The sequence below is a fragment of the Haliotis cracherodii genome, unplaced genomic scaffold, assembly GCF_022045235.1.
Source record: "Haliotis cracherodii isolate W230 unplaced genomic scaffold, xgHalCrac1.p SCAF_24, whole genome shotgun sequence".
Taxonomy (NCBI): Eukaryota; Metazoa; Mollusca; class Gastropoda; order Lepetellida; family Haliotidae; genus Haliotis; species Haliotis cracherodii.
Window position 1 is genome coordinate 7,001,933 of NW_027266280.1, and position 144,179 is coordinate 7,146,111.

The 144,179-nt window shown below is 42.9% G+C and overlaps 7 protein-coding genes across 9 annotated transcripts; 3 read left to right on the plus strand and 4 right to left on the minus strand.

The window, feature by feature from the left end:
- Positions 1-4,882: 4,882 nt before the first annotated feature.
- LOC139472235 (nmrA-like family domain-containing protein 1) lies at positions 4,883-11,048 on the minus strand. Its single transcript, XM_071254615.1, has 5 exons — positions 10,898-11,048; positions 8,807-8,934; positions 7,145-7,385; positions 6,392-6,582; positions 4,883-5,074 (listed from the first exon to the last, which is right to left on the minus strand). The coding sequence occupies exons 1-5, from the start codon at positions 11,046-11,048 to the stop codon at positions 4,883-4,885; spliced, it is 903 nt and encodes a 300-aa protein (XP_071110716.1).
- Positions 11,049-24,526: 13,478 nt separating this feature from the next.
- On the plus strand, positions 24,527-26,744 carry LOC139472297 (cuticular glutathione peroxidase-like). The gene is made up of 2 exons (XM_071254734.1): positions 24,527-24,676; positions 25,468-26,744. The coding sequence occupies exons 1-2, from the start codon at positions 24,623-24,625 to the stop codon at positions 25,777-25,779; spliced, it is 366 nt and encodes a 121-aa protein (XP_071110835.1). The 5' UTR covers positions 24,527-24,622; the 3' UTR covers positions 25,780-26,744.
- Positions 26,745-28,798: 2,054 nt separating this feature from the next.
- Positions 28,799-36,967, minus strand: LOC139472346 (uncharacterized). 2 transcript variants are annotated; one of them, XM_071254809.1, is made up of 5 exons: positions 36,168-36,967; positions 34,525-34,708; positions 32,285-32,415; positions 31,545-31,604; positions 28,799-30,987 (listed from the first exon to the last, which is right to left on the minus strand). In XM_071254809.1, exons 1-5 carry the CDS (start codon positions 36,226-36,228, stop codon positions 30,254-30,256), a joined length of 1,170 nt encoding a protein of 389 aa, XP_071110910.1. In that variant the 5' UTR covers positions 36,229-36,967; the 3' UTR covers positions 28,799-30,253. The 2 variants fall into 2 exon arrangements, with proteins under 2 accessions (XP_071110910.1, XP_071110911.1); XM_071254810.1 differs by lacking the exon at positions 36,168-36,967 and having other exon boundaries at positions 34,458-34,541.
- A 17,721-nt stretch (positions 36,968-54,688) lies between these two features.
- Positions 54,689-66,686, plus strand: LOC139472301 (uncharacterized). Its single transcript, XM_071254740.1, has 10 exons — positions 54,689-54,727; positions 55,425-55,540; positions 55,875-56,001; positions 57,251-57,397; positions 57,914-59,885; positions 61,163-61,318; positions 61,976-62,467; positions 63,497-63,708; positions 64,812-64,872; positions 66,289-66,686. Exons 1-10 carry the CDS (start codon positions 54,689-54,691, stop codon positions 66,684-66,686), a joined length of 3,720 nt encoding a protein of 1,239 aa, XP_071110841.1.
- Positions 66,687-73,750: 7,064 nt separating this feature from the next.
- Positions 73,751-88,365, plus strand: LOC139472266 (vacuolar protein sorting-associated protein 37B-like). 2 transcript variants are annotated; one of them, XM_071254674.1, is made up of 5 exons: positions 73,751-73,805; positions 75,300-75,479; positions 78,477-78,642; positions 80,283-80,365; positions 82,268-88,365. In XM_071254674.1, exons 2-5 carry the CDS (start codon positions 75,327-75,329, stop codon positions 82,556-82,558), a joined length of 693 nt encoding a protein of 230 aa, XP_071110775.1. In that variant the 5' UTR covers positions 73,751-73,805; positions 75,300-75,326; the 3' UTR covers positions 82,559-88,365. The 2 variants fall into 2 exon arrangements, with proteins under 2 accessions (XP_071110775.1, XP_071110777.1); XM_071254676.1 differs by lacking the exon at positions 73,751-73,805 and adding an exon at positions 73,820-74,078.
- Positions 88,366-92,440: 4,075 nt separating this feature from the next.
- LOC139472365 (cysteine sulfinic acid decarboxylase-like) lies at positions 92,441-96,628 on the minus strand. The gene is made up of 4 exons (XM_071254834.1): positions 96,531-96,628; positions 93,968-94,851; positions 93,389-93,799; positions 92,441-93,035 (listed from the first exon to the last, which is right to left on the minus strand). The coding sequence occupies exons 1-4, from the start codon at positions 96,568-96,570 to the stop codon at positions 92,661-92,663; spliced, it is 1,710 nt and encodes a 569-aa protein (XP_071110935.1). The 5' UTR covers positions 96,571-96,628; the 3' UTR covers positions 92,441-92,660.
- Positions 96,629-110,101: 13,473 nt separating this feature from the next.
- On the minus strand, positions 110,102-135,470 carry LOC139472456 (cysteine sulfinic acid decarboxylase-like). The gene is made up of 5 exons (XM_071254933.1): positions 135,454-135,470; positions 126,509-126,732; positions 116,968-117,788; positions 112,231-112,641; positions 110,102-110,536 (listed from the first exon to the last, which is right to left on the minus strand). The coding sequence occupies exons 2-5, from the start codon at positions 126,546-126,548 to the stop codon at positions 110,162-110,164; spliced, it is 1,647 nt and encodes a 548-aa protein (XP_071111034.1). The 5' UTR covers positions 126,549-126,732; positions 135,454-135,470; the 3' UTR covers positions 110,102-110,161.
- Between the last annotated feature and the right edge of the window lie 8,709 nt (positions 135,471-144,179).

Consider the following 144,179-nt stretch of genomic DNA (forward strand, 5'->3'; position numbering starts at 1 on the left):
ATAACTGTGAACAGTTTGATGAACACTTTAAGCTTGTAACTGAGTCTAAACTTGATGATATCATACTTAGTCTTGACTGATCACTGAAGCAACGATGTTTCATGTATTGATATTTCTTTTTTTTAGACGTAAACTTCGGAATATCGAAATAAATAATCTGACCCGGACTGTGGGGCCTATTCACGAAGAGCATATTTTGGGGGATGGTCATGTGACATTTGAATGGTGTTGACACAGCACATTCGCTGGAGAGGAAAAATGTGATTCCAAGATATCAAAAAGTGGTTAAAGAACATATTGTGTACAAGTAAGAGCCGAAATTCCTGCTCTTTGTCATCTATTTTGTTTGTTTGTTGTTTAACGTCGCACTCAGCAATATTCCAGTTATATGACGACTGTCTGTAAATAATCGAGTCTGAACCAGACAACCCAGTGATTGACATAATGAGCATTGATCCCGCCTTTTACGGAAAGCATGGGATGCTGAAGACCTATTCTACCCCGGATCTTCACGGTTGCATCAATAAACATGGGGGTGGATATTGTCGTTTGGAGGAGCAGAATAGTGTGTTTTTGCCCGGGAAGAAAAGACCCATTGGAAGTCAGCCCGGTATACAGCTACTAAGTGATGTAAGGATGGTTCTGAGATTTCCTCTGTTAACATTGTCACCCTTAACAATAGCCGGAGATCTAAATCCAACCCATAGTACCCCTTTCATCAGAAAGAGTAGACTAGATTATCTGAACAAAATATCTGGCTAGTGTTTGACCCCTGACACTTTATATATCCAATCAACACTAGATGATCGCGCTATAACACTCAAAGCAATGCAAACACAGATTACCTCCCTTAATGACAAGGTGGCCAGATTTACAAAGTGGTGATGTGAAATGGGGTTTAACGTCGCGTCCAAGATTATTGCACTTACATAGCGACGTGCATGCACGTGTGTGTGTGTGTGTGTGTGTGTGTGACTACTAGTACACTGAGATACCATGCCGCAGTTTAACATGAATACCCCACTCAGACACAGTATTCTGATTCCGAGCCGACCAGTCCTTGTTTTACCCCTTAATGCCGAGCGCCAGACAGGGTAACAACAAGTATTACTTTTAACGTCTTTTGGTATTGTCAACGCGCATGTTGACGGTGAATTAGCTCTTGGGAGAATAAAAGACAAAATCCACATCACTGTCCCGGAACACTTTATGCACAACATGTAAACAATAAACAACAATTGCACAACAAGTGGAATACCTGCTCTGACAACACAAACAGCGATGAACGGACCTTCCAGCTCAGGTATACAAGAGGTGAGTGGAGCTCCAGCTCAACCTCAGGACGTTTCCTACGAACGGCACATCCTGCTCGAAGTCGTCCTTACACCAACGCCCGGAATACCAAGCGTTACTAACACCCTAGTAACAGTGTAATGGTAGCACATATATAGTAAAGAACAACAGTGGACAGACAATGACGTTGCTCTGGACATGGGATTTCTGGGGGTGATGAACCGACACAGCTCAGGGGATGAACAATTAAGGCAATAAATGTCATACTATAAATAACAGTAATTAACGGGAAGTGATATAGTAGCCCAGGTTGGCTGTCAGTCAATATACAATGAAATGTTGGTGAGGATTAACAACGGGGATTAGCGCCTAAAACGTAATGACAATTAAGTTATGGAGACATGGCTACAGGGTGATTAGCCTTTGGAGTCAAATGTACTTCAGACAATGGGAGTCGTAAATCAGTTGTTTATGACAGTATGACGCGGCCGGGGATCGAACCCTGGACCTTCCGCTCTCCGGGCGGACGCCCTACCGCAAGGCCACGGGGGCAGTCGATTTACAAAGGACTATGATGACCAATTTCGCATGCATCAAGAGGGCAATACATGTTTAAAACTTGATGCCCATGAATCCAGAAATGACAGAATTGAATCACAATCTCGACGATCACACCTCATCTTTCATGGTTTGCATGGAAAGTGGGAAAAGCGTGACGCATGTCAAAGATTTTATGGACGTCAAGGCTAATGTCGAAATTGAATCCATTAGCATAGAAAGAGCATATCAGCTGCAATCACAATCTGGAAATAAACCGATATTCCTTCTGTAAGGACATTACAACACTGATGGAAGCTGTCTGAAAGTTTCCGAAAAGGAACACAGATTATAGGGTATCAGGAGACGACACTCAGAGCGTGAGGGGGTTCGGTCACAGTTGTTTCCGACCGCCTCCGTGGTCTAGTGGTAGAGCGTCCGCCCGGAGAGCGGAAGGTCCGAGGTTCGATCCCCGGCCGCGTCATCCCAAAAGACGTTAAAAGAGGGTACTTGTTGTTACCCTGTCTGACGCTCAGCATGAAAGGGCTAAAACAAGGACTGGTCGGCTCGGAGTCAGTATACTGAATGGGGTATTCATGTTAAACTGTTGCATGGTATCTCAGTGGGCTAGCACTATAAATCGGCATCAGTCCGGACTAGTACAAACAGCCACACACACACATACACGTGCATGCACGTCGCTATATAAGTGCAATTATCTTGGACGCGACGTTAAACCCAATTTCACCTCACCTCACCTCACCTCACCTCACAGTTGTTTCCCTTTATGATGAGTGTCAGGCAAGAGCACACAGCTGCCTATCTGAGTTACGATAAACTGGTAGTTGATGGGTCTTGGAGATAACCAATCTCATTAAAATCATGAAGTCATCCCATCCGACCAATCAGTGCGTCGCTTACCAGATCATGAAATTGACAGTCGGAATGTGATTTTCTGATCATGCAGCCGCGAAAGCGTTAACACGGGGTATTCCGAACGAGAGTAACGGGCTTTATAACTGAATCCATATAATCCATCTTTTAGCAATTCCAGAATGTTCGTTTGTTCCGTTTTCAAATGTTAATCGGGAACTTGTCAAAATATGTTTCAAAGCGTAGCAATCTCATTAAATTCAGATCTTAGTTCTCGCTACCGCAAAACAAAGATCTGAGGACATCCCACCAGGGGTCAAGTCAGAACTACCTTTCGGGAACTTTGACCGAACAATGGAATGGCTGACAAGAAGTCGACATTAGGCAATCTTGGCCTCAATAACTTTATTCCATTCTGTCAAGAACTTGATACATTCTGTGTTGTTGAGACAACGTGTACAAATGCTGGTAATGTACTAACGAACGCATTCCGTGACTGTGATAAATACGTTCGTGATGCAAAACGCTTCTCTGACCATGGAAGGTTATCTGGGGGAATAGCACTTTGCATTAAACACTCTGTGGCAGAATCTTTTGAGAGAATACTTAACGTGGAAGAATCCTGTCTTTTTCAGGATTGTGAATGCTGTAAGTTCCTCACTTATTTTATGGGGTTTGTCGGTATTCACCACGAACATCCCCGTTCTACAACAACTGTGCGGAATGGTATGCAGTAAACTACGGCTATAACGAACTCAAAGGGACTACTAATTTTAGTTCGTTATAAGTACATTTACAGCATGATTACAGCAAGTAGTCGGGACCAAAAAGTAAGTTCGTTATATCCGACAGTTCGTTATAAGCGTGTTCGTTATAACCGTTACGGTCGTTTACTGTTTATAGATTGATCGGAGAATCAGATACAGTAAACCTCGGTTATAACGAACTCAAAGGGACTTCTAATTTTAGTTCGTTATAACCGTAGTTCGTTATAAGCATATATACAGCATAACTTCAGCAAATAGTCGGGACCAAAAAGTAAGTTCGTTATATCCGTCAGTTCGTTATAAGCGAGTTCGTTATAACCGTAGTTGACTGTACTACATATCTAACACGATTATGACCAGTCCAGTACATTCATATTATGTGGTGGTTTAAATGTAAGAACTGGATGTGACCGGTATTTTATCCTTGGTGATCATGTAAAGTATTTACTAATTGATCAGCATTAGGTTAGAGATTTTTAAGTTGTTAGAAGTGTTCGTGACTTCGAAACAAATAACTATGGTAGAGCTTTACATGACTTGTGTAAACGACACGGTGTATGTATTGTAAATGGCTACGCGGCCGCGCGGCACTGAAAGACGTTAAAAGATCATATTTGTTGTTACTCTGTCTGGCGCTCGGCATCAAGGGGCTAAAACAAGCACTGGTCGGCTCGGAGTCAGTATACTGTGTCTGAGTGGGGTATTCATGTTAAACTGCAGCATGGCATAAACCCGGCATGAGTGTGAGTGAACTAGTGCAAGCGCACGCACGCACACACACACACACACACACACACACACACACACACATTGTAAAATATAATTGTGTCCATCCATCCATTCATTCCTATATTCATATGAGAGGTGGAAATACGTTGCAACAAAGAAATGTTAGTTGATAAAGGCGTTTATTATTATCAGTGCTTAAAAATTAAAAACGAACTAGTTTTAGGGTAGGCGACTTAAAATTAATGTATTTTACAAGCCTTAGCCAATTGATTAGAACTCTTAACGAGCAAACGTTTTAACCACTGTGCAACTCAACCACCCCATTAAAGGAGTGACTCGCACCATCAGGTTCTTGTCAACTTGGGGAATACAGAACGTATGTGAGTGAGTGAGTGAGTTGGGTTTAACGCCGTTGTTAACAGTATTCCAGTTATATCACGGCGTGTCAGCTTAATGTGGGAGGAAAGCCCGAAGTGATGCAAGTGTTAGACGTTTACCACTTCGGTGAAAGCCACGAGCATGGGTATGGTGCTGACAAACCTAGAAACATAATCGGGGCGAACCGGGATTCGAACCCACAATCATAGGTTTCTGGCGTGCCCAAGGGACGCAACTCTGCACAGCGAATCGCGGCGCCTTCGACGATTGGGCCACTCGTGCACCCATAGAACGTATGTGCGACATTATTTGTTCATTATAGCGAGCAGCGCCTCTTTATTGCGCGCCAACCATTCTCTGAAGGGAGACAATTCTGGATTCAACTTCCGGCTGAGTTCTATGTCTCTCTTAAATTCGTCAGATTGGAAGAACTTGAACATGGTGCAGAACACTACGACTCCAGGGAATTTCAGTTCGCAGAAGGCGGCCAAGGTTATCTGGGAATCAAAAAGATATATTTTCAATATTTGGATCCGCATCGGCAATACGTCCCTGGTTTGAATACATACGTAGGAATGGAAATACGTGGGGGGTTATTGCTGAACTTATACCGCATGGCTAGTATACATTCTTGGTTAATTTCCACCCCGACATACGGCTAATTTGTTGGTAATGGTTGGTATTTTTGACCAACGGATCGAGACTTGTTCAAGCGATAGGGATCCAAGCGAGTACACAGAGTGAGTGAGTTGGGCTTTACGCCACTTTTGATATTATTCAAGTGATATCACGGCGTGTCAGCTTAATGTGGGAGGAAAGCCTGAAGTGATGCAGGTCTCAGACGTTTACCACTTCGATGAAGCCCACGAACACAGGTATGGTGCTGACAAACCTAGAGACATAATTGGGGCGAACCGGGATTCGAACCCACAATCATAGGTTTCTTGCATGCTCAAGGGACGCAATTCTGCACAGCGAATCGTGGCGCCTTAGACGACTGGGCCACCCGTGCCCCAGAGTACACAGACCAGTGAACGCCCAGATTGCATCGCGAAAACGGTCATTTTTCTTGTGGTCTCTTAACATTGCTTTGTTTGTTGTTTAACGCCGCACTATATTCCAGCTATATGACGGCGGTCTGTAAATAATCGAGTCTGGACCAGACAATCCAGTGATTGACATCATGGGCATCAATCCACGCAATTGGGATGACATGCATCAACCAATTCAGCGAGCCTGACCACCCGTTCCCGTTAGTCGCCTTTTACGGCATGGCTTGCTAAGACCTATTCTACCCCGGATCATCACGGGACTCAAATCAAACACGACACCATCGCACACTAGTCGTATGTTTCTATGATTTTTTTTATTCTCAATTGTTGCTTGACCTTAAAAGGGAACAAAATACATTTAAGGCATTTTTGTCTGCGGCACGATGAAGCTGAAAGTGGGACACTGCCCTGTGAAGCTGATCACGTTTAAGTCCTTTAAATTTTATATGATAAATTATGTGATAAAAATGTAGATTTCAATTTAAGTTTTCTCAAATGTTCAAGTTTAGATTATCTTACGTGATCATCAAGTTGTTTACAGTGATACAGACCGAGGGAGATTTCCGACATGATTTGTGGTTACCGCCATACTGTACTCAGACTAGTGTAGAAAATAGGTCACAGCCTCGCTTTCGATTGAGGACTTCCCTTTTCGCGAGTCACGTATACATGCTATGCACGGGTAATTTTATACAAAACAAAGAATGGAGGATGCTTGTACTTTACGAATATAAATGATGACACACTCGGATGTCTCCTCACCTTGTGATCCTTGACCTTGACCCCCAAACATTCCGTCATTTCACGGGCCATCTCGTCTAGAGTGAGGTGTTCGCTGCTCAGCCCAAGTGTTCTCCCTGTGTATTCCCGGGGATCCTCAAAGATGCAGACTATCATTGGGCCTATTTCAGCCACACTCACAACATGTAGGGGATGTCCCTCCATTGGTATTTCTGAAACATTTGAAATGGCGAATTGACTTCAGTAGAAAACCCGAATCCAAAGAGATTCCTCCGTTAACCTCCAACTCGTTTTACCTTGTGGAAAGTGCCTCCACCGTTAAGAACCGAACATCCTTATCTGTATCCAAATCTGATCCGAAACCGGAAAACATCCATCAAGTGGGTAAATTTCAACCTACTTCAAGTTGCGTCCCTTGGGCACGCCAGAAACCTATGATTGTGGGTTCGAATCCCGGTTCGCCCCGATTATGTTTCTAGGTTTGTCAGCACCATACCCGTGCTCGTGGCTTTCACCGAAGTGGTAAACGTCTGAGACCTGCATCACTTCAGGCTTTCCTCCCACATTAAGCTGACACGCCGTGATATAACTGGAATACTGTTAAAAGCGGCGTTACATCCACGAGGACCACTGAGTTCCACACCCACCCACTCATCATATTCATACACTTTTTATCTCTACGGGGCGATGGGGTAATTGCTAACTTGCGGCATAAACATAATTTCACCGCAGTTTTCTTGAACACCATTTTAGCAAAGAAATCGCCATTCATACCCAGATGGTACGAGCCGTCTTCTTGCCTTTTAGGAGGAAACATCGTCAGTAGGTCCTCCATGTAGAACGACAGCCTGACAATGGTGTATTGCAGGCCACATGACCGAAGATATTCCTCCACCCGGCCCTTGCCGTCAAAGCAAGCCACGGAATAGCCGCACGATTCCTTCACGTTCTCCAGGCCACTGTACACCAGGTGCTGAACACCACACTCTTTGGCAGCGTCTACAGCGTCCTTACCCTGTAATGAGTTTGAAAAGCAATGCTATTACTTGATACTGCGTGGACACGGGTGGTACAGTCGTCTAAGACGCCCCACGCTGTGCAAAGTTGAAGCCTATAAATGGGCGTTCGAATCCCGGTTTTTCTAGGTTTGTCAGCTCCATTACCGTGCTCGTGGGTTTCTCCAAAGTGGTAAACGTCTGAGACCTGCATCATTTCGGGCTTTCCTCCAACAGAAAGCCGACACGCCGTGATATTAATGGAATACTGTTAAAAGCGGCGTTAACCCCAAATCACTCACTCACGGTCTGTAGCCCCTATTCTGTCAAGGTCAAGGAATGAGTGTCATGAAAAAAATGAAATAGCATATTTTTTCAATATTATTTTATGAGGTCCACGGCAAGATGCTTGCAAAATGGATAAGGTTGTCGGACTCAGTGACTCGGTTGCTTACCTGTCATCGTATGCCAATTGCGTAGATATATGCTCACGTCAATCACTGGATTGTCTGGTAAAGTCTTGATGATATACAGACCGCCGTCATATTGCTGGAATACTGCTTTAGTGCGGCGTTAAACAACAAACAAACAATGCATGGGGGCATTCCAAGATACATCGTCTGTCGAATGAACTACTCGAGATAAAGTTTGTAAATTCAGGTAAATACAGTATGCACCCAAGACACAATGGATAGCAATACACATGGTGGCGAGGTAGGATGAAAGCACTCTCCTCTGGTACAGCAACAGCAAAAATAGACCCGTGAAGATCCGGGGTAGAATAGGTCTTCAGCAACCCATGCTTGCCGTAAAAGGCGACTATGCTTGTCGTAAGAGGCGACTTGCTTGCCGTAAAAGGCGACTATGCCTGCCGTAAAAGGCGACTATGCTTGTCGTGAGAGGCGACTAACGGGAACGGATGGTCAGGCTCGATGACTTGGTTGATGCATGTCATCGTATCCCAATTTCGTGGATCGATGCTCATGATATCAATCACTGGATTGTCTGGTCCAGACTCAAATATTTACAGACCGCCGCCAGATGGCTGGAATATTGCTGAGTTCGGCGTTAAACAACAAAGAAACAAAGAAACAAACAGCATAAATTTGCTGGACAGTTGCAAGGTGTCATAGAAACAATTCCATCAATACTTCCATTCTTCCCGGTAAATATTCGGGTCAGAATCGGTCTGAATAGGACAGGGGCGGTCGGGTAGCCTATTGGTTAAAGCGTTCGCTCGTCCCGGGTTCGATTCCCGACATGGGTACTGAAGCCCAATTCTGGTGTCATACGCCGTGATATTGCTGGAATATTGCTAAAAGCGGCGTTAAACTATACTCGCTTACCCACTCACTCACTCACTCAATGAAAAGAACAGACATATAATGTACTGGATTATCGAGGATGGTTGTCCAGAATGCGTGTATGTGGAACTACTGACCTCCGTAAACTCCCGCTCCTCGTCCATGTCTTCCCAGTAGTTAGTAACCAGGAACACCCCATAAGCTCCTCGCATCGCTTCCACCACACTGGCCTTGTCATCAAGATTCGCTTCGACCACATCACAACCTGCAGTGGAATAAATACATACATACACTAAACTACGGTTATAACAAACTCACAGGGACCACTAATTATTGATCGTTATAAATGTAAAGTAAACTACGTTTATAACGAACACGCTTATAACGAACCTACCGATATAACGAACTTATTTTTTAGTCCCAGCCATTTGTTATATACATTCTGTATATATGGTTATACTGTACCGAACTACGGTTATTACGAACTAAAATTAGTTGCCCCCTTGAGTTCGTTATAACCGTAGTTTACTTTAGTTCGTTAAAAGCATTTCAACTAACCTTTACAATAAATGTCCGGGACCTAAAACACAGTTCGTTATATCCGTTAGTTCATTGTAAACGTGTTCGTTATAAACGTAGTTTACTATACATGCATACGAGTATCTAAACATATTCCACGGTGTAATGGCATTTAGACGGTGACAGTACTTTATATTTCACAATTAACATTTTTTTTGCCACTGGGGACTACGCTTGTCAGTGATGAAAATATTAAAATCGGTTCGCACGCAGCCATCATCTTGTTTGCCAGAACCACTACTGGTTCACTTCGATAAAGTAAAGACTTCCCTCGATTATGTTTCTAGGTTTGTCAGTGTTATACCCGGCTCGTGCGTTTCACCACAATGGTAAACGTCTGAGACCTACTTCTCTTCTGGCTTTTACATGAAGCTGGCAAGCCGTGATATATTTGTTTGTTTGATTGTTGTTTAACGCCGCACTCAGTCATATTCAAGCTATATGGCTTCGGTCTTCACGGGTAGATAGATTTGTAATTACATGAAATTACTTAATTACTTTTGCGTTTAGGAGTCAATTCTTAAATATCTACCATCATTACCCAGCGTACTCTTCGAATGCAGAGGGTCCACAGGCTGGGGCAATGTCATTAAAATCAGACTTTTTACTCCGACACTCTCTGCGTGAAGATCTGAGGACACCTCAAAAGGAGGCTGCCAGGTAAACTTCCTATTGAGCCAATCAGCGTCGAGGATTCTAAAGTCTCTGTACGAGTGAGCAAGGCTTTCAGATAAACGTGTGTCTGCTTGTACTAGTCCGGACTAATGCCGATTTTATAGTGCTTACCCACTGAGATACCATGCCGCGGTTTAACATGAATAACCCACTCTGACACAGTATACTGACCTGGAGCCGACCAGTCCTTGTTTTGGCCCCTTAATAATGAGCGACAGGCAGGGTAACAACAAATATCATCTCTAAACATCTTTTGGTATTCCACCGGGGACCGAACCCACGACCTTCCGCTCCCCGGGCAGACGCTTTATCCACGAGACTACGGAGATCGACAGATAGTAAACGAGACACGAATGAACAATATGAAAACATCAACTAACCGACATTCTTTTCCGTTAAAAGATGGTACTTTTTGTTACCATGCCTGGCGCTCGGCATTAAAGACATAAATCAAGGTCTGGTCGGCTCTCTGTACTGTGTCGGACCCGGGGTATCCATATTACAGCTGCGGCATGGTATCTCAGTGGGCTAGCACTATAACACCGGTATCAACCAGAACAAGACAACTCAAACGCACAGTATATACGTGGACGTGAAGTTAAACCCCATTTCACCTCACCTCACCATACCTTCTCGTCGCAAAATGGTTGGTTGGTTGGTTTGTGGTTTAACGCCGCACTCAGCAATTTTCCAGCTATATGACGGCGGTCTGTAAATAATCGAGTCTGGACCAGACAATCCAGTGATTGATATCATGAGCATCGATCCACGTAATTGGGATCGATGACATGCGTCAACCAAGTCAGCTAGCCTGACCACCCGATCCCGTTAGTCGCCCTTTACGACAAGCATAGTCGTCTTTTACGGCAAGCATGGGTTGCTGAAGACCTATTCTACCCTGGAATCTTCACGGGTCTCGCAAAATGGAGGAGATGAAATGTTCAATTTTAACTCGTTCACTGAAACTCAGTTACCTTCTTTCTTGAGCTCTTTGGCTTTATCACTGTCGACATGACGGGTGACAGCGCGTACTTTGAAGTGACCGTCCTTGACCAGAGCCCTTGCAACACTCCCTCCTTGTTTTCCGGTTGCGCCAAATACCACCACCACTTTACGGGACGCCATGTTGACTGGGACTCGCAATGCTGTGTCAGGAGACCCAGAGCTCATCGGGTTTAAGCCACGACTGATAATCATAACGTTTTCATGTCACGTATTGCACGACTTAAAACTCCACATATCACATGTGTATACTGCACATATATATAGCTTATAATTGTTTATTCGATAGCTTTGTACAGCACAGCAGAGACCATATAATAGATCTATTATATGGTCTCTGAGCACAGGTAGCATATATTCCAGCAAAGCCACTGTAACTTATCAGGTCTGGATTCCGTTCCACAGAGCTTTGGTTTGTTTGTTTGTTGTTTAACGCCGCACTCAGCAATATTCCAGCTATATGACGGCGGTCTGTAAATATTCGAGTCTGGACCAGATATGAGCACCAATCCACGTAATTTGGATGCGATGACATGCATCAACCAAGTCAGCGAGCCTAACCAGCCGATCCCATTAGTCGCCGCTTACGACAAGCATGGGTTGCTGAAGACCTATTCTACCCCGTATCTTCACGGGTTGTTCCACAAAGCAATCTTAGCGTTAAGGTGGTCGTAACTCTACAACAAAGGCTTACGATAGTCGTAGCGCTAAGATCGCTTTGTGGAACAGACTCATGGGCCCCGTTCCACAAAGCGATCTTAGCGCTAAGATGATCTTAACTCCCATACTTTAAAATAGGCTTACGACAGTCGTAGCACTAAGATCGCTTTGTGGAACGGGGCCCAGGGCCAGACATATCAGTGAATGCTCTTATTAATAACGTCCTATACGTTGTCGGCTACGATGACCGAGTATCAGACCTTATTAGCGGCTGAGTGAATAGTTTTTTACGCCGCAATTTTCCAGCAATTTCACGGCGGGTGATATAAAAAGTGCTCTTCATACACCTATGGAGAATCGAGCCCGAACCCAAGCCTCCGGAACGACGAGCAAACCCTTTAACCACTAGGCTACTTGACCGCCCTTATAAGCAATGGAGTGCTGAGTTTGAACCCAGTCAAACCGGGTCTTTATATGTGTACACGTAGAGCGAAATAATTTTGTTCCAATCACAATTCGTTCCGATTGTGCTCTTAGGGCTGCTAACACAAATTCGATCCATTCGTCACCACTCGCCCCTTTCCGTAACCTCCAAGAAGTCTTGTCCCGGAATAACACGCGCACAAACACACGCGTGCAATAATCCTGAACGCGGCGTTAAACCCCATTTCACGTCTTATGGACCTCATTAACATGCAACATGCGTTTACGACATCACTATGCAGTTTTGTATTGTGTCAGCGGATGTACAGTGCATTTAGATGAGACGCCATGATCTGCGTTCTGATAACGGTACTCCATCAGCAGGCGTTGTCTCCACACAGGGGAGACCACGGTATTGTACAGACGTAAGAGGATATTACGGAAGCCTTTTAGGGCCATTTGGTTTTTCAATTGCAAGATACTAAGTTGAAAATTCAAGAAACTAAGTTGAAATTTCAAGATACTATCTTGAAATTTCAAGATACAGAAGTTGAAATTTTAAGATAATAAGTTGAAATTTCAAGATAATAAGTTAAAATTGGCCCTATAAGGCTTCCGTAGGATATACCTAGACCGTTGCAGACCACCCCGCCTGTATGGACTCCGTGCCTATCGACCTTTCAAGGGCATGACGTTAACGTTTCTACACCGACGTCACAGACTGAGATGGGCCAGGACTGTACAGCAGTGGCAGCAGAGAAATTGGCGAGGAGTGTTCTTCAGCGACGAGAGTAGGTGCCAGCTCTTCGAGTCTGATATTCAGGTTCGAATCTACCGACGACGTGGTGAACGGACGGCAGCTTGTTGCGTCAAAGAGGTGGAGGTGGAGTGTCATGGTTTGCCACCTAAAACTAAGGTAACTGAAATATACAAGTACAACAAAACATTTGGGCTGACATACCTTCATTATGAGTGAGTGAGTGAGTTGGGTTTAACGCCTCTTTTAACAGTATTCCAGTTATATTGCGGCGTGTCAGCTTAATGTGGGAGGAAAGCCCGAAGTGATGCAGGTCTGAGACGTTTACCACTTCGGTAAAACCCACGAGCACGGGTATGGTGCTGACAAACCTAGAAACATAATCTGGGCGAACCGGGATTCGAACCCACAATCATAGGTTTCTGGCGTGCCCAAGGGACGCAACTCTGCACAGCGAATCGCGGCGCCTTAGACGACTGGGCCACCCGTGCCCTCTTTTTCATTATGACCATGATAGTGGATAATCAAATGGATTTCGAAATTAAGGTGTGTGTGTGTGTGTTTTACAGGTTAGGGTTTGATATATATTTTAAATACTAAATTACAACAAACAACCAACCAACCAAACAAGTACGAACTAAAATTATAGTAACCAAAATAATGTAATGACTCGTTGTCATGGTTATTTGATTAACTATTGATTGATGTTTGACGCTATAGGTTTTTTTATGTTTATAAGAGAAGTTTCACATATATTCTTTTATGTGTGCATATTCAGAGGACATTTATTTATTTAGAATTAATATTTTTGGGATCAATATATTTACAGCAAAGGCTAAGAAATCTATTTGGCATGCATCAATTACTGTCATTTATCCAAAGTAGTGTAAATCATTCATTTTCTTTCAACTTTTCATTATTTCAACAGACTTTTTTTTATCTTTGAGTCTTTCTTGTTTATTTTGGTCATCTGACCTTTTATACAGTCATCCTATACATGTGGATGAGAGAAACAGTTTAGTGTAAGCGTACCAAAGTGCAGAAATAATACATCTGCATTATTATATTTATTCACATTTAATACACAAACTAATTTGGTTAATTACTCAACAATTTATGCACATGCTTTCTACATTGCACAAAACCCTAGATATTGTCTCCTTCATTTAGAATTATTTTAGAGATAAAGAAAAGAACAAATACTTTCACGAACGGTCCCATGGTTGTCCGTTGTCAGTCAGGAACCGATGAACTCTGCAGGAATGTCAAATAACCGATCATATTATTCCGAAAATAAGACAACAATTACGACTGTCAACAGCGGTGACAACCAAGCGTGGTAGTATACTTGGTCCCGTCTAGCAAAGTCAGCTTTGGCGGTCGCGCATTTTGAAGGCAGAACTGGTTCAAGAGTATAGGGGTGTCACCGGAAATGCTGGTACCTGAGCAGTCATCAACAACTTGGTCCGAAAGACTGCCACGTAACCGGAAGTGGCGGGAGACGTGTTGGCAAACATTGGCAAAGGCGCTGAAACTCCATCAGGCGATAAATACACCACATTCAGTAACACTGAAACTTTAGGAGGTGTGTTATGCATTCGTAATGCACAATGGTATTGAAATACGTCTCATAGTTGATTGTTTGATGATAAAACCTGATGTTGTATTTATTGCGACTGTTATAAATCAAGACCGCCTCCGTGGTCTAGTGGTAGAGCGTACGTCCGGAAAGCGGAAGGTCCGGGGTTCGATCCCCGACCGCGTCATACCAAAAGACGTTAAACGATGGTACTTGTTGTTACCCTGTCTGGCGCTCGGCATTACGGGGCTAAAACAAGGACTGGTCGGCTCGAAGTCAGTATACTGTGTCTGATTGGGGTATTCATGTTAAACTGCTGCATGGTATCTCAGTGTGCTAGCACTATAAAGCGGCATCAGTCCGGACTAGTACAAGCACACAAACACACACACGTACATGCATGTCGCTATATAAGTGCAATAATCTTGGACGCGACGTTAAACCCAATTTCACCTCACCTCACTTCACCTCAGACCACGGACCTATATAACACACAAGTCCGTGATGAGAACTTTACTACCCGGGTACCCACCCCCCTATTACCCGACCCTACCCGGGTACATCTGTAGGTCTCAAGAGATAGGTACAAAATGTCCGATTGGGCATGTTCTTACCATAGCACTGGCAAAACGTATTTAAATACATGTTAAACAATCTGGTCATGAATACACTGAAGTTATATCTTTATTCACAGACAAGAAAAGTCAGAAGGAATGGGTGCATAGTCTGAAAGAAATGCGAACATGTGTGACTCGTAGTGTAACCATAGAGTTCCAGATTTTGTCATTAACCAATATATCACGTGACTAACCACGGGTCCCCGTAGTCCTGTGGGTACCGGGGTCCTACTCAGTACCCACCCGACCCGGGTACCCGAGTTACCCGTCCCAGCTCTAATAGTAAAAGTTAATATGAGTTCCGTCATGTACACATGTGCTACTTTAATGAAGACTAAACCGTCTCCTTGGTCCAGTGGATAGAGCATCCGGGTGGATGAAGGTCGGTGGTTCGACCAAAAGACCTTAAAAGAAGTTTACCCTGCCTGGCGCTCGGCATTAAGGACTGGTCGAGTCGGAATCGGTGTACTGTGTCGGAGGGGTATCCATGTTAAACTGCGGCATGGTATCTCAGTGAGCTGGCACTATAGAAACAGCATCAGTCCGGACTAGTACAACCAAACACAGATAATACACATTCATGCACGTTGCAATATCAAACGCGACGTTAAACTCCATTTCACCTCATCTGATAAAATAAAACACATTTTGTGAATTTTGTGAACCATGACATTGGTAGTCACGTGCTCATTTAAAATTTTAAACAAAACTTGTTACAACAATAAAACCAATCTATAAACAATAAACAAATTGGACTATTCCAGCATTCACAATTCCCCGTAATTCTAGTCGTATTTATCCTAAAATAAATGAAAATTAAATTAATTTTAACAAATAAGGTTTTTAAGTTTACTACAACAATAATGGCCATATTGGCAACAGCCGTCATAAACAAATCAATGACTACAAAGCGCGGGTCACATGACAGCCATCAGTACAAGTTGATCTTGTCCAATATAGGAAATACTCCGTGTTGACGTTGACTTTCGAGCTGCTGAAGGCAGAGATCTGTATCGATAATCTATCATAGAAGCAACAGCTGTTAGCAGCATCTCCCTACAGTCTGGCATGGACTAGCCCAAGCTTATTTAACGCAACCGTCACGTTGTTGAGCACAGTTCTCTAGCAGCATGTGCGAGCGGTCCCGTGGGTACCTCACTCCGGGGTGGATGGCCCGGGGGTGCTACCTCCTTCTGTTTGGGGTGGTGCAGGCAGCGCAACACAAGTACTACAGCATCTGCGACAGCACGGACAACAAATCTGCGTATGACTACAAGGCGCTCAATCTGGAGGGGACGCGGAATGTCAGTATGGGTGACGGGAATCAAGGGAAAGTGATGCTCCTACTAAATGTGGCAACTTTCTGAGGTACGTTTCTTTGTTTGTTAACGCCGAACTCAAAATAGTCCCGCTGCATGTGAATAATCGAGTTTTAAACAGGCAATCCTGTAATTGATATTGTGAACAACGATCCATGCCGTTGGGGTAGGATGACACTCAATCTGTCAAGTCACCAAGTTTGAACACCCGAAGCATATGGTCGCCTTTTAAGACCACCATGGGTTGCCGGACCAGTTCTAACCCGAAATACCAACGGGGCGTCTGAGGTGGGAGCTCAGTTGGACTGTTGGATTAAACTTGAAGTATGTTTACACCTTATGCAAAAGTGATTTCGGAACATATACAAACACTATATTTTCCGTTTGGGATATAAGTGAAATAACAACAGCAATAATCATAATCACATTAAAATAATAATAATAATCATAATAATAATAATAATAATAATTAACAATAATCATTCTTTTTAAAAAAAAATAATAAAAAAAAATAAGTTGCGATAAAGTAAAATTAAGGGTGATATATTTGAGGGGAAATAGGTATTGTCTTCTGTCTCCATCCTCAAACGCCCAGTGTGAAGTCTGTTATCAATGTCGCCTGTGTTTCAGTATAACGTCCCATACTTCCACTCCTGTTATTGTAACGTGTTACAGCTGCACAGATAGTCTGCACTCACGCCACTGACAGTTATAGTTAAGCAGACTACAATATGCCGTCGTTTTCAATGAATATATGTGTATCGTTATTACAATAAATATACTTGTACTCCTGGTATATATGTGATTTTAGCAGTATATGATTTTAACCATAATTAACAGTGTTTCCATACTATGCTAACTCAGCACGAAATGGAAAACAGTTTTTAAAGGGCCATAGACTTTAAATCAAACTTAATTTATAACAAAGTCTGTAAAAGTTTGAAAAAATGCCTCTTTTTACTTATTTTGATGAATGAGCATTGTTGCGGTTTTCTTCACTCTTGGGAACTTGTGATATTATTTACACATGGGATATATTCTGGATATTCATACAAGCAAGCGTTTATTCCTCTCTGAGCACGCGTGATATCATTTATACAGGGAATGCATTTACACATTGATAACATTTCATCATATTGTGTTTCTCCACAAGTCCAATGTCGCTTATTCCCTCTGAATGGTGGTCTGACCTTTACTGAAATTTCTATCCTGATTACTTCCTCAAATTACACATAATGGCCGGCAACCATTTATAGAAACACGGAGCAATTTATGTATGGATTTATTCGTCATTTTCACTTTCCAGGTTTAGTAATCTGTCATTTTTATTCAACATTTCCTGATCTCAGCAATTAACAGCCCCTCGTGATCAATAGAACGTTATCAGTTATATAAACAGTACTCGTTGCTCCCCTGGCTCAAAATGGACTCTTCCTGGCCTTGGAGACCGGAGGGTTCCTAATTCAGTGCAGTTACATTAACATTAATTGTTATTTATACCGAAGAAAATGCAAACGTAGCCAAAAGCGCATATGGTTCTACTACTATAAGATATTTCTTTGAACATAAATATATTTATGCGATATTGTTTTAGTTCAATCGATCCGTGAAGATCTAGGGTAGAATAGGTCTTCAGCAACCCATTCTTGCCGTAAAAGGCAACTGTGCTTGTCGTAGGAGGCGACTAACGGGATCGGGTGGTCAGGCTCGCTGACTTGGTTGATGCATGTCATCGTATCCCAATTGCGTGGATCGATGCTCATGATGTCAATCACTGGATTGTCTGGTCCAGACTCGATTATTTACGGACCGCCGTCAGAGAGTTCCACAGAGAATTCCACAAGAAAAGAGTAAAATGTGAAAAAACATCTTTGTCCAAAGGACATGAGGCTGACATTTGGAACAGAGAGAAGCATCTTACCGTCTCCTGACGGGGTTGCACATCGGTATAATTTATGTCAATCGATCATATATATAACTTATTGTACATAATATTAAATCAGCATACTATATGCCGGCTTATTTTCTTGCAGCATATTGTATATCGGCTTATAAAACAGCTTGATGAACAGAAATAATCTTACTTAGATAGAATATCGACAGAATAGTGTCATATGATATTGTTATAGATACACTGCACTGTCATGTGGCAGGATCAATTACCGTTATTAGTTCAAGCCCGTGGGCTGATACATAGGGTATCAGGGATTGAATCTCCAAGGTAACATATTTGAATACCTTTAACATCAAATGTCAAGGTAATTGTTCTCCAGTTTCACCCGTTGTCTCCAAGGTATTCATGTCAATGCGTTTGTTCAAACTATTTCAGTGAACACAATATAACCCGCAGAGCGGTGAACCCGATTAAATCGAACTCGTTCAACTCAATATATGGTTTTGAAAGCATCCGCTTGTCCCCCGTGAAGATCCGGGTTAGAATGGGTCTTCAGCAACCCATGCTTGTCCCCCGTGAAGATCTGGGTTAGAATGGGTCTTCAGCAACCCATGCTTGGCCCCCGAGAAGATCTGGGTTAGAATTGGTCTTCAGCAACCCATGCTTGTCCCCCGAGAAGGTCCGGGTTAAAATTGGTATTCAGCAAACCAGGCTTGTCTCCGAGAAGATCCTGGTTTAAATAGGTCTTCAGCAACCCATGCTTGCGGGTTACGGGTTAGAATTGGTCTTCATTAACCTATGCTTGTCCCGCGTGAAGATCCGGGTTAGAATTGGCGCAACATTCCTGCGTATTTGAGGCTGTGTAAACACGTAAATACGTCGAATAATCATTAACTGTGGTCAGTCGTGAGGCACCCTGTAGGTGTTAGTACTATCAAACTTTCGGTTAAAATAAATGCTATTTCGTATATAATGATCATTAAAAACCCACATTACATCGCTTTTGGTGAACAAACAGAGGACAACGAACTCCGCCGATGAAAATGTCAATTTTGCGATAAAACATTACTGGACATGATTTACAATTTCTATTGTATTTCCTAATACGTTAGGCAATGTAGAGATTAAGATAATTTGCTTGTAACTGTCTCATGAAATAAGCCGGAAATATCTATCAGCTGTACGCACACTTTCTCTCGTGATCCACTGGTGTCTCAATTAAGAAAATAATTGAATAACTTTGCATAACTTTAATGCAAGGATCGGAAAAATTGTTTAAAAAATGCCTCATTGTGAATAACCCCTTTGTTCTCACAGTCTGGTTGTTGATGACCCCATTGTTCTCATTGTCTGGTTGTTGATGACCCCATTGTTCTCACTGTTTGGTTGTTGATGACCCCTTTCTCCTTGTCTGGTTGTTGATGAGCCCATTGTTCTCCCTGTCTATTTGTTGATGTCCCTATTGTTCTCACTGTTTAATTGATGATGACCCCATGGTTCTCACTGTCTGGTTGTTGACGATACTAAGTTTCTCACTCACTGGTTGTTCGTAACCCTATTGTTCTCACTGTCAGGGTGTTGATGACCCCATTGTTCTCACTGTCTGGTTGTTCATAACCCTATTGTTCTCACTGTCTGGGTGTTGATGACCCCATTGTTCTCACTGACTGGTTGTTCATAACCCTATTGTTCTCACTGTCTGGGTGTTGATGACCCCATTGTTCTCACTGACTGGTTGTTCATAACCCTTTTGTTCTCACTGTCTGGTTGGTGATGACCCTTTTGTTCTCACTGTCTTGTTGTTGATGACCCCATGGTTCTCACCATCTTGTTGTTGATGACCTCATTGTTCTCACTGTCTGGGTGTTGATGACCCCATTGTTCTCACTGTCTGGTTGGTGATGACCCTTTTGTTCTCACTGTCTTGTTGTTGATGACCCCATGGTTCTCACCATCTGGTTGTTGGTGACCTCATTGTTCTCACTGTCTGGTTGTTGATGACCCCATAGTTCTCACTATCTGGTCGTTGATGCCCCCATAGTTCTCATTGTCAGGTTGTTGATGACCCTATTGTTCTCACTGTCTGGTTGTTGATGAACCTAAGGTTCTCACTGTCTGGTTGTTGATGACCCCATAGTTCTCACTGTCTAGTTGTTGATGATCCCATTGTTCTCACTGTCTTGTTGATGACCCCACGGTTTTCACCATCTGGTCGTTGATGACCACATTGTTCTCACTGTCTGGTCGTTGATGATCCCATAGTTCTCACTATCTGGTTGTTGATGACCCCATTGTTTTCACTCTCTGGTTGGTGATGACCCCATAGTTCTCACTATCTGGTTGTTGATGACCCCATTGTTTTCACTGTCTGGTTGGTGATGACCCAATTGTTCTCACTGTTTGGTTGTTGATGACCATATTGTTCTCACTGTTTGTGATTGATGACCCTATTGTTCTCACTGTCTGGTTGTTGATGACCCCATTGTTCTCACTGTCTGGTTGTTGATGACCCCATAGTTTTCACTGTCTGGTTGGTGATGACCCCATTGTTCTCACTGTTTGGTTGTTAATGACCCCATTGTTCTCACTGTTTGGTTTATTGATGACCCTATTGTTCTCACTGTTTGGTTTATTGATGACCCTATTGTTCTCACTGTTTGGTTTATTGATGACCCTATTGTTTTCCTTGTCTGGTTGATGATGGTCATATTGTTGTACAACGATACCGGTCAGACTTCAACTGCGGAAACTTAAGGAAATACAATCGCTTTTCGTGTGATATCACATCTAAAACGCACTTTCAAACCGGAAGGTAAACGCCCCATTCCGGACTAGAGAGTGTTCCGAGAATAGATTGAAGAAGAACCATTGTATATGGAAACCCGGAAGGGATATTGTTTGAGCATTACAAAAAGAAGCCAAAAGTGTCCAAATTAATCAAAGCGCTACTAATTTTGATACCTTATGCTTGTTTTTATAAGGGCACCAACGCGACAATGTCCCTTCTCGGGTTCCATAACTATATCTGGATGATTATACTTTGATTAACTATATGCTGGGATGACGGTAACTGTGGACTGAGAATCTCTCGTGTTCATGTGCATACTGCTCAACGTTTGATAGGGATAGTCGGGACGGATTCCTAGGCGATGTTTTCTCACGAGTATATAAAATTGCCTTCGTACTAGGCGACTAGGCTTGTCGTAAGAGGCGACTAACGGGATCGGGTGGTCAGGCTCGCTGACATGATTGATGCATGTCATCGATCCCAATTGCGTGGATCGATGCTCATGATATCAATCACTGGATTGTCTGGTCCAGACTCGATTATTTACCGACTGCCGTCATATAGCTGGAATATTGCTGAGTGCGGCGTTAACCAACCAACCAACCAACCAATGGTACTTGCTCATTTACACCAACATAATGGGTTTTTTTAAAACGAGCAAAAGTATTCATTTTCATAGGTGTTGTACACTAATCTATTCTGTTGTATCCCAATCAAGATTTGAGTGGTATATGTATATGTATTTAGCTCTTGGCGTATCTACGATGCGTAACAAATGTCCTCATCTAATAAATGTATTCTGAGGGCGAAATATGAGGTCAGGGGTCAGGGTCAAGGGTTATTACGATTAACCCTAGAAAAAGGACAGCTTCGCGAGAGTGGACTTTCGTCGAAAACACTTCAACATCCAGATTTGTTATCCGTCTTAGGAAACTGTTTCTATGTAAGTTGCCGCTACCATAGCAACGATATGTTATCAGACTGTAAATGATAGATTGCCATCACGTGACACTAGTCTTCTGGGAAGCACTTGACAACGAGGACGTTTTATTCATCAATGTCTAAATGCGGCTGACGCTGTTTCCGGCGCCACGGAACGAGCAGTGTAAATGGGGTTTTTATTCGTGTAATATCTCCAGTTTAGCATTCCACGAATTTACGGATTAAAATAAATAATTGCAGAAAAGAGGGTTTGGGTGAATTATTATTATTACTATTATTAGTATCATCATCATCATCGTCGTCGTCGTCATCATCATCATTATCATCATCATCACCATCATCATCACCTTCATCGTCATTATCATTATTATCATTATTATTACACATTAGACGTTGCTGTGTGATATTTCATATGGTGATATCCCCAGCTGGACTTATGAGTTACGTAGCTACTACTGACGCCAACACTCCACTCGGAGTAAATTATGGAGGTTGCCCGCAACTTCCGATTGAAGGAAGGGCGTGGCGGAGGTGTCTGCTACAATTAGCCGTGAGTTGTGTGTTGTGGAGAACACGGAGACTGAGGCCGCCGCCAGACAGGAGCACGATAACTTGGCACGACAACGGTCATTATTCGACCATGCAATGTTTGATCAAGTCAGTGCTCACCATGAGAGATCACATTTCCGCAACTGTATCTCCTAATTGATCCTTGCGTGCATACAGCGCTTGCAACTTGCAGAACACACAGTCGTACAGTGATCGTGAAGAAATAAGGACCAGTCCTGTTTGACTGCCTCTTTGGCCTATTGGACGCACGCACGCACGCACGCACGCACGCACGAAAACGCAGCAACCCATGCGCTAGGCGATTATACTGGTCGTCAGAGGCGACTGGCGGGTTCGGGTAGCCAGGCAGGCTTTAAACAACAAACGAGCAAAGAAACAAACTGAAACAAAAATATGCGTAAATGCCCCATACACATCAACACTACTGTAGCAAGTCTAGATTTTGAAAAAAAGATGAAACTTCAAATAGCTTGTTAGTTTCATTTCAGAGACTGAATAATCCGAAACTTCAAATAGCTTGTTAGTTTCATTTCAGAGACTGAATAATTGTCTATCTATTTGTACTCAATCAGAAGTAATGCTGCACCCAATTACTGGCAGATGAACGCACTAATCGACCGGGTCATGGTGACCCAGAGCCCCCTACCCCTACGCCAGTATTGGCTGTTGAATGTACTAGCCGGCCGGTTCACACTATCCCTTCTCACAAACCACCCTCCTGTTTTTACGGAGTTCACTCCCCAGTATTGGCTGTTGAATGTACTAGCCGGCCGGTTCACACTATCCCTTCTCACAAACCACCCTCCTGTTTTTACGGAGTTCACTCCCCAGTATTGGCTGTTGAATGTACTAGCCGGCCGGTTCACACTGTCCCTTCTAACAAACCACCCTCCTGTTTTTACAGAGTTCACTCCCAAGTATTAGCAGTTGAATGTACTAGCCGGCCGGTTCGCGGAGTCTCCCTTCTAACAAACCACCCTCCTGTTTTTACAGAGTTCACTCCCAAGTATTAGCAGTTGAATGTACTAGCCGGCCGGTTCGCGGAGTCTCCCTTCTAACAAACCACCCTCCTGTTTTTACAGAGTTCACTCCCCAGTATTAGCAGTTGAATGTACTAGCCGGCCGGTTCGCGGAGTCTCCCTTCTAACAAACCACCCTCCTGTTTCTACAGAGTTCACTCCCCAGTATTGGCTGTTGAATGTACTAGCCGGCCGGTTCACACTATCCCTTCTCACAAACCACCCTCCTGTTTTTACAGAGTTCACTCCCCAGTATTAGCAGTTGAATGTACTAGCCGGCCGGTTCGCGGAGTCTCCCTTCTAACAAACCACCCTCCTGTTTCTACAGAGTTCACTCCCCAGTATTGGCTGTTGAATGTACTAGCCGGCCGGTTCACACTATCCCTTCTCACAAACCACCCTCCTGTTTTTACAGAGTTCACTCCCCAGTATTAGCAGTTGAATGTACTAGCCGGCCGGTTCACAGTCTCCCTTCTAACAAACCACCCTCCTGTTTTTACAGAGTTCACTCCCAAGTATTAGCAGTTGAATGTACTAGCCGGCCGGTTCGCGGAGTCTCCCTTCTAACAAACCACCCTCCTGTTTTTACAGAGTTCACTCCCAAGTATTAGCAGTTGAATGTACTAGCCGGCCGGTTCGCGGAGTCTCCCTTCTAACAAACCACCCTCCTGTTTCTACAGAGTTCACTCCCCAGTATTGGCTGTTGAATGTACTAGCCGGCCGGTTCACACTATCCCTTCTCACAAACCACCCTCCTGTTTTTACAGAGTTCACTCCCCAGTATTAGCAGTTGAATGTACTAGCCGGCCGGTTCACACTATCCCTTCTAACAAACCACCCTCCTGTTTTTACAGAGTTCACTCCCCAGTACTGGCAGTTGAATGTACTAGCCGGCCGGTTCACACTATCCCTTCTAACAAACCACCCTCCTGTTTTTACAGAGTTCACTCCCCAGTACTGGCAGTTGAATGTACTAGCCGACCGGTTCACGGAGTCTCCCTTCTCTATCGTGGGATTCCCATGTGACCAGTTCGCCCATCAGGAGCCCGGCGCTAACAAGACTGAGTTGCTGGCGGGACTCAGATATGTCCGCCCTGGCAAAAATTACACCCCTCACTTCACACTACACATGAAGATTCACGTCAACGGCGAGGAAGAACTGCCCCTCTATAGGTACCTGAAGGTAAGCAGACATTGATATACTCAGCAGACAATCTACAGGTACCGCAAGGTGAGTCATCTTCCCGAGGGGCGGTCGGGTAGCCTAGTGGTTAAAGCGTTCGCTCGTCACGCCGAAGACCCGGGTTCGATTTCCGACGTGGGTACAATGTGTGGAGCCCATTTCTGGTGTCCCCCGCCGTGATATTGCTGGAATATTGCTAAAGGCGGCGTAAAACTATACTCACTCACTCACTCATCTTCCCGAGGAGTTATGTGAGTAGACATTGATACACTCAAGTACGGTTCTACATGTACAGCCAGGGCATTACACTACTTGACAATTCACGGCCGATGCCAATATGGGGAACACCCCAATAAGTACCCCGAAAGTGTGTCGAAAGTTAATGGTACCCTATACTGACTGTCTGGTTTAAAAGATATACCGTATTCGACGTAATAAGCGCCCAGGGCGCTCTCAAAATTAGAAATAGGGGGCTCTTATTAGAATATTATTTTGGTGAAAAAAAACAGAGTTGAGAGATAAATTTCGTAGTGTATGCTGACAGCCTGAAATGTTTATGTACGACAGAATTAAATTGCCCATAATTAAGGGTGCATATAACACACGAGTGCGTATTATTCGCGAAAAAATAAGTCTTGTGTACATTGATCAATCGGAAGGGGTGCCAATTGGGATTGTTCACTAGCCAATATATTAGCAAATATCCCGTGGGCGCTTATTAGGTCGAATACGGTATGTTATCCGACTCAACCGTTGCTTCACATGCATGAAGTTCCTATCTCCTGTTTCAGGATTCTTGTCCCGTTCCTCTAGACGCTTCTTACGACAGAACCGAGTCATTCTGGGACCCTATTAAGGTCAACGACATTTCATGGAACTTCGAGAAGTTTCTCATTGACCAAAATGGCCGCCCACTCTTCCGGTTTCGACCGGATGTTGAACCTATGGACCTGGAAAAGCTGGTTGAGCTGATGTTGGAGACATCCATGGATCGCGACCAGTGGAAGGCGAAAGCGGAGGATGAACTTCAAATTATACACAACAAGATGGAGGTCAGAGAGGAGGCGAAGAAAAGAGAGGAAGAGAAAAAGAAACAAAACTAACTTTCATCTATCGAAAATTGAGTATATTATTCAAAAATGATGTCTTTGTCCTGATCAACTTTTTTTTTAATTCTTTATTTATTGACATTGTGTTTATAGTAAATCGTGCTCTTCTGGTTCCTATGATGAGTGATTCATACACAGTATTCACCCCGGAGTAACCGGAAGTCTGGTACCGGATGTGCTGAACTTCTGTCCTCATGGTGTATTTTTACTAATGGAAACGTGTAAATTTGAAGAAATGAGTTCTTTGATTGTAACTTGCAGATTTTATAAGTCTATATATACCCACCTGACCTCATAGGAACAACTTACTTTTTTGTTGTTTTTGTTTGTTTGTTTTTTAGATAATATTTTTATTTCAATTTAGTAGACATAAATGTAACATTGGTAATGAGGTATATAAGAGTAGCAGTTCAGAATATGATCACATATGGTTATATACATATATTGATTGACTGAGAAATTATAATAAGTAGGCCAGTTCATATAACGATATGTATCGGTCTATGGTCTCTGAGTAGGCTGATAATTCCTTCCATTTTCTGTCGAATCTATTATTACTACAAATTTCATTGCGATTTCAACTTACTGTTAGTTAATCAGGTGTTTAATATCATCATTCCTACCCGGACCTAGAGGTGATGTGTGTCTGTCGAGTGTGGGGTTGTTAGGGTGGGTGTAGGGTGAAGGGTGTAGTGGGTGGGGGTGTACTAGCCATTGGTCCATTCGTAAGGTTTCCAGGGTGATCTGGTATACTAAACTTAAACATTGTAACGCCATTATGACTACGTCAGTGAATATATTTTCTTAACAAATTACACGATCACTGAACGCAAATTGCAAATCACAAACTCCATCTTCTTGTTCCAAATGCTGTATCCGCACTTGATAAATACAGCTGATGTTTTAACGCCGGGTACAGGGCATCTCTGGTTATGTTTGATGAAACCTGCATTATATTACATTCGAGATCTGATTTTCCAATCTGCAGTGTCATAAAATTTCATTGTATCAATTTAATTTCCTGCCGTGTTATCAAACTTGGTTATTTGTGTTGACTAATAATCTCTGTCTGCACGTGCTTTGGGCCCCCGGGTCACTGACCTCTTCCTCTGATACACTAAATGACGGTCTCGCTGTAAACTGCGCATGCGCAGAAGGCATGGCCTGATAACCAAAAGGGGATGTGGTTTTGTACATTCAACCACAGTCTTGTTGTTGGTAGCGTTCACGGAGGCTGTTAGTGACCCAGTATCCGCCATTTCAATAATAAACGCTATATTTTTTCACGTGTGTCATGTGTTTCTTTTTAAAGAGAGAGTAAGGGGTAGATAGAGAGAGAGAGAGAGAGAGAGAGACAGTGCTAGCACACTCAAATACCATGCCTTATTTAAGTCACGTGTTACTTGAGGTCTTCTGGCCTATGGGTATCGCTCAATGGGTTTCTTTAATACCATTGTTCCTATTTACAAACGAATGTTACTTTTTGGTGCAGAAGGGAACACAATTGTGACTTGTTTTAGATCAAAGTATAGTCATAAACCAAATGTTCAAAGGAGGTAGTCAATGACGAGGTACTTGTCATGCGTCAGTTCTTACTGGGGCGACTGTCAGTACCAGTCAGTACCAGTCAGTACACCACGAGATGACGCAGATGCGAAGAAACCAGGGAGAGAGATGCCGGATTCCGGCGGCGATGGAGTGGCCTAGTGGTTAAGACTAAGTTATATCATGGCGTGTCAGCTTGGTGTGGGGAGAGGTGTGTGTGTGTGTGTGGGGGGGGGGGGGGGGGGGGGGGGGGGGTGAGGGGAAGTCCGAAGTGATGCATGTCATGGGCGGATACAGCTTTTTTGAAAAGGTGGGGTGCACAATTAAGATCTATTTATTGTCTTTGGTGGTAATTTATACAGAAATAAAAAAAAATTTCGAAATAAAAAGGGGGCACCCCTGCACCCCCCTTCTGTATCCGCCCATGCATGTCTCAGACTTTTACCACTTTGGTGAAGCTGAAGCCCACGAGGACGGGTATGACGCTCACAACAGGGCGAACCGGGGTCCGAGCTCCTGGTTTACACCCAAGGAACGCAACTCGTCAGTAAGGCACTTTCTGTTTCTAGGCGTCTTACCTCGATCGCTGGATGTTCTCAAAAATAATGTGTCATGGGTCTCAACAGATTGTTTGGTTCCGCCTTTTAAAACAACAACAAGGCGTGACTTGTACCACGGAGTTGGGGCGGTGGGGTAGCCTATCTGAAGATCTATTCTACCCCGCATCTTCATGGGTCCTGAGAAACTCAACCAAGACTGATCCTATGACCCATGCAGTCATGTACCACAAACATAGGTCATCAAGACGCTTGCACCGATGAGGGATTATTTATAAACATGTTCATGGTCCAAATATAGTGAGTAAGTTGGGTTTATCATCATCATCATCATCATCATCATCATCATCATCATCAAGAAGCGGCGGTCGGGTAGCCTAGTGGTTAAAGCGTTCGCTCGTCACGCCGAAGACCCGGGTTCGATTCCCCATATTGGTACAATGTGTGAAGCCCATTTCTGGTTTCCCCCGTCGTGATATTGCTGGAATATTACAAAACGCGGCGTAAAATCATACTCACTCCACTCCTCGCTATTGAAATACGACCGATGTAGTTCATGTCTCCTGGACGTGAAGGAGTCATCTAGAGGCAGATTTGCTGCCATTATTTAAGCTAAGGGAGATATATTTGACGGAATAATTTAATATTTGTTTGGTGGAATTGAGGATTGGGTGGTCACCGTGTGTAATATGGCCGTGTATGATTGTATACCGATGGCGTGGATCGTTGTTCCGTGTATACTATAAACTTGTGAGTTCATCGCGCCATTGCGTAGCTTCAATATTGCTGACTGCGGCGTTAAACAACATTCTTTCATTCACGGTTGACATTGTATCAATACACATCATACGATATCTTTTACATTCCGTCACATCTCCCAGGACGTTTGTGTTCCCAACAGAAACGAAATATTGGAAAAAATCAAAATTTATTTACATATCAATGAGTAATAATGAAGAATTAGACATACAAATAAAAATAAAAAATAAAAAAACAAACATATTTTTTTTAAATGTACATGAGACAATTTCAGAATTTGACACTGTCATCTTTTCCATTTCTGTATGCAATATAAGGGCGAGACATAAACCCTGAACATACAACCGATCCACTTCGGTTAATCGGAGTCTAACATTAGATGACCGATATCAGTAAACGAATGTCTCACATCTGTCCTTTGTCCACACAGGCAATTGGTCCATAAGTAATTCCAGGGGTGATAGGGGGCGGTCGGGTAGCCTTGTGGTTAAAGCGTTCGCTCGTCACGCCGAAGACCCGGGTTCGATTCCCGACATGGGTACAATGTGTGAAGCCCATTTCTGGTGTCCCCCGCCGTGATATTGCTGGAATATTGCTGAAAGCGGCGTAAAACCATATTCACTCACTCATGGGTGATAGCATACTGCTACCATGATTTGATGCTGTGATTCAGTGTATAACATCCTCTTCTGATCTCGCACATCCCTAATTAGCGTAAAAATTCCAATATGTACCGTACACTTCAATATAACGGTACTTTTGAAACCGATAATCAGTTAACATCATGGTCAGCCATTTAAAGACTCCCACGCACCTAACTGGTCGAACTCCATGTTCACTTGGCAGCCCATGAGATCCTTTCGCGTCTAATTAGGGATCATACGGTATCTGCCCAAACCCGCAGGCCTCTCATATTGAACAGCAGCATAGGCATGACAGGGGTGGCCACGTATTCCCATAATGGACGTCTTCACACTAGCGACCAAGAGCCACAGCCAACATATTTTTTTTTGTCCATCAATGTGAGCCTTGGAGGTTCACGTGATGAGTCAACACCGTCAGTTTGGTGGGATTTCCAAGATGGCGACATTGCTGATTCCGGTGTAGTCATGTATGCGACGGAACCGGAATTGCCGCCATATTGGAAAGAGTTCCAGGACGGTACTTCCGGTTCTAATGTTCTTCGTTCACCGGAAGCGGAGGTGCCACCATCTTAGAAATCCCGAGAGACGAGGAGTGATTAATTACATATTTACATCCAAACTGTTTCTCTCTATCATGTAAGCTTTGGTTCGTTCTATTGTACACATGTTCCTGTCCAGGCAGGTTCCTTGGCTCGACGTCAACGAGAACATTTGAAGGACATTTTCACGGCCAGTGTCACGACCGGAACACGAGTTTCCTCAGGCGACACACACACTACGGTCTATGTAACAAGACCCATTCAAGTCCTGTTACTTTCGTAACTACTCGTGCAGTTACGGGGTAGGCCCCGTAAAGAGTCGAGATGACACGGAACGCCATGAAGTGGAACCATTATCAATAATCACGATCAATATCGGTGGGCACCGATAGACGGCTCTTGTTGTCCACGTAAAGATAAAAGCTTACGCCAGGTCGACTCGGCCGATGACGGTGAAGTTGTGGTAGCCGCTGTCGCAGCTTGCAGAAGACGAAACTGAACCAAATCTGGTAGTGTTTAGATCAGGGCTGAGAGTGACGGGGCAATGGAGATATGAAGAGGATAATTTTGGTGCGGCAGACGGACCAAGGTAACCATCATCCTCGTCTGGTTCGATTCCTGATGTGGGTATTTTCATCAACAATGTGTTCTCCGGCACTCTCTCCAGTGTTCCTACTCTGTCGCGAGGCAGGGTCTGATTATCCACCACTCGACCTCGAACGTCGATATGACCCCTGATTTGACCTTGACCTTCACGCATTTGTTTAGCTTTCAGCATTTCCATTTTTTCAATTGGAGTGTACAGATTATGCACGGTGCGGGGATGACCGTCACTGTCACAAGGTGTCGTTGTAGTCGTTGAAGTCAACTCCGCTCGGACCGCCCACGAGCGGTTGCTATTTGACCTTGCAACCTGGTTTGTTTTCTTGGCACAAGGCGGGTCCTCGGATTGAGAATTTGTGGAGGCCTTTCGTGTGTACTTGACGCCAGAATCTCGGCGAATACCTTGTACGTTGACGCTGAGCGAGACTTCCTGCTGCTGACGTATTTGACGCTGTCGCCGATGACGTCGACACGCTACCCAGATGAAGACGGCAAAGAACAGAGACAGAGTTGCCATTGCTATTCCCAGCAGCAGCGACATGTACGAGGCCGTATCTGAAGAGAAAGGTAGTGAGTGAGTGAATAACGTTTCACGTCATTTTTTAAATTATTCCGGCAACATCATAATGTACAAACATAAGAATATAATGACGAAGCCAAGGAGATAGGATTAATGTACAAAGGTAACACTATATAAATGACGATTAAAGGATTAAAAGAAAGGATTCAATTAAGTACATTTGAGGTGTAGTGATGACAGAGTGCTTCCTCTTTGTGATACGGGGGCACGGGGGCCCAGTCGTCTGAGTCGCCCCGATTCGCTGTGCAGAGTTGCGTCCCTTGGGCACGCCAAAAACCTATGATTGTGGATTCGAATCCCGGTTCGCCCCGATTATGTTTCTAGGTTTGTCAGCACCATACCCGTGCTCGTGGGTTTCACCGAAGTGGTAAAGACCTGCATCACTTGGGGCTTTCGTCCCACATCAAGCTGACACGCCGAAATATAATTGGAATCCTGCTAAAAGCACTCCCTCACTCACTTAATTTCAATAAGAAGCAAACGTATGAAGGTATATGGAAAAGAACCGACATCGAGAAATACAATAACCCACCTGGTGACCCTGAAGAAGGTGGCGGAGAAGCGGGGCTCCGGAACTGGCGGTCAAGGTCATCTGAGGATACAGAGAAAATCATTGACTAATAATATACATATGATATGTTCCAGATTTAAACCATTAAACAAAAATAGGCAACACTACGTCACGATTCCTTTCTAAATCATTAGCTTGAAAAACGAAGCTGCTAACCGGAAGCGATGTAACTAACCACGTGACCTTGGACACTGGTGGCGATAGAAGCCAATTGGCTGCAAGTATTTCAACACTCAATTTGTTTGTCTGCTAACTCAAGTTATTTTTTTAATATTAAGTTAATACTTGACGATTCATACAGGCAGTGGGCGTTTATAAAATTAAAAGAATAAAGAATGAGTTGTGCCACCTTGCTCAGCTGTGGAATGACATTGATCTTGGAAGTTTTGTTTGTTTATTTGTTGTTTTACGCCGCACTCAGCAATATTCCAGCTATATGACGGCGGTCTGTAAATAATCAAGTCTGGACCAGACAATCCAATGATTGACATCCTGAGCAATGATCCACGTAATTGGGATGCGATGACATTCATCAACCAAGTCAGCATTACCGTCTTAACGTGTACTCATACGCTGCTAAGTGTACAGGGGCATAATTTAAACAATGTCACTTTCCCAAAGAGACACCACATGCAAGGTATGCTTCTGTGTGGGCAGGACCGAAGAACGAGATATGATATATTTGAACAAATCTAGCTTACGTTTATCCTTGCCGTGAAGGACGTTTATGCGGAAGCCCCGCCCTCTAGTGGCAGAGTTACCGGAAATGAAGGTTATCTTCAGACTGGGACCCGGGCTGTAGATACTGGGATGTGGTTTTTTCACTATAAGTCTGAAAATATAAATAAACCAGACAATGCTAGAAACTGACAGATGGATGTGTTTATATTCTCGAGGGTGGTGGGGTAGCCTTATGGTTAAAGCGTTCGCTCGTCACGCCGAAGACCCGGGCTCGATTCCTGACATGGGTACAATGTGTAAAGCCCATTTCTGGTGTCATCCGCCGTGATATTGCTGGAACATTGCTAAAAGTGGCGTAAAACGTCACTCACTCACTATATTCTTTACCAGTGGTGATCGGAGCGGCAGTATACCGGTTAACGCGTTCGCTCGTCGATGTGTAAATTCAATGATATATGTGAATTTTGTATTTATCATTTTCCTCTACGCCCTCTACAATAATTTCATGGATGCAGCTCTGTGTCAGAACCACAATGGCGCAGATTCAAAAGCGTATTATTCCTAACCCTAACCTGATAAACACTATAAAACCTTATATGATAAGAATTCGACACAACCAGTTATCCTCATTGATCCAGGGAATTATATTTGTAGTACTTCATAATAAGTTGTTTTTGTTTTTTTCGTCTGTTGTTTAACGCCCCACTCAGCAACATTCTAGCTGTATGACGGCGATCTGTAAATAATAGAGTCTGGATCAGACAATCAAGTGATCGACATCATGAGCATCGATCCACGAAATTAGGATACGATGACATGCATCAACCAAGTCAGCGAGCCTGACCACCCGATCCCGAGAATGATAAGTACCCATTCACCACAAGAGCGTCGTTTTGAGCCCGCGAGTCAAAGACCCACGCCATCCAATCAAATCACACTCATGAGCGAGGGAAAGTAGCAAAGAAGATGGAGGTGGTGACGTCACTTGGTGAAACGACGTCCGGGGTATGTATCATAATGGAAAAGCGATAAAATGCGTTGGATCACAGTCCTCTGTAACCTTTACACCAAGATTGCGTCATGATCTTGACCGCTTTTTGTGAATAACAACTGTCATTCATAAGGATATTGTGTGGCACATGTAGCGGTGAGACGTGATCCCGGATGTGTTTACTCCGCAGTCAAAGCCTCGCTCTCAGCCAACCGTGGCTGCCAAAGTTGGAAACGGGAAAGCAGGATCTACTTCAAGATATTTATGACGGACCTAACATTCTGCGAATTTTGATCTTCAATGTTTGTCAATGACATTCTCATAAGATAAGAAATGTCATGTCGTGTTATTGAACGTATTTCAAAATACCGTTATATAAATGTATAAGCAGTAAACTCGGGTTATAACGAACACGCTTATAACGAACTGACGGATATAAGGAACTTACTTTTTTAGTCCCGACTATTTGCTGTAGTTATGCTGTATATATGCTTATAACGAACTACGGTTATAACGAACTAAAATTAGTAGTCCCATTGAGTTCGGTTATAACGAATTAAGATTTGTAGTCCCGTTGAGTTCGTTATAACCGTACTTCACTGTATACAATAAAACCGTCAACGCCAACTACTTTCAATTATCCACCGACTCCACTGGCCGTACAAGTATAAATTAGGTGAAAATAATATAAATAGATCGCTGGAAATTAGTGATGACACCAGGTGTTCGTGATAAAGGCAAGCCTGCACTGACCTACTGACAGCGTCTGAAATGTGAGACCAAACCAGGGACTGGCTGTTGTTTGACAACAGATTATTCTAATGACAGGGTGAGAGACTCAACTTTTTCCTAAGTGAGCCTAATGATTTTTTTGAGAGTTTGTGACTCAAGGGGATTTAATTCGTCCCACCCCCGTCCCCCGTTAAAAAAAAGAACATGAATTGCCATTATAATTGTAACTATTATGCATAAATAAAAGGAAATGTATCAATTTACTTTTTTCATGCATTATATTATTTTTGGAAGTTTGATTTAGCACATAATTTGACTACTTTAGGTAAAACCCGGGAAAAGTGCTGAGTTATGACTTAACTGCCCCTGCTCATGATGTATTTTGTGAGAAATACATATTTGAATAGCCTAGGCATAATGCTATTGTTACGCTTATTCAAAACGGACCTTTCGGGGGTAAATAAACATACCCTATCTCTTTGACCATCTAATCTGCCTATAAGGTGTAAGCATCACGCTCATGGGACGTTTACGTACTTGTTCCCAGTATCAATCGTTAGATAGTCATTTTCATTGAGGTCGACATCGGTGAAGTTGACTCCCCACATCCCGGAGTCGGCCTGCCACACCCAGGTACATTGGACCCCTTGGGGGTAAGGCTTGGGGTAGTCATGGGAGCTGATGGTCTGACTGGTGGTGTAGTTGACCGTCCCTGGACAAGCTGGGGAGAGAAACGGGAGAATGAGCAACCACTGACAAATACAACCCGGGGTGAATGAGTTTGGTCGAACAGTTTTTGTTTGAACACTAATACAGTCATATCACGGCGCGTCAGCTTGGTGTATTGTTAAAGCCGGAAGTGTGTCTTATCCCCTTACTAATATGGGGCTGGCGAAATTAGAAACATATTCAGTGAGAACCGGGAATCGAACCCACGATCATAGGTTCCTGGCACGTCTAAGGGGCACAACTCTGCACAACGGAGCATGGCGCTTTAGACAACGTGCTCCCTGAACACAAATGGATTCACCGAAGCATAATTTTAGGTACCGATTCTAATATTCCCGAAGAGCGTCTTCGAGACAACTGTTTGACACCAAAGGAGGGAGCCAAATGACTTCGATGCTCCGACACATTAACACAACGAGTAAAAGACTCGCTGTATTTGTGTCCGCCGGACAAACGATGTTTGTGAGATATGATGTTTGTGAAATACGATGTTTTTTTAATACAATGTTTGTGAAACACGATGTTTGTGAAATACGATGTTTGTGAAACACGATGTTTGTGAAATACGATGTTTGTGAAATACGATGTTTGTGAAATACTAGTGAGTAGGTATAGTTCGGCTCCACGTTTAGCATTATTCAAACCATGTCCTGGTGCTAGCATGTGATATATTAGTAGTCACATATCATGCTATTCTGTCATTACAAATGTTTTCGGGGCTTGGTGTAACCTGGAAGTTGAAGAGTGCACGACAATGCCCTGGTTAAAATCATCCGCTTGCAGCAATATCAAAGCCATTTCAGCACGCGTGAGAACTACGCTCCACGCAGTGTACTCTGTGAGTGAGTGAGTCGGTGAGTTGGGTACGCCGCTTTTAACAGTATTCCAGTTATATCGCGGCGTGTCAGCTTAATGTGGGAGGAAAGCCCGAAGTGATGCAGGTCTCAGACGTTTACAACTTCGCTGAAACCCACGAGCACGGGTATGGTGCTGACAAACCTAGAAACATATTCGGGGCGAACCCTGGATTCGAACCCACAATCATAGGTTTCTGGCTCTGCCCAAGTGACGCAACTCTGCACAGCGAATCGCGGCGCCTTAGACGACTGGGCCACCCGTGCCCCGGTACTCTGTGAGGAATCGAACCAGGTGTTCTGCGTTATGAGGTGAGGTAAGGTGAGGTGAGGTGAGGTGAGGTGAGGTGAGGTGAAATGCACTTATATAGCCACACACACATGTGTGTGTGTGTGTGTGTGTGTGTGTGTGTGTGTGTGTGTGTGTGTGTGTGTGTGTGTGTATGCTTGTACTACTCCGGGCTACTGCCGATTTTATAGTGCTAGCCCACAGAGATACCACGCTGCAGTTTGACATGAATACCCCACTTCGAGCCGAGCAGTCCTTGTTTTTAGCCCTGCGTTATTAGACAGCGTAGAAAACATTAAAAAACCTACCTGAAGCAATACTGTACGCGAGGCTGAGTGCGAATGCTGTAAGCCACATATATCCAGCCATGGCGAACAGTAGAGTGGCACCGACTAAGAATCTGAGTTGTTAGGCGTGGCTCGTGCAATCTCTCTTGAGTCAAAAGCCACACGCCAATCGTCAATTCTCCCGAATTGTTAGTCCTGATTTTGAAATGTTTCAAGACAACACAAGTTTCATATATCCATCCACTGTAAAAGTACAGTTAGAGCAGATTATGCGTATTCCAGAGGTTCTTGGCATTTAAGATAAACGTGTTTGTTTACATTCGGGACTGCAGTACAGAGATGTTGGATCTAGGCGACTGTTCTTGTACCAAAACCAGGATGTGATCTCGGGTACGGTGTCAGGCGCATATGGTCGACTCCCGCAGTACAAGCCTTTAACAAATAGTACTCGTCACTGATGCCACTTCCGTTTGTGACGCGCATAATATTCTTCCTTGTCCCGCTATGCTGTTATTGGCCATTGAATAAGGGGTGTGCAGTTGCGTATATTTCACTGTTGTCCTGCTTGTGTAGACTTGTGGATGTTGTTTTGAAATTACCAATGTTACATTGGATCCAGCGCACAGTTCACGTGTATTTAAAAAAACGAATCTTACCCAAGCCAATTCTACAATTCTCAGTTCAGCGACTACGCAACCTACAGCGACCGTGACTTTACCGGCCACTCGACAACCCGCCAAACCTTACCGCCCCATCTCTACATCACCCGTCTCCACAACCAACCCAACCTTACCGCCCCATCCCAACATCACCCGACTCCACAACCTACCCAACCTTACCGCCCCATCCCAACATCACCCAACCCCACACCCCGCCAAGCCTTACCCTCATCCCAACATCACCCGACTTCACAACCCTCCTAGCATTATCGCCCCATCGCAACATCACCCGACTCCACAACCCACCCAACCTTACTGCCCCATCCCAACATCACCCGACTCCACAACCCACCCAACCTTACCGCCCCAACCCCACATCACCCGACTCCACAACCTACCCGATCTTACCCTTATCCCTTTATCACCCGACTCCCCAAGCCACCCAAACCATACCACCCTATTTTCATTGAACGTTGTAGAATATCCTGTCAGTGTCATTAAGTAGACAGATGTGTGTGAATCATCTCTCTTGGGCAACACACGGTTTGGGGAGATATTCAATCATCTCCGAGGTCGTGCATACTGGCCGAATTAAGGAAGTGCAGGAAGGCGACATAAGACGACTCGCATCACCGGAAGGTTGAAGTCAGCTTGTCTTGAATCACGCCTCCTTCAAGCTTCCCCCAGAATGGTCTCTTGAGCTAAAGGGGATGCACATATCCTGTAGCTAGTTTCTTCATTCAACCGCGGTCGGTGTAAGTAATGAAGTTAACGTAGTTGTGTTGAACTGTGCAGCTGCGTGTCGCCCTGTATATCGCTATGTGGATGTGTGTAGCTGTGTGTAGCGCTATGTAGCTGTGTGTAGCTGTGTGTAGCACTATGTAGCTGTGTAGCGCAATGTTGTTCTGGTAGCTGTCTGTAGCGCTATGCGAATGTGTGTCGCGCTATGTAGCTGTGTAGCGCAATGCGGTTGTTTGTAGCTATGTGTCGCGCTATGAGGTTATGTGTAGCGTGTGTAACGCTATGTGGCTGTGTGTATTTGTATCTAGCTCTACGTGTTTATGTGTAGCTGTGTGTAGCGCTGTATGGTTGCGTGTGTAGCTTGGTGTAGCGCCATGTGTCTGTGTAGCGCTATATGGTTGTGTGTAGTTGTATCTAGCGCTACGTAGTAATGTGTAGCTGTGTGTAGCGCTGTGTGGTTGTATGTAGCTGGGTGTAGCGCCATGTGGCTGTGTAGCGGTATGTGGCTGTGAAGCGCAATGTGGCTGTGTAGCGCCATGTGTCTGTGTAGCGCTATGTGGCTGTGTAGCGCCATGTGTCTGTGTAGCGCCATGTGGCTGTGTAGCGCTATGTGTCTGTGTAGCGCCATGTGTCTGTGTAGCGCTATGTGGCTGTGAAGCGCCATGTGGCTGTGTAGCGCCATGTGGCTGTGTAGCGCCATGTGGCTGTGTAGCGCTATGTGGCTGTGTAGCGCCATGTGGCTGTGTAGCGCTATGTGGCTGTGAAGCGCCATGTGGTTGTGTAGCGCTATGTGGCTGTGTAGCGCCATGTGGCTGTGTAGCGCCATGTGGCTGTGTAGCGCTATGTGGCTGTGAAGCGCCATGTGGCTGTGTAGCGCCATGTGGCTGTGTAGCGCTATGTGGCTGTGTAGCGCTATGTGTGTAGTTGTATCTAGCGCTACGTAGTTATGTGTAGCTGTGTGTAGCGCTGTGTGGTTGTGTGTGTAGCTGTGTGTAGCGCCGTGTGGCTGTGTAGCGCCATGTAGCTGTGTAGCGCTATGTGTCTGTGTAGCGCTATGTGAGTGAGTGAGTGAGTTTGGTTTAACGCCGCTTTTAGCAATATTCCAGCAATATCACGGCGGGGGACACCAGAAATGGGCTTCACACATTGTACCCATGTCGGGATTCGAACCCGGGTCTTCGGCGTGACGAGCGAACGCTTTACCCGCTAGGCTACCCGACCGCCCCTGTAGCGTTATGTGGCTGTGTGTAGTTGTATCTAGCTCTACGTGTTTATGTGTAGCTGTGTGTAGCGCTGTATGGTTGCGTGTGTAGCTTGGTGTAGCGCCATGTGGCTGTGTAGCGCTATGTGGTTGTGTGTAGTTGTATCCAGCGCTACGTAGTAATGTGTAGCTGTGTGTAGCGCTGTGTGGTTGTATGTAGCTGGGTGTAGCGCCATGTGGCTGTGTAGCGGTATGTGGCTGTGAAGCGCCATGTGGCTGTGTAGCGCCATGTGGCTGTGAAGCGCTATGTGGCTGTGTAGCGCCATGTGTCTGTGAAGCGCCATGTGGCTGTGTAGCGCTATGTGTCTGTGTAGCGCTATGTGTCTGTGTAGCGCTATGTGGCTGTGAAGCGCCATGTGGCTGTGTAGCGCCATGTGGCTGTGTAGCGCCATGTGGCTGTGAAGCGCCATGTGGCTGTGCAGCGCCATGTGGCTGTGTAGCGCTATGTGGCTGTGTAGCGCTATGTGTGTAGTTGTATCTAGCGCTATGTAGTTATGTGTAGCTGTGTGTAGCGCTGTGTGGTTGTGTGTGTAGCTGTGTGTAGCGCCGTGTGGCTGTGTAGCGCCATGTAGCTGTGTAGCGCTATGTGTCTGTGTAGCGCTATGTGAGTGAGTGAGTGAGTTTGGTTTAACGCCGCTTTTAGCAATATTCCAGCAATATCACGGCGGGGGACACCAGAAATGGGCTTCACACATTATACCCATGTCGGGATTCGAACCCGGGTCTTCGGCGCGACGAGCGAACGCTTTAACCGCTAGGCTACCCGACCGCCCCTGTAGCGTTATGTGGCTGTGTGTAGTTGTGTAGCTGTGTATGGTTGTGAGTAGCTGTGTGTGGTCCAGCTAATAACTATGTACTGGGCTAACATGTGAGCTACATTGCAAGACATAAACTATGCAATAGCGACACGTGCACAATACCACGCTGTTTGTCGCAGTAATAACCTTTAACCTCTTGCAGCATGCCGATTGTGCACGTGCACTGGTTGACCTGTTTGATGCTCCGCACAGCGATTGCACGGAAGCAGAGTTTGCAATGTCAGTAGGGAGCGGTAGACTAAGCCACAATAACAGGACGAAACTGACAATCGTCGGAAGTGAACTCTCACGAGATCTCAAAGTCTCATTTTAGTGACGCGATCTTTGTAACAAGGTCAGGACATCTGACTGGCGCATGCGCTATCTTGACACGAGTTGTATCGGAGTGGACGATCATCGTTGGTTTAGTGTTTGTAATTAACTGTCTTAGTTGGTTGTAGTAGACAGTTATTGTTTGGCCTTTAGGGCCAACCTTATTTCTTAAAATTTTAATATGTTAGGTTGTAATTTCAAGATAATAATCATGAAATTCATAGATATGTGGAAATTTTAAGATTTTAACTTTTAAGAAAAAAACAAGTGGCCCTAAAAGGCTTCCAAACATTACATATAATTGCTGCTTTTCGGGCAGGCAGGTTTGCTAAAGACCAATACTAGCCCGGATCTTCACGGGTCTGCGCACTGTGCAGAGGACCAGGTGCCACTACAATATATCTACGTGTCATGTGTCATTGCAGTCTCTCGGTAACTTTAGTCGATCTAAGGAGGTGATCCGCCTCTACATACTGTTATATAAATATCTACTGCGTTACATCTTCCTAGTAACAGAAGTAGTCGTAGTAACAAATAGCTCGACATACCGTGATATCTCCACCCATTCGTGCTTCCTCGAGGGGTTAGCTTCCTTGAACTTTAGGTGTTTCATGGGGAACGATTCCTTGTTAGAATTTCAGCACAAAGACAAAAAGATGGCATGCATATGCAGCCTAGTTGATCAGAATCCAATTCAACTGATACTTTTGTTGTCGGCCTTCAGAACGGATGGGCAGTAAGTAAATCTTTGAGTCTGGCAATCGGTGGATGCTACAGATATGTTCAGCTTCTGAGACCAGTGGGCCACCCTGGTCCTCTTTCAACAAGTATATGATATAGCTAGCCTCCACTGCATGAAGAAAACGGGCGTGGTTTTAAAAGGAACTGGGATAGCGAATGATGAGCATTATCAAGTTGGTGTGAGTGTGTCTATGCCTGTACCTGTGTGTGTGTCAGTGCTGGTATGTATCTGTGCTTGTGTGTGTGTGTGTGTGTGTGTGTGTCTGTGCCTGTGTGTGTCAGTGCTTGTATGTATTTGTGCTTGTGTGTGTGTGTGCTTGTGTGTGTGTGCCTGTGTGTGTGCCTGTGTGTGTGTCAGTGCTGGTATGTATCTGTGCTTGTGTGTGTGTGTGTGTGTCTGTGCCTGTGTGTGTCAGTGCGTATATGTGTCTGTGCCCGTGTGTGTGTGTGTGTGTGCCTGTGTCTGTGAGTGTGTATATGTATCTGTGCCTGTGCCTGTATATGTGTCTGTGCCTCTGTGTGTGTTTCTGTGCCTGTGTGTATTTCAGTGCTGGTATGTATCTGTATCTGTATCTGTGTGTGTGTGTGTGTGTGTGTGTGTGTGTGTGTGTGTGTGTGTGTGTGTGTGTCTGTGCCTGTGCCTGTGTGTGTCAGTGCGTGTATGTATCTGTGCCCGTGTGTGTGTGTGTGTGTGTGTGCCTGTGTCTGTGAGTGTTTATATATATCTGTGCCTGTGTGTGTCTGTGCCTCTGTGTGTGTGTGTGTGTGTCTGTGCCTGTATGTGTATCTGTGTCTGTACTTGTATGTGTCTGTACCTGTGTGTGTGTCTGTGTCTCTGTGTGTGTCTTTGTCTGTTTATGTGTCTGTACCTGTGTGTCAGTGCCTGTGTGTGTCTGTACTTGTATGTGTCTGTACGTGTGTGTGTCTGTACCTGTGTGTGTGTGTCTGTGCTTGTTTGTGTCTGTACCTGATTGTGTGTGTGTCTGTGTCAATGGGTGTGTCTGTGTGTCAGTGTGTGTTTGTGTGTGTGTCTGTGCTTGGTTGTGTCTGTACATGATTGTGTGTGTGTCTGTGTCAATGGTCGTGTCTGTGTGTCAGTGTGTGTTTGTGTGTGTGTTTGTGCCTCTATGTGTGTGTCTGTGCATGTGCCTCTATGTGTGTGTGCGTCTGTGTATGTGTGTCTGTGTGCGCTTGTGTACAATGACACAAAAAACTTGATGCATAAACATTGACACTTGATACTTAATAATGAAACTTGAGCCATATAATGTGAAACATGAAATGTGAAATTTGAAACTTGAAACATGGTCAATCAAGTAAACCTGTGTGAGTGTGTGTGCGTGCGTGCGTGCGTGCGTGTGATTGCGTGTGTGTGTGTGTGAGAGTTTTGTCTGATCGTACATGATACATCTGCATGCGCATTGGAATCATCGTATGGATAATACATGAGACATAAATGTGAGGTGTACCGTACCCAACCCAAACGGTGCATGTGACAAATGCAGCGGATAGAGGAACTCGACTTAGTCATATTTACAAACGATCACAGCCGATGATGTCTCGGTCATTTTGTAATTAAGCCACAGAGACGTTTGTGTCTCCATATGATCATGTTAAATCAGCATTGCATCTACTGCCTATACGCAACCAAAGCACCTTACACCAGGATTGTCCTGTATTCAAGGTATGTTGGTATGCATGAGCCCCTCATTTTGTGATCACTGCCAGTCTTCTTCTGCATACATGTTTAATAAGACAGTATAAGACTAAAACAAAAAAAACTTGCAGTATATAAGCGACTTTGGTGCTTAGCTGGTATCTACCGTGATAATGGCCATTGTTGGAGTCAAAGCATGTCGCCTTGTTGCGACTCAGACCCTTCCCAAGACGTGTATGGAATTTTAACCTTCTATTGTCCGCGTACTCTGCCCTTTGAAGTTAGGTCATGAGATGTTCGTAAAAAATACAACGAATTTGTTTGTTTATTTGTGTCGCCGATACACCCCAGCAGATCAGAACCAGATTTTCCCCCTCTTTCGTCACGTAGCGATGTTTACCAACCCATGTCAATCTGAACTACTCGCATTTGTAGTCAAGTAGCCGGCCTCATAATCAGGAGTTGTAAAATTTGAGCAAAAAATCAAACACACACATGTAAACTTGAATATTTGATACGATAGATTAGATTTTTGATTGTATATCTGTCCGGAGATTTGAAGCACGTCTCGAGCGTGGGCCGAGCGGCGCCAAGGTTATCTCCCTTTGCTAATCGCTCTTGAATTCGGAAGGTCAGCTAGTGATTACTTATAACATGTTACAATCTGCCGCTAAATTTTGACAGTGACTCAGCAAATTAGCACCAAAATACCAAAATAGAAAAGCTGACATATTTGGGATTAGTGGCTGGATCTATGCTGTAACCTGTGTCGCATCGTGTACTCTAGACAGATCAGGCCAGATTCCATGGCGCAGTTAACGTATTAACGTATCTCGTGTCACACATATTAAGTTTGTCTTGTTTATACGTAAGTTTTTAAAAAAATTATTTAAAGTATTTTTTCGGATTGAATTTTGGTGACACAAATACTTAACACGTGTGTTTTAATTCTGTCATCTTCACTTGAAGTGTCCTTGAAAGTGTCATTTACGATGACAGTTTCTAAATGCTAGGAATGTATTTTATATACAGTGAAAGGTAGTCCTCTGGTCGGGTTCCCAGTAATCCAGCAACCCTGCTTACCGGGCGATAACGTGTATTAATTTACACATGAACGCGATAAAACCCTTTCCGTTGTCCAAAGAAATCTCCCCTAAAAGCAATGTCCATTGTACGATTCCGACTATTGTATGAGCACGTGTTTAAGAATCACTATCAATATGCTGATACATGTACCAGGTGTTGGAGGAAAGGTGAGCTTATCCTACACCACCGGTGGCATCGTCACAAACACATGCAAAGGCACATCAAGTGTTCACCTGAACAAACACGGGAACATATGGTACAAGTCGAAATAAGGACTTGCATCAGACATAATTTTGGTCTCTGAATCCTCAAATTTGGAAATGTCATCCAGGTGTTTACCATAAATATGTTTGAAAGCCTTACTATAAAGCCTTGAGTATTGATCAAATAAAATTTTGAGCAAGAGTCGTTTGACGCTGAGTGTGTTGTCCCAGTAAATGCTCAAAAATCATAATTATACTTCTGACTGTTTTAAAAAAAAAAAAATACCAATCTCCATACAAAAAAAACAGCATCCCCCCCCCCTCCCCCCCCCACACACACACCGAGAATAAAAATAAATATCAGTCTCTCTGTCTATTTAAGGCAACAGAGATGCTCTGTCATGAATTGGATTTAGGGCTGAACCGACACAACTGGCACTAATACACCGATACAAGTAGCTCAATGAAAGGAAATTCAATATATTCCCTGCATCCTTGCAGCCTCGTGGCCTGTTATGATAGTAAGTCACGTATGATACAGTTGAATCGTCCTGAATTACATGACAAGATAAACCTTATGCCCTTACCACGCCAATCCAACTGTAAAAACGTGATTTTTTTTTTAATTTACGAAAAAAAAAGTGAGGAAGGAAAGAAAGAAGAATTGTTTGTGCGCCGCATGATACCTGATACCACGAGGAGTAGGGATGGGGGCGGTGGTGGTGTGTGTGTGTGTGTGTCGGGGGTGGGGGTGGTGTTATATTTACAATACCGCCATAGCAGCCACGGGGACGTCATCTGTATTGCTTATGTTACAGGTCATCCCTCTAAAGAAAGGAGCAATGTATTTCCAGGATCCATTCACGTGGCTTTAGGCCCAATGGAATCTGTTTTCGCATGTAAAACTTGACGTTCTCAATTTTCCTCCATCTAAATAAAACATATCTACTTTTTACAAGCATAAGGTGTCATAATTTTTGGAACGTATAAATTACGGTTATTTTAATTGTAGTTCCTTTTGCATATCAATGTCAAGGTCACTTTCAGAGTTGTATTTCAATGTACACATTAATACAAAAGTTTACTTTATGCATGATATAGGAGAAAAAAATATAATGTTGTCTGTGTGGTTTGGGCCTTACAGATAGCATGCACGTAGTGCTATGTTTATGAGTATTAATATTAATAAGTATCAGGCATCTCGGAGGAATGGAACCGCCTCCGTGGTCTAGTGGTAGAGCGTCCGCCCGGAGAACGGACGGTCCGGGGCTCGATGCCCGGTCGCGTCATACCAAAAGATGGTTCTTGTTGTAACCCTGTCTGGCGCTCGGCATTAAGGGTCTCGGATCAAGGACTGGTTGACTCGGAGACTCGGAGTGTATTGTCTCAGTGGGGTATCCATGTTAAACCACGGCATGGTATCTCAGCGGGCTAGTATTGTAAACTCGGCATTAGTCCGAACAAGAACAAGCAGACACGCAAGCACGCCCGCACGCACGCATACTCACACACATGCATGCACGTCGGTATATAAGAGAAATATTCTTGGACGCGACGTTAAACCCCATGTCACCTCACCTCACCTCAGAGGGATGAACTTAAAAAGATAAAAAGGGACTTTTTTTTTAGAAAGAATATTGTTTCAGGCCGTGGTAGTGACTTAGTATGGTTCCAGCAATATGCCAGCAATATGCCAGCAATATCACGGCCTCATATCCGTCGTCGTGGGCTTCACCAAAGTGGTAAGGTCTGAAACATGCATCACTTCGGACTTCTCCCACATCAAGGTGACACGGTGAGTGAGTGAGTGAGTTTGGTTTTGGGCCGCTTTTAGCAATATTCCAGCAATATCACGGCGGGGGACACCAGAAATGGGCTTCACACATTGTACCCATGTCGGGAATCGAACCCGGGTCTTCGGCGTGACGAGCGAACGCTTTAACCACTAGGCTACCCGACCGCCCCAAGGTGACACGGCGTGATATAACTTGCGTAAAAAACGAATAAACCTAATGCGTAAATCTACCATTGTTCTTTAGATTTGTTTGTTTGTTGTTTCACGCCACACTCAGCAATATTCCAGCCATATGACGGCGGTCTGTAATATAATCGAGTCTGGGCCACACAATCCAGTGATTGACATCATAAGCATCGATCCACACAATTGGGATCGATGACATGTATCAACCAAGTCAGTGAGCCTGACCACCCGACCCCGTTAGTCGCCTTTTACGACAAGCATTACGGTAATTAGGGTTGCTGAAGACCTATTCTACCCCGGAATCTTCACGGGTCTTGTTCATTAGAAAGCAAGTATATATAATTGTTCATTAGAAATATACTTGACACTACCAGCGAAATATATTATTTCATTGATAATCGTCAAAAACTAAAATAGTTAAACGTAATATTGACTCTGTGTGTGTGGGTGCGTGCGTGCGTGCGTGCGTGCGTGCGTGTCTGTCTTTCTGGCTGGCTGATTGTACTAATCCTTACTGATGCTGGTTTTACAGCGCTATCCCACTGAGATACCATGCCGCATTTTACCATGAATACCCACTCAGACACAGTATACTGACTCCGTGCCGACCAGTCCTTGCTTAACCCCTTAATGCCGGGCGCCAGGCAAGGTATCAACAAGTACCATTTTTAACGTCTTTTGTTTAGAGGTGTAACCATAAGGCGGGTCATCTATACGATACGTATCGCGATACTATGGGTCCAATCCCGATACAATACTGGTATTTTATAAGTTCATATCATTTCATTATATGGGTGAATCAAAACCCTGACTCATTTGAATATAAATTTCAGAGATCAAAGAGGGGATATTGTAGGTCGGAAACATATAGGCTCGAGGGCACATTGAATACTCTGCTATTTATAGCCAACCGGGAATCTGAGAGGATCTGCGTAGGCTGGTTGTTGTACGGCATCTGTTTTTATTCACATGTTTTATACCAATATAACTTGTAATGCAATGTATTTTATCAGTTTTGTGATACGGAGATTTAAATTGATGTATTGTATCGTGAGCCTCCTACAGCGCTACAATATTGTATTGCTGTATCCTTATACCACCACTTCTGGAGGACGTGACCGGGGATCGAACCACCACACACATCCCCACACCACCCCACCCCTACCCACCCACCCACACCACCCACACCCAACACCCGCACCACACCCCCCACACCCCCGTAATACTTAAAGTGAGTGAGTATGTTTTTACGCCACTTTTAGCAATATTCCAGCAATATCACGGTGGGGGACACCGGAAATGGGCTTTGCACATTGTACCCATGTCGGAAATCGAACCCGGGTCTTCGGCGTGACGAGCGAACGCTTTAACGACTGGGCTACCCTACCGCCCCCGTAATGGTTAAAGAAAAACAAGAAGTATTAGGGGTGAAATTGGGGTTTTCGTCGCGTCCAAGATTATTGCACTCAAATGTATATAGCCAGTGCATGCACGTATGTGTGGCTGCTTGAACTAGGGACTAATGACGATTTTATAGCGCTAGCCCACTGAGATACCATGCCGCAGTTTAACATGAATACCCCACTCAGACAGAGTATACTGACCCCTAGCCGTCCAGTCCTTGTTTAAGCCCCTTAATGCCGAGCGTCAGACAGGGTAACAACAAGTACCATCGTTTTACGTTTTTTGGTATGAAACGACCGGGAATCGAACCCGGGACCTTCCGCTCTCCGGGCAGAAGCTCTACCACTAGGCCACGGAGACAGCCCAAAGAATTATTAGAAACATGCCCATTTCAAAACGCCCTAAAATGATGAACACATGTCTAAGCGTGAACACTTTGGTTATATTACATGGTTCTTTCGCTAACATAAGGTCGTTGTGTGATCAAGTCATTCCATCAACAGCTGAAGTCAACACAATATTTGTAGAAGTAATAAGCCTATTTAACGTTTACATGGCAAATATATACACATGAAAACCGCAGATATGTACAGGTAGACCATATTTACTTACAGATCACGTGGCCCGTTTCTCTCTCAGGGTGTGCCTGGATATATAAAGTCGGAAGATTTGGCACATTCTACCCTGCAAAAACACAAGCTTATTTTTAAACCTCTTATGGTTATTATTGCATATTAGGTCTGCGGAATTGTTGACATAATTAAAAGCCACATCATACTAACCATGACATCACAACTACCAGTAGTATTATAATGTAGGTCTGAAACACAAACAGTTTATACAGCTCAGATGACTCGTTTACGTTGTTTACTGGTTTTAGTTGAATTACATCACGTAGAAGCTCAAGAGTGATGCTGTGCAATTAGTCATTATCTTTGGGCACATTGAATCTTTGCCATTGCGAGAATTAAAAATTAGCATCCGATAAACCGACAAAAGAAAGAATAATGGCATCTTCATGATATACTTCTATGGATTGTTGTGAGATTCCTGTACGATATTAAGCCAAAAATGTGTGAAGTATCGGGTGTAAGCTCTCGGCAGACGATTTAATGGATAGTTATATGCAAGTATAACGTCCTTATCTTTTCGGTGTACAAAATTATTCCCAGTCGGCACGTATTTCAGTAGCTCTCAAATTGAAGTTAATACTGGAAGACATATGTTTAATCAAATACCGTAATGGACTGGTGTTCGGTGTCTCTTGTCTCTTCAGACAGACAGAAGCTCAACAAACCATCAACCAAGCATGACAGAGACACCATGACACACCAGGCATGACAGAAACACATCAGACCATGACAAACCAGGCATGACAGAAACACTGCAGACCATGACACACCAGGCATGACAGAAACACTGCAGACCATGACACACCAGGCATGAGAGAAACACTGCAGACCATGACAGACCAGGCATGACAGAAACACTGCAGACCATGACACACCAGGCATGACAGAAACACTGCAGACCATGACACACCAGCCATGAGAGAAACACTGTAGACCATGACACACCAGCCATGACAGAAACACTGCAGACCATGACACATCGTGACACATGATCCAACTACAACAGTCTGTGAACCATCAACAATCAGACATGTCAGAACTATAACAGCCAATCAACAATTAGACTTGTCAGAACTATAACAGTCCAACAACATCAGAACTATAACAGTCAATCAACAATAAGACATGCCAGAACTATAACAGTCCATCAGCAATCAGACTTGTCAAACCTAAAACAGACCATCAAAAATAAGACATGTCAGAACTATAACAGACCATCAACAATCAGACATGTCAGAACTATAACAGCCAATCAACAATTAGACTTGTCAAACCTAAAACAGCCCATCAACAATCAAACATGTCAGAACTATTACAGCCAATCAACAATTAAACATGTCAGAACTATAACAGTCTGTAAACCATCAACAATCAGACATGTCAGAACTATTACAGCCAATCAACAATTAGACATGTCAGAACTATAAGAGCCCTTGAACAATCAGACATGTCAGAACTATAACAGCCCTTGAACAATCAGACATGTCGGAACTATAACAGCCAATCAACAATAAGACATGTCAGAACTATAACGGATCATCAACAATCAGACATGTCAGAACTATAACGGATCATCAACAATCAGACATGTCAGAACTATAACGGATCATCAACAATCAGACATGTCAGAACTATAACGGACCATCAACAATCAGACATGTCAGAACTATAACGGACCATCAACAATCAGACATATAAGAACTGTAACGGACCTTCAACAATCAGACATGTCAGAACTATAACGGACCATCAACAATCAGACATATCAGAACTATAACAGCCAATCAACAATTAAACTTGTCAGAACTATAACAGTCCAACAGCATCAGAACTATAACAGCCCATGAACAATCAGACATGTCAGAACTATAACAGCCTATCAACAATCAGACTTGTCAGAACTATAACAGTCCATCAACAATCAGGCTTGTCAGAACTATAACATCCAATCAACAATCAGACATGTCAGACCTAAAACAGACCATCAACAATCAGACATGTCAGAAAGATAACGGACCATCAACAATAAGACATGTCAGAACTATAACGGACCATCAACAATCAGACATGTCAGAACTATAACAGACCATCAACAATAAGACATGTCAGAACTATAACGGACCATCAACAATCAGACTTGTCAGAACTATAAAGGACCATCAACAATCAGACTTATCAGAACTGTAACAGACCATGAAAAATCGGACATGTCAGAATTATAACAGACCATCAACGAAAACATACGATACCAAAAGGTTCGTGTTTCTCAAGACAGGAAAATAGTGAGATATATGTAAGATTCGCGGAAGTCCTCTTATTATAAAATTAGTTTTACCGGCTCTGATTTAAATATCTTTTCATGAGTTCCTGATAGGCCACATATAGATCAGTAAATTCTGTTTTGCAAGCAAAATGTGATGATTGTGTTTCAATACAACTTATTTGCCGCCGAGGCAAACCCACAACTTCTTATATAGGCTTGAGCACTGACACACAATGCGTATGTGTACCATTGTCTATTCGTAGGCCATTAAGAGAAAATAAAAGATTGTTTTAACAACGCAAACACCTACGACTAAGATAGGCATAAACTATACAATGGCCATATTATAGAATCTGTTGACACTTCGACGAGATCCTCTGAAACCGTATGTTTATCTTTGTCTCGTTAAAGAAGAGCGTGGTATTTGCATCTCAAAAGGGAACAATGAAAAAAGAAAGAAATTATTTTCTTATTGCCCAATATGTACAGACAGGCGTACGACTATTTCCATGCAAAACAACCAGGGATGTTGAACATAGCCAAGTCTTGTCCCATTGTTTCTATGCATTAACCCTACAACGAACACGATGGGGCCACGTGTTCACAAATAGCGTCGTAGTAAAGCGTATGCGTGTAGTGGGGAAAAAACCTGACATATTTACCCATCAGTTTAAGTATGTGTGGATTATTTCTTAAGTCAATAAGCACCAATCCTGCATAGGAAGCCATCTGAACGCTCGTCGGTTAACCACTAGACAAAGGTTGAGATGGTAAGCAAACAAACTAGGGGCACGCTAACACGTTGTCTGTGACTTGACTGGGATTTAGTCCCATGGCGCGAGACACATACAAGCGTATGAGGCTTTTGACGGCTCCACAGCAAATATGAAAACCATCCTGAGTCTTGTAGCGCGTTAACGTGGGGTCGGCAGCTTATCCTCGTCCAGGCTGTTAGCTTCCCTTTGTTCATAAAATGTTATACAGCTTTTTTCTTAGAGATTCAACACGTCTGTCAACACTTGGCTACACTCTTAACGAGCTTGATTCTGTCCGATTTGTCCGTTTGAAGTAATGAGCGACCTCTTTAGGCTGAAAGTGCAATATTTGGGGATGACGAGCTATTCTTGGTGGTATATAAGGTGTCGGCTTAACACAGGGTATAACTTAGTCTTGTTTGAATTTCCCCGGAACATTACCGTTTTTAAGGTTGGTCATGTATTCATCATAGATACTTATATATTTATCAACTTTAATATTTATTAATATTATTAATGTTATAGCTTATTCAAACACTTGATTTATTAATGATATGATTATTTAAAATATTGCTAATGCTAATGTATGCCTATGTATTCGATCCAACATTTATATATATATACAGTTAGATGTACACATACGTGTTTCTATTAATACGCCTAAAGGGTTTGACGAATGCAAGTTTCGGTAACGTCCACCTTTTTAGACACGTTCTGCTAAACCTGCATGCTCGTCTTTCATTCTCTTGACAAACACAAACAGATACTGGCATTTCATATTTTATAATTGTCATTTTTAAAAAAATGTCTGGACCTGATTAATTTTGACTTGCGTCTGCCCAGTGGGCCATAGTATTTGTAACTTCCTGATTGACAACCTATGTTCACCTAACCTATTCGCAAGAGAGACCCTGTATCTGATGCAAGCCTTTGTGTCAAGTAGACTTCAGTCATGTCGGACGGGGGATATCCTGGTAGTTACAACGTTCACTCGGTCAGCGTTTGATTCCCCATATGGGTAAAATGGGTATAGCCGATTTCTGATTTCCCCATGATGTGGCTGTAATACTGCTACAAGCGGCGTACAACCGTATTCACTCATAAATTCCTTCTTCGTAACCGAATGTCGTTAAAGTGGGACTATATGCCACGATCAAGGTCAATTTCAATTCTGGTTTCTGCCCCATGAGGGGCGGTCGGGTAGTCTGGTGGTTAAAGCGTTCGCTCGTCACGCCGATGACCCGGGTTCGATTCCCGACATGGGTACAATGTGTGAAGCCCATTTCTGGTGTCCCCTGCAGTGATATAGCCGGAATATTGCTAAAAGCGGCGTAAAAGCATACTCACTCAATCACTCACCCCCCGCCAAGATGTTTCTTGAATATTGCTACAAACGGCGTGCAGCCGTATTCACTCACTTTAATAAAACGATTTTCATAGCCGAATGTCGTTAAAGTAGGACTATGCGCCACGGTCAAGGTCAAGGTCAAGACGTCGCAATTAGGGACTCATGTCAAACATGCACACATTATCTGTGTAAATGCTCTTTTTAAATGTTATATGTTATAAATTTTATCTGTATCGAAATTACCGCATTCTTGACGGCAGATTGGGATGGTTATGCTATTATTGATATTGTATTTTTAACGCCGCGTTCAGCAATATTCCAGGTATATGGCGAAGGCCTGTAAATAATCGAGTCTGGACCAGATATTTCAGTAAAGGATGTTAAGGGCAACGATCGTCGCCATTGGGGTACGACGACACACAATCAACCAAGTAACGGAGTCTGACCACCCAATCCACTAAGTCGCCTTTTACGACCAGCATGCATAGAACTCCCCATGGGTTAATGATAATAATAATAATAATAATAATAATAATAATTATAGTAGTATTAATATTTTTTGAAATAATAATGTATTATTATTGTTGTTGTTGTTATTATTATTATTATTATTATTATCTCTTTTCAAATCACTAAACAAAACAACATATCGCAGCGTACTAGTTCACCGAAAGGTATTACAATTTGAATCACTGCTTCAAGAATTTAGTTGTATGACTTGGGGCATCCTATGCATTGATGTATAGGAAATAGGATGCATTTAAACGGCAGTATTCAGTTGTACGTGCACCTTGTACAAGTCGTTTGTTTTACTTGATTGTTCAATAGGCATGAGGTCTCCTTTATGTAATGTATAAATAAGGCCGAAGATAGCGCTTTACGTTTTACTATTAACAGCTGAAGACTGTGACACGTAATGACGATTAGGAGGTATTTATAGAGACAAGACCACTGATGCGGTCCAGGTATTAACAGAGGATGACACTTTCAACTGATTGCACTTCTACTTAAAAGACATGGTCCGATCCTTTTAACGTTAAGGGATATGTGAGATAAGAAATACAAACACAAAACTACGAGGAGGGGTGGGGGGGTGGGGGGGGGGGTGGGGGGGTGGTGGTGTAGTGGGACAGCGGTCCGTGTGGTCAATAACCACACTGAAGTCCGAGGTTCGAACCTCACATGGGTGCAGTTTGTGACGTCATTTCTTTACATCAAGGTGTGTGACGAGCTCAGATCTCGTATCGCCTTTTTCTTGGGGAATGGTTCTTGAATTCAAGAATGTTGGAGGGTACATCGTAAATGTGGTGCAGCATTGCAAATTCCTCTTAGGTTCGGGACATACCATGCTCCCCAGAATCGTACCTCCGGGAGGCAGGGGGTGGACGAAGTGACAATTCACGCACCGCCGCCATGTTGTCATGACACTCGAGCTGTGAACAAGCAGATCTGACAATGGGTTGCCACTGTTAGTCACGAGCGGGCACTTAGTCATCTGTCAGACAGGGACAAGTGTTGGCTTCCCATACCCACCATCTGGTCACGATGAAAGAAATATAGACAACGATAGCGTCGGTTTGGTTTATCGGGATTAAATACTTGGATGGATATAACAAGTTTTAGATGGTTTTAACACGTATAACATAGAAACATATGCTTCTCAAAAGAAGACCCAATTCGTTTCATATTACTATTGTTGATCCGTCATGGCATCTTTAAGTGGATATCTGTCTTCGTGTAGGTATTTGAATTTGATAAGTTGTGTGGAATTGTAAATATTATGTTTTTCTACTGTCTTACTGTCTATGAAAAGAAATTGGAACGCATAAAGCTATTTCTCTCTAAAAACTAAACATCACATTTTTACTTCTCATCATATTTTAAAGCTACAGTATCTTAGGAACACAAAAATAGAATTCACAAGTATCAAACCTTTGGACTCATTTTCAGATTTATAACTGTTTATGCAGTGAGTGAGTATGGTTTTACGCCGCTTTTAGCAATGTTCAAATATCACGGCGGGGGACACCAGAAATGGGCTTCACACATTGTACCCATGTCGGGAATCGAACCCGGGTCTTCGGCGTGACAAGCGAATGCTTAAACCACTAGGCTACCCGACCGCCCGTTTATGTAATAATTGCAATGTTATATATAAATTCTGATTAATTGAAAGTATATACATGCTGAAATGTTTTAAAATAATGTATTTATTACATAACAAACAAATGAGAGAAAAATATTATATGTTTGTACAGTCCGTACGCGTAGCGATTTTTGCTGAAGTAACTTGACGTCAAACGTCTTTATGACGTCGCAGCACAATTTTATCCCCGCACCAATAAGGTCCGCCTTTCTCTTGTTTGGTTTCTGTTGGTGTGAGTGAGTGAGTTTGATTTAACGACGTTTTGAACAGTATTCAGCTGTATCCTATCAGCTTGATGTGGGAGTGTGTTTGTGCGTGTGTGTGTGTGTGTGTGTGTGTGGGGGGGGGGGGTGTTCGAATCCTGACTTGCCCCGATTATGTTTCTCGGTTTGTCAGCACCATACCCGTACTCGTGGTTTCACAAAAGTTGTAGATGTTAATCTACACCTCCGGAGGTCAATCCTTATTTATTCTGATATCTGTCTCTTTTGTTGCAGAACTGTTCATTTGGTTAACTTACTATCTACGTGTTGCTATGGCAACAAGTTCTGTGAGCCATAACATAAAATGGCTGGTAAGTACGATATATCGATAGACGTCTTTATATCTATACCATCAGACGTATTTTCTCTTGTCCGGGAGTGAACTAAAATGTGGAGGTATATGACGCAATTTCGGCACATGGTTCCATACCCGTGAAGACACTGGGTAGAATAGGTCTTCAGCAACCCATGCTTGCCGTAAGAGGCGTCTATGCTTGTCGTAAGAGGCGACTAACGGGATCGGGTGGTCAGACTCGCAATCACTGGATTGTCTGGTCCAGACTCGATTATTTACAGACCTCCGTCATATAGCTGGAATATTGCTGAGTGCGGCGTTAAACAACAAACCAACGGGTTCGGTAGGTCAGGCTCGCTGTCTTTGGTGATGCTTGTCATTGTATCCTAATTGAGTGGATCGATGCTGATGAAGTCAATCACTGGATTGTCTGGTCCAGACTCGATTATTTACAGACCGCCGTCATATAGCTGGAATATTGCTGAGTGCGGCGTTAAAGAAAGAATGAAAGAAACAACTATGACTACAATACAATGCTCGCATTCACTGTGCCTGTCTAACGTGGTTCTGTAGATGCACAACAACACCTATTATTATCATCATTATTATTATTATTATTATTATTATTATTACAACGGAAGTGAACAGTTTTAGTGGCGACGCTGATTTTATCTACGTTTTCCGTCAATATCAACAATCGGTGTTTTATGTAGTCGGCTGTGTCCGTCTGGCTCTTCCTTCTGATGGCGGCGGTGCTCACTTCCGGCAAGGTGTCCATGCTCTGGCTTCTGCGCCTGTACAAGTATGAACAGATTCACCCAGCCACGTGGTGAGTCACGGGATCAAATTGAAAAAAAGGGGGACACGAATGAAACTTAAATGTCTTAATTTTGCATTGAGGCAATAAAATTAATAACCCCCGCAGCTTCTATGCACACAAATTCACTGTACAGATGAATATCTCAGACAAAGGTAGTCCAAAAAAGATGAAAGGATTACATTCGAGAAAAGGGGAAAATAGTACTAAATTCCTGTGTCATTATTTTTGCATTGTTGCAATAAATTCACATTCTATATTCACCCATATTGGGAATAAAATGGTTGTACATGTTTGTTTGCCGCCGTTAACGTACAGTTTATGGACACATGCTATCTTGTTCCAGGTACATTCTCATCTGTGTGATGCTGGTCGTACCCCACGTGACCAACTTCATTTACATAATATGGAACACCCCCTTCATAAGCTCCGCCCACAAGAAGAAGATGCCCCGCCCTGGTCACATCTACATGGTAAGGTCCAATGCGGCAATGGGATGCGTACAGTCACTATTCTGTACCTGACAATAAGGAGGCTGACAAACCCCTTTTGGACCGCGGGATTTGGGGTCTAGTTAGGGGATAATCCGGACTCAGCAGTGTGGTACGCGGGCCGCAATTAAAATCGTATTTTGTATTCAACTTTTGAAAAAAATAATGGTGAACGTAAACTGATTTCTTTGTATATTTATGTTTTCTTCATTTTTTTCAGTTATTTAACTTCAGATCGCACTCTTTTATGCTACATATATTTAAAAAAATTGATTCAAAATATTTGAACTTTAAGTCTGACACTATTATGAATATATCAATATTTAAATATGTAAGTAATCTTCAACCAAGTGAGTTTGGCTTAACGCCGCTTTGAACACTATTTCCCAATTTTTATTTAATTTGATATATCGGTTAAAAAAAAAACAAGTTGAAATTTTGGAAACAAGTATTTGTTTTCACTTTTACAAAATCGGGGTGGTTGGGCAGTCTAGTAGTTAAAGCGTTTGCTCGTCACACCGAAAGCCCGCGTTCGATTCCAAACATGGGTATAATGTGTGAAGCTCGAACCCATTTCTGGTGTCCCCCGCCGTGATATTGCTGAAATATTCCTAAAAGCGGCGTTAAACCATACTCACTCATTTTTGCAAAATCATGTGACCCGTCAGTTGCCCACAACACACATGTGTATGCACATCGTTATGTAACTGAAATCCTATTTTTATGGCGATAAACAAAGCTTTGAATTACACATGCATGTTTAAGTGCAAGTGTCAACATAACAAATAATATTATCATATTTTCAGACGCTTTACCTTTTCAGTGTTTGTCTATTTTTTCTTTTTTATCTTTGATTCTCACTCAACCATTTCTTTATGTTCATTAATGTTTAATCCCTCTGTTTATAACATTGACAACGTGATGAACATCCATTGTTCTCGGAAACTGCTTATTACTCGGCCTCCGTACAGGGAAGAAGTGTAGCCATAATCACACACCACATCACAGAATGCATAAAATGACCCTGAAGCAATGGCATAAAGAAATGTTTTGATAAACAATGGAATTCTAAACAAAAACAATTCTCGAGAAACAGCTCGGCTGCAACTCCCCCCCCCCCCCCCCCCCCCCCCCACCCCCGACTCCCTTCCGCACAGCTCCACCCAATCATACTTCCTTCTCCCCCACCAAGTCTGCCCCCCCTTTAAATGATGTGTCTGTTGCATTTCAGGGAATCCTCGGGGGAGTCATGGAGACAGTTGCCGTCTGTTTCTTCGCATCCGAAATCTCTTTAGTTCTTCCTGAACCCATTTTTCTCTTCCTTCCATCGGCTGTCTTCACTATACCGCTCATTGTCAAGGCTGCTCACAATATGAAGGTACTGCTACCTCGTAATAGCGCGCTTTGTGTGCTTCAAGGTCAAATAACCTACACTGTTTATGATGTGTTAATAAATGTACCCTTTACCTTTAATCTTTTCTGTTTCCGTAAATATGTTTCAATGAGGATATAAGCAATTTCCGCATCAACGTGTATGGTATGTAAAGAGATCAAAGAAAGCCATCGAACGATACCCAAAGGTTGGAAGACCGAAAGTAACACGTGATTTTAATCAGCAGCAATTAAATTCAATGTATCGGTGTTATAACTACAACATAGGACATGTAATTGTAACCAACTTGCGTGAATCATATCGCCAATCAATGGATTATTATTTATAGATCATCGTCATATATCTTGAACATTGCAAGTGCAAAAATAGAAAAAAAGAAGAGAGACTTATTTGTAGAAAACCCCAAGTGACGCTAAAAATAGCGCGATAATGCAAGCCTCATTTGGGTTAAATGATTTTACCAAAATGTCTGCTAATTAATAGTTTGACCGGATGTTGTAGATGACGACGACCCGGAAGTCCAGCAGTAAGAGGTTCGTGCGCATCCTCACCCAGTGCCTGCATGTGGCCCTATGCACATACACATTCTGGGCCCCAGCCCTTATGTCCGCCCTCATCTACCTGTGGTCCCCTTTCAATATGCAAATCCGACACTGCGTGGCCCTACCCATCCTGCTTCTCGTGCTCTCCACCGCCTGGACCCCCCGCGTGCAGGAAATTATCGTCTGCTCTTCGGGACAACGGAACTGGAAGGCGACGTTAGCCTACAATTGCCTCAAGATCGTGGCTATACCCATAACCCTGACAGGCCTGATGGCGTTCAACCTGAGAGCATTCCGAGAGGACATGTACCAGTTCATGTCTGTTGGATTTGCAAATACGGCAGACTACCGAGTCTGGCTGCCCTTGTTGGTGACAATCGTAACAGGCATGTCCGCCCTAGCGATCATGAACATCGCGTCTAAAGTGTCCCTCACGACGCCCGGCGTCTGGCTACCGTCCCTCCTTGCCCCTCTCCTCACCTTCGGAGCGGCCACCATTTTGTGGGGAGATATTTCAACTGAGGCTATATGGGAATTATCTGGCATGGATCTGGCAACGTGGTCAGCAACAGTTTTAGCCTTCCTTGTCTGGATCGTTCCTTACATAATCCCAGCGCTGAACATAATAGAATCACCCACAGCTCTGCTCCGACCATTTTCAGAAAACTTTTTCGGATTTACCTGGAATGCTATGTTTTTGGAACAATCTCTCATCCTAAACTACAGCCACAAAGGGATTGGCTCGAGAGACAAATGGGTAAATACAACCGTGAAACAAGGAAAACATAAAACGGTGTTTGTGTGTACGACGATGTTCCGAGAAACGAGAACAGAAATGAAACGTTATCTCAACAGCTTAAAGAAGATGGTGTCCTCCAACGTCCTGAACGACGTGTCGGTGGAGGCACACGTCTTCCTCGACAACGCCATCGAGAACGGCCAATACAACTCCTTCGCTTGCCAGTTGTTGAACTTGCTCATAGAGGTGTTCCACCTGTCCTATCCAGACCTGAACTGCTACAAGACGCCCTACGGGTTTCAGTTCCACTGCATCTACGACCAGAACTTCCCCGTCTACGTCCACGTCAAGAACGGGGAGTTGTTCAAGGTGAAGAAGCGATGGAGCCAGGTCATGTACATGAACTACGTCCTAAAGTACCGATGTGGATTCAACACCAGTAGTCCGTCAGGTCCTAAAGACAATGATCTGACTTCAAATGGGAATTTCGATACATTCATCACAGGATTAAAACACAACGGAAAGGAGGACTATTGCACGAATTTATACAAATATTTTAAAGAAAAAGACGATGTCCACAAAAACAGCTCTCACAGACATCCATCCAGCAGCACTGATTTTGACGACAGTGGCAGCGACACCTCGACAGATGCATCGGAGGCCTATACTGTATCAAGGGAGAGCACTGCGTCCTGTTTCACCAGCGAAGGGACCGATAGTGATGATTCGGACTTGTTCTCCTACAAAAAACTGCCGCCAAAAACTCACACCAAGGTGCCGTGTATGAAGGACGTCGGGAACGAGATGGTCAAGCACGTGCTGAAAGCGGAGCTGGCCAGACGAGCCGACAAACAAGATGGCGGAGGACATCGGGTGTATCTCCCGCCAGATTTGTTCTACTTCCAACCAGGAACTGGACAGCCGGGGAGATGGCGAAACAATGGCCTCATGGCCGAGGAGGGTACGAACGAGACTTCTCTCTTCACCATCGCCGGCAACCAAGGCCTCAGCAAACAGGACGACGTCTACGTCTTGGCCACGGATGCTGACACACAGTTCAAGGCCAAGAGCGTGCGGGCACTGCTTGACCTCTGTGACAGGGACCAGTCGCTCGGGGCTGCGTGTGGGCGCACTGTTCCCACTGGTGGTTTTAATCCTGTTGTTTGGTACCAAAAGTTTGAATACGCTAAAGGTATGTGGTATTTACAATACTTTGTTGAACTGTATTTGAGATTTAGTTTAGAAATCGTTACATATTCAAACATAAGGACATGAGCTCTGCTTTGGTAATATGTAGGAGTTACGGGAGGCGTCATATAAACTACCATTCTTACTGGTGGAGTGAGTGAGTGAGTTTAAATTTAACGTCGCATCGGCATAATATTAGACATATGGCGACTGGTTTGTTTGGTTGTTTGTATGTTGTTTAACGCCACACTCAGCAATATTCCAGCTATATGACGGCGGTCTGTTAAATAATCGAGTCTGGACCACACAATCCAGTGATTGACATCATGAGCATCGATCCACGCAATTGGGATCGATGACATGTATCAACCAAGTCAGCAAGCCTGACCACCCGATCCCGTTAGTCGCCTCTTACGACAAGCACAGTTGCCTTTTACGGCAAGTATGGATTGCTGAAGACCTATTCTACCCCGGTAGCATTGTGGTTTACGCGTTCGTTCGTGGCGTCGAAGGCACGGGTTCGCTCCCTACAAGGGTTTAATGTGTAAAGTCAGTTTCTGGTTGCCATGCTGTCATATTGCTGGAATATCGTTCAGCGGGATGAAACCATACTCACTCACTCGTACTGCTGGCTCAGACTCAACACTGAAGCGGGACTGGGTTCGGTCTATAAGGTTATCCCAGCGCATTTGATTCAAGTCAATTCAATTTATTTTTGTTTTTATAGTTAATGATTACCCTAATTACGCAGTGTCAATGTTTGTTTGTTTGTTGTTTACGCCATTCTCAGGAATATTCCAGCCATATCACGGAGGTCTGTAAATAATCGAGTCTGGACCAGACATTACAGTGATTGAGATCATGACCATCGATCCACGCAACTGGGATACGATGACATGCATCAACCAAGTCAGCGAGCCTGACCACCCGACCCCGTTAGTCGCCTGTTACGACAAGCATAGTCGCCTGTTACGACAAGCATAGTTGCCTTTTGGGGCAACCATGGATTGCTGAAGAGCTGTTCTACCCCGGATCTTAATGGGTATTCACAGACAGTGAATGTGTCTGAAACGTGTTATTTAGTTACGTTGCCTAGAACGAGACCGGGAACACATCATGGACACTCTCTTTAATGTCTGTATAACCACGGTAGTTTAATGATGTAACATGTATTTGTTCTTATGTTCAAGATTTTAGAGATCTGTTGTTTTATGACGAAACAAGTTGGAGATGTATAGTTTTAAGACAACTTTCTGAGATTGTTTTGTTTTATGCTGACAGATTTCTGGCTGGTGAAGGCGTCCCAGAATATTATCGGTTCCGTCACGTGCTGCCCCGGATGTTTTAGCCTGTATCGAGGCCAGGCATTGGCTGACGTCATGAGCACATTCTCCGAGCCAAGTTGCTCTGCCTTCGACGCTCTCGTCAAGGACCATGGTAAATAATCATATTGATATCAGAATATAAATAGATTTATATGTCCTCACATACGTCGAAAATAAAAACGCGATACAACAATGAGGGAGTATTGAGGGAAAATATCTCCTTCTGCTCAGTCGGTTCTAAATTTCCTTTAGCGCGGTTACATCCACAGATAAACTAGCCCTGAAAACACGGCATGTTTATCTCCGAAGTGAAACATGGTTTAAGCGCATTCCAAGGGAGTGTTCAAATGTGTTGTCATCGTGGACGAATTGTAGCTTCAACGTATGACGTACACCTGTTCCTGTCATCGCGTTTGTGGGACCGCCTCTGTGATCTAGTGGATAGATCGTCTCCCCGGAGATCAGAAGGGCGGTGGTTCGATCCTCGCCGAAACACACCAAACGATGGTACTTGTTGTTACCCTGGCTCGCTGGTTAGCTCGGAGTCAGTATAATGTGTCTAAGTGGGGTACTGGCACTAGCGGTGGTAGCCTAGCACTGTTAAACCGGCATTAGTCCGGGCTTGTTAAAAGACTTATACACACACATATGTACACGCACACACGCACGCACGCACGCACGTACGTACGTACGCGAGCACGCACGCATGCGCGAAAATCCAATTTCACGTCACCACCATCACCTCTGTAATTCCTTGTGTCCTCCGCAGGCGAGGACCGATGGCTATGCACGCTGATGATGATGCAGGGATGGAAACTCGAGTACATCGACAACTGCAGGAACTCCACCCACTGCCCCGAGTCATTCACAGAGTTCTTACGACAACGTCGACGCTGGGTGCTTTCGGAGCTCTCGAACATGGTTCTCATCTTCCAATCCCTGTCTGAACTGGTGCGCCGGAACTCTGCCTTCTCCGCCATCTTCATCCTGTCTCTCCTGCAGATGTTCCTGTGGGTCCTGCTGTCCCCATCGACCACTCTAATCGTCCTATGTGTCGCCTGTGAGATCATCTTCGGCCTGCCCCTCATCTGGTCTGCGCCCTTCGCCTTCCTCTTCATCATCTCATACACTGTCGTCTGCTGCACCTGCAGCAAGCGGGCTCAGAACATCATGACCTTGACCTTCCTCCTGTCTGTAGCGACCTTCATGATAGCTATAAGTGCAGGTTTTATTGCTTATATGGTTATCAACATCCAGGAAGGTACAGTGAAACTATTTACCTTACGAATGTTAGTAGACTTATAAGAGTTGATAGAAGCCACTGGTTCCACGTTTTTATGGAGATCATATTTATCATACACACTGGGTGTCTTTGTCTTAATCATGCAATATCCTGATAACACATTTGAAGCTAAGTATTTTTTTATGGTATATGTTGAATATCAAAGGCCTTTACAGCTTCGCTAAAGTGGTTAACGATTAGACCTGCATCAGTTTGGTTTTCACCTCCACATCAGGGCCCACTTGCCCAAAGTGATCTTAGCGCTAAGTCTATCGTAAGCCTATGCTAAAGTATGGGAGCTACGATCATCTTAGCGCTAAGGTCGCTTTGTGCAAGTGGTCCCTGCTTGACAAGCTCTGATACAACTGAAATACGAGCTGTTCAAACCAAACCCACCACAACAAAACTGTCTGAGCCTCATACACCTCAAGCCGTGATATTGCTGAAATATTGCTGAAACGAAGCAAAACCATACTCACTCACTGATACATCTTGACCCGTGAAGATCCGGGGTAGAATAGGTCTTCATCAATCCGTGCTTGCCGTAAAAGACGACTATGCTTGTCGTAAGCGGCGACTAACGGGATCGGGTGGTCAGGCTTGCTGACTTGGTTGATGCATGTCATCAATCCCAATTGCGTTGATCGATGCTCGAGATATCAATCACTGGATTGTGTGGTCCAGACTCGATTATTTACAGACCGCCGTCATGTAGCTGGGATATTGCTGAGTAAGGGCGTTAAACAAAAAAACAAACAAACATTGACACTGCGTAAATAGGGTAATCGTGAGGCGTTTAACAACAAACAAACAAACAAACAAACAAAACTTATACATATTATTTGGATCACCTTGGTAAACAGGGTCCTCACACAACTATTGTGGGCGTCTTTGTGCTGCAATTATCATCTGTGTTATGGGAAGTAGTTTTTATTGTCTTAGCCGAAAGAAGGTTTTGTGAATGATCAAAAGTTCCATGGTGTGCTCATTGTCCCCTTTGGTCCACAGATTTGGCCAAGGGCCATGTCGAGTTCCGTCCCTACTTCCTGGTGCCTCTCCTCATCGGCGGGACAATCTACGCGGCACTCATCCACCCCGGGGAGTGGCTCAACCTCGTCTACGGTATCGTGTACGCCTTCATCTTCCCCGCCATGTTCATCATCCTCCCCATCTACGCCGTCTCGAACATGGTCGACCAGTCCTGGGGAACTCGAGAAGAGGTACCACTCTCGCCAGAAGTTGTTAATACTTTTAACATGTTAAAAATGTTGTTAAAAACCTTTTGTTTTGTATACGCTCATAATGAGTGAGTGAGTGAATGAGTTAGGTTTAACGCCGCTTTTAACATTATTCCAGTTATATCGCCGCGTGTCAGCTTAATGTGGGAGGAAAGCCCGAAGTGATGCAGGTCTCAGACGTTTACCACTTCGGTGAAACCCACGAGCACGGGTATGGTGCTGACAAATCTAGAAACAATCGGGGCGAACCGGGATTCGAACCCACAATCATAGGTTTCTGGCGTGCCCATGGGACGCAACTCTGCACAGCGAATCGCGGCGCCTTAGACATTTGATCAATATTCTTTTGCTTGCTATTTAACGCCGACTCTGCTATATGACGGCATACAGTCTAGACCAGACTATCCAGTGATTGACATCATGAGCATCGATCTATGTAATCGGAATACGATGACATGCATCAACCAAGTCACCCAGTCTGCCTACTCGATCCCTTTAGTCGCCTCTTACTACAGTCATGGCCAACCAAACTGAAGGTCAATTCCAACCAGGATCTTCACGGTGGCCAAACGCGAAGTAGTCATGTACTTTGTCAACAGATACTGGAGCGCCACTTGGAATTATAGAACCCGCTATTGTATTTCTTCCGTGTTTACGTCCGCATTCTAAATGTAGCGAAACGTGAAACTATAGTAAAAGGTTTAACGTGTACGTCAGATAGGTCGATGTGTACCGGTTATTGTGAGTGAGTGAGTTTGGTTTAACGCCGCTTTTAACAGTATTCCAGTTATGTCGCGGCGTGTCAGCTTAATGTGGGAGGAAAGCCCGAAGTGATGCAGGTATCAGACGTTTACCACTTCGGTGAAACCCACGAGCACGGATATGGTGCTGACAAACCTAGAAACATAATCGGTTCGAACCGGGATTCGAACCCACAATCATAGGTTTCTGGCGTGCCCAAGGGACGCAACTCTGCACAGCGAATCGCCTTAGACGACTGGGCACCCGTGCCCCCGATTTTACAATGAAACAAATGTTGAGTTGTATGACGTCATGATATAACAACTTCCTGCTTTTCCCAACAGTCGACCGCTGGAGAGTACTGCTGCGATAAGAAACAAGAGAAGCCCGCAGCTACAGAAGAAGGTACGAATAATCTCTACGTCCTCAAATATGTTGACTCGTTGACCTTGACCTGAACAAACCAGAAGGCCGAAACGATAAACACCCAACAGCTGTCACTCCAACTGACACTGGCTGTGCTACCAACAGTGACTGCTGCAGATGTTGTTAACAATTATACAGTGTCCATACGTATAACTGACGGAAGTCCGATATTTACGACAGAAGCTCAGGCTATATTATTAGCTTTGCAATATATTGAACAGTCTTCTAAAAGCAGTTTCCTCATATTATCTGATAGTTTGTCCTGTTTACAGGCATTCGAAAATCGAAAAGTGGATCATCCATTTTTAGCTGAAATTTTAATGTGTCATCTCAATTTATCCGTAGCTGGAAAAGATATAATTTTTGGGTGGCATCAGTGGCAACTGTAAAGCAGATTCTTCGGCAAAAGTCGCTCTTGATAAACCCAGCTTCTAAAACAAACCTCCCATATTCTGATCTATAACCTTCCATCAGACAATATGTGAATGATCATTGGCAAAACTGTTGGAATACCAAGACTCTGAACAAACTTCATACTATCAAACCACTGATTGGAGGTCGCGCACATTCTGGTTTATATCGTCATGATGAAGTTGTTTTAAAGCGGTGCCGCATTGGCCAAAACTTATTATACACATTCATTTTTATTGAAGGGTGAAGATCCAACTATTTGTATACCTTGCCGTAGCCCTCTTACTATGAAGCATATTCTGCTGGAATGTGTTGATTTTGCACCTATCAGACGTTTTTATGATAATGTTCATACCTTATCTGAACTTTTTACCACAGTTTCTAATCACTTGATTTTAGCGTACTTAAAGGAAATCAAACTCTATGATAAAATATAGATTTTTACCTGAACAGTCAGTCTTTTACTTCTGAATGTGATACTTGACTGAGTGATTTTAGTGATTTTCAACATCACTTTTATTATATTGGTTGATATATGATTACACAAAAGACATTTCTCGCCGTGAATAGCTGCAAAATTGCTCATGCGCCGTTAAGCAATATTCACTCACTCACTCACTCACTCACTCACCAACAGTGACATGCTAGGGCCAGATGGTGTTAACCATTGCATGTGGCACACTACACTCAACCATTGCCATATTAACAGAATACTTGGGCTGGGGTGGAACGGGGTGTAAAAAATGGTCGGGAAAAAAGAGTGTTTGGCTGTTTCTTTCAGGGATGAATTGTATGTTTTGAAACTTTGACTGAAACAAATATTCCGTCTCAAACAACAACACCCCAACCACACACACACACACACACACACACACACACACACACACACACACACACACACCGAATATTAAATGCTCCCTAACACCTGTATATACGCTGTGCCACTACTGTCACCCGTTGTTATCATGGATCTGTTTGTTTCAGAAACCTACCAACCACTGACCATGAAGGCCAGCGATACCCTGCCCCTGACATCAGCAACAGAGAGACGTTTCTGGGAGAAACTCCGCAAGTCCCTCCTCGGCACCAACGTGAATTGTGGGAAGGATGAGGCGTCGCTGAGGCATAATCTCAAGACGTTGCGAGACAAGTGCGTGATCACCATGGTGATCATGAACACCGTGTGGTATTCATTCTTGACGTCAGTGTACCTGCTAGCAAACAGTGACGTCATCTGCTACGTGGTGGCTGGGGTCTTCAGCTTCTCGCTGGTGGTGCAGCTAGTGGGGCTCACCTCCTACAAGATAGACAATTCACTGCGACGGCACATACTCAGGCGAGCTGGCCCATCTCATCCACTCTGGGTCAAGGACAGGCATTAATCACGTGGTATGACGTCATAACTATGTGCAATATGAAATTTTGTAGTGGTAATCTGCCCTCATGACAGCAGCTTGACGTATGTATAGTACAGTATTTATGTACAGTATTTATTGTACATTATATATGTACAGTATTTATGTACAGTATTTCAATCACAGCTACTGTCAGCGGTGTATATAGTAATGTATATCCAAGAAAGGCATGCTTATCGGGTCGCGAGTGATAACCCTTGTTACGATTTACGTCATATTTCATTGTTAGATGTCGTCATCGATTGTGACATGACGTCACAAGGACATTTTCATTTTTTACATATGACGTCATTAATGATGACGTCATGTTTTCATTGAAGTGACGTCACTAAGACACTTTTATTCGTCAGGATGATATAAGAATGCCATGCCCCTTCCCTGACACTAATGTTTACCATCCACGTGATAATTTGTGATCTGCGTAATTTATTTCGTAAACATGAACACAATACATATGCGTCCATGTCTTGTTGACAAGGATGATCTGTTGTCATAAACAGTTTACTTCGTGATTGTGCACCTTGTCACGCAATACTCGCACCGTTTCACATACTGTCCATTTGTTATGTATGTACCACATGTACATAATATTTATTATTATTTATTGTTTGCCATCTGTGAAAATCATAATGTATTTGTGAGTGTACACCACGTGATGACTGGAACGCCTACAGCTGATGATAGTTCAGGCTATGGCGGTATTCTTCGTGTTTGAGTGGTTCTGTTGTAAACAGGACACACTGCAATGTACAACATAACACTACATTCGCGTAATTATTGCCGTTTCAATACTTTGAATTACTTACATTTCATCACGTTCAAGTGATTTGTATCTTAACACAAACAGCTTAATACAGAACCAATAGTCTTGATGCTTGGTGTTCTCGCGTGAATCAAGGATCTCAATATTAATGTCTTCAGAAACATCCCACGCATCGTCAAATGATGCCCACCTCATATGTCTCTTACTCACAGATGATACTTCGTATTTCTTCCTGCTCTCAGATGAAATATATGTCCAAGTAATACCTACCACGACATACACACCTAATATCTTTCTAGTCTCTCAGATGATGTACATGTTCTTTCCTCTCAGACAATATACAACTATTTTCCCATCTTTTAGATGATATATATCATATTTACCCGACCTTTCAGATATAATTATATATTCCTACCTCTCGGATGATGTATTTATCATATTCCCCCACCTCTTAGATGATATATACCATATCTTTCCCACTTCTCGATATAATATATTTAATATCCTTCCCACTTCTCAGATAATGTATATATCATAGCTTCCTACTTCTCAGATGAGTTATATATCACACCTTCCCACTTCTCAGATAATATATCTATCACACCTTCCCACTTCTCAGATAATATATATCATACCTTCCCACTTCTCAGATGATATATATCACACCTTCCCACTTCTCAGATAATATATATATATATATATATATATATATATATATATATATATATATATATATATATATATATATATATATATATATATCACACCTTCCCACTTCTCACTTGATATCTATCATACTTTCCCACTCTCAGATAATGTATATATCATACCTTCCCACTTCTCAGATGATATATATCATATCCTTCCCACCTCTTAGATAATAATATATCACTTGTTCTCATCTCTCAGATGATGTGTGTCGCATCTTCTCAGCTATAAGATGGGCGCTGAGAGTGAACTGTTGCAAGAATGTATTAGGAATTTGTGTTTCACTTCTGTGTTTCAAACACGCCGTTGTACATAGACTGTAGCGAGTCCATGTAGCATAATCATCTGTCGAACCCAGCAGTGTATGCTGCACTGCTGCTTGTTGTCGTCATTTCTGTAAATAAACCAGTGCATCTATATCACTTCCGGATTTTTGTCCTTGACCTTCCGTTGTCGCGAAGTGGAAACATGAATTGTTTGACAGGCATATCTGAAGTTGAGGGATGACAAAGATGACCTTGACAATGGTATAAAGATCTATACCGAAACGTCGTTATTACAGCAAAATAAAGAAGTTGCTTTCCATAAAATTGTATCTACTTTGGAAACCCAATAGTATATGCGACGTGTCGTTCGCGCTGGGTTCGAAGTTCAGCTCGACTTTGAGCCTTAGTTAAAAGCTCCATACCCGTGCATTCGTCACCACTCGCCCCTTTCCGTATTCGGAATAACACGAGTTGGTCACGAATGTGTTGGCGGTCTTCCAACATTAAGCTGACACGCCTCGGTGTGACTGAAATACCGTTCATGGCGGCGCTAAAACAAATTCACGATGTTAAGTTGAAACATTTAGTGAACAGGAGAGAAATCGGCCTGTTACTGTTTTGTTTGTTTGTTTGTTTGTTTGTTGTTTAACGCCGCACTCACCAAAATTCCAGCTATATGACGGCGGTCTGTAACTCATCGAGTATGGACCAAACAATCCAGTGATTGACACCATGAGCATCGATCCACGTAATTGGGGTGACATGCATCAACCAAGTCAGCAAGCCTGATCACCCGATCCGTCAGTCGCCTCTTACGACAAGCATAGTCGCCTTTTACGGCAAACATGGGTTGGTGATGTCCTATTTTTAACCGGATCTTAACGACAGGCAAACCAGTGGTCGATATTATGAGCAAAACCCCAACGATGATACGATGACACGCAATCAAACAAGTCGCCATGGCTGGCCGCACAAACATTTATCCGTCTCTTTCGACAATCATTGGTTGCTGGGATTCAATTCAAACCAAGAATCTCCACATGACACACTATATGTATCAGTGATACTCCGTTGCTGGGTGCGGCGTTATGCAACAAACTAACACTTACTTTTTATACAAATTTTCGAGTGCTGTCACAGGTATAACAGGGACTGATTACCGTTTTCGCGAACACCTGGTATCAAAATTGATTTTCAGTGATCCAGTCATGTAATTTTAGCACAATATCATTAAAATCAGATCTTCGTTTTCGCTACCTCTAAACAAAGATCTGAAGACATCCCATTATGGGTCACGTCGAAACGACCTTTCGCGAATTTTGACCGACCAATGAAATGACTGACAATAAATCGACATAAGCCAATCAGAAGGCAGCTTTCTCGAGCTTTACGACACGAATTTCAATTACGCTTCGAAACATATTTTGACGTATTCTCGATTAATAAAATTAAAACTGATAAGAAGAACACTCTGGAATGGCTTACAGATGGCCTAGATTGTATGTGTATAATCATAAAACCGTAACTGTCGTTCGGAATACCCTCTGTTAAATATTTCGTGGTTGCATGATTAGAAAACACATTCCGACTGTCACTTTCATGATCTGGTAAACGACGCTCTGATTGGTTGGATGAAAGGTCGTTCTGACGTGACCCTTAATGGGATGTCCTCAGATCTTTGTTTAGCGATAACGAGAACAAAGATCTGATTTTAATGAGATTGAGCACAATTTTGCATATTACGTCTGATGGAATCTATTTCGGTTGATAATCGAGACTGGTTATTTTCTGGTGTTGACGTTATATATTTTATATACATCACATGACAAAGTTCACATCACCAGTCACCAGTTCTTTAATAACTAAACTAGTGTCCAAAAGAAACGATACCAACTTATTTTCAAAATTGTTTTTTACTAAGTGAATTGTCTAGTATGAAAACATGCCAGTTCGTATTGCACATCCCAAACACAGCATAGTCGATAAAAAATACCGGGAACACGTGATCACTTCTGGGAAAAAACGTAAATTTCGTGAAAGTGACATTTCCCTCTCTAGCATGTTCTGCACGTGCATAAAAACTGTATAAAACGGCTGATCAGACACGTTGATATCACAGCAACAAAAAGAACACAAGATATGCCACGTTTGACAGCCATCGAGAGAGAGAGAGTCGTTGGAATGGTCCAACAAGGAGCGTCACATGTCGACGTCGCCAGAAGGTTGGGCTGCGCACGCATCACTATCACCAGGTTGATGCAGCGGTTACGTCAGACAGTAACCACGCCCCGTGAAGATCGTTACATCCGGGTATTACACCTGAGGAACCGCACTGTAACAGCGACGTCCACGGCGGCTACAGCACTGGGACACGGGATCAGTCGACAGACCGTCTACAGGAGACTACGGCAGTATGGTATCCGGCCACGTCATCCCTACCGCGGACCGCTCCTGACGCCTCGACACCGGAACAACAGACTGATCTGGGCCAGGCGAGTTCGACGTTGGCAACGGCGGGACTGGGCACGTGTTATGTTCTCTGATGAGAGCAGATTCCTCATCTTCAGAAACGATGGACGGCAGCTTGTATACCGACGATTTGGTGAACGTTTGGCGCCTAACTGTATCCAACAGGTCCGGCCGTTTGGAGGTGGAGGGTTAATGGTTTGGGGTGGCATATGTGGTGACGTCAAAACGATGCTTGTCGTAATTCGTGGAAACCTGAATGCACAGCGTTATCTTGATGACATCCTACGGCCTGTTGTGGTGCCCTTTATTCAGCAACAGCCTCGTGGTCTCCTTTTCCAACATGACAATGCAAGGCCACACACAGCAAGATTGACACAGAACTTCCTTGCCAACGCCAAAGTACAGGTTTTGCAATGGCCCCCATGTTCACCGGACATGAATCCCATCGAGCACTTATGGGACCACCTCGATCGGCAAATCCGACGTCGCCGTGTGCCTCCAGTCAACGTCCAGGACTTGGAACGATGTCTCCTCGAGGAATGGCAACGCATCACTCCCAACGTCATCAGACGTTTGACGTCATCAGTCCGTAGGCGTGTTCTGGCATGTATTGATGCTCACGGTGGACATACCCGCTACTGACTTGACTTTGAGTCGTGTGGTGTGACATTTCCCGTTGTTTCTGTGATCAGTGCTCTAACGAAATGTTCATTTTTCGACCCCACCCATCTTTAAAGGCTTGTCATATTGGTTGTACAGATTTTATTGAAATGAAATTTTTGTACAGATGTTGTGAAAGGATTTCTCAAAAGCATAACACCAATCCTAAACTTCTGCATTGTTTAGTTTTTCTTTTATGTCGTTGCAAACATGTGGTATCGTTTCTTTTGGACACTAGTTTATGTTTTAAGTTTGTTCTTCATTTCAGGGGGATATATTTCTCTGTAACTTCCAGAGCTGATGGAACAACTGAGTTTAAAACAATGTATGCCAAACACGGAAAACGTCGTTTTAATGTTTAGCATGGAAGGATGACAAAGTGTTATTTATAATCGTGTCTCGGTTACGAGACACATAAGCAAATACTCGTTCCGCCCTCGAGGGGTCACGATTATCTGGTTCATTCGCGACCAACTCGTCCCATTCCGGGACAAGCCGAATGGCCTTCTCATTCGTCACCACTCGTACTTTCCGTAACCTACATTCGGCTTGTCACGGAATGGTGCGAGTTGGTCACAAATGGAGCCTTCTTTCACCTTTCAGAATGAGCCGAAGCAGTCTGAGGCATTGTACTTCGTTATACAGAGTTGCGTCCCTTTCATGGTCTTCCTCAAGTTTTCTTGGTTAAAAATTATATCTCCATTCGGTCATGATATATACCCTAGACATCCGGATAACTGAAATACTATTTGAATTGTCTTTGAATCTAACTCAAACACCCTGCCCAATTAAGCATACAAGAATGTTTTATCACGCGATATGTGTACAAAATTACCATTTACATGACATACGTCATTATATCCATGTCACAGATATGATCATCTTCCCCAGGCAAGGAAGTTAACTGACTTGGAAAGTCCAGTTTCCACCCTTGCCGAACAAGGCTGGAATTCCTAGGCTCGATCGTAGCGCCACCAGTGGTTATTACAAGTTATGTCCCTTTTTAGCCTCTTCTATGGACCAATCAGATTCCATCATCTGCATTTGTTTCAAACAAAATGGCGGCGCCCAGTCAAGGTGATCTGATTAATAATAAAGATCTATATTGTGATAAAACGGGTCTTACATCGCGGAGTGCATCAAATCACGTGAGCACCTTGATTAAAAACATGGAAAGGTTTGGTATGTCTGTTGACAACAAGTTGGCGGTGCACATGTTTTGCAAATCCTGCAATCGACCGAAATCTGTCTGACAGTTTACGAACCGGATTTCGATTTCGTTGCGCGATTTTGATTGGACTATGCATAGACTCGTTAGTCCAGCCAAAATATAACTCCATAATACCAGCCTAGTTCGGCAAGGGTGGCAACTGGACTTTTATAGTCGGTTTACTCTTGCCTCGGGAAGATGACTGCGAATTTGCGATATAACAGATACCTTTCTTCGCGGTATAATATATATCTTTCCTCGCGGTAAAACAGATATCAACTCAAGCTGTTTATCACTAAAGTAAAATGAGCGCATTTGCTCATAGTTTCAAAAAATGTTAATAGCACAGCATAGTACGGTTTTCTAATATTACTTGTCGGTGGTCATCTGAAATCTGATCCATGACGACACCTTTCTAAAGCGATGCATTCAGGCCACCATATCTCTTTTCTGTAACTCGGAAATTAACGAAAACGGAAAGTTCGGAATGCAGATAATTAAGGCGAAGGGAGTTCCATCGAAGGAATATTTGAGTTCTGTGTGGGGTTTCTTTCTTAACTTTCGGTTGTAAATCCAATTGTCCGAATTCAGGTGGTAAAGAAATGAAGCCAAATCTTTTTAGAAAGCTGCCATAGCCTTGGCATCAAAATCGAGTAAGGAACGCATCATTCATTGAGACTGGTCAATCATAGTTCGCTCAGTGTTCACTCGTTTCGTCACATCATCTCGCAGAAGATTTTAAGGATATTGATACTTTCTTGAACTGTCGAATATATAATTGTAGTTCTCTGTGCTCTGGTTGATCAATTTAGTAAAACAATAAAATAATGTGATGTTTGAACAGAAGACATTTCAAAATAACTTCATTGGGATTCGAACACGCGGTAACAGGAATACTTTTTCTCGCAGTGAGAATGTGCAAGCAAATCGTAGTTACCCCCCTTTGTATCCCAACCGGAAGTAAACTAAGTCCATCAACAGAGTCGAGGGATTTATGTTCTTACTGTCATGTAGGTATACTGAACAACAAACTGCCCTATTCTCTCCCATTAATATTTCTACACAAGTTCTCGAAACGGAGCCTAGAATTACATAACATCGGGGTGATCAATGTATTTATATGGCCCAATGGTTGTCCGGTCCTGTGACAAGGTGACTCAGTTTTGTGTCGAAATACCATAATCTGTCAGTGTCAGACAGTGTCACCATCTGCGGACTGGCTTGCTTTCCTCACCTCATCTTCGATTTATGAAAACCACCAAGCGAGTTAGTAGGAGAGTAAGGTATTGATCTTTTCTTGGGGATTATTTATGGTGTGTAGTCGTACAACTGTACGTGGTATCTCCACAGCCTACAGCTGCCCTAGGCTACATCTGGCCCTATTTCCAAGCCAAGTTTGATTGTGGAATAGATATTTCTTTCCCTAGAGAATTCACCCATAGATCTGTCATTAGTCCTGTACTATGACTGTGAAATATATGTATTTTATGAAAACAAAACCAATCTAGATACATAGAAAAGAAAGTCTAGCCAGGTTTGTTCCACATGAAATCCACATCAGGAAAATTATTTGTTTTAATTTAAGAGGAGAGAAATGTATTGTGTAATAAAGGATTTCATGGCAACAATGCAGTTTACCGAGTGCAGCCTGAGCTCTACCATCCACTAAATTAACGCGCTATAGTGCGACCGCTTTCTTGCTATACCGTTACCGTGCCTCATGCTCCAGTAACTCTCGCTTCACGATCCAACACTCCTTTTCAGTCTTAGGGAAAATTACATGTGTACATGTCTGTACGATCCAACACCCCTTTTCGGTCTAAAGGAATCTTACACATCTTTATGATCCTACACCCCTTTTCGGTCTTAGGGAAAGTTACACATCTTTACGATCCAACACGCCTTTTCAGTCCATAGGGTTAGCTTGCTCATGGTAAGTATTAACCATAAATTCTTACCTTTTCAAGCCTTAATCCGATTGGTCGGTCATGTTGACATAAACAATGGCGGGTGTAGTTTCAAGAAAAGATGAATGGGAGAGTGGCCCGTGACATCACACATGTGTGCAATTCATTGTTTACTGAATTACGCATGCATGTTAATGGGGTACTCTATACAAAGTAGAATAAAGTCCAATCAACATGATCAACAAATTTCAAACTCATGACTGTGTTCTAGATTGACATGAGGACACAGTTGTCTAAGATGCCAAAATTCAGTTTGCATAGTTGCGTCCCTAGGGCATGCCAGAAACCTATGATTGTGGGTTCTAATCCTGGTTTGCCCAGATTATGTTTCTATATTTATAGGCGAAATACCCATGCTCGTGGATTTCACAAAAGTGGTACTGGTAAATGTCTGAGACCTGCTTCACTTCGGGCTTTCCTCCACATTAAGATGACATGCCTTGAAAAAACTATAATACTGTTAAACCCAACTCACTCACTATAGATTGATCGATTCCATTTGTGATTTGATGTTATTCAGTTTTCGTCTGCTCCTAGGTCTGTGTGAAGGTGATCTGCAGCACCATGTACAACGCCTACTCCTCCCAGTCTCCAGCACAGTCGAGTCAAGCTGAAGAACAGGCTCTGGCCCTGCTGCAACACCTGGACAAAAATGAACTGGAGAGATTACTTGAAGATTCAGCAAAGTTGGACGATCTTGTGAAAGATGCACATCAGGTATCATACTATCACATGGCAATAATGAAATTAAACATGGTCCATTGACAGTCAGTCATGTGTGCAAGTGATCCTCTCTCAGGCAGTCACCTTTACATCTTCTCGAGGCAAGTGAGTTAACTGACTATAAAAGTCCAGTTTCCACCCTTGCCGACTTTGGCTGGTATTATATTTTGGCTGGACTAACGAGTCTACGCATAGTCCAATCAAAATCGGGTAAGGAAATCAAAATCAGGTACATAAACTGTCGATTGCAGGATTTACAAAGCATGTGCACTGCCAACTCGGTGTTTACAATTTTTCAAAATCTTTTTATGTTTTTTATCAACGTGCTCACATGATTTGCGATGTAAGACCCGTTTTATCACAATAGAGATCTTGATTATCGATCAGAACGTCTTGACCGGGCACCGCCATTTTGTTTGAAGCAAAGGCAAGTGATACAAGAGGCGGAATCTGATTTGTCAATAGGAGAGTCATAGAAGGGACACAACTCGTAAAAAACACTGGTGGCACTACAATCGAGCCCAGGAATTCCAGCCTAGTTCGGCAAGGGTGGAAACTGGACTTTTAAAGTCAGTTAACTCCCTTGCCTCGGGAAGATGTCACTTGTATGGTTACACGTTATGTCTTCTACTGATGAAAGGCAAAGGCATGTAATCGTAGCTGAAATGTTAATAAATGTAGGTAATTTAGGGGGTCTGTTGATTTAAATGCTATAGTAGCAAACCCCAAGGACCTCCCTTAATTTCCAACACTGTGTCATGTACATTGTTAATAAAAACTATTGTCAGTAACCATGGTAACTAAAAGATGGTTATGTTGATCAGACAGTTCAGTTTTACAGGTTTAAAAAAAATAATACCATCTTTGTAATAAGGAAAGATGTAAGGTGTAATGCTTGATGTGTAACCATGGTAATAGCTTGTTTTATCCAGAGACCATATATTTGTATATGGTCTCTGTTTTATCATACAGTAAACGAGATAAAACTTGACATAAACTACGAGGGACTGTTGACGTGTTCGTTATATCTGTAGTTTTGTCACTCTCCAAACCTTGTCCGCCATTTTGGATCCCCCACTACTCATATTAAATGACTTTCAATTTCTAGTATGCAAAAACTTGGGATTGAATTTATATAGATATATATAATACAATGTGATTTTTTAAGAAATACAAGCATGGCAAATGACATTTCTTCGTTATATCCATAGTTTGTTCCTCTCCAAATCTTGTCCACCATTTTGAATCCCACACCTCAGCCGTGGGAATTCGAGGTTAGAATAGGCCCCCAGCAACCTATGCTGGTCGCAAGAGGTTACTAAATGGATTGAGTGGTCAGACTCGGTGACTTGCTGGATTGTGTGTCATAGTACTCTGACGGTGTGGATTGTTTCTCATAACATCAATCACTGGATTGTCGGGTGCACACTTGATTATTTACAGGCTGTTGTCATATAGCTGGAGGGGCGGTCAGATGCCTGGTGGTTAAAGCGTTCGCTCGTCACGTCAAAAACCCGTGTTCGATTCCCGACATGGGTACACTGTGTGAAGCCCATTTCTGGTGTCCCCCGCCGTGATATTGCTGGAATATTGCTAAAAGCAGCGTAAAACCATACTCACTCACTCACTCATATAGCTGGAATTGTTGACTCACACAACCCATTATGACCTCGCCCATCTGTACAGTGGAACTCCCTTATCCAGACCCCTCCGCCTTTCGGATGATACTTATGTGAAATGAAATATATACTGAATTAAATGCATCATTTATCCCCAAATCCCGTTTTTCAGATCTGGACAGTGATTTTTGATTATACCAACAGTGCAAACTACTCACTATTGTGTACCACTTACCGGACAGCAACATGCTTGCCAATGGTTGTTTTGCAGAGTTAGAAATTGGCACTAGTCCTGTAGTCCCTTGCCAAGCTGCTCAATAGTTAAAGTATCATAAGGGCTAGTAGAAATTGCCGTTTTTTTAGGGTTTTGCTATATGTTGTCATTAAAAGGACTAGTGGACTAAAAAGTTAGTATATACTGCTGTTTTGCAATTAATTTTATTCAAAATTTAATTCAACATGTTCAATGTTGTTTACACTAAGTATGGGAACTGATCGGCAAATCGCACCAACTCACCGTTACTTACAGCAACCAACGAATGTTTGTTGACAGAGAATGGATACATATATTATAAGGGATAAGGTGTAGTTTTTTCACTGTGCATAATACTCGAAAAATCATATGCGTTATTTGGTCATGATGATAGAGAAGAAGAGAATTTTGGTAGGGGAGATAACTCTGGTCAGTTGACATGGGATTCAGATATCCAGAAATTTGTTAATCGGGACATTAATTGAGAAAACGCAAGTGTCTGTTTAAGCTACTTTTGACTGTATATCAATCAGATATGTGGATTAACATGCTGACATTATTTCAAATCCTTTTTAAAAGAGTTTGTAATTTACCATTATTGACTATGTTTAAGTGTCTATATTGTACAACCATTTAAACAAATTTTCAAGTCACTTACATATCTGAAGATAGATATCTATATTTCCTCCAAGTGATGAAGATACATTGATATTAGGGATGTCACGATTAATCAAAATATCGATATATTGCTATTGGTAAGCACTTAAAGTTAATAAATCGATTGTTGTCGCGCGAAAGCGCGAAGCGGGGGATATAGTATTCACGACCGTACGTACGTACGTCCGCGACAATGCTTGTTGCAAGAGGCGACTAACGGGATCGGGTGGTCAGGCTCACTGACTTGGTTGATGCATATCATTGTATTCCAAATGTGTAGATCGATGCTCATGATGTCAATCACTGGATTTTCAGGTCCAGACTTGATTATTCCGATCACTGTCATATAGCTGGAATATTGCTGAGTGCGGCGTTAAATAACAAACAAACATAACTCAACTCGCCCATGCATGTCTGTTGGGAAGTATGTGACGTGACCATGCTGTGTCTGTGTGGCTCCAGCCTGCTGTGAACGACAAGGACACACTGTTGACCAGCAACAAGAGTCTGGCCGAGTTCAACCTGTCCCTGCAGCCCCGCCTGGATGAGCTCAAACGACTGGTTGCCACGGGTTACGAGGAAATAAACACGAAGAAGACGAATCTTGGCAAGGACAAGGCACAACTAGGTCAGATTAAATACTGTTCATATCAAGTTGCTATAATATTTGTTGATGAAGTACATTCTAATTATAGTAGTAGGTTTCTAGCATCATCACTGATCATGTCCATGTCTGTTGGTTTTACAAAGATGGTAAATACCGATGACTTATATCCATGATCACTTCCAATTTTCCACTGACATTAAGCTGACACGCTGTGATGTAGCGGAAGTTCAGTTTAAAGCAATGTTAGACACAACTTACTCACTTTATTTGGACCATGAACATGTTTATGAATATTACCTCATCAGTGCAAGTGTCTTGATGATGATGATGATGATGATGATGATGATGATGATGATGAATTAGTGACATTGTGTAGATTCCTGGTAAGAGTAGGTCCCCAGAAACCTATGCTTGTGGTAGATGACTGCATAGGTCATATGGTCAGTCTTGGTTGAGTATTTCAGGACCCATGAAGATGCGGGGTAGAATAGATCTTCAGCAACCCATCCTAAAACTATCAGATGGTCAGGCTCGCTGAATTGGATGGTGCATGTCATCGTATTCCAATTGCATGGATCGATGTTCATGATGTCAGTCACTGGATTGTCTGGTCCAGATTTGATTATTTACAGAACGCCATCATTATATTGCTAAGTGCTGCTAAAACAACAAAACAAACAAACAAAATCTGTTCATCTCAGAAATGTTTGAACTTGAACAAGCCAGTATGCCTGCCCATTGGCTGTTATTTTCTTTGCCATGGTAACCACAGCCATTGGCATAGTTAATGTGACACGATCAATGTTTAGATGGAGGATATCTTAACGTGATTCCAGAGAGTGATGTTCAGTCTACTTGAATATAGATGTATGAGTGCACAGGCTGTCCAGTTTGTCTAAGCCACTGCAATTTGCTGTGCATAGTTGCATCCCTTAGGCATCATGCCAGCAAGCTCCTTCCCAGCGTGTGACACCTTCGTTACACTCTCAGTAACATTGCTGCCACCAGTATGGTAGCAGCCATTACAAGAATCTTGAAATGTGCCCTCTAACCCCAAATGTAGTCACGTTAATTTTTTTGTCAGTAAATTTTGAAAAAGTTTACGACTGACAATATTTCCCTGATGAAATTTCCTTTTTGTTTGTTCAGTCAGATCGGTCCGACTAACCTCAAAATCACCTAACTTCCACCTTACATTCTTACTATACCAATTACATGATAGTTGAAATGAAATAGAAATTCAAATTGACAAACAAAGAAATTTATATGGGTGAAGAGTATTCTGCTCCACGGCAGTCATCACTTGTTTGTGAACATAACGGTCAGTAGAGTTCAACTCCAAGCATGGTTGTGGCCACCTTTCACAGTGGGGAGTTGTGACTGGTGGCAGTGATAGTATAGAGAGCTCTATGGACGGGCATTCACTGTGAGGAGCTCGTCTTGCCAGGTTGGCCTTGATTATGTTTCTGAGTTTGTCATTACCATAACAAGATCATGAGTTTCCCCAGTGGTCTAAAACCTGTATCGCTTTGGGCTTTCCTCCCACATCAAGCTGATATGGTGTAATATAACTGGAATACTGTTCAAAACAACATTAAATGGTCTCACTTGATACAGATTTTGCTATGTGATCACTTACTGAACTGTTACCATGGTTACAGACATGTTAGTTGGGGAGCAGTCCCTTGACACGATGTTGGCGCTGTTGCAGACTGAGGCTGCCAAATCTGAGGAAGAGTCCGAGGTGAGACATCAAATGTATTTGTGATTGAAATGTTTAAGTGGTTGAGACCACACACTTTCTGTTGTAGGGTTTATATTTGTACTGATTTGCCAACAACAGAAGCTTGGATAAATCAATGTAGAAATATGGACACAGGGGGGCCTTATCGTATGATTTAGTATGTGCAGAGTTATCTCCCTTGTATTTCAATCTCTCAGGCCTATGAAACAGTCTGTTGAAACAGTAATTGGGGCTTGCCCAATGTTACCGGACAGTAACCGGATACTAGTGTGGGGTATAAAATGTCCGATTGGGAATTGTTTTACCCAGGGATCTGGAAATATAATTTTTTTGGGGGGGATATAGGTCAGTGTACCTGTGGTGATTGATGTTGACCGAATTTAAAATGTCTGGTTTGCACTATTTCAAATCAGACATTTTGCAGTCACAATCGGACAAGTCCGGAGCACAGACCGATTTCCAGATCCCTGGTTTTACCTGATTTAGATACACATATATAATGATCTGGTCATGCATGCACTGAAGTTGACTGAAGCTTTATCTTTACTCAAACATATGAAAGTCAGGAGCAATGTGTGTATAATCATGATAATCAGAAGGACATGTGAACATTTGTAACTTGTAGTGGAACCATGTAGTTTTATTATTGTCGTTATACTGTAAATCATGCGACTTACTGGGGCAGTCGGGTAGCCTAGTGGTTAAATAGTTAGCTCGTCACACCAAAGACCCGGGTTCGATTCCCGACATGGCTACAATGAGTGAAGCCCATTTCTGGTATCCCCCACCGTGTTATTGCTGGAATATTGCTAAAAGGTGTTAAACCTCACTCACTCACTCACTCACTCACTCACTCACTCACTCACTCACTCACTCACTCACTCACTCACTCACTCACTCACTCACTCACTCACTCACTCACTCACTCACTCACTCACTCACTCACTCACTCACTCACTCACTCACTCACTCACTCACTCACTCACTCACTCACTCACTCACTCACTCACTCACTCACTCACTCACTCACTCACTCACTCACTCACTCACTCACTCACTCACTCACTCACTCACTCACTCACTCACTCACTCACTCACTCACTCACTCACTCACTCACTCACTCACTCACTCACTCACTCACTCACTCACTCACTCACTCACTCACTCACTCACTCACTCACTCACTCACTCACTCACTCACTCACTCACTCACTCACTCACTCACTCACTCACTCACTCACTCACTCACTCACTCACCATGGGTACATGTAGTCCTGTGAGTATCCGGGTCCTACTCAGGACCCACCCGACTGGAGTACCCAAGTTAAGCGTCTAAACACTTATAGTAATGGTAGTATTCATGGAGGACAGTAAGATTGATTGCCACTGTAATGCTATGAGCTAATGATTGACAAATGATCAATCATTGTTTTTAGTCTTTGAGGTCGGTTGACCTGACATGAATAAATTGGAACATCTTTGTTAAAAGCATGCTTGTATAAACATGTATACAGCCGACAGCTATATCTGGCTTAGTTAACAAGAAAATACACACGGTAATCTTAATCCCTGAATATAAAACAATGCCTGACAATTTGAATGGTAAATCATCATGTCCAGTGCTGTTTCGTTGCAAATTTTATATTTTTATTGACCAAGTTTTTTATCACCTGTTTATTCTACAGAATTTCCTGGAGGGATACGATACTACTTTTTACTGCCATAATAGTCGAAAAATCTTTTGTATTATTAAAGGGATTTTTTGGGCCTCCTTAGAATTTGAGTAGGGCATGTAACTGACAAGGGATTGAGATATTTGGGAATTCATTTATCCAGACAATATATGTCTGGATAAGTGAGGTTTGACTGTGTTTCATGCTTGTTCTTGTGTCCTGTTTCAGAAAATGGCCGATGATTTCTGTGACAACAAGATCTCAGTGGAGGACTTCGTAAACCAGTACATCAGCCAGAGAACAGTAGCACACACACAGAGAGTCAAAGTGGATAAAATGACCGAACTTTTGCGCAACATGCATGCTGAGAACCACCCCACACTTCACAGACAACAAAACGCATCTATGCGTGATTCCTGGCATGGTTCCCACCAAGCAGGTGGCGCTGGTACCGTTCCGGCACCGTACCCCACTAACGGCTCTTTTAGGATGCCACAACCTGGGTACTATAACCGTTGACGTCGTTTCCGATCTGGTGGGGAAATAATTGTGTTGATCAGTGCGTGATGGCAAGACTCTCTGAGACACTCAGAAATTACAAGAATTGTGGAATTTTTTCAGACCTCCATGCACGCATGCTGTAAGTGTAACCATGGTAACATTAAACTAACATTGATGCTTTGATTGCAGGTGTTAAACAGACTGGTAACATGAAAGAAAATAGAAATTAACCATATGCATCGTTACTTGATCCAGCTTCAGGTGATATTAAGCCATTGAACCAGAAATGCATGGAACTTTCATATTCTTACTTTGTTTGTGTTGAGGGGTTTGCTACTTATTTTGCTGGTTCTTTAGGAAACATTATAATTGTGCCATTTCAACACACTGCACTATACAAGACCTACATCGTAGTCAAGCCTCATTACTCAATAGGGCTAAAAAAATAATAGTCTTGGTTCTCAGGCACCGCGGCATCATCATAAAGTTTGAATTTCGTTTTAATTTCCATTTTTAAAAAAAACACCAAAAGATCCTAAAATATTCCAAGTCTAACAGTAGTCAAATACTGTATTCCAGTATTTTACTCATCAAGGAATACATTTATGTAGGGAGTCCCTTTCCCAGGTTAATTGTACACAATTATTGATTACACAACTATTTATTGGTTACATACTAGTTTGAACACACACAAAAAAAAGACACCGTCCGCCTGCACTATATTTTAAAAAAACATTGCCTGAGAAGCAATTCTTTTTTTTTTAAGCCTAGGATACATGGAAATTTGTCAATGAATGACTGTACGTGATAAGATACCAGCCAACGCGTATTAAGTAATCTTGATTCATGTGTCAGTTACCGCTGATTATCGTAAAACGAACAATGACTTGAGAATAAACATGTCTTCTTTTTCCATGTTGTAAATAAACTATGCCCTGATCCATCAACACCTGTGATACAACAGTACAGGGCCCTATTCCTTAAAGCGATTGTAACGCTAAGACGATCGTAACTCCCATACTTAAGCATAGACCTACGACAATTGTAGCGCTACGATCGCTTTGAGGAACGCGGCCCAGGTGATACAGGTTGTGTGTTGTGCTTGGCATTGTGTCAGGTATATTGGAGCTTTAAATCCACATGCTCAGAATTTATTTGATTTTCTTAAAACTTTTTTTAGGTCTTGTCGGACTGCTCAATGCATATTTATTTGCTACCTGTGCAGGTCATCTCACTCTACAATGCTTAAGTCTATCAGTGCCTGTTTTACACAGCATTCTTGGCTAACCGTCTGTAGTCATAAGTTAATGGAAATTTCGTAACGGTAAGATTGCTATGTGAGACATGTCACAGGGTAGAACCTCGGACCCTTACTGACTATGAACATTATTGATGTCATCTTATGTATATTAACCAGGGGGTATGAAAATGATGTCCTTAATTTGGCTTGTGAGAAGGTTCCAGGAATGTTTGATTACCTGTGATATTTTTGTGAAGATGCATTGTTAATGGCCTCACTGTCCAGTGTCAGGGGATATGGCATCAATAATGACCTCGACATCCTGTGTCAGGATATAACATCAGTTATGACCTTGAAATCCTCTATCAGGGGATATAACATCAGTAATGACCTTTAAATCTTGTGTCAGGATATAACAACAGTTATGACCTTGAAATCTTGTGTCAGGATATAACATCAGTTATGACCTTCAAATCCTGTATCAGGGGATATAACATCAGTTATGACCTTGATATCGTGTGTCAGACAATATAACATCTGAAATGACCTCAAAATAGTCTGTTTGAAGTTACTTTGAACACCATGCCAAAACTAAATCCGGTTTCTTTCAGAAAAACACAATTGGTACCAATATTGAGAATCAGTATCAGCATGATCAGGGAACCAATTGTTTCTATTTTTCAACTTAATATAGAGAAATTGTTGTGTATATTTTTCAAGTGAGTATGCTTAAAAAATATTTCCCTAAGTGAAGGGGATCTAAATGGCATGTCAGAAGCCTATCAATGCACGCTGCTATGCTGGCGTCCCACGTATGAAGCTTGGGCAGTGTAAAGCTTGCATGATGTGCTGTGTGCTCAACACGAATGACGATATGTGAATTGCTTGATTACACATACAAAGATGACAAAATACATCTACCAGATTGTTTGATATTTGAACACCTAACTCTTTTGTGTCACCTGAAAATTGCAGTTATATTTGTTTTTCTTGCATAGTTTGTTTTGAATGAGTGTACTGGTACTCTATGCATAGTAATCAATAATGTGTAGAATGTCACGATGTACCCAGATCTGATGAAGCTCCGCCCTCAGTAGGGATGCTGCAGTAGTGGTAGTGTTGTACTGGAGACAGCGTTAGGCTGGAACTGCGATCTATACTCTCTGTATCTGTTACTATGGTTACCCATCCTTGTTAGGTATGTATAACACCGCCTTCCTTGTTTTTCTTCTTGAATGAAAGGTGAGGACGATGTATCAACTTGTTCATTAACTGGTCTAAGGGTAATGTCACATTGTTAATTTGACAGAAAGAATTATGTTTTTGTCAGCAAAATAATGTATTGAAATAAATATAGTGAAACAAGACTTGAAACTAGTTGTAACAAATGTTATATTTGGAATAACACTTTCTTTGTAAAGTACAGATTCTTGTACTTTTTTTTGGTTGAGTCCTGTCCGGGATTCGACTCACACTGCCAGAGTGAGGCGCCTAATCGCCAGCACACAAAGTCAGCGATCTAACCTACTCAGCCACCGAGGCTTCCACAAAAAGGAAAGTCCGACAACTGGTAGTCTAGATCACATACTTTGTGTACCCCTCTGACAAGTGTAAACTGGCATGGCTCCCATGGCCGAAATTAGTTTTTAATTTCTGGGTTCTTGCCCACTCAAGGTTTTTAGGCAGATGGTGAGGGCCGAGCTGTCGAGGGAACAGCAGTTTGGTTGTACAGAGTTGCATCCCTTAGGCGTGCCAGAAAAGTTAGATCATGGGTTTGACTTTTGGTTCAAAGTTTGATTTCCCTGGATTATGTTTTTAGATTTGTCAGCACCATGCTGTGCTTGTGGGTTTCATCAAAGTTGTAAATGTCTATGACTTGCATCACTTCAGGTTTTCTCCTAGATCAAGCTGAGGCGTCGTGATATTGCTGTAATACTGTTTATAGCCCTGTGAAACCAAGTCCATCATTCAGTACTTCATGTGAGAGTGTCAGAATGTTGTATCATTTGAAATCTGTACCATTTACATTCAAATTAATCTATGAACACCCTCGGCACAATTTTCTTGTCATTTTTGTTTGTGCAAAATTTCCTTCTTTTCTAAATTTGGCTTTACACAATACAAATTGAAGTATTCTTGCTGACACTGATATGTCACTGTCATTGAAATGTGTTTGGAGTTACCTGCCCTTGGTACCATAAGGGTCAAGCTCTTTCCCAGCTTGTGGTATGGCGAACTCTGCGAACAGGCTTTCGCTGTGAGGAGCTTGTGTAAGGGTAATGAAAGTGTTACCCGCTGAGACATTCGTGACCAACTCGTGTTATTCCGGGACAAGATGAATAGCGACTCGTCCCCTCTCATGGCCATTTTTGCAACTAGGTTCCGTCTTAGTGCAAACGGGCATACCTAAAACAATTGTCAACTCGTTGCGTATTGGTTCACATATATTTCCCCATATATTATATATATTGTAGATGCAATTTAAAGGACACCGGGATGTGCAGAATTATACAGTATGATTGAACACATTTAACTGTGTCTTGGGTATATTTTTAGATGCAAGACATATGTATAATCAAAAATTATTTCTGAGGGATTATTTGACAAAGAACTCGAAATCATACACGCATTCTGATTGGTTTGTTGTATTTTCGCACATAACATTCATCGAGAGGGGGACGAGTCTTCTTGCAGGTTACGGAAAGGGGCGAGTAGTGACGAATGCCGCTGAGAACGACCATGTTTTTAGAGTTGTCTGCCCTTGTCAAGTATTATCATCAGTGACAGTGGCCTGATATACATGATGCAGCATTGTGTATTTTGAGAAGTGAAAGAAATATACCTTTTTTTACATTAAGGATATTATGTGTGAAGTTATAACATCTACGACCTCAAAATAGTGTGTTTGAACATGCGGTTCTGGGCAAGAAGATGATGTGCAAGCAATATGTTTTGTCTGTAACTATGATAAATATTACTTTGCATGACAGACATAGATATGCATTTTTTTCACCTAAAAGATATAAACTACTCAAAAGAAGTTAAGACACACCTAGGCTCCGTTCCACAAAGCGATCTTAGCACTATGACTGTTCAGAAGCAGAGGTTAAAAGATGGGAGTTACGATCAACTTAGCGCTAAGATCGCTTTTGTGGAACGGCTCTTGATTCTTTCATATTTTTTTTTTACTGTATATAGTTAATCGGTCATGTCAACTATAGAAATATGAAAGAATTAGGTACTCTTCCACTTCTTTTGAGTAGTATATATTCCATGACAGATTAACTATAGTAATATTAAAGAATCCGGTGTTCTTTAACCTCTTTTGAGTAATAAATATGCCTTTGTAGATTATTTGGAATTAAACAGGTCTGTACATGTGTGAATACATCACCAGAGTATGGTGTCTCAGTTGAAATCGGGCTTTCCTCCACATTAAGCGGACACGCCGTGATATAACTGGAATACTGTTAAAAGCGGCGTTAAACATAACTCACTCACTCACTCAGAGAAAGTCCTTCATTTGAGTGTTGTATGACTGCCTGATGTCAAAGGTTGATGAACAATGTTTGATCATTTTACTGAAGGCATGCCTTATTTGATCATTTTTATATTCTTGTTGATTGTATTATTTCAGTTACTCTATTTTTCCCAAATGTACATGTTCAGGTATTGAGGTATATAGGTTAGCATAAACTAAATCTGTTGAATTAGTAACACTACTGATCTTGTAGTGAGATAGTGCAGTTAATGGAAAGACATTTTTGATAAGCGTAATTTTGCTGTAGCAAATATAATTCGCTTACAAATTTAATTCGAAAGTGTGTATTAGTCACAGTTTTACTAATTATTCCCTGTGTATTGATCTGAATAAATGAATTATCGATACTCAAAATGAATTATTGATATCTCAGATGAAAATTATTTAATCATTTATTATTAAAAATTTAATATGATAAGATGTTCATGGACATGACAAATTCTCATTTTAGATGTCAATAAATTTATGTTATCCATTGTATTATATTATATCTAAGATTCTAGCTTGTGATATCTTCAAATGTATTTTTGATTGGACAGATTAAGTATAGTGATATCAGTAATTCAATTTATGATATCTTGTAATCCAATAAGTGATATATAAGTAACTGCTCCCTTGACTTTGCTGATTAAGAGAGTGGGGAGTATTTTGCATCATGACTTTTAGTGGTATGACTTCTTGGGGAGAATTCATTATTTTCATAAATCAAGAAGTGAATTATTGATATGACATACTTGATTTTTAGAAATCAATATGTGTCAAATTATTGATATCACAAAATGACATCTTAATATAAAACATCACTTCTTCATTTTGTGATATCAATGATTCCATAAGTTGAAATCTAAACTTCATTAGTTTCATATCCAATATATGATATCTATAATTGGATTATTGATATCCTAAAGGGGGAATAAAGAGTAAAACAGTGTCTCCTGCACGTGAGGATGCTCTGTGCTGGCGGAGGCATAGAAACCTTGCCATTGTTGCATTATTGGGTAATTATGTATCATGTCTTTGTGAATAAATTATTTTTAAAACTGAGTAGGTCCTGTGTGATCTTATTTGTAAGTTTGTCTGAGTGAGTGAGTGAGTGAGTGAGTGAGTGTGTGAGTGAGAGAGAGTGAATTTTGGGGGAGTGAGTGACTTAAAATCCTCACGTCGGCAATATTTCAGCAATAATGTGATTTGAAAGGTCTTTGAAGGAAATTGCAATATATCACATATTTCTTCATTTAAATATTTTAAGAACGGAATAAAAAGTTTTGTTTTCTTTCTTGTTGAATGCTTCACTCGGCAGTATTCCAGCCCTGTGGTGGTGGCATGTAAATATTCGAGTCTGAACCAGACAATCAAGTGATTGATAATTCACAGAACCTTGCTAGATCCATTTGGTCCCTCTTCGGACCAGCATAAGTAAAAACTTTTACATTAGGGGTTAAGGGTTAACCTTTGTCACAATTATTAATGTAAAAAAATACTCCTCTTTAAAAAATGTTTATATTAAGGGTTGAAGTGACAGATAATATATATATATATATTTTTTACATTCAGGTTATCACTATAAAATAACACTTATCGGAAGGTCTTGAAATGAAGATTGAAATGATCGTTACATTGTCTTGATGTGAAAATGACTATAATTGTTTGGTTCCCTCTCTATAACAACTGGGGGCGGTCGGGTAGCCTAGTGGTTAAAGCGTTGGCTTGTCACGCCGAAGACCCGGGTTCGATTCCCGACATGGGTACAATGTGTGAAGCCAATTTCTGGTGTCCACCGCCATGATATTGCTGGAATATTGCTAAAAGCATTGTAAAACCATACTCACTCACTCACTCTAAAACAACTGTATGCTGGTTGCTGTTTGCAGGTTTTATATATAAGGCATGACTCCTAATACTTTTAACCGATTTCTATCAAATTTACTGTTGTGCAAATAGAGAATCTCACCCGAGTGTCTTTTGATATCAAATATATCAACACGAGTTGATAAAAGTGGAAAAATCCGAGGCTTGCCGAGGATTTTTGCCACTTTTATCAATGAGTGTTGATATATTTGATATCAAAAGACACGAGGGTGAGATTTTATTTATCATCCAACATCATTCTTTCAACTTTTTCAATTTGTAGACAGTAATTAGCAGTGTCTTCAGTGTAAAAAGTACTGCAAACAGCTTCAGTAGCAGAGCCATTAGTGATGTCATTTGATTGTGACGTCATGGTAACCAGTGATGTCACAATGGTCTGCAAAGCATTGTGATGTAATTTCATTGCAGCGATATCTACAGTGTAGATATCGCTTGATCTCATCCAAGCGATATCTCCTGTGGGAGCCAGTTTTGGATGATAAAGGTGTTTCTTACCATATTCTACAACGTAACCCGACTTCCGTTACTATCTTAATACCACAGCGACGGAACGGAGGCCTTTGATTGGTTGAAATGTAGATATTGCTCGATTGCCTTCACTATGTATATGTTTATGGGACCCTGGCCACATAATGCATGTGCATGGGTATAATTGGGTCGAACCGGGATTCGAACCCACAATCATAGGTTTCTGGCGTGACCAAGAAATGCAACTCTGCAAAGCGAATTGCGGCGCCTTAGACGACTGTGCCACCCGTGCCCCAGATGCCATTTAAGAGTAAGGTGTAACTGTATACCGATTTATGATTTTTTCAGCCTTTTGATCGGGCCAGTATTTTTGTAAGAGTTGATGAGACATCCAAACAACTATTCAATTGATTCCATTCCTTTTACATCAGCTGCTTGTCAAAAGATTTCTATGCAATTTTTGTCATTACTGTTGGTAATACTTCTTTTTAGCGGAATGGCTTGTTTTCATTTTATTAGTATTAGCACGCATGCAGCTATTTTCTCTATTTCGTGATTCTATTATATGACTGTAAACAGTTGGCTGTGCCATTGGTAATGACGGCGTCAAACATAGTGTGTGCGACAAAGGATAGTGTGTAAAGCGCTCGTAAAAGAACTTCAACTTCATCTTTTTGCGCATTTTGTGTCGAGCAGGAGTAACGGACAACGCACGAACATGATGAACGTCCAAGCAATACTCACGTGCCCGCCAAAGAAATTTGTAAACATGGTTCTATCATTATTTTAAACTCGATTATTTTACACTGCTCGACAATGTATAAACGTGACCTTGTTCTGGCGCCGGTTCTTACCATTACCTTATCATTTAGAGAAAACTGGACCCGTGAAGATCCGGGGTAGAATAGGTCTTCATCAACCCATGCTTGCTGAAAAGGCGACTATGCTTGTCGTAAAAGGCAACTAACGGGATCGGGTGGTCAGGCTCGCTGACTTGGTTGATGCATGTCATCGATCCCAATTGCGTGGATCGATGCTCATGATATTAATCTCTGGATTGTCTGGTCCAGACTCGATTATTTGCAGACTGCCGTCATATAGCTGGACTATTGCTGATTGCGGCGTTAAACAACAAACAAACAAACCAAAAATAGAGAGAACTTGAACAAATATTGATATTTGTTTCTTTGTTTAACGAAGCACTTAGCATTATTCTATCTTTATGACGGCGGCCTGTAAATAATAGAATTTGGACCAGACAAACAATGGATTGCTATTTTGATTAACGATCCACGTCATAGGGGTACGATGACACTGACTTAACAAAATTATCGAGCCCAATCACCTGCTCCATTTGGTACAATCAGACATGAGTTTGCCAGCCTCCAGGTACTGAACAGTAGGTCCCATCCAAATAAATAAAATATTGACGATAAGTAAATCAACTTGCCTCTCACGTCAGTCACCTTCAAGGAGTACCAACCAAATTATCGTCCTATTTAAGTGAGTGGGTATGGTTTTACGCCGCCTTTAGCATTATTCCAGCAATATCACGGAGGGGAACACCCGAAATAGGCTTCCAATATTATTGTACCCATGTGGGAAATCGAACCCGGGTCTTTGGTGTGACGAGCGAACGCCTGGTGGTTAAAGCGCTCGCTGGGGGCACGGGTGGCCCAGTCGTCTAAGGCGCCACGATTCGCTGTGCAAAGTTGCGTCCCTTCGGCTCGCCAGAAACCTATGATTGTGGGTTCGAATCCCGGTTCGCCCCGATTATGTTTCTAGGTTTGTCAGCACCATACCCGTGCTTTGGGTTTCACCGGAGTGGTAAATTCTGAGACCTGCATCACTTCGGGCTTTCCTCCTACATTCAGCTGACACGCCGAAATATAACTGGAATACTGTTAAAAGCGGCGCTAAACCCAACTCACTCACTCACTCACTAAAGCGCTCGCTCGTCACGTCGAAGGACCGGGTTCGATTCCTCACATGGGTACAATGTGTGAAGCCTATTTCTGGTGTCCCCCGCCGTGATATTGCTGGAATATTGCAAAAGAATACTCACTCACTCAAATACTAATCCCAGTAACCTAAGCCAGCCGTGTGATAGCTGGAATATTGCTGACTGCTGCGTTCAAAGAATTTCAGCTCCAATCCCAATCCATGAATGACAAAGAGTACAAGGATCCATTGTAAAATAATTTTATTTGGAATGAAAATGTATAAACAATAACAGTATGTACAGTTTGATATAACAAGGCTAGACAAACCAGCATACAATTCATTGCACATCCAACCAGTGAGACTCCATTTGAAACCTTTGAGATTCTGATACAGTAGGAGAAGGACTGAATGCCATTTTACTTTGTTGTCATGGACGTATCGCAGACGAATTCACGCAACAAGTGAGAGGTAAATGTGTCACTTAAACATTTGCTACAAAAATATAATCAGTGTTCGGGAATAGGGTCCTGCCCTACCGGGAGCACCTGCCATTCACACAATTTGCATAAAAAAGTAAGTAGTTATGTATTGCCTGACGCCGTACAGCAGTATCCCTGCCATACGACGACGGCCTGTAAACAAACCAGACAATCAATTGATCGATTGATCAGAAAATCGAGTGACATGATTGCGTAATTTGTTACAAAACAAACGCTACTGTCACCTATTTGGTATATTTGATTGTCATACATGGCAAAATTCAATATTTCTAATTTATTATATTGTTTAAGCACGTTATCATACCACAGGCATGGAAATTAAGACCGATGTACTCTTCAATAAACCGTTTTTCAGGCCTTGTCATTAAGTTACCTGCAAAATATTTAGCCTGCAAAATAATACTTGTTTGTTTCTAGTCACAGTCCGCCTTCACGTCAGTTCAAGTCACGTGTCAAGTCGCCCTCACGTGATCATATCAAGTCACGTGTCAGGGCACAAATCATCACAGAGCACCAGCAAAGCGTGTCTCTAAAACGTCATATCACATTTTTCACAGCTCACACAATGATATCCTGACCAAGCTTTTCAATCTCATCCAAAAAGAAGTCCATGTCTTCAAACGTTGTCCCCGAACTCTGCAGCACCAACCGGAAGAAGTTGACATGGTCCTTCTGTGGTTGGTAGGTGATCATCATGGACCCTGCACGGATCATACGCTCCTTGATTTGTGGCGCCACCTTGTGGAGTCGAGCACGGAATTCTGGGCCATCGGGGACTTTCCTCAGTGATGGTGGGATGTACCAGAAGCAGACATTGGTCAGTTGTGGTTCTGAGACAACCAATTGGAAGCCTTCACGCACTTTCAGTCTTTCTACAAAATACTTGGTGTTGTCGAACAGTGTGTTGACGTGTTGTTCCAAACCCCGTGTACCCTGACAATGGAACCAAAGCATTAAACAGCATGATTTAATACTTCTTACAAAATGTTTATATCCCTTTTTATATATTTATTCGATTAAATTTCCTATGCATATAAACTACTAAAAAAAGTAAAGTATAACTATGCCACGCCAGATTAATTCAGAAATAAATATCAGTTACAAAAAACCCCCCAAAAACAACAACTATAGAAATATGAGAGGATCGGGTGGTCCTTAACTTCTTTTGAGTAGTATATATAGTTCGAACCATGACCTTTTCCAGGTGCTGTTAAATTAATGAAATATTCATAATTCTGTTGTCAAGAACATTTTCCATCCTAATCATAACATGAATTAATTCATACCTTGGCTTTCCACATGAGCCAGAACTTGAAGACGTCGACCTTGCGGCCACACTGAAACGTCTTGTCGCCGGTGTCGTAACTGACGTCGTAGAACTTGTCTGGTTGGAAGAGGTAGGACGCATTGGCGCTGTGAGCCGCCTGCAGCACGCCTTCGTGTTTCGTGAGGAAGGTTGAACACTGTTGTGGCGCGCCTAGAAGTTTATGGGGGTTCCATGTGACCGAGTCTGCCCGATCCACTCCTTCCATCAGCCCACGGTGACGTCGAGACATGAGGACGCCTGCTCCCCACGCACCGTCAACGTGAAGCCATAAACCATTAGCCACGCACACGTCGGCGATGTCGTTGATGGGGTCGAAGGCGCCGAACACTGTTGTTCCTGCTGTGGCCACAACCAAGAAGGGACGTGCACCCTGGAATAAAAACAACATTCATGAACGACCGTTAACGGAGCATTAACCTTGAAACCTTGTACACGAGCTACGTCAGTTAACAGCTGCAAACAATAACGATACAATATCTGAACATTTGAATTCATCAGATGAATCTCTATCATTGTCCAACAGTAGAACATGCCATACCTGCTGTTTCGTGTCCTCAATCTGGGCCTCGAGGTCGTCGGGAATCATCCGACCTTGAGAGTCAGTCTTGACTAGTCTGACGTTATCATCCCCGAATCCAAGAAGACATCCCGCTTTCCTGATGGAGTAATGGGCGAGCTCCGACGTGTACAGCACCAACTGCGGCAACCCGAAAAGACCCCGCTTCTTTGTCTCCGGGAACGCCATCTGTCGGGCGCAGCTCACCGCCATGATGTTGGCAATGGATCCGCCAGGAGCGAAGATGCCGTCCCCGCCTTCGTAGCCAATCAGTTGTCGCATCTTCGCCAACACTGCCAGTTCCATGACGGTAAAGACGGGAGCGACTTCGTAGGTGTAAAGACTGCAGTTGAGAGCGTCAGTCACGAGCTGACCTGCAAGACCGTAGGGGTCAAGGCTGGAGAACAGTTGGTTGACGAAGTGAGGATGGCCGGTTCGGACGCTGTATTTGATGACGTCCTTGACCCTGTCCAACAGCTGGTCATGGCTCTCGCTCGTTGGCTGAGGCTCCAGATCCATCTTGTCAGACAACTCTTCAGGAGCCATCCATTCATTGACCTTGCCCTCGCGATCCCCGGCCTTCTGGACAATGTCTTTCATGATGACCTTGAAGATGTTGCGCAGGAAGTCCTCGTGCCCGGCAGGCTGGGTTCGGAACGCCGTATTGTTACCGGTAAATACGGAGTCGCAGCTTTCTTCCTCGGCAGAATCCATATCTCTCAGGCCCCAGACAGCGCTGTCGTCCGAAAACTCGCTCACGTCGCCACAACTACTGTTGTCGTCAATAGACAACATGGTTGCGTCTTCTGGTTTCCCAAATTTCATGAGCTTCGCGGGTGGGGCCAAGAAGTTATGTCGGTCCAAACCTTAATGAAAAAAAATAGAAATATTCAGAAAAGGTTTTCGAAGCGACACAAAATGCACCTGTTAATCGCAACTGCTAACAATCGAATTTGGAGTATATACGCGCACATAAGTGTGTGAAATTCGTAACTTTTTAAAAGCTAGCTAGCCCACCTGGCCAACAATTATGGGAGACTATTTCACACGCTGCCTCAAACTATCGACCACTAGTTTGCCGGGTCCAGAACTATATAGCATGACGTCATCAACAACTCACTGCCTCAAAACGAGGCGGTGACGGAGATCGAACACTATTTGGAGACTATTTCACACACTACCTCATACTATCGACCGCTTATCGGTCCAAAACTATAGAACTATACAGCATGCCGTCACCAATAACTCCCACCCTCAAAACGAGCCGGTTACGGATATGACCTCATCGAACAAGCTTCAACATGTTCTCAATGATGCGTCACCAAAAACAATGTCAGTATGCACAATAGCGTTGTCAATATATATGTTGATACTTGTCAATATATATATATATATATATATATATATATATATATATATATATATATATATATATATATATATATATAAATAACAGTAAAGGTATAAATCTCAGGTTGGAATATTATTGCCAAAAGCGTAGTAAAACCCTACTCACTCACTCACTCACTCAAGGCTTCCTGCACGCTTCCGTTTAACGTGAGCAATATTCACCAAGAATGGTCTTCCACACAAATGTGGGATTCAAACCCGAACCTCTGGCGAGATGAGACGAACACACATGTGTGAAGAGCTCCACTGTCATATATTTATTTCACCAGACATTGGGAAGCCTAGTGGTTAAAGCGTCTGATTCCCCAAATGGATACAATGTGTGAAGCCCATTTCTGGTGTCCCCCGCCGTGATATTGCTGGAATATTGCTAAAAGCGGCGTAAAACCATACTCATTCACTCATTTACCACGTGTTGATGGTAACGGTAGTTGGCGGTGGTTTAGTCAAATGGCTAAAGCGATCGCTCGTCACACCGAAGGACCTCGGTTTTCTTCCCATATGAGAGAAATACACATTTGGTGTTTTCAACCGTTATATTACTGGAATATTGCAACACACGGTGTTATTACTCGCTATGGATAGTTATACTTCACCACAGAATATCTTATCTAAATCTACTGCAATGATAACTCAGCGAGGTTTTTTATACCTTAATGTTCAGATACAGGGTCAACCCGTACAAAACATATCTTGACTGTGAGATAACATCACGTTTAATTGTTAAATATTTGAACAAGAAGACCAGAGTCAGTCATGCTCAATCTTGCACTGTATGCACATGAACACGTGCACTTCCGATGCGGCTTTAAATGATTCACATATCCATTCAATGTCTCGATTAGGGTATGTCCCCCCATTGAAGTATCAAAATTTTAAAATTGAAAATTACAACTAAAATGGTAATTATATAATTAAAATCTTGATAGTCTTGTTTACGCCGCACGTACCTAAATGGCCCTATGTTTTACATCAAAAGTAACAGGAATGTGCTTGTCACCGAATGTACATATTCAAAGTCACTTGATGAAATATTTGTCTAACATATGCCAGTTGTACATTTCTATCAACGAAACAAGATATTAATTCAATTGAATAAAAATTACTAGGGTAATAAATTAAAAATAAATCTTACCATGTCTGGTCTGACTTGAGGTGAAAGATTCTGTTTCCATTCTTGATATTCGCGCACAACTAAAATATTAAGATTGGAGAAATGGTTTCTTATATTCTTTCTTCCCATGAAGAAAAGATGTGATGATCTTTGGGGGCTGCGCGGCTTTTATACCCACGGAAAAATGTTAATTAGATATTTTTCCACATAGGAAAACTACTCAGTTTTGAGGCAATCCGTGCCCGTGGAAAAATATGGGTGAAGGTCACTGGGATTTCCCCATTCACGATCATTCGAATGCCTATTGATCAACGCGCCTGCATGCAGTGACGTCACTCATTCCCACACCTTGCGGCTGCAATATTACAGGGCCATTTTCATCTCGTCCCTCGGTAAGACCTGGGTAGTCGAGCAATGGCTGCTTCTTCAAATCCAGCCATAAACATAAACGAAATAATAGTGAACGCTGGGGTCGTTTCCTTGATGCAATGTTCAAGATCATGGTTATCATATCAGCTGTAGCTTGTACATGATGTGGGTTCTACAAGTTCAACCGATCTCGCAGCAAAAACTGGACAACACATAACTATGTTACCCTGTTTCCAACTGAAAGTGGATACCGGCTCACTTTCACAATCGCCCAAATGCGTGGTTTGATAATCACATACTGAGTCGGATATAGTGTTGTTATCACGAACTATATGTCCAAATAAGCATACAAACATTTCTTGACCTGACATCACTTCGTCATTATTTTCCAGTGACACAGACTGGTAGATAAAAGCGTATAACGCCATGGTTCGTCATGTCACACCGGGATCGATATATAATCGACATTCGACACATGGTCAGTAATATAACACCTGTATGGCGCCGTTTTTAGTAATATAAGAGCGGCATAACACCGTGTACAGTAATAAGAGCTATATCACTCCATAATAACACTCATATCACAAGGCACAACCAGCCATAAAATATATATCACAACGTATATAGTCAGCAGTAACAAAGATATGTCATGACGTCATGACGTATATAGCCAGAAATATTAGTATAACCAGAGACCAAATAATGTTATTAAGATATATCACCCCGTAGAGCCACCAAAAACACCTACAGGAGGCGGGGTGAGGGCAGTATTTGTACAAGTATCACTTGTCCCCAACTTGTATCCCCCCCCCCCCCCCCCCCCCCCCCCCCCTTGCCAGCTAGCTACGGCACTTGTATTAAGAGTCAATGATTTTACAAAAACCATAGGTCAGTCTGACATTTTAAGGTCACATCGATCTTCATGGCAACTTGACCTTGTTATCAGTGGTCAGGCAGTACGCAATAATTCGTAGCTATGCACAAATATACACTGTGACACATTCCTGTGGGTGAGGCAAGTTTAGTATTGCCCACAAGGGGTGGGGTGGGGGGGGTGGGGGGTGGGTGGGGGATGGGGTTTGGGGGGTCGGTATCCTGTGCCTGAAGTGGTTTTCTTTTCATTTCTGTGTACCTTGGAGAGAGAGAGAGAGAGAGAGAGAGAGAGAGAGAGAGAGAGAGAGAGAGAGAGAGAGAGAGAGAGAGAGAGAGAGAGTCACATGTACCAGAATATATAATTATCATCATATTTTCCGGCGTATGAACCTTAGAGCCTGCAAAGTATGTACACGGTGACGAGCATATTTAAATATATAACGAATGCTTGTATTGGACATCATATGACCTCAGAGTACACGCGGAACCCTGGCATCCTCCCTGTTTGCTGATGGCAAAGTGATGCTGGTGGACTAGGCCGGCGCGGGGAATTTCCCTCACCGCATTGGTTTTCCTGGCGGGCTCAAGGGCACAGGGCACATGGCTGCCAGCGAGCGAGTAACCTTTACCTAGTGTCCATTGAACTAGGCAATGTTGCACGGCTCTCTTTGAGAATTTTATTCTAAGTGTTCTCTGATACAAATTGGCAAACTTGGAATGCGGATATTTCAAATTCTAGTAAATACTCCACATATGTTTATAAAATAAACAATGAGATGGAAACATATCTATTAGACATCCTAATCCCTGGTCCCTATATTTTAGGACATCTTGTCGCCGCTTGCCAGCAGAAACCGGGAGAAGGACTAAAGCCCCGTTGAATGAAGGTTTCTGTAAATTGTGTGATGGTTGTGACACTGGATTTTTTTTTTTTTATGTTTAACGCGGCACTCAGCAAAATTCCAGCTAAATGATGGCGGTACAATGCCATGCATCAACCATGTCAGCGAGCCTGACCACACGATCCCGTTAGTTGCCTCTTACGACAAGCATGGGTTGCTGAAGATCTAGACCTATTCTACTCTGGATCTTCACGGGACTGTAAATTATTTATTTTCCGACTCAGGCCGAGTAAATAAAAAGCTGATCTGATCTATTCTGGAAATACATGCATTGTCAGGGTATTCAAAGTGCGTTATTATCTGTTCGTTTAAGTGATATGTGTTCCTGGTATATGAAATGTATTTGTAAGACGCCATAATGAACGGGATATACGGCAGCGCTTGATTCGGAGACCGGCTCTAGGATCAGGGGACGCAACCGAACCGGTCGATATCACCAGACGTGTGGACGATACGGGTGCACTTGATTCGTAGACTGGCTCTAGGATCGGGGGACGCGACCGTACCGGGCGATATGCCCAGACGTGGATTCTCCAGTGTCAAGCATTTAACAATAGATATGTTTGCACTGTGTTGTCAGTTTAATCCTGATTTTATGACAGCCCCTGACGAAGATTTTAAATACTAGTATTCATGTCTTGCCCAAATATTATGAAAGTTTGTGCCAAGACCTGCAAGTATGTTTTAGATTTAAGAAGTACGTGTGTGTATAGATAGTATGGATTATTACAGTGTGTATTATATTTTATACTAAATATTATATAATTACGTCTCTCATAATCCCGTAGGGGATGGCTCAGTTATACATTCATGTATATGTATATGTTATATGTTGTTTTCATCTGTACCTGAGGAGAGACGAAAATAAAATATCCTGTCTGTCTGCATTTGATTCGTAGATCGGCTCTAGTATGGGGGGACGCGACCGTCCTGGGAGATATCAACAGACGTGTGGATCGATACGTGTGTACTTGATTCGTAGACCGGCTCTAGTTTGGGAGGACGCGACCGTTGCGGGAGATATCAACAGACGTGTGGATCGATACGTGTGCACTTGATTCGTAGATCGACTCTAGTATGGGGGGACGCGACCGTTCCGGGAGATATCAACAGACGTGTGGATCGATACGTGTGCACTTGATTCGTAGATCGACTCTAGTATGGGGGGACGCGACCGAACTGGGAGATATCAACAGACGTGTGGATCGATACGGGTGCACTTGATTCGTAGATCGACTCTAGTATGGGGGGACGCGACCGTTGCGGGAGATATCAACAGACGTGTGGATCGATACATGTGCACTTGATTCGTAGATCGACTCAAGTATGGGGGGACGCGACCGTTCCGGGAGATATCAACAGACGTGTGGATCGATACGTGTGCACTTGATTCGTAGATCGACTCTAGTATGGGGGGACGCGACCGTTCCGGGAGATATCAACAGACGTGTGGATCGATACGTGTGCTCTTGATTCGTAGATCGACTCTAGTATGGGGGGGACGCGACCGTTCCGGGAGATATCAACAGACGCGTGGATCGATACGGGTGCACTTGATTCGTAGATCGACTCTAGTATGGGGAGACGCGACCGTTGCGGGAGATATCAACAGACGTGTGGATCGATACGTGTGCACTTGATTCGTAGATCGACTCTAGTATGGGGGGACGCGACCGTTGCGGGAGATATCAACAGACGTGTGGATCGATACGTGTGCACTTGATTCGTAGATCGACTCTAGTATGGGGGGACGCGACCGTTGCGGGAGATATCAACAGACGTGTGGATCGATACGTGTGCACTTGATTCGTAGATCGACTCTAGTATAGTGTGTTTTGAAATAAAATTTATAAACACGGGTAAACTTGCAATAATCCCATGCTTCGCCGGTGTTACTAATTATATTATAATACTGTTTTCGAGGAGTAATGGTATGTTGTCTCACAAAGGCACAATGCAAATATAATGTTTTAATTTGACTAAGAGGTCTTAGAATTGGAAAGATGCACGAGAGCGTACGAACATATCACCCATCACATGCAAAAGCCAGCCATTTATGTGAAATTATATGCAGGCCAAAAATTAAGACGATCTTTATCTTAATAGAAAATTGTGCACTCAGATGGCATCAACGTGGATAATAGATCTCCATCTTAATAGAAAAAAACGTGTTGACGCTTGAGTGGAATAAAACGACTTTTATAATAATAGGATGTGATGGATATGTTTGTTTCAATGTATGTGGCAGATAAGTACAGAGTCGAAACTGCAGTAATCTAGACTTTCATGGGCTGTAATGGATATGTTTGTTTCAATGTATGTGTGACAGACTAATACAGGGCCTGAAACTGCAGTAATCTAGACTTGCATAGGTTGTATTGGATATGTTTGTTTTAGGTTCTGTATGACGGCCTAGTATAGACACTGAAACTGCAGTTTGTCATTCAATTATCAACATTTTTCAAGTTCGAAAATGCCAAGACTAAGCGCTGCCGATCGGAACACATCTTCCAGTTTTCACGCTTGCCGAACTAGACTGGATTTCCTGGGTTCAACCGTAGCGCCACAAGCGGCTATTACGAGTTATGTCCCTTCTCATCTTCTCCTATGGACCGGGGGGCACGGGTGGCCCAGTCGTCTAAGGCGCCGCGATTCGCTGTGCAGAGTTGCGTCCCTTGGGCACGCCAGAAACCTATGATTGTGGGTTCGAATCCCGGTTTGCCCTGATTATGTTTCTAGGTTTGTCAGCACCATACCCGTGCTCGTGGGTTTCACCAAAGTGGTAAACGTCTGAGACTTGCATCACTTCGGGCTTTCCTCCCACACGAAGATGAAACGCCGCGTTATAACTGGAATACTGTTAAAAGCGGCGTTAAACCCAACTCACTCACTCACTCTTCTATGGACCAATCAGATTCCTCCTCTTGTATCACTTGCATTTGCTTCCAACAAAATGGCGACGCCCAGCCGATCTTATCGATAATGAAGATCTATATTGTGATAAAAGGGGTCTTACATCGCGAAGTGCATCAAATCACGTGAGCAACTTGATTAAAAACATGAAAATATTTGGAAAATATCTGTTGACAACGAGTTGGCGGTGCACATGTTTTGCAAATCCTGCAATCGACCGAAATCTGCATGATAGTTTACGAACCGGATTTCGATTTCGTTGCGCGATTTTGATTGGACTATGCATAGACTCGTTAGTCCAGCCAAACTGTAACTCCATAGTACCAGCCTAGTTCGGCAAGGATGGAAACTGGACTTTTATGGTCAGTTAACTCTCTTGCCTCGTGAAGATGATCGGAACATCGCCATAGGACGTATCCAAAGAGGGGAATCGCAGTCTTCTGTTGCACACCACTTCAATGTCCACCACAGCACCATTTGCCGCCTTTGGGCCCGATACACACTGTTCAATTCCACCGCAGACCGTCCGAGAACCGTGATTAATATCATGAGCATTGATCCACGCAATTAGGATCGATGACATGCATCAACCAAGTGAGCGAGCCTGACCACCCGATCGCCTTTTACGGCAAGCATGGGTTGCTGAAGATCTATTCTACCCCGGATCTTCACGGGTCTTAAAGCGTTGGCATGTCACGCCTAAAACACAGGTTTGATTCCCCACATGGATACAAAGTGTAAAGCCTATTTTCCGGTGTCCCCCGCCGTGACATTGCTGGAATATTGCTAAAAGCGGCGTAAAACCATACTCATCCACTCACCTCAAGGATTCATTGACTGTGCATTCAAATGCCACAGCTCCATAACAGTGCATCGTGACATTGTTTGCAGGCTTATGTAATCTACGACGCAGGGAGACTATTTCTGGACGAAGACTCCTTTAAAATTGTATGCTGTCGGCGTTTAAAGTTGAATGTGCGTGACTTCATGAAGGTTCGCATTAGATGTCTTCTAGTGCACTTGAAGTGCTCCAATGCCATACTGCCAGGCATCCTTAAGTACTGATGGATATGAACACACATTGCCATGTGGAAAGGGGTCATATGTAACAAATGTTCTATTTGGGATAACTTTCTTAATAAAGTACAGACCAGTTGTCGTCTTTCATTTTTGTGGAAGCCCCGGTGGCGATTAGATGCCTCACTCTGGCTGTATGTAGAGGACGATAAGAGATGATTGGTAGAGGGCGTAAGCAGATGATTAGTAGAGGGGGTAGGAGGTGATTGGTAGAGGGCGGTATGAGGTAATTGGTAGAGGGCGGTAGGAGGTGATTGGTAGAGGGGGTAGGAGATGATTGGTAGAGGGGGTAGGAGATGATAAGTAGAGGGGGTAGGAGATGATTAGTAGAGAGGGTAGGAGATGATTAGTGGAGGTCGGTCGGCGGTGATTGGTAGAGGATGATTAGAGATGATTGGTAGAGGGGGTAGGAGATGATTAGTAGAGAGGGTAGGAGATGATTGGTAGAGGGGGTAGGAGATGATTAGTGGAGGTCGGTAGGCGGTGATTGGTAGAGAACGATAAGAGATGATTGGTAGAGGGGGTAGGAGATGATTGGTAGAGGGGGTAGGAGATGATTGGTAGAGGGGGTAGGAGATGATTAGTAGAGGGGGTAGGAGATGATTGGTAGAGAGGGTAGGAGAGAATTAGTGGAGGTCGGTAGGCGGTGATTGTTAGAGAACGATAAGAGATGATTGGTAGAGGGGGTAGGAGATGATTGGTAGAGGGGGGAGGAGATGATTGGTAGAGGGGGTAGGAGATGATTAGTAGAGGGGGTAGGAGATGATTGGTAGAGGGGGTAGGAGATGATTAGTAGAGGGGGTAGGAGATGATTAGTGGAGATCGGTAGGCGGTGATTGGTAGAGAACGATAAGAGATGATTGGTAGAGGGGGTAGGAGATGATTGGTAGAGGGGGTAGGAGATGATTGGTAGAGGGGGTAGGAGATGATTAGTAGAGGGGGTAGGAGATGATTAGTAGAGGGGGTAGGAGATGATTAGTGGAGATCGGTAGGCGGTGATTGGTAGAGGACGATAAGAGATGATTGGTAGAGGGGGTAGGAGATGATTGGTAGAGGGGGTAGGAGATGATAAGTAGAGGGGTTAGGAGATGATTAGTAGAGGGGGTAGGAGATGATTAGTGGAGGTCGGTAGGTGGTGATTGGTAGAGGACGATAAGAGATGATTGGTAGAGGGGTAGGAGATGATTGGTAGAGGGGGTAGGATATGATTGGTAGAGGGGGTAGGAGATGATTAGTAGAAGGGGTAGGAGATGATTAGTGGAGGTCGGTAGGCGGTGATTGGTAGAGAACGATAAGAGATGATTGGTAGAGGGGGTAGGAGATGATTAGTTGAGGGGGTAGGAGATGATTGGTAGAGAGGGTAGGAGATGATTGGTAGAGGGGGTAGGAGATGATTGGTAGAGGGGGTAGGAGATGATAAGTGGAGGTCGATAGGCGGTGATTGGAAGAGGGCCGTAGGAGATGATTGGTAGAGGGCGGTAACAGGTGATTGGTAGAGGGCGGTAGGAGGTGATTGGTAGATGGCGGTAAGAGGTGATTGGTAGAGGGGGTAGGAGGTGATTGGTAGAGGGTGTAGGAGGTGGTTGGTAGAGGGCGGTAAGAGGTGATTGGTAGAGGGCGGTAAGAGGTGATTGGTAGAGGGGGTAGGAGGTGATTGGTAGAGGGGGTAGGAGGTGATTGGTAGGGTAGGCAGGAGATGATTGGTAGAGGGCGGTAGGAGATGATTGGTAGAGGGCGGTAAGAGGTGATTTGTAGAGTGCGGTAGGAGGTGATTGGTAGATGGCGGTAAGAGGTGATTGGTAGAGGGGGTAGGAGGTGATTGGTAGAGGGGGTAGGAGGTGGTTGGTAGAGGGCGGTAAGAGGTGATTGGTAGAGGGCGGTAAGAGGTGATTGGTAGAGGGGATAGGAGGTGATTGGTAGAGGGGGTAGGAGGTGCATGTCATCGATCTCAATTGCGTGGATCGATGCTCATGATATCAATCGCTGGATTGTCTGGTCCAGACTCGATTATTAGCTGGAATATTGCTGAGTGCGGCGTTAAACAACAAACCAAACCAACCAAAGCATGGCGACGCGTGTCTTCACGACCTTTACCCCGATGTGATCTTGTCTCGTATTGTTTTCCATAAACTTGAAGAGAGGGTGAGGAAGTGATGAAATGAGTATGGTTTTACGCCGCTCCAGCACCATCACGTGTGAATCAAGGGCTTCAGATATTGTGCACATGTGTGGAATCGAAACCGATCCTATGGCGTGACGAGCGAACGCTTCAACCACTAGGCTACCCCCGCGTTCGAAAGAGGAAGTGGGTGAGTGTGAGGGGGTTTAACGCCACTTTGTACAGTATTTCAATTACATCCCGGCGTGTCTGCTTCATGTGGGAGGAAAGCCCGAAGTGACGCAGGTCGTAGACGTTTACCACTTTGTTGAAACCCGTGAGCATAGTTATAGTACTGATAAGCCAGACTTTATTTGGGATTCGAACCCACGACTAACTTCAAACTACAGGGACAAACGATGCACGAAACACTTTTTTAATTTGGGGCTCAGGGGATGGGAACGCTTCACGATCCATTGTTTGACAACAGTAACCGTCCCTGAGAAGGCGACCAGGTGTGGGTCTGTTGTGAAGGTGGGCCCTGAGAGACAGTGGAGTATTGGATATCCCAGTCAAAAGCCTGATACTATAATTTACTTTACCGCTTATGTTAGGTTCATTGCCCGAGACAAACGTTATACCTGCTGGCCCATAATGATCTTTCTGTTAACGTCTTAAATCTAAAGCCTAAATTGAAAACACGCGTGGTTTAGCTCCGCTCTGAAGCCAAGAGGGCATTTATTAAACTAATCTGAAGTACTTGAAACTTGACACCCACAATTTCTTTTAAAAGTGAAAAAGATAAACAAACCAACCGCATTCGACGTAATAAGCGCCCAGGGCGCTCTCAAAAAAGGGGGCTCTTATTAGAATATTATTTTGGTGGGAAAAAAACAGTTGAAAAGATAAATTTCGTGGTTTATGCTGAATGTCTGAACTGTATATATCCGGCAGATATATTTTTCCAGAATTTAATTGCTCATAATTAAGGGTGCATATAACACACGAGTGCGTATTATACACGAATAAATAAGTCTTGTGTACATTGATCAATCGGAAGGGATGCTAATTGGGATTGTTCACTAGCCAATATATTAGCAAATATCGCCGTGGGCGCTTATTAGAGCGGGGCGCTTATTACGTCGAATACGGGGACACCAGAAATGGGCTTCACACGTCGTACCCATATCGGGAATCGAGCCTGGGTCTTCGGCGCGACGAGCGAACGCTTTAACCACTGGGCTACCCGACCGCACCTCGTCGGTGTAGCTCGAGTAGATCGAGCTGTCAGCAGTCTAATACATGCAATGTCGGAATTAGTTTTTACACATGGAATCAATCCGTATGAGATATAATTAGTCTCTGGAAAAGTTGGTAACATGCTAAATATCCTGTATGGCCGCCATTTGCAGTTATGCAAGCAGGTGCCCGTTGTCTCGTGGCCAACGTAAGCCGGCAGATGACGTCACCAGGGATCTACCCCCACTCTTCATGCTTTGTTTGTTGTTTTACGCCACACTCAGCATCATTCCAGCTTTGTGAAAGCGGTCTGTAAATAATCGAGTCTGGACCAGACAACACAGTGATTGACATCATGAGCATCGATCCATACGGTTTGGATACGATGACATGCATCAACCAAATCAGCGAGCCTGACCACCCGATCCCGTTAGTCGCCTCTTACAGAAAGCATGGGTTGCTGAAGACCTATTCTACACCGGATCTTCACGGGTAGGAATTCGTTTTTACACAGGGACACGGAGCGTATTAATCCGTATATTGTATTAGTCTCTGGTAAAGTTGGTAACATACAAACTATCTTGTATGGCCGCCATTGGCAGTTATGCAAGCAGGTGCCCGTTATCTCATGGACAACGTAAGCCGGCGTATGACGTCACCATGGATCTACCCTCCACCCCCCACCCCCCGCTTCATGCAGAGCCTGTTGAAGTTGTGGCTGTTGTGGTCGGTATCTCAATCGTCAATCGTTTTCCAATCACAGGCCCTTGAAGCAGGATAGTAATATAGTAATAGGAACACTGAAATACCGGACCCATATATACAAATAGACAAGGTACGTCACTCGCCATCTTGACCTAAGTTGAAATCGGCTGTATCGTTTAAGTTAAATGGGAATGTACGCATGTCATGTTCACAACACCTCCCCACGTCCCCCAAGCATCCCACAAACCTTCTTTTTTTTGCAATTTATTACTTATATCGGAGAGAGAGAGAGAGAGAGAGAGAGGGGGGGAGGGTCACATGTACCAGAATATATAATTATCATTATATATTTTCCGGCGTATGAACCTTAGAGCCTGCAAAGTATGTACCCGGTGACGAGCATATTTAAATATATAATGAATGCTTGTATTGGACATCATATATATATATATATATATATATATATATATATATATATATATATAAAGAGAGAGAGAGAGAGAGAGAGAGAGAGAGAGAGAGAGAGAGAGAGAGAGAGAGAGAGAGAGAGAGAGAGAGAGATTATTGGAGATTTTACGTACGCTTTCCGACATAATGCGTATTCGCACACGGTGGCGTGTGACGTACTTTGCCTATTTACTTATATGGGTCCGGCCGGTGCTTCAGTAACATCACTATCCTGCTTCAGGGGCCTGTGGGTTCCGTAGGCGTTCGAAAAAGAGACATGTCAGGGGAACTGTATTTGCGATTCACGAAGTTCATGGTAAGTGTCAGGCTGTACACTGTAAAAAATGTGGTAGCGTGAAGGACTACATACCAAGAGGTTGCCGGGTCATACCCAACCGAGGTTTAAAAAGTGCCGTGTGTATAAATGTGTTGATGCTGTGTGACAAGCAGTTATTCACTCATACTGGCAGCTGACAATGAAAGTATATTTGATGACTACGATAGACCCTTAACTTTTTTAGCCCCCTTCGTGGTTAAAGCGTTCGCTCGTTGCGCCGAAGACCCAGGCTCGATTCCCGATATGGGTACAATGTGTGAAGCCCATTTCTGGTGTCCCTCTCCGTGATATTGCTGGAATATTGCTAAAAGCGGCGTAATAACAATACTCACTCATGAATGATGTGTGAGAGGGTGGGGTAGCCACTGGCACGCCGTGATATAACTGAAATACTACCACATTAAACTGACACGCCGTGATATGACTGAAATACTCCCACATTAAACTGACACGCCGTCTAAACTAAAATACTTAATGTTTCAGTTACAATGAGGGGAATGTTCCACATTTGTGCACAATTCACTGACGAAGATTCCGTATAGTACGGTGTCAAAGCGGCGTTATACCCAACTCACTCACTCATTCAACTCAAACATGAAACAGATGAGCGATAGTGATAGCTGATGCAGATATTAGCAAGTATTGAAGCGACCGTCAGATCATAACCTGTCCCCGAAAAAGCTGGGGAAATAATTTGTGCTCAGCTTTTACAAAAACATTTAACGTTCCCATAACCCCCACCCTTACTCACCAAACCCACCCAAAATTACATTAAATGGTTGGGCTTTTAGTGCATTATCTTTCCAGGTCGGAAAAAATAACAATATTTGTTTGGAATTCAGATAAGAACTAATTTTATTACATCTCGGAAAGTTCATTAATGTTGTTCAAGGCTGTAACCGAATACAAAACAAAGAAAACAAACAACCATTGCATATTAACAGATACAATATTGAAAACCTGGATATAATCCATATTGTTGGACCGCCTCCGTGGTCTAGTGGTACAGCGTCTTCCTGGAGAGCGGAAGGTCCGGGGTTCGATCCCCGGTTGCGTCATACTAAAAGACGTTAAAAGATGGTAATTGTTGTTACCCTGTCTGGCGCTCGACATTAAGGGGCTAAAACAAGGATTGGTCGACTCGGAGTCAGTCTACTATGTCTGAGTGGGGTATTCATGTTAAACTGCGGCATGATATCTCAGTAGGCGAGCACTATAAATCGGCATCAGTCCGGACTAGTACAAGAAGAAACACATACACGTGCATGCACGTCGCTAAACAAGTGTAATATGCTTGGACGAGACGTTTTAAACCCCATTTCACCTCAAGTCCAAATTGTTGCAAATTACGAATATTCACAGATTGACAATTCAGACTCCCTATTCCCCATAGATACCTACAGCTAGAAAAAATGTGATACAAGCCTTGTTTCAGCTCTCACCCCGGCGCAGTGATCTCCCTGAGATATTTCACTGTCACTAGCTTACTTGCATATCACGTGATCGGACTTTTCTCTTGTTTGCAAATGTCCTGATTTGTCTCGAAATCATAATGGACGACCTTAAGTGCGATTTACAGAATGTCTTGCATAGATATCGCTACTGCAACAGTCATAGTGAGGAATGTGACAATACACCTGAACAGATCTAAGCTTCTTCCCGAGGCAAGAGAGTTCACTGACTATAATAGTTCAGTTTCCACCCTTGCCGAACTTGGCTGTGATTATGAAGTTATATTTTGGCTGGATTAACGAGTCTATGCATAGTCCAATCAAAATCGCGTAACGAGATCGACACTCGGTTCGTAAAAGCCCGTGCAGCTTTCGGTCGGTTGCAGGATTTGCAGAGCTTGTGTACCGCCAAATCGGCGTCAACATATATTTTCCAAATCTTTTCATATTTCTAATGAAGATGCTCAACGGATTTGATGCACTTCGCGAAGTAAGACCCATCCAATTACAATATAGATTTTGATTATCGATCAGATCGTCCTGACTGTGGGCTGCCATTTTGTTTAAAGTAAATGCAAGTGATATGAGTAGTGAAATCTGATTGGTCAATAGGAACGACATAGAAGGAACATAACTAGTAGTAGCCACTGATGGCGCTACGATCGAGCCCAGAATTTCCAGCCTAGTTCTGAAAGGTTGGAAACAGGACTTTTACTGTCAGTTAACTCTCTTGCAGTCAGTTAACTCTCTTGCCTCGGGAAGATATGATCAATACGATCGTCTCGTGGTTATTCGTCGGGTTTCGATGTCAGCACGTGGAACTTTACAACCATTGTAAACACAGGACAAATACGCAAATGGAGGTAGTTTTACACCTTTTGGGATATTTGTTAACCGTTTCATGACCCTATTTTTATCTAAATGTGACTTTTCAAAAATAAAACACATGAAAAGCATACTTTAATTTGTTGAATGGACTATAAGACGTGGCGATTCGTCAACTATCGCTGGCCTATGTCAAAGGCACTTGGCTGGCCGCAAGGAACTCTAGGTAGGAAAACGGTTCCAGCTCACACACAAATATCATGACAAATGTCTAAATATAGTCCAAAAGGTAGTCCATGTCTTCAAACGTTATATCACTTGTTTCAAAGCTCACACAATGATATCATGACCAGATTCCTTGATATGGACCAAAAAGTAGTCCATGTCATCAAAAGTTATATCCCTTGTTTCACAGCTCACACAATGATATCCTGACCAAGTTTCTCAATCTGGTCAAGAAAGTAGTCCATGTCTTCAAACGTTGTCCCCGAACTCTGCAGCACCAACCGGAAGAAGTTGACATGGTCCTTCTGTGGTTGGTAAGTGATCATCATGGACCCTGCACGGAGCATGCGCTCCTTGACAAGTGGCGCCACCTTGTGGAGTCGAGCACGGAATTCTGGGCCATCGGGGACTTTCCTCAGTGATGGTGGGATGTACCAGAAGCAGACATTGGTCAGTTGTGGTTCTGAGACAACCAATTGGAAGCCTTCACGCACTTTCAGTCTTTCTACAAAATACTTGGTGTTGTCGAACAGTGTGTTGACGTGTTGTTCCAAACCCCGTGTACCCTGGCAATAAACGCGAAAGAATTGATACAATCATAAATTAATTAGGTATCACATATTCAAAACACCGATGTTTTAAAGGAGCTTTTTGGACAGAACCCGTACCACCGCACTTGTCTATTGTTATCTGCGTTGAAAATCGCAGGTTGTGAATGGAATTTCCAGGGCAATGTGCCATTGCACAAAGACGTTATTAATCCTATGACAGATAAATGTTATCATAAACAGAACTCCTTGCTGTGAAGTATGAAGGGAAGCTGAAAAGCGAAGGATATAAACTCTTAGCTGTTTGCATGTATTAAGTACAATATTTTCCATGCTATTCAATACTTCCATGAATCAAAAATACACACCCAAGCAGCATATTTCTGCAGGCATCAAAGAGACTCGTTTTCTTCTGTCTATGAAAATTACATGTAATTAAATTTCTCCAACTGAAAGGGCTAACTCCAACAGTCATCCATGCGGGATGATTTATGGTATGATGATATTTCCTTTGCCACTGTTAAGAGGTTGGCAGTAGAGTTCAAGGGTGGAAGAGATAGCCTTGGAGTTGACCCAATACCAGGACCTTCAACTGCCATCACTTAGGATGCGATGTTTGTTGTTTAACATCGCACTCAACAACATTCCAGCTATATGACGGCAGTCTGTAAATAAATCCAGTGATTGACACCATGAGCATCTTTCCACGCAATTGGGATCGATGACATGCATCAACCAAGTTAGTGAGCCTGACCACCTGATCCCGTTAGTCGCCTCTTACGACAAGCATAGTCGCCTTTTACAGCAAGCATGGGTTGCTGAAGACCTATTCTACCCTGGATCTTCACGGGTCTGAATGTAGTGACGCAAACATGGGTCCACTAACTCGCAATGTTTGGTGTGTTGAAATGGCGTTTGACTTCGCGTTATGGCCCTTATGTAGCGATGTGCATGCACGTGTGTGTGTTATTGTTTGTCCTTCCTCTTCTTACACAAACCTGTCTCTTCATAATCATACACAAACCTGTCTCTTCATAATCATACACAAACCTGTCTCTTCATAATCATACACAAACCTGTCTCTTCATAATCATACACAAACCTGTCCCCTCATCATACACAAACCTGTCTCTTCATAATCATACACAAACCTGCCCCTTCCTCAACATACACAAACCTGTCTCTCCTTCAACATACACAGACCCGCCCCTTCCTCAACATACACAAACCTGCCCCTTCCTCAACATACACAGACCTGCCCCTTCCTAAACATACACAAACCTGCCCCTTCCTCAACATACACAAACCTGCCCCTTCCTCAACATACACAGACCCGCCCCTTCCTCAAGATACACAAACCTGCCCCTTCCTCAACATACACAGACCTGCTCCTTCCTTAACATACATAACCCTGCCCCTTCCCCATCATACACAAACCTGCCCCTCCCTCAACATATACAAACCTGCCCCTTCCTCAAAATACACAGACCTGCCCCTTCCTCAACATACACAAACCTGTCTCTTCGTCATCATACACAAACCTGTCCCTTCCTTAACATACACAAACCTTTCTTTTCTAATCTAACGATACGCAAACCTGTCCCTACATAATCATACACAAACCTGTCCCTTCCTAAAAAATACACAAACATATCCCTTCCTCATCACACATAGATCCGTCCTTCCTAACCATGGCAGATGTGACTGCTTACCTTGGCTTTCCACATGAGCCAGAACTTGAAGACGTCCACCTTGCGACCACACTGTAAAGTCTTGTCGCCGGTGTCGTAACTGACGTCGTAGAACTTGTCTGGTTGGAAGAGGTAGGACGCCTTTGCGCTGTGAGCCGCCAGCAGCACACCTTCGTGTTTCGTGAGGAGTGTTGCACACTGTTGTGGCGCGCCTAGAAGTTTATGGGGGTTCCAAGTGACCGAGTCTGCCCGATCCACTCCTTCCATCAGCCCACGGTGACGTCGGGACATGAGGACGCCGCCTCCCCAAGCACCGTCAACGTGAAGCCATAAACCATTAGCAACGCACACGTCGGCGATGTCGTTGATGGGGTCGAAGGCGCCAAACACTGTTGTTCCCGCTGTGGCCACAACCAGGAAGGGACGTGCACCCTGGATAAATAGAGACACTTGTATTCACGACGAAGTTTACTGATTAGCAGGAAACACAGGATGTTTTACGATTCTTTTAGCAATACCAGAAACATTGGATGTGGACCACGCAATTCCTTCGTCCATGTGGGTAGGTAGTCGTTCTTGACTCTCAGTTTCGCTGATTTTCATTAACCACAGTAACTCTCTACCCTTGCTTTCATAAAGTAGTCAGACCGCCTCCGTGGTCTAGTGGTAGAGCGTCCGCCCGGAGAGCGGAAGGTTCGAGGTTCGATCCCCAGTCGCGTCATACCAAAAGACGTTAAAAGATGGTACTTGTTGTTACCCTGTCTGACGCTCGGCATAAAGGGGCTAAAACAAGGACTGGTCGGCTCGGAGTCAGTATACTGTGTCTTAGTAGGGTATTCATGTTAAACTGCGGCATGGTATCTCAGTGAGCTAGCACTATAAATCGGCATCAGTCCGGACTAGTACAAGCAGCCATACACGTGCATTCACGTCGCTATTTAAGTGCAATAATCTTAGACGCGACGTTTAACCCCATTTCACCTCACCTCATAAAGTAGTCACAAGTTATGGATAACAACTTCTTTATTTACTGTAAAGGCGACGTTTCGGAATAGATTCTTTTCTTGACAACGGCACAAGGATTTATACCGAAACGTCACCTTTACAGTAAATAAAGTAGTTCTTATCCATAAATCGTGTCTACTTTTTCATCCGCTAACATCCGTCAACGTTTTGCTTTCATGCAGTATTTGTGATCAGAGGAGGAATGCGTCTCCTACAACTGAAGAATGCCTTAGGGTAGCGAGAGGTAGCCAATAAGTTCCTTGTTTCTCAGTCATTTGCAAACCTTGGAACAGGTTTCTGCAGACACAGGGTGCCCTAGGCTAACAAAACAAGTCCTGGATCGTTTAATCAGAAACCAGGCTTTAAGAAATCGAGGCCAAACAGCCAATCAAATCGATGTTCACTTGCCTCGGGCCACCGATGTTTAAGCTACTGACAAGACGACCAGAGACTGTCTGCATGCAGCTACTATGCTTGCTCGGCGACCACGTATTGTTCCACCGTCAACAGGGCCACACATTCTTGCCAGGTCCCAATTGTGATTAGAAGATAGAAACTGGGGTAATCGCCGATGTTCTTGTGTAATATGTTTTTAGGTCAGTCCAGATCCACTTACTACTTTCTGGATAAGCGAGGATGTGCCTAAGGGCGTCCTAACGAACGTCTTGTGAACGTCAACGTAAGGCAACATGACAGATTTGGGGATGGCTATGTAATGATTTGGGACGGGATCACTATGACTGCCAGAACGCCACTGCATATTGTCCATGGAGGGGCCACTGGACAACACTCCATCTGTGGAGATTGGAATTTTATCCAAAACCAGGACATTGATCTGAATAACTACAAGAATGTAAGCAACCCCAAAATGGATCAAAGACAAAACTGGAATAGAACTATATTTTTCAAAAATGACCATTTTATTAAGATATCAACAAAAACGAAACGATGTTTTAAATCATATTGTAACTGTAACAAAGCAAAATATATTCAAATCAAACACTTCCGACTCCATACCAAATTCCCAACATATCAAACAAGAAATAACCGATTCATATTACATCGACAGAAATATATCATATTCACAATATAAATACACACAGTTCATGAAACATTGGTCACTCTGTCACCACCTATTGTGTAAACCCACGAACTTCCACATTCCAACAAAGATGTCATCCTGACGCTAGAATAGTTTTTGTTTGTGATTATCCATAGATATACTTTGAAACTTGTATGTATTTAACTTTGCATGTGAACTGTATTTCTGTAAACTTATTGTTTGTGTATTCCAAAATAGAAATAAAATCATAAAAAACCAAGTTTCCGAGTGATGCTGGTTAAGGTTTTGTCTTTCAAGATGATAACGCTCGTGCCCACCGTGCACGTATAGTAACTGACTACTTTCATCAGCAAAATATCACCCAGAATGCAATGCCCAGCCATGAGTCCATACATTTCCCCCACTGAGCACGTTTGGGACATAATCGGGAAACGTGAACGCTGACGTCAAATACCATCTGCTGCATCAGACGGACTGGGACAGGCGCTGCAATCTGAGTAGGCTGACGTCAATAGCGGCAGTAGCCGGACTGAGACAGGCGCTGCAATCTGAGTGGGCTGACGTCAATAGCGGCAGTAGCCGGACTGGGACAGGCGCTGCAATCTGAGTGGGCTGACGTCAATAGCGGCAGTAGCTGGACTGAGACAGGCGCTGCAATCTGAGTGGGCTGACGTCAATAGCGGCAGTAGCCGGACTGGGACAGGCGCTGCAATCTGAGTGGGCTGACGTCAATAGCGGCAGTAGCCGGACTGGGACAGGCGCTGCAATCTGAGTGGGCTGACGTCAATAGCAGCAGTAGCCGGACTGAGACAGGCGCTGCAATCTGAGTGGGCTGACGTCAATAGCGGCAGTAGCCGGACTTGGACAGGCGCTGCAATCTGAGTGGGCTGACGTCAATAGCGGCAGTAGCCGGACTGGGACAGGCGCTGCAATCTGAGTGGGCTGACGTCAATAGCGGCAGTAGCCGGACTGGGACAGGCGCTGCAATCTGAGTGGGCTGACGTCAATAGCGGCAGTAGCCGGACTGAGACAGGCGCTGCAATCTGAGTGGGCTGACGTCAATAGCGGCAGTAGCCGGACTGGGACAGGCGCTGCAATCTGAGTAGGCTGACGTCAATAGCGGCAGTAGCCGGACTGGGACAGGCGCTGCAATCTGAGTGGGCTGACGTCAATAGCAGCAGTAGCCGGACTGAGACAGGCGCTGCAATCTGAGTGGGCTGACGTCAATAGCGGCAGTAGCCGGACTGAGACAGGCGCTGCAATCTGAGTGGGCTGACGTCAATAGCGGCAGTAGCCGGACTGGGACAGGCGCTGCAATCTGAGTGGGCTGACGTCAATAGCGGCAGTAGCCGGACTGGGACAGGCGCTGCAATCTGAGTGGGCTGACGTCAATAGCGGCAGTAGCCGGACTGAGACAGGCGCTGCAATCTGAGTGGGCTGACGTCAATAGCGGCAGTAGCCGGACTGAGACAGGCGCTGCAATCTGAGTGGGCTGACGTCAATAGCAGCAGTAGCTGGACTGGGACAGGCGCTGCAATCTGAGTGGGCTGACGTCAATAGCGGCAGTAGCCGGACTGAGACAGGCGCTGCAATCTGAGTGGGCTGACGTCAATAGCGGCAGTAGCCGGACTGAGACAGGCGCTGCAATCTGAGTAGGCTGACGTCAATAGCGGCAGTAGCCGGACTGAGACAGGCGCTGCAATCTGAGTAGGCTGACGTCAATAGCGGCAGTAGCCGGACTGGGACAGGCGCTGCAATCTGAGTGGGATGACGTCAATAGCGGCAGTAGCCGGACTGAGACAGGCGCTGCAATCTGAGTGGGATGACGTCAATAACCGCACTAGCCGGACTGGGACAGGCGCTGCAATCTGAGTGGGCAAGACTCCATCAAATTGTCATTGGGTGATTGTGTCGAACCATGCCATGAATATAAACGAATGTTTGACCGATTGTGACGGCATGACGCCTTAGTGATCAAGCCATCTCAAACGTTCCTTTTGTGACAACACACCCGTCGTCGTTCCTGATTGTCTGCACCCTAACAACGCACCTCCAACAGGTCCTGTTGATTGCCCAGTTACACTTAGTCTTTCCCGTTTATTATCCACTCCTTACCATCACTCGATACCACTTTGTATTTCTGCAAGCATGTTATTTTCGAATAGCCCCTGTCTTTGGACAGTATATAACCAGAAATGAGTTCTCACCCGTGTGGGTAGAATCGAACCAGATCTTAAATAATCAACCCTTACTGGTGATGTCACACATTCCCGCTTGACCATGGAGCTTTGAGTTTGTTTGTTTGTTATTTAACGCCGCTCTCGGCAATATTCCAGCTCTATGACGGCGGTCTGTATGTAGTCGAGTCTGGGCCAAACAATCCAGTGATTCACAACATGATCATCGATCTACGCAATTGGGATCGATGACATGCATCAACCAAGTCAGCGAGCCTGACCACCTGATCCCATTAGTCGCTTCCTACGATAGTCGCCTTGTACGGCAAGCATGGGTTGCTGAAGACCTACCCCTCATCTTCACGGGCCTGAGGCTTTGAAGCTGTAATGGTCATAGATGTATTGGGCCTCGAGTTGTTTATATTGATGTCGCTAATGATGTAAAACCTCATTGACATAAAACATGAACAAAATATATCCGCATGGATAAAATCAAGCAGCACCAAGCCATACCTGTTGTTTTGTGTCCTCAATTTGGGCCTCGAGGTCCTCGGGAATCATTCGGCCTTGAGAGTCAGTCTTGACCAGTCTGATGTTATCCTCCCCAAGGCCGAGAAGAAATCCTGCTTTCGTGATTGAGAAATGGGCGAGCTCCGACGTGTACAGCACCAACTGCGGCAACCCGAAAAGACCCCGCTTCTTTGTCTCCGGGAACGCCATATGTCGGGCGCAGCTCACCGCCATGATGTTGGCAATGGATCCACCAGGAGCGAAGATGCCGTCCCCGCCTTCGTAGCCAATCAGTTGTCGCATCTTAGCCATCACTGCCAGTTCCATGACGGTAAAGACGGGAGCGACTTCGTAGGTGTAAAGACTGCAGTTGAGAGCGTCAGTCACGAGCTGACCTGCAAGACCGTAGGGGTCAAGGCTGGAGAACAGTTGGTTGACAAAGTGAGGATGGCCGGTTCGGACGCTGTATTTGATCACTTCCTTGACCCTGTCCAGCAGCTGGTCATTGCTCTCACTCGTTGGCTGAGGCTCCAGATCCATCTTGGCAGACAAATCTTCAGGAGCCATCCATTCATCGACCTTGCCCTCGCGATCCCCGGCCTTCTGGACAATGTCTTGCATGACGACCTTGAAGATGTCGTGCAGGAAGTCCTCGTGTCCGGCAGGCTGGGTTCGGAATGCCGCATTGTTATCGGACAACACACTAACGTCCTTTGAGTCCGTCCTTCCCAAGCCCCAGAAAGCAATGTCGTTCAACCTTTTCCTCCCGTCGTAACAATTGCCACTGTGTTCGCTGCACACTGCTTCCCCCAATTTGACCAAATCTTAAAGCAAAACAAAAAATTGATGACAAACACGTTTGTCTATTTGCATGGTCTCACCTTGGCTTTACAGAAAACAAACTAACAGAACCAAAAAATTTCATTGTTTTAGATCAATTAGCATTCGGGCATCTATACAACTGGTCTTACAGGTACATAGTTCCTTTTATTTGAAAACAGGTAACTACAGCTGTGGCATTTAGATCCGTATGGTTTGTTTGGTGTGTTTGTTGTTTAATGCCGCACTCAGCAATATTACAGCTATATGAAGGCAGTCTGTAAATAATCGAGTCTGGACCAGATAATCCAGTGATTGACATCATGGGCTTCGATCTACACAATTGGGATACGATGACATGCATCAACCAAGTCAGCAAGCCTGACCCCCCGATCCTGTTAGTCACCTCCTACGACAAGCATAGACGCCTTGTACGGCCAGCATAGGTTGCTGAAGACCTATTCTACTGATTTGTACATTTTTGTTCATGGAGTCAATCCATGCATCCTGAACCTGTTGAAGAGGCAGCAGAGGCAAGGCAGCAGCTCGTCGGATCGACTGTTCCACAAGGGGGGGTTATCTCTGTATCCAACAGCAAGACCAAGCTCCTGTGTTTTCCGCCAAATCGCCTGGGTAAAGTGGAAGAAACACCCCTAGATGTCTGAACCTTGAAACTCTGTCCGGAGGGCTCTAATGGCAGCAACTTCAAAGTCCACCTGGAATGTCTCTGGGTTGAATGGTTGGTTCAGTAGATGTTGGATGTGGACCTTCAACTGAGCAAAGAGGCGTTGGTAAGTTGTAGTCCGACGATCAGGCATCAATGCGTAGACTAGGGGATAGGTAATGCTTCCTTTCCGTGCATGCAGTATGTAAAGCTGATCCAAAGATCTGGGCAGGCGGAGAAAGTACCATCCATGTAGACAATGGAAGCTGACTGGAGGACTCTAAGCTGATCATCACTTGCAAATACCACCATCTTGTCTTCTTCAACGGCAAAAGGCAGAAACCGCTCACCATCATGGGTCTCTCTCCAGGGTGCTGCAATGTCGACTTCAGCTCTGGTTTTAGGGAGTTTCGGGATGGTGTGACTGCGCATCCGCACCCGCATCCAGATCTTTTCTCAAGCCTGGACCTCAGCTGCTTCTCGGCTCAGGATGGCTCGCCTCTTTTTGAGCATGGGGGGCAGGTATGTCTTGATACTTACCCCCGTATACCACTTCTCGATCGGGCAAATAGAAAGTGGCAATTATGGTAGCGAATGGGGTTTGTACGTTTTTCTCTCTGATATTGAGAGATTGGGAGTGCTGTCTACTCTCACACTGTCAAAACTTGAGGCTGTCGATGAAAAAATTCCTGAGAACATACTCCATATTTTCCTGAGGATATTCAGATAATCCATATGTAGCCCGGGTGGTGTATTCGGTCCAGCTCAGGATTGTGATTTATTATATGATTGGGGTTGCTGCTGTTGAGGAAATAACCTGAAGAAAAGAACACATCCCTCCTCCTTAACAGCTGTAGTAGTACAAAGCCATTTAATAACCATAATAAAAACTAGTCGTAATTTAAAATTTGAATTTATATAATACTTGAAAAAGCACATGGGCCAAATTATTTTACAAATTAGTTCAATTTAATTCAGCACCGAGATATATACTGAACCGCAAAAGAAACATCACTATGGATAGACATATGAGAAACCTGATTTTTTCCAAACACTGTAAACATGCTTTGAGATATAACTTTGAACCATCACCAGTCAGTCTCTTGTGTGTCCGCCATGTGCGTTGATGACTGCCGTGCAGCCTCGATACATAGAATGGATGAGGTGGCTGATGAAGGCCATAGGCACTTGAACCCACACGCTGAGGAACGCCTGACGCAGTTCAGCTGCAGTTGACGGCCTTGGTCGGATGTCATTCAGCCGTCTTTGAATCTCGTCCCACAGGTGCTCAATAGGATTTAAATCGGGACTGAGGGCAGGGCACTGCATGGTTCTGATGCCCTTCTGCTGGAGGTAGTCTCTTGTTGCTCTAGAAATAGAGAGTTAGACCCATTCTGTTTGACCACCCATTGACCATCAATCATCCACTATTGACCTTCCAGGTCTTGTAACCACTGGTGGGGTAACCGAAAATTAATCTTGACCAATAGGTGCAGGAGTGAAAGGGCTCGATTCCTCCAGGCGACTCAAGCAAAGTCGACATCAAAGATGATGGACATCTGAACCAATGGGAAGAAGTAAATTGCGGTGAAGTACACGGTCCTCCCTAGTGCCTTCCTTCTGGACCTGAAACAACAGAACATTGGAATTCGGCTGTGTCTCCACCACATGGAAATCTTCCTCCCATCGGTTGGCAAGCTTCGGTTTCCCAGGAATGATGACATTGTGAACTATCGCGACATCACCTCGATAGCAGTAGCACCACGGGCGTTCAGATTATAATTCTTCCTCTGTTTGCCATGGGCCCTGTCTTTATTTTGAGAAGCGAGCTCATATGCAGTTGTCAACTTGCGCTTCAAATCAGCAGAAAACTGCATATAAGCTGGCGATGAAGTGTTGGCGAGAGACGTGCCAAAGGCAACATCAACAGGCAGCCTAGGATGTCTGCTGATCATGAGTTAATCTGGCGTGAAACAGAAAACTCGGGCAAGGTACAGTTATAGGCAAGGACCCGCGGCCAGAGCATCCCCAGAAGTGTCCGGTTAAACTGTTCACATAACCCATTCCCCATGGAGTGATAGAGACTTGTCTATATTTTCTGTATCACAAGTATGCTGCACAGTTGTTTGATCACTCACTTTCGAAATTCCGTCCCTGATCTAAATGTAGTTCTCGACATCTCCCATCATTTCTGGCTAATAAAACCTTGTCGGAAGAAGAGCCACAGTACAGTCCCTACCCAAATGCCCACACCCATGATGAAGATGAGTAATGACGGATTCTCATTGCTGCTGTGGAATAATCAGCTGAAAGTAGGGATCATCACCTTCTTTAGTCTGTTTCTTGTAAAGGAGATTGTTAGTGGTAGAGAGAGCATCCCACTGCCTGAGGATCGAAGCTGTGTCACTATCAAATGACCTAAGAGACTCCTTTGAAGGGCACTGATCTTTGGGAAGAAGGTCCACAATTGTGCAGATTGTGCAGACAAGAAAGCATCTTCTGATCAGTCCCAACATTGGTAGACTCGAAATCACCAACCGCTAAAACACAGTTCAATACCTCATGACAAAGTGAGAGCATCTCTACAACACTGGATGACTGCTGACTGTTGCAAACCGCAGACACAGATTGGATATCCATGATGTCACATGGCAACCTGGACAGCATTTTTCCTCTTCCTAGCCCCTGGTACATACTCTATAGAAAAGTAGTAAGGCAGCAAGGTCAGCGAGCCAATGAAGTCCAGTTGCATCCATCTTCGCTGATGTTAAAACATAAGTGAGGGGGTTGTTGTCAGTGTTAACGTTGATGGGGTTGCCATACAGGTAGTCATGAAACTTCCTGGTGACAGCCAATTTTTAGAGCTAGAAACTTTAATTTGTGAGCTGTGTAGTTGTGCTCTGATTTGGAAAGCCCTTGGCTCGCATATGCTATCACTCGTTTCTGGCTATTTTGGGTTTGGTAAAGTACCGCGCATCAATGTGCAATTCAAATGGTTGAGTGAAGTCTGCGATAAATTTATCTTCTGAGGAACTGGCTAGGTCTCCAGTGTCTCAGTCTTCTCAGGGTCTGTCGTGATACCGTCCTCAGACATGATGTGACCCTGATATTTCACTGAGGCCTGCAAGAACTGGCACTTTGAGGGCTTAAGTTTGAGGCCATTCTTGTGCAATCGTAGAAGGATTACACATAATCTCTCGAAATGCTCATCAAAGGTCTTTGAAAACACAATGATGTCATCGAGGTAAATGAGACGCTGTAAGAGATGGATGTCGCCCATACATCTCTCCATAAGAAGCTGAAAAGTTGTGGGAGCATTTGTAATGGACCTACCATACAAGGCAGTACAGGCTTTACGTTCCTCAGCGATTTCGACCTGCCAATAGCCGCACTTTAGGTCAAGACAAGTATTTGGCGCCATGAAGTGCATTAAAATTCTTCTCAATCCATTGTAAAGCATAAGAGTCTCGAACTGTACGACTATTAAGCTGGCGATAGTCCATACAGAAACGTAGGGACAAGTCCCTTTTCCGAACAAGAACCAAGGGAGGGACGTAAGGACAAGAAGAATGATGAATAACCTTAGCATCTAACATGTTCTTAAGATGGAGTACAATGAAGCTGGAAAGTGTCTATGCCTTTCCCTAAAAGGACGTTCATCGGTTACCTCAATCCTGTGAGTGACTAAGTCTGTGTGGCCCATATCCATATCAGACTTGGTGAAGATGTAATCAAACTCACTAAGAAGAGTGCGAAGCTTGGCTATTTCCTTACCAAGGTTTTCTAAATTGATAATGTCTTTAGGCTCGGGGTCGGATGTTAAAGCTGGCTCATCCATAGATGAGAGACCGTCTCAAACATTGATTAGCTCTAAACAACAAAACACAGTCTTGGCTGGAATAGTAACAGCCCTGGTAGATGGATTGGCAACCTCAACCTTAGTCCTATTTGTAGACTGTCCTGGTATAAAATTCACAACCCCATTAACAAGGCTAAGTGAACCAGGTAGTGTGGGGGCAGCTGTAGCACAAAACTGCATGTCTATCCGAGGTGGTTTACCCCTGCTTACAGCTGCAATAATCTGATTACATGAAGCAGGAATAGTAATTGGCTTGGTTGTCTGCACACACTCAGTCCGGTCAAGGTCTTCCCAACGCCTAATGAGCCATTGCCAAGTCTGACTCCAAGGAGATGTGGTGGCAGTTATCGGTGCACCATGCAGGCTTTCAACAACAGTCATGACATTTGTCCCTAATAGTAAAGGCATCTTGAAGTGGTAGTCAGTCTTGGGCACTATAGGTATCGGTATAGTAACCTCATCTTCCTGACCTGAGAAGTCACTAGGGATAAGGATTACAGCTTCAACATACCCCAAGTACGGTAGCTTAGCTTCCCCGGCTCCTTTTAACTTCAAGAGTGAACCTATGCTATGGAGTGTATTTTGAGGGAGGTTATTTGTTTAAAAGGTCTCGGACATAGTGGTAACCTGGGAACCTGTGACTACAAGAACATTACATAAGTGACCTTCTACCCTAACAGATGCGGCACAAGTGTGACGTATCAAATTTGATGGCATCCCTGAATCGGAGCTAATGTCGGAGTCCAATGTTCGCCCCATAACATTGACTCCTTGGAGTTTAAAGCAGGGCACTGTGGGTGACGCCACCTGACCCCTATCTTCCTGCAATCATAACAATGTACCTCAGGTTTCAAGGCTAACTGCGATTGAGAAGTAGATGGTGTAACTGTGGTGCTACCTTGGGTAACTGCATTTGTAGTGGTAGACTTAGTGGGTAGAGTCTGTGCTTGAGTTTTGGCCTTACTGGCTTGATTCTGGGCTGTATTTGAGGGCCTACGAGATTTATATTCCAGGGTGTTAACCCTGTCCCCTACAGATCTAAGGTTTTTATCAATCTTCTTAAGGTGGGATAGCACATCATCCAGTTGTCTATTGCTTGTTGTATTGGCTGTCAGTTTGTCATGATTGTGCATCCCCAGGGGTGGCTAGCTCCTCAACCCTAGGACAGCAAGCAGCAGCTTGTTATAGTCTATACCTGAATCAAAGTGATGGCTTGCTTTAGGTCATCACGGGTGAGACTCGTCCAAAACTGGCCTCGAAGCTAGGGGCAGCATTGTGTGGTAAAGTGTCAGATGCCTCTATCTTGGAGATCAAATACTGGAGGTGGCAACTCCAAGCAGCGATAGACTCACTGTTAAAATGCTCCATCAGCGTCTTACCAGGCATCACATTGCCAAATACCTAAGTTCAACTGCTCAATAGCAGTGTCAAATGTAACAGTTTCTGAAAGCCCTCAAAGTAGGTCAGCAGCTGAACCCTTGGCAGACCTCAGCATGGCATTTAGAATAGAAGTGTCAGAGAATACATTCACCCTACGACACCCAACAATCTGTAAAGGCCATTGCTTATACTTGACCCTGTACAATTTTCTTGACCTCACCCCCAGAAAAGGATGACAACTGTGGACTGGGAGAATTGATGATGGGCATATAAGTAGACAGAAAGGGTGTCACAAGTCTAAGAGGAGCACCTACACTATGGCTATAAAAGGTATTTGGATTATACCCTGGATATGGTGTGGGAATAGTGCGGCTAATCCAAGACTCATGTGTGTGAAGGTTGTGATAAGTCACTATTCATGTAAGGTGTAGAAGTTGCCCTAGGTTGAACAAAGTTGTAAATTGACCCATGAGGCCTAGATAGTGAGTGAGTGGGTGAGTATGGTTTTACGCCGCTTTTAGCAATATTCGAGCAATAACACGGCGGGGGACACCAGAAATGGGATTCACACATTGTACTCATGTCGGGAATCGAACCCGGGTCTTCGGCGTGATGAGCGAACGCTTTAACCACTAGGCTACCCGACCGCCCCGCCTAGATAGTGAAGCTGGTGGGTCCATCATAGGGCTAACGTTCACTGTCGCCAGAGAAATCTGAAGCAGATTCTCAGAACCTGTGGGCATAGGTGACCTTGATGGTGGCATATGACTGAGCAGATGCGTTACCGGCCTAGGGGCGTGAGCAGGTAATGCCACCCTAGGACTGGTATATATTGGAGGTGGAATAGTATAAGTATTGGACAACCCAAGTCCTTCTGTAGCACCAGTAACATGATATCGTATTGGGGTGCTGCAGCTGATTCATAATATCAAAGTGATTTGACAAATTAGATGGCTTTGTTCATAATAAAAAAGTGCAAATTTATTTAATATAATTCATTGAATGAGGATGAAAATATCACTAGTAACTAATCACAGTTAAAAGACCAGGGACCAGGTTAGAAGACCAGGGTGGCCCATAGAGGATAGATTGCATAAAACATCAAAGGATGTGCTGATGCAAAATATAAATAGACAGAGGAAGCCCCGCGGGTGTGAAAAATGTCTGAAGATAGACAGAAGGTTGAAGGGGAAGATCTGGTGAGAGATTCCCAGAGACTGAAAATAAGTGTGTCGAGTACTTTAAACAGTTATTTACTGACATGCAACTGTAGAAAAGACAAACAATGGATACAAACAAATAGATGATTATGATGATGACGATGATGATGTATGAATAATGATGTAAATAACAATAATAAAATAAAGGTAACAAATTACCCTGCTACACATGGAACAGGAGGTTTGTTTTTCTATCAGGTATATCTTTAAGGAGGAATTGTTTTTTTTAAGATGAGCGTGTTTGTTTTTCACTTGAGTTAGTTTATCACGTAATTTTGGGATATCCTGTTTAGAGGGCAGTAAGTATCAAATGTCCAGAAATCTATTTTGAGAGCGAGCTTGGGTACCAGCTTAGGGGCAGCATTTAGTGTCATCCCCATGGCTAAACAACTTTACCTCTGGAAAACTCTGACGAAGATTTCAAAGTTACTTAATATTTCTCCAAAATCTAAAGGTTCTGTTTGCACTGTATGTGGCAGTTACATAGATGTAGCATCAAACAGGAGAAAGCTTTTCATTGGAAGTACTAAGACAGAGCCATGTCTTCTGATTGAAAAAGTTTTAAAAGTGTCAGTACATCGGGAATGTTCTACATATACTGTGTGCAGAAAATGTCTAGGTGAGGTAACTCGAGTGGACAATACTTTAAGCCGACTTGTGACATGATTTGAAAAGACTGTTATTTCTTTGTACCAATCCCATGGAACTGAAGTTACAAAAAGACTAAGATCTGAAGATGTTTCTGAATCAAGGGATTTCCGGAGAAAGTCATTATTCCAGGAAATAAGATCTGAAATCTCCGAAGATACAAGCTCTGCGTCTGCTTTTACATGCAGCAGGGATACCGATGCTGTCAGAGTAAGTAGATTATCAAATTATTATCAAACTTGCCCATCACAAATATTAAATAGGTGTAGTCATATGTTCATTTCGTTACAGTAATATTGTTATGAAATATGTACATGACAACAAAGTTCACAAACATCCCTCCTATATCATATTGAGAGGTCATGAATTTTCATATACCAATGTCATATTATTGGTCTTATTCACGGGTATAATTGTCATTGTCCAGACAATTCTCCACACCAAGTAGACGATGTTTCACAAGCCCCACTTGTTTGTTTTGTTTTCGTGAGAATATACAAGAGAAAGTTTGTTTGGGGGCTCTAACATTTAACATTATTTATAAGAGGATAATTCAAAAGAATAGATTTTGTGATCTTAACAATCAATGGGTGTGACTATGTATACAGCATCTCATTAAGGTTTGTGATTTTTTTAAATGGTATAACCGAATTCGATCTAACCGGGCAAATTTTTTATGTATACTGATATTGCAGTAATCTAGACTTGCCAAACATTATAGACTTGCATGGGCTGTAGTTGATATATTTGTATCAGGGTCTGTAAGACAGACTAGTCTTTGATAGGAATTTAGAAATTAGAAGAACATAAATACATGACACTTTTTTACGGCTAGGAAATTCTTTTTTTCTTTGTGACGACGGTTTAGAGTTACTTCTTGCTCGTTCGTCAGGTGATAGCTGGGGAAATGCGATTACACAACACTAACCTATGAAATGTGAAAGGAAATCTCACCATTGTTTGGCTGACTCGGGGTAAAATTGTCCGTTTCCATCCTTGGTATGCAGCGTTAACAGCAAAATGTTGGGTAAAGTATATGAAGGCATAAAACCCGAGGAGCGATGAACCAGTGATGGTCGGTCAAGCACGTGCGCAGATTCTTGTTTTCCCGATCCACATGGAAATTTGGACAAAACTGTTTGCCTATTTCATCTGGCTTGAGGGTAGAGTTGCGTTGTCTGAAAATAATAGACTGATATCAATAACTATGTGAATTTTAATTCAGTGATTATCTGAATATTATTACAGAGTTGTCCGTCTTACATATTTTGTTTTATACAGCTACTGAATGGCCGGGACACAGTGATTGTACGAAGTGTCCGACGAAAGGCATAGAAACTTACTAGGATTACTGCAGTTCCAACTGAAAATGAAAACAGCTTTGACACGTGACATGCATGAAGACCATTGACAGATATTCGTGGCTTAGTTAGAAGTACTACGACCCTGGTGACCCTTCTGCATGCAATGTATGGTGAAATAGGGTTTAACGTGTTTGCGTGTGTGCGTGCGTGCGTGAGTGTGGCTGCTTATACAAATCCAAACTAATGCCGATTTTTTAGTGATAGCCCACTGAGATACCATGCCCCAGTTTAACATGAATACCCCACACAGTAAACTGACCGACAGGTCGTTGTTTAAGGGCCTTAATGTCGAGACTCCGTGAAGATAAGGGGAAGAATAGACCCCTGCTTGCGGTAAAAGGCGACTAACGGGATCGGGTGGTCAGGCTCGCTGACTTGGTTGATGCATGCCATCGCATCCCAAATGCGTAGATCGATGCTCAAGACCCGATTGTCTAAAAGCTGGAATATTGCTGAGTGTGGTGTTTAACAACAAACAAAAAAACTTAATGCCAGACAAGGTAACAACAAGTACCATGTTTAAACGTCTTTTGGTATGACATGGCCGGGGATCGAACCCAGGACCTTCCGCTCTCCGGGCAGACGATCTACCACTAGACCACATCGCCAGTATTTCAGCACCATCGCGACTATCACAAGGCGTACACTAATGATAAGTATCTAAAACCTTGTCCATTATGGACAGAATGGTGACTACCAGAGAGTTTAAGTACAACTAGTATTTTGCCGTAAAACGTTATGAGATGAGGTGAGGTGAAATGGGTTTTAACGTCGCGTCCAAGATTAAAGCGACGTGCATGCATGTGTGTGTGTGTGTGTGTGTGTGTGTGTGTGTGTGTGTGTAAGTGTGCGTCTGCTTGTACTAGCTCGGACTGATGCCGATTTATAGTGCTAGCTCACTGAGATACCATGCTGCAGGCTTAATGCCGAGCGGCAGACAGGTTAACGACAAGTACCATCTTTTAACGTCTTTTGGTATGACGCGGCCGGCGATCGAACCCGGACCTTTCCATCTCCTGGCGGACGCTCTACCACTGGACCACAGAGGCGGTCCTGAAACGTTATGACTAATAGCCAACGGTATGATATAAAACCGGACCTGAGATCGCCAGCATCCAAACTTAGGCCACCACACTATGTATGGACTGGTGGCATGGTCACAAACAAACAATATCGTTCGACAAAATTGAGACCCAGATCTGTCAGATTAATGCAATTTCGACAAGCGTACATTTTGAGGATTTTCTCATTGCAAATAGAGCCTTAACATTTGGTACATGTAACGGTTCATTATGTCCTCATATTTAGCCAAATCATTTGGACGGACGTGTTTATATTAGCAATTTAGTGAGCAGATAAACGTGCTCTGAATACTTAATTGGGGCTGTTTCGTTTCAGTTATTGGGCCACCCAAAAATTCAAACATGGTCGCCAAGGATGAATTAAATTATGGTATATGTCGTTTGATTAGGACCCACAACCTAAATATATTATGAAAACTGAACATTTTGGAATGTATTTACCCAACACTACATCTTTAAAGTAAATAACTATATTTTAGAACTCTTTGTTTTGATTTAGGTCAACTAAAGTGTAAAAAATGAAAAGAATATTCTTTCTTTAAGACACATAACTAATGTCAAATGACTATATTGCATACTCAGAATAACAGAATATTTAAAGATTTTTTTGTGTGTCCATTGAAATATGCTTGTACATTGCTAATGTTTTGGATGGCTAGTGACAATGAAATCTGATCACGTTTGCAAAGTGTGCACTAATCAAATGTGCCATAACACTCACACCTTGCTCTACACCTCTGTCAGACGTACAACTACATCTCATGGCATGACTTAAAAGCTTGTGGTAGTGTAGTCCACAAAGGCTCAAGCCATGTGCTACAGATATTACCCATCCTCTCTCAGTTCGTGTGGAATTTGAAACTGCCCCCTGCCCCAAGGCTACGGCACTGAATTTAACGGAATTGCAATGTCGTCCCTTAATCACAACTTCGGAAGTGGCTCAGAACTTGGTTCAAGAGCAATATGAATTACATATTTCACACATTTTGACAAGATGGCTATAATTTCTTATAGCGTGCGTGCGTGCATGCGTGGGTGTGGTTCCAGAAATATTTCGGTCAAACCGTAATTATTACGAAACTGCTATATACAGTTTAGCCATGCGTAAACAATCGAGTTTGCTTTACGATCAGCTGTCACGAAGTTGTATAATACGTTTGATATTTTTTCATTACTTTGCATCAGAAAAATCATCAATTCCCATCCATGCTGTAATATTGTCATCAACCAAATCTGCTTCGGTGGTACACTCTGTGAACTCATTTCTAGTGTTCCATGCTTTGATATTGTTGAAATATTACTGAAGAGGCATAATTCCCAACTCAACTGACAATCTGCATATACATTAAGTTTGAGACATCTGCTTGTAATAAACAACATGAGGTTAATTCTTTGTTCGTCGTGAATGGTATTATTTACCATACTGATTACAAATTAGCTAGATATGAAAGGGTATGCAATTTTTATATCCAATATTGTCTTCATCAGGTTCCAGATGATATACTCTTAGTTACGTATATATCTCTTTCAGCAGTTTCGGTAATTCAGGACAAATTCCACACCACCATTGAAATCAGTGTTGGGGGTACGGCAATATCACCTATTGAGCACGAATCTAGCCCCGTCAAGGAAATAAATGAAAGAAACAACGATTGGCCTTAATGGCCTTGGGGGTTCAAACTTTGTAAAGTTCGAACTCGCTCACTCCCATTGTCCAAAATCATAGAAACTTACGGCAAACTACAACATTGAACATATATTCAAAACACAGCCAATTTGGACTTGGTTGTGCTGCACTTGGCAGCGTTCGCTCGTCACGTCGAAGACCCGGGTTCGATTCCCCATATGTGTACAATGTGTGAAGCCCATTTCTGGTGTCCCCCGCCGTGATATTGCTGGAATATTGCTAAAAGCGGCGTAAAACCATACTCACTCACTCCCATTAGAGTGAGTGAGTGAGTGAGTGAGTTGGGTTTAACGCCGCTTTTAACAGTATTCCAGTTATATCGGGGTGTGTCAGCTTAATGTAGGAGGAAAGCCCGAAGTGATGCAGGTTTCAGACATTTACCACTTCGGTGAAACCCACGAGCACGGGTATGGTGCTGACAAACCTAGAAACATAATTGGGGCGAACTGGGATTCGAACCCACAATCATAGGTTTCTGGCGTGCCCAAGGGACGCAACTCTGCACAGCGAATCGCGGCGCCTTAGACGACTGGGCCACTCGTGCCCCCCACTCCCATTAGAGACTTCTCGTAGAGAAGACTAGAAGCTCCCACTCATTCAGTTCAGAGGGATATTGCTGCCTTCGCCTTTCCTTGCCGTTGTTCAAACCAAAAGATGGGTTTGACAGACAACCATGGGCAGCAAATGGAGCATGTAAAACCAGGCTCTCTCACTCACTAGAATTGATATACCTCTGTGGTTGAATGGACAGCTTGTATCTCCCTGCTTGAGTAATAGTACAATTAGAGTGGAAGGTCCGGGGTTTGATCCCCGGCCTCGTCATACCAAAAGATGGCACTTCTTGTTACCCTGTCTGGCGCTCGGCATTAAGGGGCTAAAACAAGGACTGGTCAGCTCGGAGTCAGTATACAGTGTCTGAGTGAGGTATTCATGTTAAACTGCGGCATGGTATCTCAGTGGGCTAGCACTATAAATCGGCCGGACTGGTACAAGCAGCCACACGCACACACGTCGCTATATAAGTGCAATAACCTTGGACGCGACGTTAAACCCCATTTCACCTCCCCTGAAACATGCTGGCACGTTCAGGTATAATGTACCAATAATGTTTCAGTTTGCTATTGCACTTGGCTTCGTCTTCATCTTGATGAGCATTAAGGTTATCATTAAAATTATACTATGTGGGTTATTAATCATAAAAATGATAACGTATTCACATACCTCGTGATCTGGATATATAGACTCGGCTTTAAGTTTAATTAACAAATACACTACATTACCGAATTAGACTAAATGACTTAACATGGTATCATGACTTCAATGCATAGATGCTCAATCATCGAGGCGTAATGACTCACTTTTTAATTCAGTAATTTTTCATTTAGCGGTAACACATGGTAGTTGTGTGTTTTCCTCAACTGTTTGACAACGATAATAATATTACGATCGTACTTTAGGTGCCTTTTCTGTTCGAGAACAGCGGACGTGAATCAAACTTTAATGTACCCCGCTTGATCCGTCTATGTTTGGAGATGTTCATTTTAACCCCGGACTCTTAATCGATACAGCTTTTAAGATTTTGCATCTTAACGTTCTTAAGTCAGACTATATAGTCTTGAAGCTGAGCTCAGACATTATTATGTAATGAGCATATCTGGAAGTTTATGAAATTAAATATGAATTGTGATTGTCATCTGCCAAAGTACCTTCTTTTCATCTTAAAAGTTTGAATATGTACACTTAAAATATTGTAATAAAACACATATTTTGTCAAATTGGTTCAAAAATAATATCTGTTTTAATGTAATATTTAAAATATACATATTTCAGCGAAGTTAAGGCCTACCTTTTTTTCGTAAACACGCTTGGACGTTTTGGCTCACAGTGACGCTAGGCTTATGCATGCATTCTATAGGCCCAGTTAAAGTTGGGTTATGTGTGTATATATACCCATATATTTTAGACCCTATGTGTACGTAATTTTAATGTTTTTATCAATTATTCTTGATCTTACTATCTCTCATAACCCATTTGGGTGGCGTTTGTACATGTGTTTTAATGTATTGCGCTCCGTTGACTCTTATCTTGTTTAAGCACAAATGGTGAGACAAAAATAAACCGTATTGTATTGTATTGTATTGTATTGTATTGTATTGAAGTAATAGTTTTCCCACTCATCCCACCTGGTAATTTAATCCGGTTTAAATGGCTTCCTCATCGTGCGTTCTCTGTCTATCATGGCGTTACAATTGTGTTCCTCCGTTCTGATAAACTTTTCTATGCTGATCCATCGCATGTATGCTCATTCTTGTTAATTTTGATTCTGTACATAATGTTGTACCATGTTCATGATTCAATTAAGGATTTACTGTGGATTTTGTTTCGGTTCATTGAGGTATGAATCGAAAAACCGATGTGCAAGCCTTTGTACGAATCCGCTAAATTAAACAAAGTATGCAAACGTTTGTAGGAATCCGCTACGCGGATTCATACAGTTTACACATCGGTTTTTCGATTCATACCTAAACGAACCAAACAAATCCACAGTTAATCCTTATAATTAAATTCGACAACGAAAACATGTGTTATTTACAGTAGGTTAACCAGCAACAGTTGTATTTAGTAAAGCAGAAAAAATGACGAGATTAATAAACATTCCAGGTGAAGGAATATATACTGTGGCGTGACATGAATAAGGTGATTGTTTAATTTATGCTCATAACTTGACACGCCCTTAAAGTCAGTAGCCAATCAACGGAGAGTAGGATCAAAACAAAGTTCACAGAACCTGTCAATCAACGCAAGAGACGAGAAGAACCGCAACAGTCAGACTGTAACGAACCGGAACAACGAAGGCGGTTGTTTCAAATGACATGGACAGTTACCGCTAGATTCAAACATTAGTTCCCTGAGAACGGGAAGACACAGTTAGAAAAATGCGGGTTAGAAATGAAACCCGAACCCATGAAATTTGTGAAACCCTGGCGAGCTCACAAAAAACAGAAGAGAGAGCCTGCACGTTTGCTGTTTCATTCCGTCTCGGTCTACGGTCTCAACGGGTAGTTTGAACAATGAATACGAATTTCGCTAAATGTCCCGCGCATGAGCAGAAAGCGAATTCCGTCGACTGCAATATTGGGATTCCCCGACATTCCGTTGCAATAAAAGTAGTAGGGAAATGAATGCAATAACACGTGGCCAATTCAGCTAATCAGAATGCAGGAATTACAATGAACACAACGAAAATTTAATTCTTCTTGCTTGACAAAGGTATATTGATCTATACTAATACGTCGATATCATAATTGTTATCTATAATATTTTTGTCTACTTTGTCATCCGTCAACTACCTATCAATTAATTAATCATTAGTGCTAAATATACATCCATCACAACATTTGTCGATAAACAAAGCGGTATTTGAGAAGCTCAAGGGACTGTCGAAAGGCCGAACCCAGCACCCATTTTTATCACATCATGACATTACAAGATTCAGAAGCTCCAAACATGAACCGGAGTAAGTCAGTCATCCTCAGTTAAATGGAACAATTAGATGAGGAAAGTATAGAAAAAATAAGTTGTGATTTTTCATGAAACCTTTTTATTTTCACGAAGTAGAAACTTCAACAATACTATAACCAAACATTCAGCACTGAGGGACAAATAGTGTCGTGACCCAAGTAATACAAAGTGACCTACCCTGATATTACAGTGTAATTTACATAACAAAACCTGGTTAAACATTACAGTTTCTACCCCAATTCCTAAAGATCCTTTGATCGACAATGCAGCATATTCTAAATACTAAAAGGAAACTAGATATTTCACACACAATAACTTTTAAAGATGTCTACTTTATACTCATAGTTTTTCTCCTTTATTTGCATATGCAAGAAATTAAACCTGACGACAACATATAAACTATTACGGATCCCGTGAATACAAGTCTTCATACATCAAAATAATTTGATAAATGTCACTGGGAAGTCATATAACATGGCAATATAAAAATATTAATATACTTGGTTCTCACATTTAGACAGTCGTTCAAACAGTAACACAGTACATATGACCGTGACGTAAATTTCAAATCTAAACAATTTTGCCATATTGTCTGCAATCAACAATCTAATTTAAAGTAGCAGCATATATAAAACCTCTTCAAACGATTGCTGTTGCATTGGTTCAGTTTACTTTAACTTATTGACACTAATCTATTTCATACTGAATGTGTAATTTACGTTGTAATTTACGTCACTCTGAAAACTGTTGGTTTGCATTTGAAATTACTTCCTAAAACAATGGTATTTGAGTGTATTCTGACCCAGTGATTTATTTTACAAATACAATTCACAATTAATCTCGATTAAATTTTAAAATACGGCTCCTGGCGGTGGGTTGTTTGGCTGCCATTGAATTTGACTAAATATGATAAAAACTCGATATTTTAATTTAACCTAACGGGTTATTTAAATTGATGACACTTCTAAGCACAAAATAAAAGAAAGATTTGTCCGATTTTATAAAGTTAAATAGCAGTAAATGAAGAGAAATTCACGAGAAATTTACGTCACAGAGTTCGTAAATTACATTATACTGAACAACATGGACAAGCCAAACCTCCAGATGTATCTGGGGACATCAGAAGGCGTGATGCAATGGCCAGTGGTACAAACACCTGTGTTTAAACATTCTGTGGGGTTAACATTCCCTACTAAAAGGTTTTTTCAAATGCCTATCAAACGTAAATTACTAAACGTAAATTACATCTGAACTTCAATGGTTCAATATCCAGATATAAAAGCTGCGTTTTGGCGCTGTTTTGTTACAAAACATTTGTGGATATAGAAGCCCTGGTCAGGACCATCGACTGAAACCAATTCAAATTCACACTACCCTTTACTAGCCGTCACGTATAATTAAAAATCGCTTTGAAAATTCCTCATTAACGAACAAGTTCTTACCAACTGCAGCTTTTGTTGTATTTAACAAGGTATATACTTTTTGTATGTTCCTTCCAGCTTTGAATAAACCTGTTTGGTTGCAAAATATGCAAAAAAATAAACTATGTATCATGAAAGTGAGCACAGAGTAAATTTCACAACATCTGCCGACAAAATATTTAAGTATATTTGACAATTCAATTCTGGCTCACATGCAGGATGTTTGGACTGTACTGATATTTTTTAAGAATGATAGTTAGTATATCTGACATTGTCACACATGTCTTAGTTTAACATTTTCTTAAAGGAAATGTTATTCATCGACAATTGAAAAATGGCACCCAAGCTGTGGATTATTTCCGCATGCATTATGTGCTATTTTATTTCGAATTAGTGAGTGAGTGAGTGGGTTTAACGCCGCTTTTAACAGTATACCAGTTATATCACGGCGTGTCAGCTTAATGTGGGAGGAAAGCCCGAAGTGATGCAGGTCTCAGACGTTTACCTCTTCGGTGAAACCCACGATTACGGGTATGGTGTTGACAAAACCTAGAAACATAATCGGGTCGAACCGGGATTCGAACCCACAATCATAGGTTTCTGGTATGTCAAGGGATGCAACTCTTCACAGGGAATCGCGGCGCCTTAGACGACTGGGCCACCCGTGACCCCTTGTCTCGAATTAAGTTTCTGGTATACTCAACTAATTAATGCGCAGAAATATATCTTTCAAATACACTACAATTTGGGAATAAATCGGTGTCATATCTGAGCGACTGCATTTGTACCATTTAACTGAGAATGACTGAAATACGGAACGTACCTGCAAGTGAAGAGCGGAGAAGAAGTGTTTTCTTCATTTATGACATGTATCATATTTATACAGAATGTTTTAACGTTATTTGCATGTTGCCTCGCATGAAGTAATAAGCATTATGTATTCAAATTGGCTTACTTTGATCATAATGTATTGATCTGTATCTCATGAATACTGAGTGGAAACAGTCTTGGTTTTGTGCATTCAAAGTGACTTCACAAATAATCCGGTATATGAATTGGATATATGTTATTGGAAAATGTTGGTGGCCTGATATTCGACAAACGTTGCGTCAAAACGCAGCCATTGTCGATTTGCAATGTCTTAAACGGCATTGTTTTCACACTTGTCAAAAAATGTCAATAAACAGTAAAGCAAAATGCACGTGCAAGTTATGGCATTCGTAACTCGTGGTAGTGGCTATAAACATTGTCAGCATTTTTCAAGTTCGAAAATGCCGAGACTCAGGGATGCCGGTCGGAACATCAACACAGGTCGTATCTAAAAAGGGGGTCCGCAGTCTTCTGTTGCACGCCACTTCAATGTCCACCACAGCACCATTTGCCGCCTTTGTGACCGATTCACACAGTTCAATTCCACTGCAGACCGCCCGAGATCCGGCCGACCAGGAGTTATCACCCCTGCACAGGATCGCCACATTCGTTTGTTCCTCCTACGTCATCGCAATGCCACAGCTGCTGAGACTGCAGGACGCATCCCTGGTTTGAAGAGGATATCAGATCAGACTGTTAGGAACCATTTTCGCGAGGCTGGAATCCGACCCAGAAGACAAGTTGTCATCCCTGTTTTGCAACAGATTCATCGACAGCAACTTGCGTTGGTGCCAACGGAATTTGAGAAACTGGAGACGAGTGTATTCATGTTGGCATGTCCTCGACTATTAAGTCCGATGTAACACTCCTATCGCCATTGGCGTGAAACAACGTACTAAAACAACGTAATGTCTGGCATAGTCCCCTGACCTACTTACGGGTCACATTGTCCGAGCTGTTAATATGGCAGTTTGGTATCGATTCCGTTGATGCACCAGCCGAATATGGTTGTCTTTTGGAACTGATGTCACACGTGGACGACCGGCCGGTGGCAAGACATGAGTGTTGCCCTGCTGTAGATAACGTCTCCAAAGAGATGATATTGTGTTTCGATGAATATTAAAATGTTTGGCAGCTTCGTTTTGGATGGCCAACAATATAACCCGCAGTTTCCCAAGGAAACTTTCTCTATCGACCTGAACTAGATCATCTGCATATTCATGGCGACTAATAAGGTAACGGAAGTTACGTGGTCCGCACATTTGTCCTCTCTGTGGCTGAAATCTATAAGAAGATCATAAGGGCCATAATGCCACACTTAGAAATACGTTCTGCACTAGGAGCCAAAACATAAATACATACTTTGGGCATACCAGGAGAGCTTTTTATTTATTTATTGTTGACTTAACATTTTTTCCATTTTTTTGACAAATTATTGTAGTCCAACTCATTTCTGATATTTTGTTGTTCATTTAAAAAAAATAATTTTCTTTTACTTTAGAATGTTACTTGTGCTGCCACTTATCTGGACAAATCACTGAAGTACGGCATCATCATACCAAGTGGTTGGTAGAATTATGTCCTGTTTTTGTCCAATTCGGACCTGCATACACAACTTTTCCCTGTACCGCGATACGATGGAGTTCTCTCCCTTGTGAAGCTGAGCGCGAGGCCCGGCTGTTACTCGGCACTGCTGATGTAAATGATGAACTTTTATCAATAATAGATGCATTGTTAGATAAAACAAATGACATAGAGAACACGAATAATCATAAAGGTTAGTTGGTGCATTTTGTTCCGTGTAGCGTACATAACAAGTACCGCGATACCCCGAGGGTGCAGGCTACATACGTTAGATCCGGCGACGTAAGGAGGTGTTTATTGACATTTATAATTAGCGCTGTTGTATTTTTACAGACAAGGGGCTTAGAATGTCGGTGCTCTTAGAAACATATTGAATCAATTAGATATTTTAAATAAATGATTTCTAAAAGAAAGTATTTGAATGGTTTGCACTATAACAATAAAAAAAAACCTCGGTTCAATACCTTGATCACTAAATTGGCGTATTGTGTGGCAGTCATTATCAGTGTTTATATCTTTGATGTGCATATCTATTTCTCTATAAAATGAGGGGGCACGGGTGGCCCAGTCGTCTAAGGCGCCGCGATTCGCTCTGCAGAGTTGTGTCCCTTGGCACGCCAGAAACCTACGATTGTGGGTTCGAATCCCAGTTCGCCCCGATTATGTTTCTAGGTTTGTCAGCACCATACCCGTGCTCGTGGGTTTCACCGAAGTGGTAAACGTCTGAGACCTGCATCACTTGGGGCTTTCCTCCCACATTAAGCTGACACGCCGCGATATGACTGGAATACTGTCGGCGTTAAACACAACTCACTCACTCACTCACTCTATAAAATGATGCTGAAATCAGATGATACCAGGGTGGTGGACACCTGATACATATTCTGCATATATTAAAATGATGAGCATTGATGAGTTGTAACTTTGAGTTGGTGTAAGTGCATGGCACGCCGTACAGTCGGACCCCGGTATCTCGAACCTAGCCCGACTGTGTTGTAACTTGAGTTGGTGTAAGTTCATGACACAACGTACAGTAGGACCCCGGTATCTCGAACCTAGCCGGGCCGTGTTGTAACTTGAGTTGGTGTAAGTGCATGACACAACGTACAGTAGGACCCCTGTATCTCGAACCTAGCCGGGCCGTGTTGTAACGTCGAGATATCAGGACATTCGAGATTGCAAGGCATGGACAGACAGACTGGTCAAGTAACAGTATCATAAACAGAGCTATACCAATGCATACAGGACAAATTACAAAAACACGCGTACAATGACAAATTAAAATGTATTTCGTATTTTATGTATTGAATTGCTCACAATCATATCTCTGATAAATTACGAAAGTGTTCGAAAATCGTTTTTATTTAGTCGGTCGACTTGACAAAGCAACAAAGTGTCATTCTTGCCTCAGTATTGTCATCTTTCCGAGGCAAGTGAGTTAACTGAATATAAAAGTCCAGTTACCACCCTTGCCGAACTAAAGTTACATTTTGTCTGGGCTAACGAGTCTATGCATAGTCCAATCAAAATCGCGCAACGAAATCGAAATCCGGTTTGTAAAATGTAAAAGGAAAGATGATACCTATCCCTGATAGGATGCTGTGATTTTAGTACCACATATGCTTAAGCTTTTGCGAGGGAGGAGGGGCATAGCTTTTTTCTTTTAATTCAATACTTCCACAAGCATTCACTCAAGGTTTTATTCATTTTCTTTAAAACATCAGTGTCTCTTGTCTTCTGTTTCATCTTATCCCTGGAGCTATCCTTGTCTCACGTGCCAAAGACCGTGGAAGGGTTGGTCATCCCATGTTAGTTTATTAACTTGTTGGGAGTAGCCTTACATTTCAATGTCTTTTCTGTTTGTAGTTATTCAACCATGACGGTACTAACAGCAAGCACATATACGTATACGTAACTGTATCACAATAAAAGTCTTTTTAGAAAAGAATTGGTGAGGACAGTATAATGAAACGGGTAATTTGCGAACTGACGGACATTTTGGTACGGAGTTCAAATTACACTAGCTGAGTACCGCCAGTTAGAGGGAACGTGGCGACACGTGCTCATAGCTTCGCTAGCGCAAAATTCCCGCATAAGTTTATCAATATCAATATCAAACGTGGAAAAATTATTTTATTTCGAAATCACTCATGCGTACATATTTGTATACATATTAGGTACTCTAAAGCTCGATGTACCGTAGTCACTATTGCTCAGTGAACACATTAACCCAATTAACAGCTGATGGCTGTTGTGTATAAATGTTACAACTTGAAATACTATGGGGTGTAGATAAAATAACAACTAAAAGTTAAATGTTTGATGTGGTCCAGTCGCCTGAGGCATGGCAAAATCGCTGTGCAGAGTTGCGTCCCTTGGGTACGCCAGAAACCCATGATCGTCGGTTCGAATCCCGGTTCTCCCCGATTAGGTTTCTAGGTTTGTCAGTACCATACCCGTGCTAGTGGATTTCACGAAAGTGGTAAAAGACCTGTATCACTTCGGTCTTTCCTGTTACATTACGCTGACACGGAAATGTTATCGCTTTATTTAACATTTCGAATTTACTGGTTCTTTAAGAGCCTTAAACATTACTGGTGTTTACTGTTTGAGAAATTTTACGTGTTCCGCCATTTTAACTGCTCAGCATCCCAAGCTGGAGGGACATAGCAACAGTATCTAAGGAACGCGTAGCTTCGTGACGTCCGTTGGAACTATGCAGTGCTTGACATAAAACAAAAATTAATTACGAAAATTTTGTATGAATTGCCGGACAACGGGCTATCCGCCAATAATCTCTCTCTCTCTCTCTCTCTCTCTCTCTCTCTCTCTCGGATGTAGTAAAGGATGCGCCTGTAAAATCCCCGTTTCGACGATGATCTAAGGGATATAACTCTTGGAAACCCCAGGTCTTGAGAAGACTTAAAACTGTTTCTCACAGAGGGAGATCTTATAACTTGCAATCTCATTAAAATCAGATCTGAGCTTCATGAAATGAACTACACACAGTGTAATCTGTCTCAACTGGACTAATCTGGATCTTTGTCAATACCGGACCAAACTTACCGTACAGAATTAACAAAGTTCGCTGTGTGACAATGGACCAGTTTGACTACAACTCGGATTAGAATAGGTTTTCAGCAACTCATGCTTGTCGTAAGAGGCGGCTGACGGGCTCGGATGGTCAAGCTCGCCGGCTTGGTTGATGCACGCATCGTATGCCAGTTGCATCGTATGCCAATCGATTGATTGTCTGGTCCAGGTTCGAGTATTTACAGACCGCCGTCACATAGCTGGAATATTGTGGAGTGGGACCCTCGACAGCAAACAAACTAATACTACCATGACTACTACTACTACTACTACTACTACTACTACTACTACTACTACTAAAAATGATACAATGATGACAATAAAGAGTTATTATTTTCGCGGGGAAATCTTCCAGTCTCCAACTTGAGTTTCTAAAACCAATATACTCGTCAAATCGGTGCTATGCTTAAAGAAGTTCACGAAGGTGAAGGCATGACACTTTTATGGATTACATCAATAAGGAAGTTGTCCCTAAAATATTCCACGTCTTGGCTGTACTTGTTGAACTTAAAAAGACATATATTCAACGAAAGCACGTAACGTGATATATAATTGCTTTTTTCTGAAAAATACGACGTAGGCTCTGTGATGTAAGTCGTCGCCTTGGGGAAATTCAATCTTGCGCAGCCGCCAGCTGCCGATCTGTTCCCTGTGTGAGACGGGGCACCGTGCTGAAACCTCGCCACACGGGTCAGCGAATACAGCAAATTGTGTACGAAGCGTCTGCGCCACTAGTGTTAACCTATCGCACTGCTGTCAGACGGAGCCCAGCCCATATCAGTTAACCACAGTTCAGATATCGGAGACGGTCATGTCAAACGTGGATGTTGTTGTTGCCTTGAGTAACCGAATTCCTTTATCGATGATTACGTTTTGCTCCAATGAGAATGCAGTTGTATCAAAGCGTTCTCCGATAGTGACCAAGTGAGAACAAACCTAGAAACATAATCAGGACGACACAGGTTTCGGACCCACGACGATAGGTTTCAGTCACCCATAAGGGACGCAACTCTCCACAGAGAATTGAGACGACTGGTTCAACCCTTTGTATCCAATTACCAACAAGAGCACAAGTTTAAAACGAGATATAATATGAATATCAAAGATATATATTGATACCAACTGAAGACTAATATTTATTTCAATTTGCCACTTATGGTGTACCCAAAATATACGTACGAGCAGAGACCATATATATATTATGTGGTATTACGAGTATAACCTAAATGTTTATGAGTGAGTGAGTGAGTGAGTGAGTGAGTGAGGTGACTCAAACTCGGGCCTTCGGCGTGAAGAGCCGACATTTTAGCTACTAGGCTACCCCACCGCTTCTAAATTTAATGCGTATGAGCAAGACTTCTCAAAGAAATCGAAAAGGGTTATTCATTTCATATTTACAGGGGAGGTTTAACTGAATTATGTTTTGAATGTCTTCGCAGAGTCCTGTTACACTGGGTTATACCAGGGATATACATCGTCAGGCCTCGCAGTCTTGTCCCTTAATAGCAACCAATGCAGAAATATACAACTACAGTAAACTACGGTTATAACGAACACGCTTTTAACGAACTGGCCGATATAACGAACTTATTTTTTAGTCCCGTTTATTTGTTGTATATATAGAGAATCTCACCCGAGTGTCTTTTGATATCAATTATATCAACACGAGTTGATAAAAGTGGAAAAATTCCGAGGCTTGCCGAGGATTTTTGCCAGTTTTATCAACGAGTGTTGATATATTTTATATCAAAAGACAGGAGGGTGAGATTTTATTTATCATCCAACATCATTCTTTCAACTTTTTCAATTTGTAGACAGTAATTAGCAGTGTATTCAGTGTAAAAAGTACTGCTAATAGCTTCAGTAGCAGAGCCATTAGTGATGTCATTTGATTGTGACGTCATGTAACAGTGACGTCACAATGGTCTGCAAAGCATTGTGATGTAATTTCATCGCAGCGATATCTACAGTGTAGATATCGCTTGATCTCATCCAAGCGATATCTCCTGTGGGAGCCAGTTTTGGATGATAAATGCTTATAACGTACTACGGTTATAGCGAACTAAAATAAGTAGTCCCTTTGAGTTCGTTATAACCGTAGTTTACTGTATATTCAACCTGTTACAATACCTAGTTCCCTAACTTAAATTGGCCGTGGGGTAGGATACGGGGTTTAACGTCGTGTTCAAGACTATTGCACTCGTATATATATAGCAACGGTTCACATATGTCAACCAGACACAGTATACTGATAAGCCAACCAGTCATTGTTTTATGTCCTCCTGTGTCGATCGCCAGACAAGGTAAGAACAAGTACCACCTTAAAACGTCTATTGGTTTGTATGACGCGGACCATCGACCTTCCGCTCCCCAACGTCAACTGGATGTGAGAATGTAAGCGATCGGAGAACACAAGCACGGACAACACTGTATCACGCCCGTATAAAGATTATCAAGCTATAACAGACGGACATCCTTGTACTCACTAATGCGGTGGGTTAAAATCGTCATTTCGATGTGTAAAACGGCGTCCCTTAGATGGGCCAGAAACAATTATGTTTTATGGTTCCAGTTTTGTCAGCACCATACCTTGCTCGTGGGCCTCACTCTACACGTCTGATACTAGACTAATATCTAGTCTCTGAAATGAACATATCGTACAGAAGAAAACAGTTGTTAGATTATCTTAATAAACAATTAATAAAAAGGAACCCAGAGACTCTCTTCATTTTCAGATACAGCAGTAATCTAGACTTGCCAAATATTATAGACTTGCATGGGCTGTATTTGATATATTTGTATCAGGGTCTGAAAGACAGGCTAGTCTGAGACCTTCATCACTTCTGGATTTCCTCCCGCGTTAGCTGACACGCGGTGATATAACTGGAATACTGTTCAATGCGGCGCTAAACCCTTAACTCAATCACTATTATATGAAAAGAGATAAACTTGTTTGTTAAGTTTCAGACACTATTGTGTTTAGATTACCGAGACGAAAAACACCCGAAACACAACCGTACACAAGGAAGCCTGATATAGATAACTATTTTTAACCACCCGAAATATTTTTGAAATGGGGATAGTAAATAAGGAGAAGACCTGTGTTGTGAATTAACAAGCTTTTACAAATTTAGCTTTCAGTTCTGTGGTGCAAATCAATGTTTTTGTCGTGTGGAGGTTTTTTTTCTAGTAGATCTAGTTCGCCAGTGTATGACCGTGTTCTAATTTTACTGCCGACGTGAGATGTGGACCAGTGTTTGCTTTTATTCACAGCATTCCTGACCAGAGAATATCAGCCAGCACTGAGTACTTTTACAGAGTTTAGCCGAAGTACAACATCGACACACTTTGAAAGACCTACTGTTGCTTTTCTCAAATTACTATCGAATTAAATCTCTATTCATATAATATGGGTTGCATGTCTACACTCCTATGAATTAGAAAGTAAAAAATATTGACAACATGACGTTATGACTCAAGAACCGCTCCCTCTGTTTTTGCACACTCTCTAGCATACTACTTGAAGCACAACTAGTAACAGGCGTGTGTAATGAAATGAACCTTGTTTGAACACCGTGATGCACTCTTATAAGTGAACTAACCGTAATTGTAAATTCATCAACGTCTCCATCGAAACATTTGTACCCAAAACACATTCACGGGGGAAAAGTGTTTCCTAAAATAACAGCAAGTCATACTGATCGGGCAACGGTACAGACATGGCGTAGATCTGGAGAACTCTTCATTAGAAAAGGCGAAGTAAGCATTATGACCTTGCGGCGCTAACACACAGGATGCCACGATGAGTCATCGCGTCTTTTTTCAGAGTAAGATAGAAAAAGATTTTTCACTTTTTATGACAAAAATAACTTTTTGGGGCATCACACATTCATCAAACGAACAATGCGGTGTAGTTTTGCCTGCTTTGGTTCAACAGTAATTATAGGAGGTCTGTGTTTTTGTTATACTCTTAAACAATCCTTTATATTTGTGTAGGCTTAG

Coding starts and splice junctions, on each gene's coding strand:
- LOC139472365 (XM_071254834.1), bottom strand. CDS start 96,570: ATGGAAACAGAATCTTTCACCTCAAGTCAGACCAGACATG. Junction 93,800..93,967: donor TTGAGGACACGAAACAGCAG/GTATGGCATGTT, acceptor TTTTTATTCCAG/GGTGCACGTCCCTTCTTGGT. Junction 93,036..93,388: donor GGCTCATGTGGAAAGCCAAG/GTATGAATTAAT, acceptor TTCCATTGTCAG/GGTACACGGGGTTTGGAACA.
- LOC139472456 (XM_071254933.1), bottom strand. CDS start 126,548: ATGGAAACGGACAATTTTACCCCGAGTCAGCCAAACAATG. Junction 117,789..126,508: donor CCCGAGTCAGCCAAACAATG/GTGAGATTTCCT, acceptor TTTTGCTTTAAG/ATTTGGTCAAATTGGGGGAA. Junction 112,642..116,967: donor TTGAGGACACAAAACAACAG/GTATGGCTTGGT, acceptor CTATTTATCCAG/GGTGCACGTCCCTTCCTGGT.
- LOC139472346 (XM_071254809.1), bottom strand. CDS start 36,228: ATGGCTGGATATATGTGGCTTACAGCATTCGCACTCAGCCTCGCGTAC. Junction 34,709..36,167: donor CGCGTACAGTATTGCTTCAG/GTAGGTTTTTTA, acceptor TTCTCTCCCCAG/CTTGTCCAGGGACGGTCAAC. Junction 31,605..32,284: donor CCTTCACGGCAAGGATAAAC/GTAAGCTAGATT, acceptor CTGTATCCTCAG/ATGACCTTGACCGCCAGTTC.
- LOC139472266 (XM_071254674.1), top strand. CDS start 75,327: ATGTACAACGCCTACTCCTCCCAGTCTCCAGCACAGTCGAGTCAAGCT. Junction 78,643..80,282: donor CAAGGACAAGGCACAACTAG/GTCAGATTAAAT, acceptor CCATGGTTACAG/ACATGTTAGTTGGGGAGCAG. Junction 80,366..82,267: donor AATCTGAGGAAGAGTCCGAG/GTGAGACATCAA, acceptor GTCCTGTTTCAG/AAAATGGCCGATGATTTCTG.
- LOC139472301 (XM_071254740.1), top strand. CDS start 54,689: ATGGCAACAAGTTCTGTGAGCCATAACATAAAATGGCTG. Junction 57,398..57,913: donor AGGCTGCTCACAATATGAAG/GTACTGCTACCT, acceptor CGGATGTTGTAG/ATGACGACGACCCGGAAGTC. Junction 61,319..61,975: donor CGCTCTCGTCAAGGACCATG/GTAAATAATCAT, acceptor TGTCCTCCGCAG/GCGAGGACCGATGGCTATGC.
- LOC139472235 (XM_071254615.1), bottom strand. CDS start 11,048: ATGGCGTCCCGTAAAGTGGTGGTGGTATTTGGCGCAACCGGAAAACAA. Junction 7,386..8,806: donor AGGAGCGGGAGTTTACGGAG/GTCAGTAGTTCC, acceptor AACTCATTACAG/GGTAAGGACGCTGTAGACGC. Junction 6,583..7,144: donor AGACGGCTCGTACCATCTGG/GTATGAATGGCG, acceptor CAAATGTTTCAG/AAATACCAATGGAGGGACAT.
- LOC139472297 (XM_071254734.1), top strand. CDS start 24,623: ATGAAGATTCACGTCAACGGCGAGGAAGAACTGCCCCTCTATAGGTAC. Junction 24,677..25,467: donor CCCTCTATAGGTACCTGAAG/GTAAGCAGACAT, acceptor CTCCTGTTTCAG/GATTCTTGTCCCGTTCCTCT.